Source organism: Falco biarmicus, chromosome 9, assembly GCF_023638135.1.
Source record: "Falco biarmicus isolate bFalBia1 chromosome 9, bFalBia1.pri, whole genome shotgun sequence".
Classification (NCBI taxonomy): Eukaryota; Metazoa; Chordata; class Aves; order Falconiformes; family Falconidae; genus Falco; species Falco biarmicus.
Window position 1 is genome coordinate 7,490,479 of NC_079296.1, and position 121,896 is coordinate 7,612,374.

General features: G+C 48.9%; 2 protein-coding genes and 1 long non-coding RNA gene across 8 annotated transcripts; all 3 read left to right on the forward strand.

Moving 5' to 3' along the window:
- The first annotated feature begins 33,650 nt into the window (after positions 1 to 33,650).
- TMEM250 (transmembrane protein 250) lies at positions 33,651 to 38,117 on the forward strand. Of its 2 annotated transcripts, XM_056351424.1 has the most exons (3): positions 33,651 to 33,836; positions 35,210 to 35,389; positions 37,538 to 38,117. In XM_056351424.1, exon 3 carries the CDS (start codon positions 37,671 to 37,673, stop codon positions 38,088 to 38,090), a length of 420 nt encoding a protein of 139 aa, XP_056207399.1. In that variant the 5' UTR covers positions 33,651 to 33,836; positions 35,210 to 35,389; positions 37,538 to 37,670; the 3' UTR covers positions 38,091 to 38,117. The 2 variants fall into 2 exon arrangements, with proteins under 2 accessions (XP_056207399.1, XP_056207401.1); XM_056351426.1 differs by lacking the exon at positions 35,210 to 35,389.
- A 298-nt stretch (positions 38,118 to 38,415) lies between these two features.
- On the forward strand, positions 38,416 to 58,557 carry LOC130154845 (uncharacterized). Of its 2 annotated transcripts, XR_008823871.1 has the most exons (5): positions 38,416 to 47,743; positions 54,800 to 54,889; positions 55,311 to 55,438; positions 55,536 to 55,810; positions 57,367 to 58,557. It is a non-coding gene; the product is annotated as an uncharacterized LOC130154845 (long non-coding RNA). The 2 variants fall into 2 exon arrangements; XR_008823870.1 differs by lacking the exon at positions 57,367 to 58,557 and having other exon boundaries at positions 55,311 to 56,489.
- Positions 58,558 to 59,617: 1,060 nt separating this feature from the next.
- NACC2 (NACC family member 2) lies at positions 59,618 to 121,266 on the forward strand. Of its 4 annotated transcripts, none has more exons than XM_056351427.1 (6): positions 59,618 to 59,727; positions 100,412 to 101,338; positions 110,165 to 110,332; positions 113,269 to 113,374; positions 113,663 to 113,760; positions 116,230 to 121,266. In XM_056351427.1, exons 2-6 carry the CDS (start codon positions 100,474 to 100,476, stop codon positions 116,727 to 116,729), a joined length of 1,737 nt encoding a protein of 578 aa, XP_056207402.1. In that variant the 5' UTR covers positions 59,618 to 59,727; positions 100,412 to 100,473; the 3' UTR covers positions 116,730 to 121,266. The 4 variants fall into 4 exon arrangements, with proteins under 4 accessions (XP_056207402.1, XP_056207405.1, XP_056207404.1 ...); XM_056351430.1 differs by lacking the exon at positions 59,618 to 59,727 and adding an exon at positions 93,539 to 93,586; XM_056351429.1 differs by lacking the exon at positions 59,618 to 59,727 and adding an exon at positions 98,803 to 98,998.
- Positions 121,267 to 121,896: the final 630 nt, after the last annotated feature.

Below are 121,896 nucleotides of genomic sequence, written 5' to 3' on the forward strand. Positions count from 1 at the left end.
AGTAACAACAGTGCTGTCCCAAAGAACGAACCTGAAGTTGGCGAGCAGCCCAGGTTTGCAAGTTAGGCATGAGGCAGGTAGATCTAAATTAAACTCACTGCCCTCAATCAGAGCCTTACCGCTGCCTCATTTCTGTGTGCTCCGCAAAGTCCAATTGCCCTGGAGGAAGGACAATTCCAGTGTCGGAGCCCATTGCCAGGGGGATGCATGCTGCAGTCTGTGTAACTGGTTTCAGAGCTTCCATTACCCAGAGGAGCACTGTGGCTGCAGGGAGAGGGGCTCCGTGCATGCACGCGTGGTTATGGGAATGCAGCATCCACCCGGCTCTATCAGGTTTTTGGCTCATCAGGTCCTACGTTTGTTTCAGAAGCTTAAACTCACTGCAGAGTTTATGCCAGCTTCTGCAGGGATGAGATGAGGCTGGGGTAAGCAGGAAGAGAAGGTGTGAAGCCCAAAGTAAGTCTTCAAGGTGAATGATTTAGCTTAGTTTGCAACTGATTTTGCCAGACTTGGCAGCTGTGGTTGTAACCTAGAGACTGAAATCCAGAGGTGGTTCTGGGTGCTGGTGCTGGAGCTGAAGCCCAGGTTAGTTGGGATTGAAAAGCTATTGGAAAAAAATCAAATTCAGACCTCTTTTATGTTTAAGAGGTGGCTGGGTCATGCTCACTGTAGGGGTACAGCTGCAGGGTTACACAGCCCTTCAGAAAACTCATACGCACAAGATGGGGCTGAATCAAGTTGTTCAACAGGTTGACTTCACGCTGCTTCTCTTGTCAACTCTAAAAGTACTTGGTGATAAATAATAGATAAGTACTGGAGGATAATGTTGCTTTGCTGTCGTGAATTGCACGGTGCTTTTATTGTCTCCTGACACAGACTGTGGTGGGACTATTGTGCCAAATCCCAGAGCTTTTACCTGACAGAAGGAAAGCACAAAAGATGACGGAAAAGGCAAACGGAGGTTATAGTTTTTGTTAATTAACTTCCTTCTTGGCCTTTACTTTCACTACCACCAGCAATCCAATTCCCTGCTTTGTCTGTAAAACCCTCCAGCCACAGGTGACTGATCCTGGGGGGAGTTTATGTTACATTTCAGATAAACATAAGGCTGCAGGTAAGCCATAGGTAATGAGTTTGGAAGCACTCCCTGGAGCAGCTGGGCAAGGGGAGCTCCACCAGCCAGCCTGGCAGGGCAGGATCACCCAGCAAGGCAGGCAGCACGCAAAATGGGGCTGGCTGAAGAGTTGGGGCATGGAGAGCAGAGGGGACAGGCAGCGCAGGAGGAAGATGGAGGCCAGGAGAGCTCGGGGACCCGGTGGAGCAGATGAACGCAGTGTGGAAATGGAGGGTTCAGGCCTGGGGGCTTTCTCTCCCTCTGGTACAAGTGTGGCACGATCCCGGCAGGAATCACTGTGCTGAAGGCCTGTCCCTCGTGGCTGCAGAGGTGACGGTGGCTGGCAGGGTGTGACAACAGGGAGCAGGCAGGCTGCCTGCTGCTCTGCCCCCGCAATTCCCTCAAAAATCCCTCAGGAAGCACCCGGGCAGCCACCCCGCCATTCCTCCTGAGGGCCAGCGCCGTGCCCTGAGGGTGGAATAAAATGGAGCCCGAACATTGTGTGGCGGGGATCTCGCCGCCCGCCTGAGGGGGGAATAAAACGGTGAGAGAACAACGCGTGGCGGGGGTCTCGCCGCCCGCCTGAGGGGCTGCCAGCCCAGCGCCTCAGGGACGCGCGTTACCGGCTTTCCCGGCGCCGCGGGCGCGGTGGCGCAGGCTCTGCTGCCCCCTGTCGGCCCGGCCCCGCCGTGCGCCCAGCCCGGGCCAGGCCCCATCGATCCGCCCGTATATTACCCCGGCGCGCTGGCTGGCGGGGCCAAACCGCGGGGTTTTAGAACAGGTTCACCAAATTGTCAATTAAGTGCAAATCAATCCTGAGCCATTTATCACTGTGTTAATCCGTCCACGCAGGCCGAGGCGAAAAAATCGATCGGTTCCTGTCACCGGGGACCAATCGAGGAGAGCTGGAAGACCAACATCTGCTGTATCAGGGCAACAGCTGAAATTTGTAATCTCGGAGAAAAATTGCCGCTTGCCAAGAGGCCCATTAGGAAGTTGGGGAAGTTGAGCGTGCACGGGGGGAAGGGGCCGTGGCAGAAGGCCTGTGTGGGGAGCCGTGGCGCCAGAGGGTCTTGGCAGGCCCACCAGGAGCCTGCAGCCTGAGGAGCCACTGATTTATCCAAGAGAGATAAATAAAGATTATTGTTAACTCAAGATCAATGAGTTAATACGTGTGGCTTGGAGGCTTCCAGGGCATAGCGCGGCTCAGTGAAGGGCTCTGCAGGACTCCCCGCTGGGGAAGGGGGCAACAGACCTCTGGCCCACAGCTGCACACCAGCGGGCGTTTGCCTCCCCGGAATAAATCCCTTTCAATCATATTTTCTATTCTCAAACATATTTGTAATGACTGAGGTGGCCTTGACATGAAGCATGTAAGTAACGTCTATCACACCGGAGTAATCATGGTCATTAATGCAGCAACATGCGTTCTATGGGCTGTGCTCAAATGGACACGATGGGGTGAATGCTCCTCCAGCACGGCTTTGGCCACCGTCATTCCCACTGTGGAGCTGCAGCCTGCAGGGGAGCTCTCCGGCTTCCTTGGGACCACCACACATGGCAGGGGGATGCCCAGGGATGGGTTGGGGCAGGTGGGTCACTGCAGTGCTGGGTGCGTGCTGAGCAGCGTCACTTGGGTCAGGGCCAGGGTCTGGGCTGCTTCTGGTGGACAAGGGAACTTCTGGGCTCTTTTCATCGTAGAATGATTGAATGATTTCTGTGCAGTTAGACCAGCTCCCAAGTTTTGCCTGAAAAATCTGTGCCGTCACTTTCCACTGGTGACATGGCCAGGGAGACCTGGCCGTGCCTGCGCAGCCAGCATGCCTCTCCCGTGCCACCTCGCTGCACTGCACAAACCACTGCATTTAACACAAACATCTCAAGGGCTCTCCAGAGCCAGCTGCTTTTAACACAGAGTGGTGTTAGGAGCATCATCATGGTTACTTTTTAAAACGCCCACAAAACAAACAGGGTATTTTTTATTCATATTTTTTTTGTGAGGGGAAATAAAACATCTCCATTGTTCTTACCTGGAGCTACCAGGATTGCTAGAGAGGGTGTCAAAATGCCTTCCCTGGAGGCTTGCCAAAGGTTAACGTGGGCAGAGCCTCTTCTGGAAGGGTTCACCAAGAGAAGTGACTGTATTGGGGAGCTCATTTCTTGAGCTTCCTTTAGGGTCTTACTGAATGCAAAGCTTGAAATCATAAGCACAAGCCAAGAGCTGGGGAATTAAAATGGGGAAGTGATTATTAGCTTAAAGAAGTGAACACACAATTATTTCCCCCGAAAAGGATGACTGCGGGCTGTGACTCTAGAGATGCGGGGCCCTGGGCTGGCTGTCACAGGACTTGGGGGCTGCGATTTCTCATTTCTCAGCGGAGGCTGAAACAGCTTCTCTAGCTGCTTTGGGGAGCTGGCATTGCTTCTCACAAGGAGCACAGAGCAGCAGCGTAACTGTGCTCTCATGTCAGCTGGGCTTCCCTTGGTGCAATGCCGAGAATAAGAGAGAGAAACTCCGCTCGTAAAGAAAAATTGAACCAGACAAGAAAAAGTGTAGTCAAAACCCTTGTGGTTTTTATTCCTTTAGTCCGAGTGAAAAATATTCTCTTTTTTTTTTTTTTTTGGTCTATAGCTGCGTGAAGGTCAAGAAGTTTGATTCGAGACCCAGATAAACAATTACAAAACCAAATTTTGTTCTAAAATTTTATATCGGCAATTTTCACAGCTGTAATCACACTGCGTTTCAATATGAACCTAATTGAAAACTGCCGTTATGTTTCTTAGTTTGTTCCTTGCCAGAATCATAATTGGTTAGGTACAGTTTTCTTGCAGAAAGGAAATCTATGTTCAATCAGGATTTGTATTTTTTGGCGATCATTGTAACATTATAACATATATATATAACATATAACATTATAACAATCTGGTTATAGATTAAAAAACCAGCTGCTGAATATATTATTGAACTGTTTAGAAACTGCTGTATTTCAACTAAAGAAAAAAGGTACTTGCTAGCTTCTCCTGCCATTCTCATGCTCTTTATCCATAATACTGTTTAGTTATTGGACTTAATGGGAGGAATGGAGAGTTATGTGTGGATCTGCTTACATCCAGCAACTTTCACTGGAATGAAAAAAAAATACTGAAAAGAAATCAAGCCCTGTTAGGTGTGTGTGTACGTTACATTTTTCTTGTAAAATCTGGTAAAATATCACTCAGAATCAGGTTGGTTGGTCTTGGTTCCCAGATTAAGGAATTAAAGATCGACTAAACTCTTCTCAAGTATTTAAGAAATGAACCATCTGTATAAGAATCTAGGACAGATTACACTTAACCTTATTCTGAAGCAAGAGATTAAGATGAGAACAGCTACTGTAATTAAGATTCTGCAGATGCTGTTCACTAAATATTTAGCAAAGGAGATTCTAGACCCTTGTACTGCAAGAGAGTGAAAAATAACACAGCATCTTTTCTAAAAGAGCCTTGATATTTTGTGAAAACAGTCTCACTCCAATAATTCTTGACTGAACCTGTTACATTTTCTCATGCAGTGCTGTGCTAGTGATTCAGCACAGGGCTCACATCCCGTGGATGTTTGCCACTGAAGTCTCAGAAACAAGGGCAGGTGCCTGTCAGAAGGTTGTTCTCTTGCCCAATTTCTGCAAACGCTTCTGGAAAAGGGCTTTAGTCCCTTTGTGGGAAGTCAAAGGAAAAGGGTAGGCTGTGCCAGCCCACCTGTACAGCTTATTTTGGGATTCCTAGCTACAACAGATCCTTCTCTTACCTTTTTCTAGGCAAAATTTGCAATTTATAATAAGGGATATTACTCAGGAGCAAGGAACTCTTGAAATTAAGATAGGAAGAGGGTTGGTTCTTTGTTTTTTTTTAGTTTTCAGTTTGTAAAGGTTAATGCAATACAAGAGTTGTCATGAAACCTTTTTTGAAAGTCAAGTAAATAAGTGACAGTATGAAATTCTGTATGTCGTGTGTAGAATCTGTCTATCTTGTATTTTGCTGGACAAAAGGACTCCTTGCCAATGTCTGCAAGAAGTCCAGGCTCCTCCTAACTGCAGTGAGCTACATGAAGCATGTCAGACCCCATGGGAGTACATGGGTATTGCTGATTTAGGGATTTTTCATGGCTGCACATGAAAGTCATTTTCTCTGTGACCTTTTCTGTCTGGTAGCTAAGGAAAGATTTTTTGGCTACTATGACTCTTGGGCATAAGGTGAAATACCAGAGCATCAGTCTAACTGGCCTTGAGAAAACCACAAGCAGTAATCTGCTTCGCATTGGGAAGCCCAGTCCTGGAAGTGAGCAGAGTATTTCCCAGCGCTCGTCTGTAAATCGTCTCATAATGCATCAGTTTAATGGTTAATGAAGTGGTTATTATACAGCAATTTTCCAAGTTGTACTAGTAAGAGAGAACTAAATCCTTAGAAGTCTTCCAGCACCTTGGGCTCCTAAATAAGGCAGAAAGTAGAAATAAAACCAGGAGTGTTTTTTTTAAACTTGTTTACCAGCTTTGGTACAGAGATCTAACTATAAGCAGCAAGAATTTTCTTTCACTTCCCAAGTGGGAGGTTTTCATTAAAAAAAGAGAAAAGACACTGAAGTGTTCCCTGAAGGAACTAAAGTTATTTATCATCATCTGAGTGGAATTCAGAGGCATTCATTGTGCACTAGTGAAATCAACCTGGGAGAATGACCACGGGCTCACGCTCAGGTGAAATTGTCTGGGATGCTCACATTTATCAAGTGAAGTTATCTAGTTAAGCATCACTTTTCCTGCTAGCAGGAGAGCCTTTCCTCATTAATAGACTTGGTCTACATGAATATTGTCAGGGAGCAAATATTTTCCTAATCCTTTCCCAGTTCAACAGCAACCATTGCCCTTCAGGTCAAACGGGCTTCATGGAAGAGACGGTGCATTCCCTCAGCTGCTTTTAGAAGGGTCTGCTGTGACATGCTGTGTTTGTGCTGAGCTTTTCATGCATTGCTGGTTCCAGAAATGCTAGTCACTGGCAAAAACACAGTGCCTTCTTGACTGGGGTGGGGTAGCTGCTATACCAGCACCAGGAAATAATTCTCCCTGTTGCTTTATGCCAAACACGGAGCTTGTGCAGTCCTGCCTGTGCTTCGTGGACATTGCCCAGCCAGGCCACCATACGAGGCAGACCCGTGTTCTTATGCTTTGTTATTTCAAAAGCCTCACCTGGAAGGAGGGGGGAACATCTTCAGAATATTATCTGTGCTTAATAGAAAGCAACACATTTGAAACTGCTCCAGAAATGAGTTGTGCATTATTTAAAAAGGGAAGAGTATTACTACCTTCCTTGGATCTCACTCTTCTTGCCTATCAGATTATTTTATTTTTTTTCCCTGGGATGGCAGGGAGTTGCTTAAAATGAAAAATTGATCACAGTGAACAGCTGAAAACTGGTTTGCATAAGTCACAGTTATTATTCAGATATTACAATGCAAGGCAGTGAGACCCATGAATACTTGCATGGAAGCATTTAAATGTAAAAGCTTAGTACTTCCAACCCCAAACAATCCCTGCAGCCTGCCAACAAACGAGAATCTTACTGGAATACACATAAATCATCTTGTTTCTGACAAATCCTGAAGAAGCAGGGGGAGGGGAAACAGAATCCCTTGCTAATTCCCCCAAGCTGCTGTTTATTGAAATTAGGCAGCAAGGATAAACTATAGCTGGATCAATAATTATCTGTCTAATATAATCAAGTGCCTCCTATGAGAGTCTGCCGTTAAGCACAACTTCCTGCCAAACCCTTGGACAATGTTTCATGCCATGAACTATCAGGTGATTCAAATGACGGGAATGCAAACTAGGACGTGTCCTGCTGGGTCACTGCATTTCTGGAGAGAGGAGCTCCCTTACGCCATGGACCTCTTGCTTTGTGCTGCTGCTCCTGCAGCTATTACTTACTGCTTGCTTGGTGACAACATGGTGCTAGGTACCATACAAACGTATGGGAAGAGATAGGCAAAGTCTGATGAACTCACAGGCTACGAATTACCTTGGTCCTGCAACAGGCTTGCAGCTGAAGCCAGGCAGGAGTGGACAATCCCTTCACGTAACACACAAAAGGCTCATTTTTTAGCATGTTTTTCATGTTCCAAGCCTTTCGTTCAGTCTGTTCCTGCTCAAATTCTGTGATTCTCCTGCCACCAACTTGCAGGCTTGCTCAGAGGGGTAGATTTGAGGGCCTGCATCTGTACCCGTGAATGACGGGGTGCTCTGACGGAGCGCAAATCTTCTGTAGAGATAAGGATAGAAACAGAGAGCGCGGCTGTGAATCCCAAAGTGCGCTTAACCAGCACTCCTATTGAAGCAAATGAACTGTGGAATAGAAAGAAGCAAGAAACATTTCCTTGAGTGACAAAATGAGGGGCAGAATCCATTTTGCCATATTCTGCCCACAAAGCCCTGTCGCTTGAAGCCACTATATTTGCTATTCAGATAATGGAGTTGCTAAGGCTGCAGAAAAGCCTGTGATTAGATAGCTGTACAGACAGCACTAATTGAAACTCTCTGTGATGAGGATGAAAGCGGAAAGGTATTTTGCTGTTTTTCTCCTTCTCTAAAATGCTTTTAACATTCATCAAGAAGTTCCTTGCATTTTTCTGATTTTTAGGCTTCCTACTTGAAGTTTCACATCTGAGAGTTATTTTGACAGACAACCCAGTTAAACTGTGAATTAGGCATTTACAAGCAACTTTCTTCTGTTTCCACAGTTCAGCTGCAGAATATTAAAGGCTTGTAGGTGTTACTGATAGTCGTATATTGCAGCAATAATGTGTCCTACTGCTATGAACGTCACTGCAGAATTCATCAATTCCATGAAAAATAGTTCCACGTGCACGAGTGTGTAAGTTCACTGCAGCGCTTGTGCCTGGACTGAGCCGACGCTGCTGACGGCAATAGACATAGATCACTTCGTGACACTGCTGACTGCTTCCCCACATACATATGAAAATGTCTCTCTGAAATGGAATTCACAATTTTGGACCCTCCCCAACACCCCCACAGGTACATATGTTCTTGGAGCAAGGTAATGTACGTTCTTCTAATAGGCACAGCCTTATCTTTAATATCTTTGTTTAAGATAATCCTGCCTGCTTGCTTGTTCTCAGCTTGGATCAGTGTGGTGCAGGGATGGGCGTCAAATCTCCAGAAGTTCTGGGTTAATATAGAGATTCTTATTTCTTTTGGAAATTTGTGTTTCTTATAAATGAAAAATAATGAAGTAATGAACATGAAATCAAAATAAATACACCAGCAAGTATACACTTGCTCAGTACTCTGGTTGGTGTCATCTGCAGATGTAGCTGCTTGCTAGATCCAGTCAGAACAAAGACTATGTATTTTATAAATAATATCATAAACGACAAACAATCTCTCCTGTTGAAGAAGGCCACTTCTAATGCAGATGTCCTTTCTCTAGAGAGTTTGCATTAGGCATTTAGACTTTACTAAAAGCAATAAGCTAATATATCTCTATAACATGTCCTATTTGGTATTTGCTTTTCAGTTGGCCATACAAATCTGAGCAGACACAACAACATTCAGATGCAAAGTCATTTCCTAGCTAGCTAGCAGAAGTCCTAATTAATTCTGTACAAAGTGGTTTATGAGACCAGCTTACTAAACCTCTTCCTACCAAGCAGAACCATGCTGCCTGCTGGGCAGAGGAGCTCTCTTCACAGCCCGCAACTGTGCAAATGCCTCCAGGTGAATCCTATCCACCACCTCCCAGCCAGCCTTCTGCTGGAGCTGGGAAAAGCCTGTTGAGACCAGCAGGCAAAAGAAAGGGTAGCCTTTTCTTTCCTTTCTGAATAGATAATGAATAAACCAAATATTGTCTGTCTCAGTGGAGCTGCAAGGGCTGGTTCTGCTGGAAGGTACAATCTTAGAATGGTTTGGGTTGGAAGGGACCTTAAAGATCACCCAGTTCCACCTCCCTGCCACGGGCAGGGTCACCTGCCACTAGACCAGGTTGCTCCAAGCCCCCTCCAACCTGGCCTGAAACACTTCCAGGGATGGGGCATCCCCAGCTGCTCTGGGCAGCCTGTGCCAGTGTCTCACCACCCTCGCAGTGAAGAATTTCTTCCTTATATCTAATCTAGATCTACCTTCTTCAGCTTAAAGCCATTGCTCCTTGTCTATCACTACATGCCCTTGTAAAATGCCCCTCTCCAGCTTTCAGGTACTGGAAGGCTGCTCTAATGTCTCCCCCCAAGACTTTTCCAACTCTCTCAGCCTGTCTTCATAGGAGAATTTCAGATTTTCAGAAGGATTTCAGGAATGATATTTATTTTAAAGGAGCACAAATGGGTACCCTAGATATTGTTGGCAGGTATAAGTTATGTCAGTTTACAGAAATACCCTATAGAAGCCCTGACCTATGGGGATCTGAGTAGATTGAGCTCGTTTGCTCTAAAGGAAGAATTACTCCTAAATAAAACCTTGTCTTCAGAAAAAGGCTCCTTAAACTCTCTCAAGAATAGGAGACTAATACTGAGCAGATAAAATCAGCTACCAGCTTGTGAAATCTGGCCTCTCAGAAACTGCCTACCAAATGAGTGCGAGAAGCACTTTAAATTCTGATGCTCTGGGGCTACTTTCTGATCTAATTTTACACTTAGGTGAATAAGTTGAGCTGCTTTGAATTTAGCCAAGTGTAATTTAGATAATGAATTTTGCTCCCTCCCCTTCTGTAAAGGTGTTGGGCAAAATGTAAGACTGCTGCTGAGACACTAACCTGTGAGGGGCAGGACAGCTCCAGCTGTGGTCAGAATTAATTCATTTGGGGTGCGTGGATGCCACCTGTGCTTTTGCAAGCTTTTCTTTATCATTTAGCTTTAGCTAGTAGAAGCTCTAGCAATAAAGAGCTAATGAACTTTTGATAGGTATCTACAATTAAAAAGAAATGTAAATCCTTTTGATTCTAGAGGGAGAAAAAGAAATTGGGATCTCTCCGATGTAACAGCAGTTTGGCTGTATAGGTACATGGAAGGAGCCTCAAAACTGTTTGTAGTACTTAGACCTGGTGATTTCTGATTCTGCTGTTCTGAGAGCTCTTATGCTCAAAGGGTTTTACCTAGCCAGAGGTCAGTTCTGGCTGACTTCTGAGAATATAAGTCAGCAGTAGTAATATGTAAACTGAGAAATATTTGACCTCTGGACTGTATTTACTGATAGGCAGAGGGCATCTTTGGCTGTACCTCAAAGTAAGAACGTGCAAATAATAAGAGATGTTAAATTTAAGCCTGATAGTCTTTCACTACTGGACGTCTGTACTGGCTTATACTGAAAACCCTCTGCAAACAGAAGTCCCGTTAACAATGAAATAACTGAGCTCGGTAGGGACACGTGTAAAGTCAAACATGCAGATGTATACTTAGAGGGCTGAAGCCCTCCACAAACACCCCACTCAGTGAATGCAGTGCTTGAAGCCATGAATAAAAGATCTCCATTTGCCTCAGTGGTCTCTTCAGGCTAGGTTCATTTCTACTTATGGATTATTACTCACCAAATGTGTAGTCTATGGAAATCTAACTAATGTGTTGTTGTTTTCTGGTAGCTGCATTCTGCCAAGTTATGGATTGCCTGGACTCAAGGTATGCATGTTATTGTAATAGGCTCCTGAGCTGCTAGCACACCATTGATTCAGTGTTTCTCTGGAGCAAAAGCCTACTGCCAAGGAATTTCCAGGCACTAGGAGGCTGTAACTATTTCTCTATAAATTTTATTCTCAGCACTTTGAACTCAGAGAGAACTCTTCTAGTTGCTGCCAGAACATTTCTCATTATTAGCAGCAGGAGCAGGAAACTGATTAAAAAATGAGAGCAAGAGAAACTCCTCTTCTGAAGGGAAGCTTCTAAACGTGTTTTACTGACTGACCCTATGTTCTCTGCCTCACCCAGCCCCTATGCCAGGGAGGCAGGACACCTCCATGACTAGAGTCCAGAAGCAGTAAATAAAAGCCTCAGTTTTGACCCCAGCTCTAATTTCAGCTGCCTCTATGACCCCAGAGTCAGTCCCGCTCAAGCTCTTGAGATCCGAGGTTACTCGTTATTCTTCCAAGCCTCAGTTTCCTGATTTTCTAACCAGAATCTTGATTCTGTGATTCCCTGTCCACAAATGACCGCGGTGCTGTAGCTCAGGAGCTCTGCACCATGACTGTTTCACAGTCATTAAGCACGTTGAGTTGAAGTGGGCTAAAAAAAGGCAGTTTGCTCTGTGTTTTGCCCTATGCTTCTGTAATTGTGGAAAGGAGCCAGAGGTCTACAGTGGCACTGCTCAGCAGGTGCCCCCCAGCACCCCCCCGGCTGATGGGATTCTCTTCCTGCGTGGCTGTTGCTACCGGTGCTCCCCAAAAGTGTTACTCCCATTTCACAGGATAACATGCAGAGGTTTCCTCGCTGAGCAAGGACTGAGTAAAGAGACAGAACAATCCTTGTGCACTATCTTCATCGTTAGTGAAATACAGAGGTAATCAGGAAACATTTAGGAAATGACCATGTGCGTGTTACAATTGCAGGCATCGGTTGATCGCAAGGCTCTGCAGGGTCACAGCTGGAGATTCTCTAACTTCTCACATACACACTCATGTCCAACTGTGTGCTTGACTTTTCTTATTTCGGTTGGCAGAGTACTTCTTGCAGGAGATGTAACATCTCTCATGGAATAAGTGACAATGGGTGGGGTGAGGGCTTTATAGTCGTAAGTAAGGATCAGCTCGTATTTGCCGGCATGGTTAATCCCTCGCCTATTTCATCACTGATTCTCCCAGCTGAGCAACAAAGCCTGCAAGGAACCAACTTAAAAAAAAAAAAAAAAGCAACCTGCATGAAACTAAAGGAAATCAAAAGCAAATTATTTTCCAGATTATAGCCCTCCAGAGCTGCTGAGATATTGCCCATTTTTCACAGCAGACAAAAACATTTTCCTGGGGATCAATTTAGCTTCCAGAAGTCGGCTCCTTTCAACCCATAATCCATCATATTTCCCCATTTGCAATCTCTCTGTGTCTGAGTGTTTTAAGTTTCCTATGAATTATTTTATAAAGAGTATAAAGAGGCCTTTTTTCCTGCTGAAATGAGGGAGTTGCCTTTCTGCCCTATCAGGTCAGATACCATTAGACTGTTGTACAAGGGGGCCCTGCCATCCATACCTCCATATTGGCAACTACCTTAGTAGGCTCATCTGTCAAAGAGATCTAGTAATCAATCACTGCAGTGATCAATATGCAGCTTATGCATTCATCATTCCTTTGAGGAGACTATTAGGATGAAGTTGTCAGTGGAACAGGAACAAAGGGAGAAATATACCGAGATGGCTGAGGGGTGTGAATGTGTGTTGGGGTAAGAAAGAGGAGCTTAAAAAGAGGAAATACAGCTCTACTGAATTAGGGAAAGAATTCTGCACCTTGAGGGAAGGAGAAGTGTGTGACAGATTTATCTGGATGCCCAGGAACATGGTGCAGAAGGTGACCCATCTTTCAAGAGGCAGAGTGGTGTAAAAATTTCCAGATCTCTTGATTGGTGTGTCACTATGATTTGTGGGCTGCTCTGCCAAGGTAAAATGGGTACCACGAGGAGCTGGGCACAAGCAAGCCAAGGAGGAAGATGCAGGAAAGCTTGCGAATGAATCCATGAGAAACACATTGAGGCAGGGAGAGGACTATTTATTTATTGCTCTGAACTTGTGCCTTTATTCCATTTAATCTGAGCCCAGGAATTATTGCAAACATTGATGATCACTTCTGCCTTGAAAAACACACCAGGGTCTCTCCAGGTCTCAGCACAGACACTTGGAGGCATTTCTGATGAGCCTAAGCTCCCTGCCTGGGGCACTCTGTCCACAGGCCCCCGAAAGCACGTATTAAATCTGCCTCTGAGACAGGACTACATTTCCATCTTTGCCTTGCCAGGTGATGCTATGTACCTACCCTGAGCTCCATGTCCACAGTGGCAGGACATATTTGCACACTGGAGGGAGACAGGTGTATGAATTGGTGGTGCCAGGGTCTGTACCTTCTGGCTGTGCTTCACTGGGAGGTGGGTGCCCAGCTCTGGCTGGTTCTGTGCCTTGGAGAGTGGGAAATACAGGACGTATCCCTGTGCTCCTGAGCATGGCCCCCTCAATCAGGTGAAATGCTGGCCTCTCTGGGCAGGTACCCCAGCACGAGCGTATTTGTCTTCTTCCACTGCTTCATCCACATCCTTCCCTGATGCAGTGAACATCCAGTCACTCTTCTGACCTTGCTATTGAGTTAAGCTGTAGCAGTTTGAGATGTTGCCTTCCTCTCCGTGTCTGCCATTGAGGCAGCGGGGCACCTCAAGAGGTGCAGGGAGAAAGGTGTTTCTTAACTGGTGCCTAGAAGGACAGGTGCTGTGTCTGTCAGCAGGCAGCTGCAGTTACTGTGACTGCTCTGGTGTTGCTCAGACCTTCGTGGATGGTGATAAGAGCATTGGATCAGGCAGACTCAGCTCCTGCAGTCAGAGGAGGAGGGCTGGCACCCAGCTCTCACCCCAGGTCCAGTGGTGTCAGGGGAAAGGGTTAATTCAGTTGGACCTTGGGAAGTTGCAGGCTCGCTTATGATTATTCCCTTATCTGATGGCAGAGACATTATTTAGTCACTGCAATAACTTACATTAATTGGATGTAATGCATAACAAATTTATGAGACTAGGGCTAGGCTCAGCTTTTGCACAAAACTCATCAATGTGATGTGCTGACCAAGCACAACAGGCTCAGATCTGCCAGTCAAAGGAGAAGTGCTGCTGGCCCACGTTGCCTGGGGACAGAAGGGAGACATGGTTGGCCTTGGGCCGGTGTGCAAACGTCTCTCCATAGCAAGGCCATGCAGATATGTAAGGCCATCCCAGGGAAAACACAGGCAAGGAAATCCAGCCTTTGCATACATTTGGATGTGGCTAAAAACCCTTCAGCTGAGGTTGCTGTGGGTCTCTGATCACCATTATCAGTTACGGGTATGTCTCTTCTGCAAGCAGGAGCAGTAGGTGAGAGCCCGTAATAAAACAAATGCAACAAATAAGTGAGAGTGTATTCCCACTGCCTGCCAGCCACCAGCCTAACGCCCATGGAAGGCCCTTGCTGGTCCCTGAGGCTCTGCTGTCCTGGGTAGGTGACCAGCATCTGCCCCATCAGACGGCAGAGTGGGGCAGAGTGGCCCATCTGGTGTCCTCACAAGGGAGTAAGCACAGCCAGAAAAAACACAAGGCGATGTGCTGTAACACCAATGTCCTAGTTTCTCGATCTCTAAACGTTCAACACAATCCTTTCGTGTCAACTCCATACAGGTCATTTTTGAATGCAAGTGTGTATCAGGACTGCCACGAGGAAACAGCATGCCACACTGAAACTGGTTTGAGGGGATCTGATTTCCTTCCTAGCTCTCCAGATCTCTTTCTCCTGCTTTTGTGCTGAGCTGCAGGCACAGCTCGCACCATTTGGAGAGAGGGATGCAGTTGTGTTTGCCATAGGCTGTCTCCTGGCTGGTGGCAAGTTCAACTGCAAGAGGAAGAAACCTGGAGGTTTGTTCAGCTGCATGTCTGAGCTAAGCCAGGGGTCTGTCAGCCAGCTAACTGCAGGCAAGTGGTGACTGGGAGGCTCTGATCGGGGGTCAGAGAGGACCTGGAAACAAAGAGGAAAGGGAAAAGCCGGTGATGTGATCCCTGGTGCTAATTAGTTTGACCCCAGTGATTGTGTCTTAAAGTAACACTGATGACCTCTGACCGCGAGGTTCTTCAACTGTGATCCAATAAAAGTTGCAGGAATGAATTTTGCTTTGCATGTGGCCCCAGGGTATTTGTCTCTTAACTAATTTGTAAGAAACCTGGGAAAACATAGAATCCTTCCATTAACCTTCATATCCTTACTTTACAAGACATAGTTTCCTTCTCAGACCTAATGACCATTCATAAAAACATCAGTCACCTCTAACCTCACAGCTCAGCAGCAAGACACGTGCACAGGCATGGGCTGCTCTGCTGTGTGAGGGCCACGTGGCTGTGACAGATGCTCCAGCATGCCCACCCAGATAAAAGCTCTGCAGTCGGTTCTCTCTGGAGGTTCTGTAGCTGTCAGCATCGCCGTACTTGCACACAGCGTTTACCTTCCTGTAGTTTTCCTCAGGCACCTTAAGGAGCCAAGTGATTATTTTGCATTAAACTTCATGCTTGACCCTCTCCGACCTTGGTGCGCTGATTTCACGGGCTTTTTCTGTACCTTGCATTGCTCCTCTGAAGCAGACCCTGAATTTAGCAGCAACAGTCCAGATCTTAAAAACTGGTGCAGACAAAACTCTCATGCGTGAAACAGATTAGGGTGCCAGCCAGAAAACAGCAAGCAAAACCTCCAGGTCAAGTGGTGCAGGTTATCCATCTTTTAGGGCCACTTTTGCACTGAGATAAAGAAATGTCATCCTGGCATTTCTCTAGGCAGGATCCCTGGAAAGCAACGGAGAAACTGTCTTGGCTTTCTCCGAAGTGTGGAGCAGAACTGCCGTTCACAAAGACAGTAACGGCCCCTGCAGAGGCACTGTCCTGAGTGCAAAGCACCACAGAGAACAAGGAAAGGATCTGGCATCTCTTCTGCCCTGTGATGGTCCAACCAGCGTCCAAGAGTCTGAAGTCTTTCTCTCTTGACAGTCTCTTCTAGGGTGCAATGTATCTTAGTCATTTGTACTAATAATTTATTACAGAATTAAGTGTATTGCATAGGAAGTATGCCAGTAATGCTTTGCCAGGATATGTACAACACTTTGTTAATTAAAAGTATTAGGCAATATAGACTCCATTGTTATGAGTTAATCAGTTTAATTATGAAGAGGATTAAGTATCAGAGTTAAAATAATAACTTTTGTCATACACCAAGGTGAATGCTTTGCATGTGATACATATTTTTTTCCTCTAAATAGTAAATCATTTCCCATGTTCATGTTTTCCTTTGCTGCTGCACTGTGGGGTCACCAAGCTGCTGCCAAGGCGGAGCACGGGGGGAGCAAAAGGGAACGTGCTCCTGTTTCCCCCTGTCTTTAGCCCACCCAAACCCTCCTTGGAGTTGCTTTTCAAAGGATGAGATCCACTCGTCCTCTTTTCTTAGTGCAGGCTGAAAGCTCCAAGTTTTCTGGGTGTGTTGCCTGTTCCAGTGAGGTGGCTGTAAGTCTGGGCCCAGGGGGGAAGAGGGTCATGGACAAAACCCCTCACCTGCACCGTAGTGCTGCTCTTTCCCTGGCCCCTTCTCTTTTGTCCACCCTTCTCCTAACCCAGTAATCATGGCCATAGACCTTTTTTTCTATTTGGGATAGTGGGATCTTTTTCACTCTAAGAGGAAAAGATCAATTTGCTCTCTTCATTTAAAAAATGATTTATTCTCCTTTTATTTTCTTCTCATAAATCAACCCTGGCCCAGGCTCCAGGAGGACAGGCTCTAGAAAGAATAAAATGCTGAAGCTTGGGGTTGTAAATAAAAACTGAATCTCAAACAGATTCCAGGCATCCTCTGGAGCCAAAGATTCATCTCAAAGAAAAATAACAGGATGGCACGGGTGCAGGGCAGTGACAACCTCCCGAGCTGTGATGTCGCATCACTTGCACAAGCAGGCTGCAGCAGCTCTGCACTGATCCTGCTACCAGTCACTCTGGAGTGACCCCGCTGTCCCCAGCCAGCAGGTATGAGAGAGACAGAAAATGACTCTTGGTGTGAGAGAGCAGCACTGCGGATCCCACTGCACCCCAGACTGCAGCTGCTCTGCAGACACCGCTCTGCCGAGCCAGGGCAAGCCTGGCTTCACCTAGGGAGGTCCATTTGCTTGGGCAGCTCTGCATGCAGAATTCACAGGCACCAGCTGCGCAACAGAAGTCCCAGGACTTGCTGATTTGGTAAGAGCTGCATGTGCCTGAGATGCAGGGAAGTGTGGGAATGGGGAGCAATCCCTCGGCTGGTACGAAACCAGAGGCTGCCACAGCTGGGATGGACAAGTGCCACATGCGGTGCAGAGCTGTCACTCCTCCTGCTCTCTCTTCAGACCTGCTGGTATTCAGGCAGAGTGCCTGGAGCCCATGTGACAATCTCACAGGGCTGCTGGAGGTATTGAAATCTATTTTTCCTTATTTATTTGGGGGATTACTCTTTTCTCTCGGGTAGGAGTGGAGTGCAGGGGGGTTGGAGGAGGTTTAATCCCCGAGACAAGAGGAAACCTTCAAAAAGGTTAATTGCTGGGCTTTGCATTTTGTGTAGTGTGGCTGCTCACGTTACAGCAGCGATGCCATCTGCTGAGCATGGCCGGCTGCCCTGCATAATTCACCAGCTTCGCATGTCGTGTTCGGATGAGCGCTCGTGGGCTATTCATGAGGAAGTTACCTTTAGGCAGAGCTCAGGTAACCGGTTACCTGACACCCCAGACTGACTTCTGCTCTCTTGTCCTTTTGCCCTTATTGTTCCTGGCCCCAGGTTGTGGGAGTTAATAGCCAGGGAGGAGGCGGTGGAGAGGGGCTGGCTGGGTGGTCTGCCCCCAGCCGCCTCCTGCAAAGGCACAGGGCACTGTGGGGTCCCCAGCCGGTGCCGCTCCCCACCCCGCCTTCCTCCAGCATTGCAGGCTACAGCCCTTGAGTCCCTCGTTTGGACTGGAATAGCAGCTTTGATGCTATTCCCTATCCAACCCATCTCCTTGCCCTGTGTGTGTGAGCATGGACACGTGCCATGCAAGGACATTTCATTTTTCTTTCCCCGTTAAAAGCTCAGCCCATTTGGAAATTCCCTCTTGCTTCTTTAATGGCCACAAGCTCACGCAGGACTCCACCGGCTGCCAGAGGCGTGCTTTAGGGCTCCAGGCTGCCCAATACACCACTTTACTGATGACATTCAGGTAATAAATGTGCTTTGGCAGCACAATGTGATTGGGATTTTCTCCTCCCTCTCCATGCCCAGGCCTTACGTGGGGTAAGTCATTTCCACGAGGGTTTTTAACTTGATATTGAGTCAGTCTCCTCTCCCAGTGCACCCTTCTCATCTCTGCTGTGTAACCTGAGTTCTCGCCCCTAGTTTAATAGCTACCTCTCCATGAATATTTAACCAAGGATCTTAGCAGATGAGCTCCAGCTAACATGTGGCAAACAGATTTCCAGTACAATAGGGCCTACTAAAATGATGATGCATAAAAGAAACCCTGGAAGGAAAGGGAAGGTTCACGTTCTGGAAAGGGAAACACAGTTTGTCCACAGCGAGCTCCAACTGGCTGCTCCAATTAGCTGAGCAAGAGAGAAGGCAGCACTGGGGGCTCTGGCGGAGCGTGCAAGGAGTGCAGCGGTGAGAGACAGAGAAACAGCTCCAGCAAATAAACTGGGGATCTTTTGGCTGGCCTAAAGCCTTATCTACATGAGCTCGGAGTGGTTTAACTGATACCCCTGTAATATGGCCCTGAGGTCCCCCAGGTGCAGGAGCCATTCAAACGAGGCAGCAGCAAATGCGTTGGGGAAGAGTTTGGAAGAAGGGCCATCCTTCTGCAGTTTGTTGCTGCCCCTTCAGCAACCCACTTCTAGAGACCTCCTGGGTTGAAAGCAGTAGATGGACATATAAAGCACAAATTCAGTCTTCTTCTAGCTCCTTCATAGTGACAACTGACACAACATCCTCCAGCAGCGAGTTCCACAGTTCATTAATGCTCTAGGGGAAAAAAAAATCAGCCTACTGTCTGATAAATTTACTGTGTGCCACTTAATTCTTCTACAGAGAGAAACCCAGAATAATTATTTTTTACTCCTTTTCTTGGATAGTCTTGATTACAGACATCTACTGTATACAGTTTCTCAATACACTCTACCCAGGTAGGTCTGAGGTTCTGAGGTTCATTAATCATGAAATTAAGGATTAATTTCAGATCTAATGACAGATTAATTTGGCAATTTCCCTTCACCAATGAGGTGAAAACCAGCAGTGCTGTCAATAGCAAAAGGTCTTTCTGCTGTATTGAACAGCCTGAATATTAACAATAATCTCTGCTGCTCTCTTCAGCCAAAAAAGAGATGCTCTGACCCCCACTCCCCAAGGACTCATTAATGATAAAGGACCCAGATTACCAAATGAAATGGAATTACTTTGACCCAAGTAAGGGCAACAGGTTAATTTTTGCATAAACCATGGCCATGCTTGTGCCTGAATTGCTCTCCAGTCCCATGCCCGGGTGTGGGGCTCAGAGGACACTGAGAGGTGAAGGTCTCCAGAAGTCTGTGTGCTGCTGAAATATTGGTTATTTCACTAGGTTTCCCTCGTGAGAAGGATGAGCAAGATTTACAAGGCAGGGCTGATCTGAACTCAGCCATTTGCACAGAATAATTTCCTTTTCAAGCCCTAAATTCAGACTTTATGGCTTCCCCTGCTCCTTTTGGTCTGCCGGGTGTTCTCCCTCTGTTCCCACTTGCCATTCACATAGCTCGAAGCTGGAGGCTGGCCTGCCAGGACCATGGAGAGGTGGGAGTAGCCTGCACTCACAGCCTGGCAAATGTCAATTGGGACACTCGTTCCAGTTTGTAATCCCTGTATGTCATTGTATTTCAAGAGAAAATACACCATGAAGGGCAGGCAGTGAGAGCAGGGCTGTGCTGGATCCATCTGCAGGGCTTGAAGCTTTTAACAGAGATGGACTTTGGGTCTGAGAATCAAGACACGGCTTCTTGGGAGAGGAATCCAACCACTGATGAGATGAAGGCTTGGCCACCTCTCTGCAGGTCCAGACAGGAAATCTGGCATAAAGCCTGTGTGAACTTCCACACTTCTGGGACCAACAAGACTCTCCCTCCTAATACACACTTAGGATTTAAAACAAATCTGTTATGAAATGGAGTCAAGAAATCCCTCAGGAAAACACATGAGGCTTTGATAAAGGAGCCTCAGCAGTTAGGGCTCTCGCTTCAAAATAAGAAGCAGGGTCTGCCCAGCCCAGCCTGCTCCTACCCACCTCCTCTCCCAGGTCCTCCTTGCTCCTTCCCAGCTGCTTGGATTCCCCAGGGCGAGGGGTCCTCCAGGGCAAACCAGGGTCCTCTGCGCTGCAGAGCCTGGGGTGCTGCTGGAGGTGGCCCCAAGGCAAGCGGGGTGCAGGCTGCTCCATGAGCAGCTTCTCCCTTTGTGCTAAGCTCCGCAATTTATTGGTGTTAGTCAGGTTAATGTACTATTACTTTGCATATTAATAATATCTTATTACATTTGTTCTTAAGAGTGGTATCATGTTGAGGCAATGAGGATTAATGGCACCTCGGTAATATTTACATATTTACATTATTAAAAAGCAATATATCTTTTAGACAGCCCTGTGCATGGTCTAGAATTGCAGATGCTCTTCCTAAGCCCACCGCAGCCTTCATCCCATGAGACCTGTCCAGCTCACAGCCATCCACCCCGGGTGTTCAGCAGGTTTAGCCAGAGATGGGCACCTGCTGGGAGAGCCTGTGGCTCCCGACACCCACCTCCTGCTAAGCCCACTCATCTGCTTGGCCATGCCCCTCGTGTCTCCCTCCTGCTCCATCGTCCCAGGGAAGACCTCAGCTCTCCCAAATGTCTGAGCAAAGGGTGCCCAAACCACCCATACCCTCAGCAGTGGGGAGAGGGTTGGGGGACACAGCAGGATGGTGGTTCCCTCCCTGGCATAGCTAAGGACGATGGACAAGGGGGCAAAGGTTTCTCCCTCACCAGCAGCCCACGTTGCTCCCCCAGGGAAAGGCTCTGCAACTCAGCTAGAGGCTCCCAGTCACCTCTACAGTCCTAAACTTAATTAAAGCTGCCAGCTTCTAATTAAACCACTTAATTAAGTGCCACATTGTCAGTAGGTAAAGATGGAATAGACTTAATTATTTAACACAATGACATAGAAGAAAAAACCCACTTTAAAAGCGTGACACCGCCTAGGTGGGCAGAAGCCCACATAGCCTTGCCGTGTGCCACCCCACAGTGCCAGCAGCCCAGCCAGCGTGCCCAGCTGCAGCCTGGTGTGAGCAAAGCCTTTTGGAGTTATTTTGAGTTTCTCCAGTAAAGGAGACATCTAAAATTTTCAACAACTGCACCATACCAGTCCTGCCTGGGACACTCCGAGCGGGGTCAGCATCCATCTTCTCACCAGCTCTCTGCTCTCCCAAGTTGCTCCCAGATGTGGATCATAAACCCCGGGATGTGGGGGTGGCACCCTGACCCACTGAATGGATGAGCAGAACCCAGGGGCCTCCCCAAGGCCAGGTCTTTGCCTTCACAAACTTACAGAGGCTGCTCGGTGGACACTCTCCCTGACCCAGGGCCTCCCAGAGCAGCACTCTGCTTCACCCACCAGCTACTTTGTCTTATTTCAATCTTCCTTTTAAAACTTCTCTGGCTAAATGCTCCTGTCTGAAGGGGTGATGTAACCTAAGTAACTCCCAGGCTGGCATTCTGCGGGTAAGATTAATGGCAATGTCCTGTCAATAAATCCATGAAGACCCCAGACCGGGTGATGAACGTGCAGAAGGTAAAGGCAATGGTTAATATCTTCAAAATAGGCCCCAGAGCCTTTGAGTGCAGGGAAAGAGGAAAGCACCAGTGACCCTTGTTAATCTTTTTATTGGCTCCAGCATCTATTGGCACCTTTCGTTGGCCAGAAATTTGCAAGTCTTTGGGGAGCAATGATTTCACAGTCGGGGTCTCTTTGAGAGAGAAAAAAAATTCCCTTTGCTCCTAAAATGGGACCATTCTTCCAAATGAAAATTGACATTTTGGTTTGAACTTTGTGACCTCCAGTAATCACACTAATGGTCTTAGCTGGCTGGCTGGGATGGAGCTGGCTGTGGCCAGGACTGATGGGACCTGTATGGATCGCTGGAAATGGGCTGGGAGATGAGGACGGGAGAGGCTGCTAACAGTGGGCTCTAACTAGCCGAGGCACTGCAGGTTATTTCTGAGCTGCTCTAGAGACTTTCAGCTGCATCAGGTTTGACCATGGGTATTGGCAAAGACATTGGGAAGGCAGTGACTGAGTGCTCTCAGCCAGCCATCCACGCACCCATGCGTCCATCCATCCATGCTGAGCTGTTCCAGCTAACGAGCACCCATAGAGCTGTCTGATTAGCCACAACGGTGTCAGGAGCAGGGCTAGCTGGGGGCAGCTCCTGATCCGCACTCACTGGAGAGCAGACCATGGCTCCCAGCCTTTCGTGGCTGCTGCTGGTGCTCCTCAAAGACCAGCAACCCTGGGTGAGGCTGGAGAGGGGCTCCCTGCCAGCCCCCTCAGTGCCAGGGTCCCAGCCCGGCTGTGCATGGTGGTGGCTGGGAGCAGTATGAGGATGCCGGTTCCCACTGCCATGGTATTACAGGGGCAGCCTCTGCCAGGGTGAAGCTGGAGGCAGGTTCCCCTTCCACCCTTCTACAGACACACGGTGAGCAAAGGTACCCCCTTCTCCTCCTCGCTGACTTCTTTAAGCAAATGCACTTTTCATGAACTCTTAACGGAAGGACAAATTGTTTAGTCAAAAGAGTTGCTCCCTGCAGTAATCTGTAAAAATGAAGGGGGAAGAAACACAATACACCAGAGTCAAGACCATAAACCTGACTGACCAAGCCCTGAGCAGCCCCAGCCGGGTCACGTTAACTTCCAGGCTGAACAAGTTGAATTTATATCTTTCAGCACTTAGCAATTCCCTCCCTGCAAGGGCCTGCAGGCATTTTTTCTAGGTTATTTTCAGACTTCCAGTGTATTTTCACTGGGAACATGGGAGGGTTTTGTCTTCTCCCTGCTATGTTTTTCTTTCATTGCTGATTTTAGAAAACTCGTGTAAACATCTCTCTCATACACACACAGAGAAAACTCCAGTGCAAGCCTCAGCAGCGGGCACCAAGGTCCTGCCCACCGAGCCTGCCAGCCTTTCCACCGCTTGGCCCCGAATCAAAAGACTTCAGGGCGAGGAGGGGGCACAGGGGCTGAGACAATTCCATAGGAAAAGCCTCATCCCTCTGAAGCTGCTCCATTTTATAGCTTGTCCTTGGGTTTTAAAATTAGAAAACTTTAAAATGTATTACGCATCAGTTGTGATCCATCATGGGCTGCACCGGGAGTTGGTCACCCTCCAGGGCCAGGCAGCGAGGTGAGCAGAACCGCTCTCACCTCTTCCGAATGCCGCTGCCATCACGGGAAATCCCGGCAGGTGCTGGTGTTTATTGGTGCCTCTGCAGCAGCACTGCTGTGTTTGGAGGAGGTGATGGGAGAGGTGATACAGAACAGCCATTTCACCCAGCTAAAGGGGTTTTACACAGGCTGTCCTCCCGTGTGTGGGGGAGCGTGTTGGCTGGGCACAAGCAGATCTGGAGGTGGCGAAGGCAGCATCGGGTAAACTCCCCCACATGCCTTATTTTCATGGGTGCCGATTGAGGACCTGTGAGACCTCCCTGAGTGAGGTGTCGCAGGTCTGGGCAGGAAAAGTGATGCTGTTACTACTATAAAGAGGGGAAATGGTTTGGGAGTCAGACAGGAGGGAAGCTCTCACCAGCCACCCAGTACCAGCAAAGGTGACCTGGGGGCTGGAGCACTGTGCCTTGGAGCGGCCAAGAGAAGAGACTCTCCTTCCTCCTGTTCACACAAAACTCCCCTCCATCTGAAGTGTCTGCCCATCAATCTGCTTAATACAAAGGACCGATTTTTAAGTAGTATTGAATAAATTTAAATGAAGTTGCCGCCGTCTGGAGGCGTTATGCAGTCAGTGTGCCTTGAGCTGGCTGCTCCCACTCTCCTGATGGATGGATTCAGCCCTGCGGCAGGCAGCTCGGGAGGACCTGACACACACCGCCAGGGCAGCTCTGCTCCTCCAGCACAGCCCAGACTCCTGACAAAGTTGAGTTCTGGCATCAGATAAAAATTCTTGGACCGTTCAGATGGAAATCCCTGCGGATGGCACACTGTTGTTATCCACCTACATCATGGTAGCCAGGTCAGCAATTGGCTGTAGCTAAGAATGCAAGAGGGTCCTTTTATTTTATTTTTGTAATTCCTCATTTAGTAGGTTAATATTCCATGTTATTTTAGGCTGCTTTCTCCATGCATCTGCCATCCAAGCCCGTACAGATGTTTTAGGATTCTTTAATCCTGACAAAGGACTTAGCGTTAAGGAAAAATGGGTTACATAAAGATCCTTATCTCCTTAAGAAATAAAGCATGTTTTGGGCATATTGTGTACGAAACAAGACTAAAATAGAGGCAGAACATTCTGGGGCCACTTACCAGATGTCCAGGTTGGAGGATGGGGGTCTGGTCTGCCTGCAGTTTTCCTGCCTGTCTCTTGGATCAGCACTGCCAGGATGCCCCGTGGCAGAGCAGCAGCCTGGGGCACGCACTGCTGGGGGGAAGAGTGGGGCAGGGTTTTGTAGGAGGCAAAAGTACCAGCTCTGACATGGCACAGGGGAACTATTGAGCTCTTAGAACTTCTCACTAACAGCATCCTCCTGGATTAGACGGCAAGAGTTTTGCTTGGGAGAGGACTTTTCCCAGGACAGTAACAGCTCAGGCTGATGCTCATTCCTCTATGCCGAGGGCAGGAAAGATCACCCCAAGCTATGCTCCCCTCCCAGCCCTGAGCTGCCGGAGCTTCCAGGTTGACATACAGTATTTCATCCTGTAAAATTGACAAAGTTCTCACATTTTCATGACTCCAGTGATTGATCCAACCCATGTAAATTACAAAAAGGAGTTGCAATCCTCTGGGGTCTGAGGCAGAATATCAAAAGAGCATGGGCTTGTGCTGCTTTAATTAAAACTTAGTTTAATTAAAAACCTTGAGAGCTTTATTAGACTCAGTAATTGATTTAATTTTCTTGTGGAATTCTATTACAAAACACTTCCAGCACGCTGGCTTTGGGATCCTGGCTCCAGGATCGTACTCCTTCACGAACAGCATCTTTGCCCTCTCCAAGGGGCAAAACACAAGCTCCTTCTGGGCCAGCCAGATGTCCAACCCTCACAGGGCATTCCCACTCAGCACGGGTCTGACGCCTGTTCCTGGCTGAAACAGGCAGCAGCCTCAAAGCTCTCATCCTTGTAAAATTAAGTTGCTCCCTGCCTCTCAGCTAACAGGGCAGCCAAACTGATCTCCTCCTTCAAAAAGGAGTAGGGGTAATAGCTGCTTGCGAGACTCATGCAATCAAACATGCTCTGATCTCTCTGAGGTGACCCAAGAAACCCTCTGGATTCTCTCTAGGGCTTTGCATACTTTGGCACTCTTGGATAACCATGTTTTTCGCAAACAGCCTATTTGCAGGGTGAAGGTAGGAAGACCTAATCCGCATCACGGAAGATTTTGTAGCAATTCCCAAAGGCAAAGGGTACCTGATGCCTCATTGTGCTGCCGAGCTGGGCTGGCACACGAACTCTTGGCCTTGCTAAATTCCCTTTTCACTCCCAGCTCTGCTCTCCACTTACTGCCTTAAACTAAGGTGGGTGGCTCAGTGCTGGGAATCAGCTGCCACATTTTGCCCAGCCCAAGCTGTATTTCTGTGGCAGAAAAGACTGGGCAGGGGAAAGAGCTCAGTGAATTGCCCCAACACCACCTCCCCATCCATCTGGCGGTGGGTGCTCCCCAGAGAGGTGCCTGGTGTTAAAGTCTTTCTGGCCAGGACACAGGGAATCAAACTGTAAAATAAGAATAATAATAAAAAAAAACCCTACCACACAATGATTGTCTGATCTATATTTATTTCATAACATCCAGAATTAATAGGATACAGGAGTTAAAGCAACCATGGCAACTGAATGCAGAAAGGGCTGTCCTTGTAAATAAATGAATTCATAAATAACTCACAAGTGCTGATATAAAAAGTCATGGGAATCTAATGCAATGCTAATGCAATTCAAGCCTTCCCTTTTTTACATGCAGTATTATAATATTAGGTGCGCCTTGCTTTGCTCTGTGCTACAAGTGTCATTCTTAAGATAATAGAACTTGCTAATTGTACGAGGAGCCAGGCTGTGATTGATGAGGGCTTTGGGTTTTTGTCTCCTCCGTGTTCTTGCTAGCAAAATGTTGCACCATTAAGTTACAGGCTGATCTGCTGGCAACAAATTCAGGAAAGTTAGGGAGAAAGGAGCATGATTCACCCTGCTGCGCTGCCCGAGCAGGGTGCTGCAGGGACACCCACCAGCAAAATGTGTCCATTCAGTGGATTTTAGGGCTGTATTTTTGGAAGCAATGTTCTCAGCTCTTATTCCTGTGCTCCCTGTAGTGATAAAATTATATTCCTTACTGATGGAGATGCAATTTTGTCATGGACATCCACATTTCCCCAGTTCCCAGTAATTATAAGGAGAGAGGCAGTGCTCTGATCTACAGCAAAATCAGCGTTATCCCATTGCAGTAGTTTTCCTCCAGTTAGAAAAGACATGCTATTAAATATTGATGTATTTGAAGATAGTTTTGTCTTATCAATCCTTTGTTCATTCTTTCTTGATCATTTTTATTGATATGGATATTGCTGCTGTTATGATGCTGAAAAGTAATTTTCTGCTTTGGGCTGCGCATAAGCAGAAGTGTAAGCATTAGAAATGTCCAAGGGACTCCTGAAATCTATTAAGCATCAGAAGTTTCTCTCAAACTGCCAGCAAAGCGTTTTTCTAAACTGAGGCCAAACTCTTCCTCAGACACCTTGGGCAGCCAGTTCCGATTCCCCTGTGAACATGGGGGCACAATTCAGTTCAGCAAAAAGGGGCAAGGGGTGCAAAAGGGACAAGTTTGCCCCACACAAATGCCAGTTTGGTTTATCCCCCAGGAACCAGAGGCAGAGATGGCTCAGGGGCCTGCAGGGCCACAGACGATGCAGGGGGGTCCCACAGTGGGTTCTTCCTGCACGCACCCTGTTCCCATCTCACATCTTCTTCCCATCTCACATCTTCGGTACAGCAGGAGGGACGGGACAGCCATCACCCGGGGGCTGAGGAGGGGGGGAGCCTGGTTAACCCCTCTTCTCTGCAGAGAGGCTTTGCAAAGCCTTGGAGAAGAGGCTTCGCGCTGCGTAACGCGCTAAATTCAAAGCTCGGAATTTTTTGGAGTTGTTTTTTCCCCTGCTCCCTGCTTCTCCCTTTCTGCTGCTGGCGCTGCGGGGCCGCAGCAGCATCCCCGGGGCAGGAGCACCGCCATGTGGGATGCGGCCGCAGGCACAGCCCTGCTCAGCCCCGCCACGGGGACCCCACGGGGGACACGTTGTGGGGACCCCTCCGGGCCTTCCCGTGCCCGGGGGGAGACGTCGCAGGGACTCGGGTCTGATCCTTGCAATGTGCTTCCGAAATGGGAGGTGGTGCACCCCAGGTTTCGGTGTGAGACTTACTCACCTGCTCTCCCCAGGTGGTTTAAAAAAAAAAACAACGAACTCTTAATTTCTCTTAAAACATTACGGATATATTTTGTGCACCCTAGTGAGAAGCGCTGGAGTATTTCTGGCCCAGTGAACCCTCTAGTGCTGAAAATGATGCCATCACAGCTAATCCTGGCAAGTGGGGGGCTTGGGCACTGACTGATGCTCTATAATGATGCTTAAGAAATATAGGCAAACCCTGCTTTCCATTGATCTCAGAAAAATGAATGCTGTCTCTAAGTTTGACATTTAGCCAATGCCCAGAGTAGACGGCTTCATTGATTCACACCGGAGAGATGGGGGCGGCAGGCAGGGGGAGCTCAGGGAAATACACCTTTGCCGGGAGAAAGGTTTGTCTCCACTCTCTCCTGTCACTCTCCATCTTCCCCAAGCGCCAGCCCTTTCCGTGCATGCAGGTGTTGAATAACTGAGGCTTAAGCATCAGAAAACGGATAGAAGGAGACCTGTCTGGGGTAAAAGTTCAAGTCTGCCTGAGTATCTTGGTGGTGTTTGTATTTTTTCCTCATTGTCTTTTTTTCTCCAGGAAATTGTTGAGGAACGATGGAATGAGATCAGGTTTGTTTCCTCACTGAGGAGCTTGGTCTCAGTCCCCACATTTTGCCCGGTGCAGGGCTCCCTGGGTGGGTATCAGCCTTTAGCTGCTGGTGCTGCTGCTATTTGTCTGCAGAGCTGTACAAACCCCCTGCCCCAAAGCCTTTCTGCTCTAAGTGCCGGCGTGGTGCTGAGCACCCTCCCGGGGTGTTAAAGTACCTCTGAAAATAGAGACAGGGCACTGGAAATGATAGAGACAAGACATGCCCCAGCTCTGCTGCTGACCTGGGGCAGGCTGCTGTTGCTAAAATCACCCTAGAGCAGATCGATCTCCTCTGCACAGACCCGACGGACCTATGCAATGAGTTTAAGAGGACCCGTCTGCTACTACCACGATACAATTTGAGATACATTCAGTATTAATGAATGGAAAAACAGGGAACCCAGATTCCCAGAGAAAAGGTGTTACTTTGCCCTGAAACATCACCCTCTGAGAGGTACTTGGCAGAGTCAGAGGAGTTGGGAGGCTTCCCGAGCCTCCCCGCCAAACCTCAGCCTCACAAGGCAGATATGGATTAGGCCTGTTTTAACGCCTCGTGCTTACATTAGACCTAGCCTACAAATTAACAGAAGGCAATAATGACACTTCTCCATGAGAGTTTTCTGCATAACAGGCAGTTTCTAACATCAGCCAGATCAGGACTAGCCAACATGATGCAGCAACAAGCTTTGGCAGGAGTCCTGTCCCTGGCAAAGCATCCGATTCTATTTTCATTTGTTTTAGAGACAGTTTCTCCACTCACCATATGTGTGCAGCTGGCTCCTGCTCCAGCCCCTGGAGGTCAGCAGGAATCTTTCCATGACTCCAGCATCTCTAAAATAACTACCTGCCTGTTCCTCCGGCGGTGGAGGAATAGTAGGGATAGTAAAGCTCTGCCTTTCACCATGTTATCGGGGCAGTTAAGTGTCCCCACTATAGGATGACACACATTTTTTATCTATATCAACCTTTCGCGCCTTCACTGGGATCCCACTCATGCTGATGCTGGTCTTCGTCTTTCTGTCTGGTTTCGTGCAGTGGGGTGGGTGCAGTCTGCAGGGGCAGAGGGGAGGCAGGCTGCCCCCAGCCCCACCGAACATCCCCTGGCTTGCCAGCTTTTTAGTCTGGCAAGGGCTGGCGGCACCACTGGGCAGATTATTATGCCAGAAAGCATGCTGATGTGTCACGTATATTGAATACATCAAACATTACTGTCTCACCATGCCTCACACGAATCATTTATTTCTTTAGAAACTGCAGACGGGTCTAGTTTTATATTTCGCAAGTCACCTGTAAAATATATATCTATAAAAGCGTGACAGGAGCTAGGATTCCTGCAGGAACATGGCAGCCTGCCCTCCTTGTGCTCTGCAACCTCACCATCTGTGCTGGGGTTTGCATTTGTACCTGGCTCTGCTGCTTTCCAGCTTTGCAGTGTGTATTTTAGTTGGGGGGGGGGGGGTGGGGGGGTGATGATGCATTGTACATCACTCACTCCCTTGGTTCCCAATGCTACCAAAACCCCAAATAACACCACAAGCCCAGGCCACCGCCTTGCAGCCCTGCCAACTTCCCAGGGAGGTGGGAGAGCCGGCGAGCCGGGGGCTCTGTGGGCTGCTCGGGGGCTACACGCAAGTATTGCAGTGCTGCAGAAGTGGGAATTAGTTCCACTTTCTGCTACACATATATTTATTTGATTAGTCTAATATACTGCATTATTATTTACCACATGCAAATCTCTTCAAACTGATTAAAGCTGACATTTCAGCTAAGAGATGAGATCTGGAAAGAAGTAATAAGGAAAAATTATTTCACAAGCTTTTGCACTTTAGATTTGCAGGGAGGATCGATTACATTTAAAATTTAAGGCCCAGATCTGGTCCTAAATCTCCTTTAAGGAAAAGGAAAGAATTAATTCCCTAATTTGTTATATTTCAGCTTTACAGGCTGGCTCAGCAAAACCCAAGGGAGTTTGCACAAGATGCCGTTGGTTTTGAATGGTGGTTTTGGATATGACTGGAAGGCAGCAGTGAATGCTAGTTTGAAAAATACCATGTTAACACATTTATTATCTTTAGGACCTTGAGAATTATGGCTATCTATATGGCTATAGAATTACTGTGGAACTAGTTGTTTCTGGGTCACCAAAGGAAACTTGTTAGCTATCTATCTGGATATACTTTTCATCACACAGGTTTTTATTTACTGCTTTCTTCTGGTGACCAAATAGTGCTCGGTGCTATACATTTATAAAGCACAATCCCCATTTCAAATAAAAGGTGACAAAAATGGTCAGTTAGACTGTGGAAAGTATATTTTGCAGAGAGAAAAAGAGAGGGAGAGTTTTGCGGTGATGAGTTCATTCCCACAGCAGCTATATGGCCATTGTGATTTTTCGTAAAACAGGCGTTGAAAGGTTAAAGACCAAATAAAGGTCTAGTTTTCAGAGGTCCAGGTATTTTATAGGGTTGAATACCCTACAGCCTCCTTCGCATGAACCTGTAAATGAGAACCTCCCCATAAAACCTTGCTTACGCTTGCAAAAATGAGATGTTTAGCTCTCCACAAGTAATAGTATTGAAAGCTTTTTCCAGACAGGGGTCAGACCCATTTTATTGTAAGTGCGCATCTATTCAAAGTGCAAAAGGACTGAGCTAAAGGACATCTCAATATTACAGGGTTGTTACTGCAGCTCCAGGCTAAACAACTTGACCGAGGCTAAAGTATGAATTGGTGCCAGAAAGCAGGGCTGGAAGTCACAGTCCCTAGCCTGGCCTTCAGAGCAAAAGATGACATTCACAAAATGAGTAAAAAATGTGGTGGGCAAGTCTACGTAGGTTTGACATCTTCATTCGTCTCAGATTGAATTGAGATTGACTCCGTGGGCTAACATTGAAGTCATTCATCCAGACAAGGTCTATCCATGACAGGCATTTAAAGCCTTTACTGGAAAAAATTCCTCCCCAAAATGGGAATAAGAAGAAGTTTCCATTATAAAATGATTGTGACAACTCAGCTGTTACTTTTTTGCCCTCAGCCTAGAAAGCATTTCTTGCATTCTTGTCTCAGCACACTACCTTAGCAGCCCTTCATGTGCAGCACCATAGTAATTTATCATTACCCAGTCTCCAAATTATTCTAGTGTTGATTAAATTAGTAAATGCAATCACAATCTGATGCAAGTTAATTGAGAGAATTTATTTGGCCCTGACAGTTTTATGCATGTTTGATTAAGTATTATAAGGTTTGTTTTTGATTTTGCATAATTTAACTTTAAATCCTGCACTGGGGGGGGCCATCAACTATTAATGACCAAAATAAACTCTTTTAAGATGCATATATTTATGATTTATTTCTAAACGCAATATCTTCCAGATTTTTTTGTTCTGTTGCCAAAGTGACAAATATGTTTAAAGTAATATTTTGAGCCATTCGGTTCACGCTATAAATCTTGTGAAATATATACAATTCATTAAAAGTTCTGAAAGAAGTACAAGTTAGCATTTATATTGCAACAAGTGACATATAAATGTGTATGTTTGTCTTCGAAGCGTGCCATAAAATATATCAGCACTAGCTGGCCGCTGTGACTAGTACTAATGGCCCGCTCTCTGGGCTGATGATAAGTTTCATCACAAATCTTCAACGCTGTCAACACAAAACTGTTCAATCAACAGGAATATGAGTTGTGTCTTTAGTAAAATTAGCACAGGAAAGAAATACAACCCAGAGCGCTGCTGGAGTGTTGTGGGCGGGTTCCCTCCAGGCTGAACTACAAGCCCTGCTTCAGGATCTTACCTCTTTGAATGTCAAAGCTTCAATTCACGCCTGACCTGAAAACAGTTTATTTTTTTATGAAGATACACATGCATTGAAGCAGCAAAGGGGTCAAAGCATTTCAGGCAGAAAACTGAATAGGGCCATCTTGCTCTTTTGTCATCCTGACCCAAGAAATTAAAAGGGTCAGTTTTGGCACAGATGCTGCTGCGCCGCCCCCTTGCACACAGGCATTTAGGTTGTGGGGTTGCTCAGTGGAGCTGCCTGGTTTTTTTATTCTGGAGGATAGGAAAGACCTTTCCCACTCTGAGGGGTTCCTTCAGGATGCCAGGAGCGCCCCTTTGCAGCACTTGCATTCAGCAGCATCCCTGTAATTCTCCAAGGCGAAGCTGCAAAGCCAAAGCACCTTTTATAATTTTGTTGCTTGGGCTGGAAATCCCACCTCTGGGCTGTGGCACCAGTCCCAGGCAATGGCGGAGGGAAATAAGTGGAACACGGCTCTCCTGTTATCTTAGTCACCAAACAGATGTTCCCAGTTTCATGCTATTGGGAAAATGCATCGGCTTTGCACCTCCCTTTCTCCCTCCCACCCAAAGCTGTGTGGGAGACACAAGAAATGGCAATTTGCTAGGAGTACACCGCCGCTTATTACCTTGCCTATAATTTCCCCATGATGTACATCCTGCACCTCAGGCCCTTCACTGTATTTGCAGAATAAAACTGCTCCGTGGGGCATGTGGATGGGGCGGAACTGGAACCGAGCGTGAGCAGCAGCGAGGCAGTTGGGACGCTGGGAGGTATTTGGCTTGGTGCCTCAGCTGCCTGTGCAATGCAGCAGGTCTTAGCGTTGGCAGATGGCTTGAGTTATTGCTATTTAATGTTTTTCCACTGTGGTAGTGCCTAGACGGCAAGTGGGGCAGGGAGCCAGTGAAAAAGTTCTGTATTCTTTCCATTATGGAAAGTAATTTGTGATTAATTCTAAGGGAAAAACAGCAGGGAGGAAGTTTTATGTTCCTTCTCTATATATCGCTTTTGAATTTTCCTCCACCTGTTTGTTTTTTAAGAACTTTGTGGATCTTTTTGACCTCCACAGACATCTGGGGGTCCTCCGTTTGCAATTTTAGCACCTTGCTTTTCTAAAAGTGCTTGAGTGCCTTCAGTGGGGCAAGGCCCTGAGTGAAGCATGGCCCCTCCGGGAGCACAGGCAGGATGGGCTCTCCTGGGACACGGACCCCTACTACGTAACTGCCAGCGCTGCCCCAGCCATCCTGGCTCAAGGGTTCTGGCGGCATCCACCTCGCCACGAAACCACACTCGGGCAGAAAAGGCCTGAGCGGTGAGCGACTTGGAGAAATCTTTGCCATGCTGTTGTTTCAAGCAACGGTGTACGTGCTGCAGGGGATCCTGCTGCAAGGGATCCTGCTGCAGGGGATCCTGCTGCAGGGGGTGCTCCAGCACCCTCAGGACAGGGCCCTGCCCTAGGCCACGGGCAGCTGAAACCCCGCCATGTGATGCCGGGCTGAGTCGGGCCCTCGATCCCCTCAGCGGTCGGGTTAACGTTCGAAACGACCCTCCCAGGCCTGGGCTGCCTCGGCCCGGCGGTGTGCCACCCCTGCCCGCCCCACAGCCGGCGGCGCCCCCCCCGGCACGGCCGCGGGCGCAGGCCGCTCCCCTCGCCCCCACCGCCTCCCCGTTGCCCGGGCAACGCCGCTGCCTCCCGCTTCCGGCCGGCGGGGGCGGCGCGGCGCGATGACGCCATCGCCGCGCGCCTCCCCGCCCGCTCCCCGCCCGCTGCCGCCGTCGCCGCCACCGGCCGGAACCGGAGCGCCGCTGCCCCCCGCACATGCGCATTGCGGCGCTCGTCCGTAGGCCCGGGCCTTCCATCAGCCCGGGCCCGGGGCGCCTGGCCTCGGTGGCCGCCGCCCGACACGGGGCCATGGGCAGGACGGTGAGTGCGGGGCGACGCCCCGGGGCTGAGGCCGGGGGGAGGCGGCGGCGGCGGTTGCCCGGGCCTCGCTCTGCTGCGGCGGCCGCCTCCGCGATGGGTCCCGCGGCGAGGGGCGGCGCGGGCGCCGGGCCTGGTGGGTGCGGCAGCGCTCGGTCACCGGCCGCGGGGGGCCGTGGGCCGCGGGGTCTCCGGGCCTGGCCTGTCGGCGCGGCCTGCGGGTGCGGGCCGGCCCCGGGGCCCCCGCGCCCCCCGCCCTGGCCACGCCGGCGGAGCTCTGCCCCCCTGAGGTGCGTGGCAGCCGTGCCCCGGTGGCCGTGCCCGCCTGTCACGGCCGCCCGGCTGGCAGGGCTCCACGTTGGCTGGGCTGGGACCTCGCAGGCCGTGGGGAAGGCCTGGCGGAGCTCCCTGCCCTCAGGTCCCTTCCCAAGTGGATTCGGTTTAATTGAGGGTCTGGTAGGATGTAGGAGGAGTTCGAATTTCCCCTCCTTCCGCTACTCCCGCTTTGATTTATCAGCGTTAACCTTTATTTGTCATTGTCCCTAACCTTCTTTGGCTCCTTCTGGAACACTTTGGGCTCACTGGTCCTGACTGATGGTGCTGTCATCTGCAAACGTTGGGGTCTTTCTGTCATCTTTTCTCCTCCAAGAATTATGAGCACCCTGAGCACCAGCAGACCTTGCCTGCAGTGTGTGAGATGAAGAGAAGTAGCACTCCATTTTGGTAGCTTTCTCATCATACGCTCTAATTTTAAAGGAGAGGGAGTGAAAACTCATCTAAGTGAATAGTTACTCAGAGTTTTAACTTCTTGCTGAGGCCACCGTTAATGTGATGCATGGGGTAAACGGCAGCGTGGCTGACATCAAGTTGCCAGGGCCTTAGAGCTGAAATCCTTTGAGCTGTAGGATGATACCCAGAAGAGACCAACTCGGCTTTCCAGCCTCACAGCAATGTTCTTTAAAATAGAAAGGCCCGAAAAAATGGTCTTGAGGAATGGGCGTCCAAATCTGTTTCTAGGCATTGTGTGCCAACACACAGGCTGGGGGCCTGCCCTTCTGTATTCTGTTTGGAAAACGCTGGCTGTGTGTGCTCTCTGCATTGTGTTTCACGTGCCCTGGATGAACGGTGATGGCCGTGATGATTCTGTGATTTTTCTCTGTTTCCTGTCTTTGTGTATAGCATTGTGAATACAAGCTAGCTGATTGTTTCCAGCATGTATCAGTGAGCTGTAATATGTGTATTCAGGAGTGCATGATTCTTGTCAGAGTCTTTGTGGGATTAAAAATTCATGCTTGGGGAGGTGGGGCTTGGAGTTCTCAACTTTTTAACACACAAGACGAGCAAATTGAAACTTACTCTCTCATTTTATCTTTTAGATCAACTCACATGTAGAGTGTTGTGAGTCTATGAAGCACCTTAGCAGTTTCTTTCACTCTTCCTAGAAGGCCAGGTATCACAGAAAAACTTCACTTTTTTGTTACAAGAATTAAGTGGCATCCAGAAACGGCAGCGGATTACCGACCTTCTGCTGAGTGGATGGCAGCACCATTAAAAATGTAATATTTCAGGAAGTTTATTTTATTCTCACAATGTTCCTCCGCTCTCATGGCTGTTTCAGTGTTGATATTTGAGTTTATCTCTACCAAAGGTTATTTGTTTATGTGGTGGGCACAGTAAATGGGAACAAGCTGCTGCTGCTCATGAAGAGTAACTCTCTGCAGCTGAGCCGCTGGAGTGGTTCTCTTGGATTTATCTGTAGAAGGTTTTGTCAAAATGAAAACCCCTGTTCTAAAACAGGGCTCAGGTATGAAGCTGGTGTGTTGTTTGCCACGCAAACTGCAGCTCGTGGAAGCGGAGTTTGTGCTCTGTCACTCAGGCATGGTCTTGCTGAGCACTCTAATAATTGCCCACTGATTTCCTCTGGCTGCTGAGGGACTCAGATTAAGTAGCTACGTAAGAGTTTGCTGGAAAATGATGAGCTGTCTTTTGTGTCCTGGTGAAAGTGGTTGTAAGGAGAGGCTGCATCATCAGAAATTGAATGCTCTGAATCCAGAGTATGTGGGTTTAAACCTGTCTTGTGAATTTAGTTCTCAGAAAGTATCTCTGGAAACACTTAGCAGTATACATGCAGCATGTGGGAAGCATGTTTGGTTGCATGCTCCAGACACAAAACTATGTTGTTTTTCAGAAGGGTTGGTTTGGTATTTGACCAATTTGTGTGTCTTGCAAAATACATTCTTGTAACACACTTCTGAGCTGCTTAGTATTTCCTTACAGACAGGAAATTATGGCAAAGAGGCACCTAAAATTATGAGGGTGTCTTTGGTAATCGAGAACAGACTTCAATTTCCAAAATTCCTTAATCATAAGTCAACCTGTTCTCCTTTTTATTAGTCCCTGGTTCATGTAGAGCCAGCAGGTTGCCTGTAAATTTCTGTAATGGCAAAAAGGAATTAGAACCTGGGGCCAAGCAGAAGAGATCAGAACTGCAATTTCCATTTACATGTAATCTGAGGCAGGAAGCAGTGAACAGACTTACCCAGTGATGCACATTATATCAGAGGGGTTTGATATCAAAGCACAATTTCCTGCAGCCTTATAATTTACTCTGTGATTAGTTTTGTTAGTAACAAATTAAAAAAATCCTGAAGTAACTTTTAAATTACTTTAGTTTTTATTTTAAGAGTAATAGGATTTCTGGTTCAACAGAGGAAAGATCTGGCCAGATCAGACCCAGGCATTCAGAGCGCCTGGGTGTGTGAGGAGGCTGGGGAAGTCCCTGTTGTTTTCTAGCATTATCTGATGAATGTATTGTCATTTCATAATTCCCGGAATTTGGCACATCATAAGCCTGGGGTGAAGCACAGAGCAGCTAACAGGCTACTGCTCATCACTCACATAACAACAATGGGTGTGTGGAAGGATGTTAGGATTATAAATCCTAAACACTCCAGAGATCAAGATATTTCACTTATCTCTGCAGGTCCCAAAGGGAGAAATAAGCTAGTAGATGTCTTTGAAAGGCTGCCCTTGCCATTGGGTGCAATGACAGTGAGACTGCAAGGCTCGTCTGAGCAAGGGGAGGTACATCCTGTAGAGTGTGAAAAACATGATTGCCTCATTGTTCTTGCAAGACCTTCCATTATTTTCAGTTTGTTTATTTGGTGAAGTTTTGCCAAGTTTTGCAATGAGCAGAAATCTAGAATCACTGCTGTGTCTGGGCTGTGGAATTCACTTGCAAAAGTACTTAGAGAACTTTCTTTTTTTTTTTTTTCCTTTTAAAAGAAATATAATCCAATGCAAACCACACATGTTACTGCTGCTGCTCAGATGGGTGGACTGTTGCAGGATTGCTTTTCAATTAAGAAGGATCTGTGAAGTAGCTAGGATAATTCCAGAATAAAGTTCTTGTCTTTCCTGCATTAACGCTGTAAAGCTTATAACAGGTTGTGGCTAGCACTGACATTGCATGCTACCAGGGAGCCATTTGGAATCTGGTTTGGTGACGATGGAAACAGAATTGTATTTCTGTATGTCTGCCTCGTAAACAATGACCAAAGCAGCAAAGCAAAGTTGTTTTAAGCAAAGAAGTTGAGTTTTGCAAAGCAGTTGTAAGTAACCACCCAGCCAGAGAGTATCTGCTGTGCTGCCTCTCCTCCTGCTGAGGCTACTTAAATGTGTTTCCCTTCTCTGCCTTCCTGCAGGTCTCTTCCTTCCTGGAAACTCAGCAAAGAGTTAGCATTCCCAGGCTGTTGGATCTCTTCCATGTTAATGGATAATATTTGATATGTGCCCTGTAAATCCTGCCCTGGGACTCCGTGACCGGTGGGGTGCCTGATGCCTGTAATCCCCATTCCCCGCCGGGTCCGTTCGTTCCACGGTCCCCACACGACCTGCCTGCATTCGGCCTGTGGCCCGGTAAGGACCACTCACTTGGTGCGTACCAAGTACAACAATTTCGACATCTATCTCAAATCCCGATGGATGTATGGATTCATTCGTTTCCTGCTGTACTTCAGCTGCAGCCTATTTACCTCCATCCTCTGGGTGGCACTCTCTATCTTGTTTTGCCTTCAGTACCTTGGCATCCGGATCTTTCTGCGTTTCCAGTACAAACTCTCCATCATCCTCCTCTTACTGGGGCGAAGGCGTGTAGACTTCAGCCTCATGAATGAACTGCTCATCTATGGGATTCATGTGACCATGCTGCTAGTGGGGGGGCTGGGATGGTGTTTCATGGTATTTGTGGATATGTAAATAAAACAAGCGCATGTGGGCTGAGAAGGTGACTTTTCTTCTACCCAAAATGTGTCAATATCCTCTTTTCTTTTTTTATATAAATTAATTTATTTCAGTGCTACTTTTTATTGATAAATTAACGTACTTGTCTCTGGAATTTGTATTTTTTGGAGGGTTGAGGTGCCATATGGATTATCAAAGTGCAACACTTGATTGCGTGGTTTTTTTCTTTGCACAGCGCAAGTTAATAGAAGTTTCTTCTAATCCATAGAAGCTTATCTTGCTGCTGTTCCTGTATTCCTGTGGGCATGAAAAGGGCAGTGATTTATCTGGAGGACAGAAGCCAGATAACTTTGCACCCCATGCTCTTAATCCATCTTCACCTTTTTCCTAAAAATGTTCCTTAATGTCTCAGGTGTGTAACATGTATCCTACTTGACCAATGTTATCCTTTCTCTATGTAGTTTGCATTTTGCATATTCCCTACTAAGATTATGGGGCCAAATTCAGCAGAGTGCAGGGGTTTGGGAGGGTTTTTTCCTCTTTTGTTTTTAGATTTGTGCAGGACATACATTTGACCCACTATACTGTTCTGTTCACTTTAACATAATTACATAGGTTTGAATGGCTTTGTCCTTTGCAGGCAGTTAGTGCTGAGTAATTGAGTTTTACTGTAAAAGAACGAATCCACAGGAGTGACTGGGAGCAGAGTTTGGGATGTGCTCTTGATATTCCCAGTCATGGCAAATATGCTATCATTTCGCAATGACTGAGGGAGAACCCGTTGCAATGGTCCTTAGAGTTCAGATTGTGGCGTTTGGTTCTACTTTTTCCTGAACTGATTAGTTCCAGTTTTCTCACAGAGGTATCTCTGTCAGATGGAGGATGGCAAGATGAGACTGTCTTACCTAGGAGAGACTGAAAGCAGAGTACAATTTGAAATGGTGATAATTGTTCTCTGCAATTACAGGAAACATTCTTCTGCCTCCCCAGCGGTACGAGTGGGGTCACTGGAGAGCTTTACTAACAGCTCAAGAAGGGAGTTAAGCCTTAAAGCTCAGTTTTACAGGTCTTGATCTAAGGTGTCAAGATTGTTCACATGCAGTCAGTCAAGTAACTTTATTTATGGAGCCCAGAAGCTGGCCTAAAGCTTATTTTTATTCTGGTTTTGTTTGTTTGTTTTTTGTTATAATGGAATATTGCTCCTTTTCTGGTGTTCTTTAAAGAACTGTTGGTAAAAACACTGTTAAAAATGACAGAAACCCTTTCCCTCCCACCCTCCACTCCCTGAAATCATTGGAGTCAATCATAGTGGAATAAGCAAGACTGGAAATACGTGACTGTTCTTTTGTGATCTCTTTGGTCTGTGATATGAATGTGGTTGAGGAAAAAGCGAGTTTGCACACAGGGAAGGATGCTTCATATTTCAGTTTGTGAGTATGTCTCTTTAGTCTCTTGCTGACATACTTTGATTTGTAGGCTTATGGATGCAAAATAGACACACTTCTGTCTAAAGCCCAAAGCTAAAGCAAACCGAGAAATTATCTCATTATCAGGTGTTACAGATAATGCAGACTGAATGTGTGGAGCTGAATAAATAATGGACCATGCTGGTGTGAACTTTAGATTAGCCCCCTGAGAGTCAAAGGCTGTTTCTGCAGGGAAGATGTAGTATCAGCATATGTCACAAACTGGTGCCTGGAAGTTTCCTCCTAACTGTTGAGCCCCCCAGAGCTTTTTTTTGGGGGGGGTCGCTCTCTGGACTGCAGGTCCTCTGTATTCTGCAGGTCCAAGCTACAGCTTGCTCTGTGGGTGGAGAGAATTCCCAGTAATTCCCAGCCCAGTGCTTTCCTACCCGGTACAGCTGTCAGCCTGGGGCATTGCAGCTCTGGTGTGCAGACTGTGGGACTCTTGGGGTGGCTATGCTCAAGAATTTCTGCAGGAAACACGTTACAGATGGCCAGCAATCAGCCCTGGTGTGAGCTGAGCAACCAGCTCGGAGTGGCTCTCCCTCTCCCTTCGCAGGAGGCGCAGCAGGCAGGCGTGTTGGGTGGTAGGACCTTGTTTCACCTTGGAGTGGCTGTATTTCAGCACTCCTTGTAACAATGAGTAAAAGGGTGGTTTGTGGTACGAGTGGGCACTGCTGTGCTCCCCGCCCGTGCCTGCCTCGGCTGCTGGGTGCCCTTTGTGACCCATACACTTGTCTGCTTGACCAGACTTGTGGTAGTTTGGTTCAGGCTATGAAGGAAGTAAAGGTCTAGGCTGTGACCGGGTCATGAACTTCTCTAGTTGCAACCTGTTCTTTGAAAACCCACGCAGGAACAGGGTGACACGGTGAGCTTTGATGTATATGAGCTTGGAAACCGGAACACTGATCATGCGATTAACACATGAATAGCAGGTGGTCCTTCCAAGACTAATTTGGTCAAGGAACAAAGGAGGTTGTGGGTACAAGGAGTCTCATACTTACCTTTTCCATTGCACGTAATTTGACTGCGAGCCAACTGCTTTATTCCATAAATATGACAGCCTGAGTGAGCTTTTTTGAGCCCTCCCTGCTTAAGCAGCTGGGTGCAATGGTGGTGATCTCGCTTTGAGTTGGGACACCTCTCAAGGTTACTCCTTGAGGCTGAGAGACCCCTTAGCAACTGCACATCTGTGGTAAGTGACTGATACTGCGCATAACCTTGTATCACAGGGCATTAAATTTTTGTATTGGTAACTTTGAATCATTATTATATCCTCTGTGCAGTAAGTAATAGATTGAACCTTGCCACCGGACTTTGTTAAGCCTCACTTTTACAACATCTTACTTCAATAAAACCACTTTTGCGGCTACCTTTGGTGGTGGTTCTTTAAGCAGTCCAAGTCTGCTATGTGACACTCCTGCAGGGACAATTGAGCAAACAAGGGCTTCTGTGTTGTGGTTCATTGCTTTACTGCACAGACTTCCCATCAGCCCTCTGCAGCCAGGGTCAATAGTGCGTACCAAGGAAAAAGTACGTGTCCTTATTGAATCACGAAAAAAGTAACGTTTGCCAAATGCCCAAATATTCCTCGAGAGAGACCTTGGGGCCGAGTTGCTTAGAAGACAGTGGGAAGTGATTCTCCAGTCGTCTTTCACAAAGGTAGCCAAGTACCTACTGTCAGAGTGCCCTGAAGCTCCAGTCTGCAATGGCACACGAAGGTAGACAACCCCAAGGTTAAATAGTCGAGAAGGAGACCTCAAAGGGGCTATGAAGTTCAAAATACTCTGATTCTTGGTCACTGCCAGCACTTGGCCACCTTGCGGTGCTCGGGTGGTGTGATCCTACCAGCGCAGTGGGGGAAGTGAGCCCCCTTTAAAGTCATGCTGGCAAGGAAGAGGAATTAATTTTCAAATGATTTGTTTTATGATGTAATAATTTGAACATTTTAGATTTACATGAGTGGAGCAGCATTTGGCACCTTTACGGCACTTCTCAAAGCATTTTCCAACTGGAGCTAATTAAACCTCACGACATTCTCGGGAGATTGCAGAATAAGTAAGATCTTGGTAATGGTTCAGAATTTAAATTCAGTGGTTTTAAATCTGATATTTTTTTCAAAGCTTTTAGGATTACTTTGCCAAAATATTTTTTTCTCAAGGAGCTGAGATTCTAAAACTTTCTTACAAGCTCAAGGGGAGCCAAGTTACAACTGAGGGAGGGAGGAAGAGGCAGGCTAAACATCGTATTAAGTATATGCAAAGAATAAACTGGGTTGGTTTTTCCCCCCCATTTAGTTTAATTGAAAATCCTGGCATTTTTAATAAGGGGGGTGGGGTGGGGGGTAACAGGGGACGGTGAACTTCCTGCTTCAAGAGTCAAACAAATGGCTTATAATGATATTTGCCAGAAATATTTCATGCTGAGCAGGTACTTGTGAACTTCCCATTGGGGAAGTTTTTCTTCTGGAGTTTTTAATCTTCCCAAATTCATCAGTGCTGGGAGAGATGGATCAGGCTCCAAAATGCATTAAGTCTTCCCTTCTTACTGTCTAGATGGCTATAACTAGAATTTTTTAAATTTTCTATTTCATTCCTTCACACCGATTCCATCCCAAACAGCAAGAGCAGCTGGTTTGTTCCCTGTAATTTTAAAATTTTTTTCTTTCCATGTTTGGGCTTTAAATGCTACTGTTATGCTTACTGGGTTAAAAATGGCCTCAAGGGTAATTAAGAAAATACTAGAAATACTGATTTGGGGGAGTGTATCTGTGGGTCTGGACCCATGCTAACCCCTTTTTAGAACTTCCCCCATGAGTCCTGCTCACTCCAGAACTTTCCAGGTGTTTGAGCAATGGGGGCTCTGGCTGTGCTGCAGATGTAAGACCAGGGATGACAGTGATGGTATGTGCGGTGGCAAAGCTGCCTTGGCCTGTTGTTTAGCCTGTGAATGTGCGAACGAGACTGAAGCGCTGGAGTTTCACCTTGTTAACTCTTCAGAACATGACACCAGCTGGTGTTTTGGGTGCCTGTGAAATTCTGTATGAAACATGCCTCCTACATTAAACTTATTTTTTTAACATGTTGATGGATAGATTGATTGCTTGAGAAGAAAAAGGAAGATTTTTGTGTTATGATGCTGTTGGTGGTGTGATGTGGGGATGTCCTAAATCCTCCTCTGCTGTTTGCACGGGTGCAAATAGTCAGAGCAAGGGCATGGTCGAGGAGAATCAGGCTCTGTGTGGTTGTGCCTCAGAAGCAGCATCGAGAGTTGGGTGGAACACTTCTTTTTACATCCTTGAAGGGTCATTCACCAACAACTTATGAGAGGAGCCAGGAGCACAGCACAGCTGCTAGCTCCAGGGCTTTAACTCTGGTAAGCGGACTGTATTGCCCACCATGGGCATCTGAGTGACTGGAAGGAACTGTCACTTCGCATTGAGGTGCACCTTGATGAATTAGTAGAAGGTGCTGTCTTTCCTTATGTGGAGCTGAGCTTGCAGTGCAGAGCTGTATCGCTTCAGGACACAGTTATGATGCTTCCTAGGAGAATAAACAGGAATATTCCTACTGTGATGGACTTTGTAATTACTGTTATTCTTACGTGGGAAGTACTACAGTGATGTGCAGCAGCATAAAACCCTAAAATAGATGCTGGATGGGACTTGTTCTCCAGTGAGTGGCAAGGTCAGAGCCAGTGGAGGCACAGGCTTCAGAGAACCAGCACAGAGAGGACCCCTGAGACCTAGCTGGAGGTGACCTGGAGAAATATTTGTGTGGATAGAGCAGCCACTGTCCCCATGCATGTAGGAGATGCTCCTTTCTGCAATCTCAACATAACAGCTGAAGACTCACAGTGGAGGGCTTGAAAGAAAGTGGAAGGAGGTTTCTGCAAGAGAATTATTTGGGCAAGGGTGGATATATTTTTCACTTTCAGTATTACATAGGAAACCATAAGCAACGCTCAAAAATATGGCTGGCACAGATGGCAAAGTTGGTTGAGTGTCAATAGGACAAGAGGAAATGGCCTCAAGTTGTGCCAGGGGAGGTTTAGATTGGGTATTAGAAAAATTTCTTCCCTGAAAGGGTTGTCAAGCACTGGAATGGGCTGCCCAGGGACAAGGTGGATTCACCATTCCTGGAAGTGTTTAAAAAAAGCGCAGCTGCGGTGCTTGGCGACATAGTTTAGTGGTGGGCTGGGCAGTCCCGGGTTAAACAGTGGGACTTGATGAACTTAAAGGTCCTTTCCAGCCTAAATGGTTCTATGATTCTGTGAGTGCTGTGGAGTATTGGACTCAATGACAACTAAAGGCTCAGGAATGGCCTATATAAATGTGCATTTGCTATTATTGTTCTTTCTAAATATGTCTCTTGAGCCTTTGCTATCTCCTAGGGAAGAACCGTTTTTCCCAGTTCCTGGAGTGAGCTTTTACCCCAGGACCTCACCATGCCAGTGCCACTGACCCAGGCTGGGATGCTGGATGACCTGGTGCCCCAGCCAGGGGAGCAGCCTCGGGGTTCCTCGAAGGCAGGCTCTGTGCCCTGCCAGACACTCAGCTCACTCCCAGAGCCAGCTCCAAGGGCTGAGCTTTTTGCTTCCATCTGTACAGCTTTAGGATTGGGATTTCCATTTTCCATAACAAGCCAGCTGGGGGTGGCTTGTGGCCCAGTCTGCAGGTGTCAGTGGCAGAAAGGCACTGGAACCAGACTGGAGAAGGAGGAGAGACAAGTCCCTTACCTTAAAGGGCCCTACCTGGCTGAAAGCTCGCTGCAATTCTTCCCAGGGTTCTCATAAATCATTGGGTTTGTTCCTTTCCTTCCTGGGAAGATAGGAAACAGCGTTTACTACCAGTTGTGGAAAACAACACAGCACATTTGCTTTCAGGAACAGCTTTGGCTATTCTGGAGCCTCTAGCATGCACAGATAGCATACTGTTCCAGTGAAGACATTGCTGGAAAATATGAAGCCTTGTTATCTTTCTCCATTTTTATTTAGCCAAACAAGGTTTCCATAGCTCCTGGACAGCTCTGCTGCTGGGGAAAAAAAAAACCAAACACCCAACCAACTCGCATTTCTTCACCTGCCAACTCCCGGCACTAATTTTGTCTTCCTGCTTCAAAGCAGTCATCGTGCCCAGAAAATGTCAGTTCAAAGCGAAGTTTTGTCCAGTAATGAGCCAGTGAAAATTGTTTAGCGTAAGATCTTCTTGTACAGCTCTCAGAACTGTGCTTAGGTGAGAGCAGAGCTGGGCTGTCAGGGTCTGCTCTGAGCTCTCCAGTTGGGTGGCTTGAAATCAAGACTGCATGTGTGTTGCGCTTCAAGGCTAGGCTCCATGCTGGTTTACCATAGGAGTAGCTTTAAGTTAATGTAGATGAAAGGAGCATCCCTGCATCTCCCGCATCTTTCTCAAGCGATAAATTCATCTACTAGGGGAGGGGGAAAAGACGGTGTAGCTTGCCAAGGGCTGTACGAACACGATGCTTTGCTGAGCTGATGCATGTCGGGTTTTGGAGAGCCTCTTGCCCCACTGACCTCCACCCCACACTCCACTGTCTGCAGAGACTGTGCTCCAAAAATGTGTGATGTTCCCGCAACTGGGTAAGTGTGCAAAAGGGAGCTGCTCCTCTGCCGCTAGCTCTGCTCCTGCCAGCGCTCAGCCTTGTGACAGGGGCTGGAAGGGCTGCATCCTGACCTTGGATGCAGAAGGCTGTAGTAAATCACAGTCTCTAATGCATCCGAGAGCCAACTTTCCCCTGCATGGAAAATACTGTATGTAACACCAAGAGACAAATACCAAAGTCCTTAGCTGGTTCTTTAAAAAAAAAATAAAAATCTCCCATTGGCCCGGGTGAGAGTTTTGCCTGAGTAAGGACATCAAGATTATGCATGCTAATTAAATGAACGACCCATCCCTTCAGAGTCTGCTCTCTGCTGGGAATTCCCCTCTGAGTAACTTGCTCCCAGTGAGGAAAGGAGTTGCATGAAAAATTTCCCAGATGGTGAATCTGTTAGAGAAAATCACAATCTGTTTGTGGCTTTTTCAAACAAAAAAGAGCACAGGAGACACCACGGAATAAATTTGTTGTTGCAAACCATTTGCTCAGTAATGGGGAGAATTTAGATGGGCAAAGAGCTTTCTTTCAGAGGAGTCTTACCTCCCTGCTGCTAAAAATGAGCAATGATTTCAAAAATAAATTACAGCAATGTATATTTTAAAAGCCTGATGCGGTTGCTTTAATGATGCCTGTTCATTTATTCTGACATCAAGGGTGTCTGAAGCTGCCGGGGGACAGTGGCCTCATCCATGCAAAGCTCCCAAGGAACAATTGCAGCTGTGTGTACGCCCGGCTTTGTGTACCCGCCCTGCACAAAGGAGCTGTTTCACACAGAGCCGCCGTGTCCCGGCGAGTCTCCTGCCAGCATCCCGGGGCATGGGGACCCACGCAGCCCCAGGACCCCGGTCCACCCTACTGGGTGAGTGCAGGGCTGACCCTAACACTGTCTGTGAGTTGGGGCCAAAGCCAACCCCAGTCGGGGAGGGGGCTTGGGGGTGCAATGGAGCAGCCTTTGGCTGGCGAAAGGCATCTGGGCTGGGGCAGGCGTTGGTAGAGCCCGGCAGCGATCCCAGGCAGGTCCCTGGGATGGACGGGGCCGCCTCGTTGCAGGCTCAGCAGAAGGGAACACACGTGCCTGCCAGCCCCTTGGCAATCGCTGTGCGGAGTGGGAGTGCGGTGAGGTGCCAGGCTGTGCCCGGGGGGCTGTGGGCTGCTGTTCCTTCCTGCCAGCCTCGCTGGAAGGGGACGTTGCCTGGGGAGGGGACCAGTGGGTGGATGGCATTGGGGACCACTTGGATCCCTGCTTCACCTGTCAGAGCCCGAGACACCACTTCACTGCATGCAGCCTGGCTTTGCTGCATTACTGATGTTGCCTGGACACATTGCACTTAGAATCTGAATTTCATAAAAAGCCCTAAGCCAAGAAAAATTCTTCCAAGTTTCTTTTTAATTTAAACTTCAAATACACACTGCTTAATAGTTTCTTGGAAACACAGTTGCTTTGCAGTTACGTGCAATGTAGGCACTGTTACTTCCTTCTTTTCCATGTGACGCTGACTGCAAACGGTCTGGTGGCAAACATGAAACCTGCCGTTGTGCAATGCAGCGGGGCTGGGGCCGAGGCAGGCGAGTGAGGAGCAGCACGCGCAGCTAAAACGGGCTGAACTCGAAACATAAAGTTTTCTTAGCCAAACTGATGGTGAATTCTTGCGTACATTGATGTGATCAGCCCGTATCTTTTTAATAACTTCATCCTTATTGCTAAGAATTACATAAACGTGTGCTTCGGTTTTGCAGGGTTTGGTTTAGGAGAGATTTATGTGCCTTCAGGATTTGTACAACTTGCTGAGCTTCAAGGACTGAGGGTCCATCACGAGGCACAACGGGGACTTGCACGCAGTTCTCCTGTCCTCCAGCCTTTCCTAATGAACCAAGCTGGTAGTGCTGATTTGCCAACAGATTTCCTATTTACTGTTCACCAGAGCATCAGTTGTGACAAATAAACAGAAGAAGGCAGCATTTCACTGAAAGCATTTTATGTACTGATTAAGACACTATACGAAGAGAGCTCCTCTGGGTACACGGCGAGGCTTGATTGCAAAGTAGCTATTGCAGTGCTTAGAGGGGCTGCTCTTAGGGCTTTGCAGCGCTAGCCAGGTCAAAAAAACCACATAAATACACATATTTCTGCAATCTGGCTGTTGAAAGCCAGGGGAGTGCATTCCTCTTTACGATAGCAGGGGGGTGGTTTCCACAGAGATTGTTTGTTTAAATTATGCCTATATTCACACACTGCGAATGCCTTCAGAACGGGATGAATGCGGTGCCTGGTTTGGAGAAACACAGGATAATTTTTATGATCAGTAACGACATGATAGCAATGAGCTACAATACAGGCAAGCAAATTTCACGCTTCGAGGACTGTAACTGCTTGCCAGGGAGGGCAGGAGGGGACTGATGCTGCTTTTTCCATTCTTAGGGAATGGTGGGCATGCATGAAAGGGCTATAGGATTTTTTGTCTCTTCCTTTAAAGCATCAAGCACCAACAAAGAACAGAAGCAAGAACCAAGACCTGAAACCTGGTTATAGCTCGGGAGAAACGTCTAGTTCTGCTGGAGTCAATGGCAAATTCTCAGTGCTTTCAACGAGGTCAGGATTTCACCTTGTGTTCTTCTCAAACAAAACTGCCTGTTCTTGGGGAAATAAATAAAACATTTGAAAGCGATGCTCATAAGGTCAAGTTGCAATGTGCATACGTACAGAAGATGTACATTGCTTTGTGTCAGCGTGTAGCACAAGAAATATGAGGCCAAATCCTGAAGTCCCTCATTTCAGGTCACTGCTGTGGGTTTTTTCTGAGGCTGACTTTGCTGCCGCTGCTGTAGCTCTGGCGTTGCTGCCTTGCTTCCCGGCTTGCACAGAAACACCCTGCTGCCTTTGGGAGCAGCGCGTGGACGGGGCCATCAGGAGGAAGATGGTTTTGCTTTTCCTATGTGAATGGCAAGCACAAGGGGTTGCATTGAGCCGGGAGTGCAAGCTGCACCTCTTTGAGGGGGGGTGTCCAGAATCCCCCAGCATAAGTGTGCGGGGCCAAGCCCTGTGGCTCAGCCCTTTTGAAGAAGCCACCCCACTGCTGCCGGTGGGCGAATGCACTCATCACCCTCAGCTTGTGCTTCACGGCAGTGGACACGGTGCAGTGAAACCACCGAGGACAGAGGTGGGCCGTGGCCAGGTTTGTTTGCAGCCTGCCTGTGACCTTGAACATCATTTACATCCTTCCAGCGCATGATTTGGGGGAGAAAGCAAGGGGCGGGGGCGGGGGCACAGCATCGAAACGTTTGTTCAGCAATTGTTGCAAAAAAAAAAAAAAAGAAAACTTGCTTCAATCTGCAAAGATGCCAACTGAATTTTGTTTTGTTTTGGTATTTTGGAGGCAAGCCAAAAGCAGGATGTTGTGAAGTCTTCAGCAGCTACTGCCTGCTTGTTCCATACCAAGCATAACTTTGTATATATTTTTATCGTCAAACTCGGTCCCACGCATCTTGATGCGCAAACAAGAGCCCTGGCTGCAGGGCTGCTCTTCCAGGGTGCTGGAGGGATCAGAGCCCTTTTCCTTGGCTGGTATCTTAAGCGAGAGTTTCAGGAGCTGGCCTGCAAAGGTAGCTTTTTTTTTTCCCTGCCAGCTGCTAAGAGGAATAGCAAGGGGTTGTTTTCATTGGAGAGGGAAAGGAAAACAAGTTCTGCACCCGTTGGCGTCCCTGCTCCCCGGTCTCAGTCCAGGGGACATTTCAGCATGGTCCTGCCTGCAATTCTGCAAAGGTCGCAGTGGATTTAGGGTATTACTTTTTACACTTCACGTGGGGAAGAGGCACGTTTCTGCTTTGTCAGCAGAAGGGCCCTTCTCTCCCTCGCACAATAGAAAGCCGCCGGGTATAAATAGCCTTTCAAGCCTGTCACCTCGGTGACTTTAATGGCGATGCCCTGATTTAAGCCCTGCTTCCAGAAGATGCTTCAGGTGTGTGCTCTCCCCACGGGACCGAGCACGCATTGAAATTAAACGCCTGTTTAAGAGTCCGTAAGCAGCGACACGCTAAGCCCATGGTTTAGTGCTTTCCAGGGCTGAGACCGGTGCGGGGAGGGGAGAACCAAGGCTGTTGTTGCTGTTGAAGCACTACAACTGTTGCCTTCACAAAGGATCAGTGCTCAGAACAGGGAGACATCTTAAGAGTGTCTGACAAATATATGTACATTCGGGGACCGCGAGCCTTGAATTCATAATACGGTGAAAGGTATTGAACATGACAGAGCTCCGCAGAGGATAAAGCCGGTGCTATACCTGCCTGCCTCAGCAGGACGGGCTCGAACAAGCTCCTGGCATCTCCGGGGGGGGATGGCAGCTGCTAGCGGGGGGCAGGATGGGTGCTCAGCACCCAGTGGGCACAGGGGGGATGGGTGCTCTCTCCTGTCCCCCTTGGTCATCTCCTGCCTCTTCATGGAGAGCTTCACAGCTCACTTTCGTCAGTGTTTTCCAGCGCTGACCGCATCGCAGCCCCAGTATCACCTGGGGTCAGTAACCGTTATTAATTTAATAATAATAATTAAATGCTTTATCTCCAAACATTTAACGTGCGGGCTGGGCTGGGTGCAGAAGCCCAACCCAAGGAGACCTGTGTCATGAAAAGCTGGCCAGAAGCACCGTGATGGGGTGGCCCAGTCCCACCTCTTCCCTCACCCCTTTGCCCTGCCTGCATCCCATTGCCCCTTTGTTCCTAAGAAAAGCATCCGAGGTGACTATGGATGCCTTTTTAAATGCTCATCGTCACATTATCCATCAGATACATATTTACAATCATTCATTAAATTAGGATGTACGTTTCATTCTTCTTTCTCAGAATATTAATGCCTACTCCTGGCTGAAATGCCATATGAATATTCATTAAAAAATCAATCAATTCCTGTGCCAGGAATGATGTCATTTGAGCAATAACTGAAGCAGTAATCGAGCATGCTATGAAAAAACGATGAATGCCATCAGATCTAATGTTTATTGAACTCCGTGTGGGTAAATCACAGTAGGTTTTTTTCCATGCTGTTGTGTGCATTAACTGGTGCTCCGGTTCCTCCTGCCTGGTGCCAGTGAGCCCAGCCCAGCCCGGCCAGGAGCGGGAAGCACCTCAGAGCAGATACGAGACATCCCATGGCAATGGATGAGTCTGGGGGCCGGGCGGGCCGTCACATTGCTGCAGAGCTCCTAATGAAGAGCGGATTAGAGATTTGTCTTATCACAATGGGAAACAAAAGCTCTCAAAACTGTTGTGGGAAAACTGGAAAATTAATAGGCTGAAGTCTTCTTTCCAATAGATCTTGGGCTGGTGAAGCTCTTTCTCATCACTTAGAGCATTGTCCTGAGGGAGTTGAAGGGATGGCTTTTCTTGGGTTGTCCTCTGTTTCTAACAGTGGAGCTACCTGGGCAAATACAGAATAAAGATTAACGATGCACTTTTGGAGGGATCATTCTATTTCCTCGAATCAAGACTTTCTCACCGATAGCAAAGGAGCCACGCCAGTGCACAGGCTCTGAGTGTGGCTCCCGTGATAAGATCACGCTCTGGTGGTGTGGGAAACATTAAGAGTTTTGGCTTGACTTAAGCAGCAAGAGTCGCTCTGGAAATCTTTTGTGTGCGATGCACCAACCTTCTAAGAGAGGTCACTGTCAGGAGCTGCTTTTTGCCATAGATGCCATTTTAAAATCCTCCATCAGGTCTGCAGAAAAAATTCCATGGAGCATTTGTCCTGGGAGGAAGTTGGTTTAATTGTAACTAAATGTATTTTCAAAGATTGTTAGATGAGATTTTCACCCAAAGAAATCTACATTTTTCCTTTGTATTTCACTGAGGTAGGAGAAGGAGGCATCGAAGTGCAACAAATTTTTCTTCTTTTATTTTTTCCTCCTCCTGATTTCTGCCAAAAGAGATACTAAAATAGCCTGAGTTTAAAAAATGAGCAAAACCTTGCTTGGCACTGACAGCCCACCATCAGTTCTGTTCTGCCGGGAGCAGCATGCGCTCCTGGCTGCATCCACAGTGCTTCAGGGGCTGCTGCGTGTGCTCAGCTTATTCCTCGCAGGAGTTCAGCCCTGGGAGTGACCAGAGCACTAAGAGGCTCCTCCAGAGCACCAAGGAGAATTAAAATGTATTTTCTGATGGGACTCGGGGGTGCTGGAGTCATTCTTGCTAGGTGATGAGATGCCACATTTCCAAAGAGCAGAAAATCTAGACACAATTGTCTCCTCAAAATCTCTCTGTGTTATGCTGGATGCTCCTGATTTGGCAGTGCAGAGGTCAGGTACAGCACGGCTGCCCGGGAGGAACGCCTGGGAGGAATGCCAGTGTGGCCACCGTGCCACCAGCAGCTCTGGAGTGCAGTGGTGGGCTCGGCGAGCTGCCATCGGATGAGCCCAGCAGGCAAATAGCTGGCTCCTCTTGTTTTCCTGAGTATTTGGGGGGGGGTGTGCCACGTTTGATTGTAATTTACACCCAGCCAGCCCCTGCAGAGCATCCTCTACCTATATTGTTATGTGTGAAAGGCACCTCGTGGTGCAGGGCATCTTTCCCATTCGTCATTTCCCTGCCCTGTGTGTCTTGCAGCTGAAAGGCAGATGTTTGATCCTATAATTTGCTGGGCACTTCCCAGTTCCCACGCTCTCCTCTCCTGGGAGAGGCTGGGCTGAGCGGGCAGAGGAGGTGGCAAAGGAGCTGACAGTTGGGCGCTCTTCTCTCAGGACATTCTCACAGCATGTTGGAGCTAAATTTTTAGGAAATTTCACAGTCATAAGACATTCAGATTCTTACTCTGAGTTATCACTTGATCGTTCAGAAGATCACCTTGATCACTCAGAATAAAAATCCAGACTATCCCATGTCCAGCAGCACTGTTTCAGGAGAGAACCCAGAGCTGCGGGGAGGCAGGGCTGCTCCAGCCCCTCTTCCCACTCTATCCTCACTGGCCCTCACTGCAGAAGACTGGTTTAGCTGTCCATATGCTAACATTAATAGGCAAAATTTTCAGTGGGTGTCAGTGTGGCTGTTAGCCTATTTCCAGTGGTGAAGGAGCCGCTTCCCAGTGGTACCTGCCGGTGACACCAGTCCCAGGGCTCCCGGCATAGCAGGAGCGGGGCTTGCTGCCCTGAGAGCCAGAGATGCCCACCTCCACCTCCAGCACCAATGCATGGATCCTGGCTCTGACCGCAGAAACTTGCTGCATCAGCCCCGTCACAGATGCTTCAACCCAAGATGTTCTGCTACGGAAAGGAAGGGGAAACCCAGAGCGATTATGCCAGTCTCATTTACGCACCTAGCTTAGAAAAATTAAATGCCTGACTTGGTCTCGAGCAGTTTCACACTCTTATTGAGGGCGTCATCATCTCCTGCAGAGCAGAAATGCAGCCACCTCGTCCCCTTTCCACCTGGCGAGAGTTATTTGCCCCTCCAAGGGTGACCGAGCTCCTTGATGTAAGGCATCTTGCTTGTGTTTCTGTGCATCTAAATCCCAACATGGTGTGGGCTGTAAGAGCATCTCTAGGGAGAGGCTGAACACATTTATCTGCTTAGCTGTCAACTGAGTGGTCAACTTTAAATTAATTCAAATGATTATCCAAGAAGGGCTTTGAAAAAGCGATGGTTGTATCAAAGAAATGAGCCATACTATGTGAGAAGCCTGAGATAGTCTACAGGGAGTTTTGGTTTGAGATACGTCCCAGTCAGTCCTGTGCTGGCAGAGTGTGTACTCACACAGCCAAGTGAAAGGTGATGCATCTGGGGAGCAGAAACCATGGGCACACCAGAAAGGGAAAGCAGTCAGCCAGAGAAGGGCTTGTACAGTCCCGTGAACTGTGCCAGTTCAAGTTCAATACAATTTCTGAGCAGTAAAGGCAATTAAATATCAAGATTATTTACAAAAAGAGGTTCTATCCTCCAACACGTTGAGTCTTGCAGATGAATGTAGATATTTTTCTGAAAAAATTATTTTAATGCTGCTCCTGAGAAAACATTCTGCAGCCTGTGTCTGGGGAGGTGGGGAACCTTCCTGCAGCAGAACTGGCAACTTCAGCTACGCCAGGGCATTTAGTACCTGCCCATGGATTAACCCAGCCAGAGCAAAAATGCCTCCTGGGACTGGGTTTTCCCTTCTGCTTGCACACTCACCACACCTTTCCATGATAAATAGCTATTCAAACAGGCCAACACTGTGTTATTTTTGTTGCTGTCCCACTCTCACCTCGTGGGACCCAGCTGGAAACAAGCGGTGCCATCCCTTCTGGAGCAATTCTCATGGCAGGATCTGAAGGACTTCTCTGTTTACAAACGAGTAAAGCCATTTTACATGCAACCTTGTCCCAGTTTAGTTAGGACAACACGACCACCTCGGAGACACTCTCATTTCTGTTTGTTTTAACATATTCCTAATCATTTTAACGTAAACCGAATAAGCCTGGTTGTAGTTGAAGTAGCACCGTTTGCACCGTGACAACTGTGTGGCATAGGGTGATGCCCGAGCCTTGCGTAAAGAATGTAAAGATCTCAGAACTTTATTTATTTATACAAAATAACAACGCTAACATCCGATTCCATCACATGGGCTCGCTCAGAGCAATGTCATATCCCATGAGTGGCTTCGTCGTGTTGCTGGGGATGCTGATGTGGGAAAGCCCTGCCCAGAGGAGTGAGGTGGCAGAGGCTGTAGCGGTGTTTCCCATTTTCTGGTTGGCATGACGTGAGCTGGAGCCGACAGAGGGTTGGGATAACTGGGGCTGTCACCCCACGCTCAAAGCTGGAAAGGAGAATAGCTGGCAGAGAAAAAATAACTGGGCTGAACAGGCACCAAGGACAACAAGTGAAAGGCTTCCTTGGCCAAAAAATTGTCTTCCTGGGTCCTGCAGCTTTGGCTGAGCAAAGATTTCAGGGACTGGTCCCAATATGCAGTGTTGGCACCCCGTCCCTCCTCCAGTATGATGGGTGACTGGAGGGCGCAGCGAACACGCCACTTGTCATCCCATCACGTCCCATCACGCCTGGCAATTGCAATTACTAATGTTACAAGTGGGCTGCGATGGCAGTTATCTGCCAGGGTCATGGTCTGGTTCAGAGAGCTCAGACACCGTCAAAATGCCAATTCTGAGCCCTGGGCCTCCCAGGAGATCTCTGCGGGGCTGACATGAAAACATTGCTGGGCTGGAATGAGACCCTCCGTGACCCAGGAGAGATTTACTGCAGCAGGGTTAAAGCTTTCCCAGTGAAATACATGCCGGCAAGGCTCCCTAATGGGAGCAGAGTGTAATTCTGGAGTGGGAAGTGAAATGAAGACACCACAAAGCGGTCAAGGAGCAGAGGGAGCAAGAGACTAACGAGGCAGAGCCAGCAGATAAATTCCCGGGATGGTCACAGGTTGTCATTTAACCTCTTTATCTCCATTTTCCAAAGGGAAAGGCAGGTGGAATATCTGCCTTCAGACCCGTTTTGAGCTTCATGGCTGAGAGGTGTGTTTCTAGGCAGTTCCTGCTCTGTATGGCCAGAACCCATGTATCCTCCCACACCACTGGGCTCTGCTACGCTGATTGCAGCAAATCCCCCAAGGAACCAACCCTTTCCTCACTTACGGTGTTTTAATTGTCTACAAGGACATTAAAGATTTTCTCTATTCTTGCAGGCTGGAGCACAACAAGCAAAACTCATCATGTGGTGAAGTCCACTTGGTGGGTACGATGAGGAGAGGAAAAGGCAAATCCCTTTGCCATAAGTATGTAAATGAGGGTTTGTGATACCTTTATTTTTTTTTTTTTTGGTCATTTGCTGCTATTCATGATGGTATGTTAATCCCAATAAACTTTATATGGCTGTAATATAGCTGCTGTGTCATCTCCTCTCTCCTATGAATACCAATTACACTGAAGTGTTAGCTAAATGTACCATCAAAGTAAAGGTTTCTGGTAGCGAGTAATTTTACCAGCTTGCCTTGTAGTTCACAGCACAGCACAAATAGTAGTTGCATGTGTTAGGCTGGGTAGATAATACTGCTTCTACCTACAAAGGAAACTTTTGTCCCAGTTACAAAAATTCATCTTAATATGACAGCTGATCTGCTTTGCAAAGTCCTCTGAAGGATTGCTGCCGAAAAATGAGTCTTTCAAGGCAGACTTTAATTTTTGCATTTTTTCCAGCATCCTTTTCCAGCCCGGAGCTGGGACGTGGTGATTCCCGCAGCCGCAGAGTGCTGGGGAGCAGGCCAGCCTGGCTGGTGGCAACCTCGGCCCTAGCACCGGCCACCCCGGCAGCGGCGCCTCTGGAGGTAGGAAGATGAGGAAGACCTTGCAGGTCTTGTTCATGACTTAGTTTGCTGGAAAGTCGCGTCTGCACAAAATAAATTTGTCCTCTGGTTTCTGCAGAGCTTGGTGCAGCAGTGCTTTGCCGTGGGCTCCCTGACAGCTGGGACGCTGGTACCCAGCCAGGCCGGCTCCCTTGCACAGGCATTCAGAAATACGACTGGAAAGCAAGATGCAAAGCATATTTGAACCATCTTCAGCGTCCTCAAAACCCAGAATTTGCAGAAGGAACAAAACCTCTAATGCTTTGCAGGCAACAGCTAACGTATAACTGAAAAGCTGCAGCCAGGAAGGGTTAAACGGACGTGGGATACTGCGGGATTGTTTCTTCTGCCTGGGTAAACTACTGTTCTGCTGGAAAAAAAAAAAAGAAAAAGTTAGCTTTTCTCCTGCAAGAATGTAAATGTTGGGTATTTTATCAAGTGATTTCTTCAGCCCTCAAGCCATTCTTCAATTTGAAATGCTAGTTTAAAAAAAATGCAGGGAAGAGAGAGAAAGAAAGAAAATATTTTCATCAGCCTAAGAACACTTTGCAGACATTATGGAAAATGTTGCCTATTTTGTTTCCTCTAGTCAGTGAACCAATCTTTTGCATTAAAATCAGCATAGTAGTAAATAAACATGTTTTCTCTAGCCCTGGAGCCATTCTGAGACATCAAATGGTACTTAAGAAATGTTTCTTTCTCCATCACAGAACATTTTTACAATGTCCATGGCTGAAGGGAGGGAAGAGGCTCTCCCGGCTGAAGCATTAGCTGCCTTTCTGCTCTCCGTGAGTGGGGGGAGGCCCTGGGCAGAGCTCGGATTTTCTGTCCCACTGAAGCACTTGGGAAGAACAGGAGTTTCCCAACTGTGCAGCATCTCCCAGCTGCCTGTGGGTGCAGCTGGGTTTCCCCTGGAGCTCGGAGAGGTGCCGGTGGCTTCCCAAATCCACGCCACCGACTCCCATCCCTGCACCGAGCCCGAGCTCTGCTGGAAAACCTGGGCAGCCAGTGGAGCGTCACTGGGGTCATGTCCCCGCATCCTCTGTGAGATGGGGATGCTCCAGTGTGGGCTGTGGTCCCTCAAGGAGGGACAAGGGGAGAGCGCTGGCCATCCCCATGGGGATGCTCGCCCTGAGGAGCAGCGCTGCAGCCCTATGAGCTGGATGCAATGGTCCAGCCGGGGACACACGGGGCACCCCCAATGAGAGGGGGAACTCCTGCAGGAAATATTCCACGTTTTTGTGCCGGAAGGGAGCTCAGCGGCTCCACTCTGCCCAGAAAGTGGCCAGATGGGCCCCCAGTGCCCCACTCCTGGGCGGGTGTCCACGTGGGTGCTGAGGCGTTTGTAGCATCGCGTTGAGATGCTTCAATGATAAACGAGGGAGGGGAGCTGGGAACAGCGCGTGTTGCGGGCAGTGTGATCCCGTTCCCTCAGAATTTTGGGACATATTTCTTATGCATCATTTCTAAAAAAAAAAAAAAAACCCCAGCCGATTTTATCTTGTGCAGCAAAGAAAATGTGTTTGTCCTGACCTGACACTGTTTTTTAAAGTGTCAAGTGCTAATGAAATTCCTCAGCCTTGAGCAGATCTAGGCATCCAATGTTGATTTTTAAAATATGGGGATATTTTGCTGCAGATTTTAAGGCAGCCTCGAAATGATAAATGTTTGGGAGTGTGAGAGAAACTTCCAGATTCAAAGAAGTTCTGACACAATCTTGCATGCAAAACAGACAGAAAGAGGCTCATGCTTTAAAGAGGTTTTTTGTTATTCCTTTGAAATTTATTTAGAAGACGTAGGGCTAACACTGCGCATTTTAATCATGCAAATAGGTTTGCTGATTTTAATATTTTGGGCTTAAAGAAGCAACAAAGCGAAATGACTTTTTTTTTTTTTTTTTTTTTTTGAAGCTGGAAGATGAAATTTGGAATGGAAATTTGCCTGCAAGTCTCGAGCAGTTCCACCTCAGATAACTCCGCTTTTGTCTGTGACACTGAAAAAAGGCTTTTGCCTGCAGGAGGAAGGTAGGGAAGGCGGGAGTGGAGCTGGAGCAGCCCGGGAAGCTCGGGCTCTGCACTTTTGCTGGATTTGCTGGGTTCATCTTCCTCTGCCACTAAAATCCGGGCTGCGAGACCCCCGCAAACCAACCCCCCGCAGGCCAGGTTTTGCTGGGGGTGGGAGCTCTGTGCCCCTGTGGGCTTCCCCTTGAGCTCGCCATGGGCCGTGGGTGTGCAGCATCGCTGCTGGCCTGTCTCCTTGTCCACTTGGAGCGGTTACACCTCCCGAACAGCACCCGTCACCCTGGCCCCTCGCCCACCCCCTCCCTGAGCACGGCAGCTCCTGCACGTGGTGGCTGCAAGGAGCATCCCTTGGGATGCAGAATCCCTTGGGATGCAGCCAGTGGGATGCAGGGATGCCCTGGCCCCACAGAGCCGAACCCTCACCCACGTGCAGGGCTCAACACGTGCACCGATGTTTCTAAAATCAGGGTGGAAATGAGCAAAGGGTGGCAGGGCTGGCGTCCGCGATGGCACAGGCGGTGGGAGACGGCAACGGGACGGGTGCGGGTGGCCAGAGCTCATTAATTAGGGGAATAAATGAGATAACGGGCTGAGAAACCACTGGGTTGGCTTCAACTGCAGGAGCGGGAGGTGGCTCAGCGGGGTGGCCTGGGACACGGCTGGGGACACAGCCAGGGACACACCAGCATCTCCCAGCAGATCCCACAGGATTCCCTTTGCACAGGGCAGCAGCCCCAGGAGGGACCCTCCGCCAGGTCCCACGGGAGGGGAGGGGGGGGCAGGAGGAGGGAGCAGCACCCGCGGGGGGGTGCAGCCCAGGGGGGCCAGCAGCCCCCACAGCCCCCTGGGGGTCGTCCTATAGGAATGGGGTGTCCTATGGGAAATGAAATAAAACAAAATGAAAAAAAGTGAAATAAAGAATAAAATAAGCAGGCGGTTGGCAGCTGGCCTAGGTGGTCATTGTAGGGCCCTTCCAAGTGGGCTGTGCTACTTAAAAATAATGAAATAAAAATTTGAATGAAGGAAATGTAAGAAAGAAATAAGAAATGAATAAAAAAAAAGAAATGATGCAATGAAAAAATTAAACCGATAAAATATAATAAAGGTAAAAAAAAAAAGATAAAATGAAAAATGATACAATGAAATAAAAATAAAAGATTAGAAAGTAAAAAATAAATAAAAATAGGAATGAAAAGATGAAATAATCAAATGAGACAAAACATAAACCAATAAAACAACAACGAAATAAAATCAAGTTAAATAAAATAGAATAGAATAAAATAAAATAAAATAGAATTAAAAAATCAAATAACATGAAATAGAATAGGACAGAGTGAAATAAATACAATAGGATAGAATAAAATAAAATGAACTAAAATAGAACAGGATAGAATAGAATAGAATAAAATAATAGAATAGAATAAAATAAAATGAACTAGACTGGAATAGGATAGAATAGAATAGAATAAAATAATAGAATAGAATAAAATAAAATTAAATAGAACATAATAGAATAGAACAGAGTAGAATAAAATAGTAGAATATAATAAAATGAACTAGACTAGAATAAGATAGAATAGAATAGAATAATAGAATAGAATAGAATAAAATAAAATAAAATTAACTAGGCTAGAATAGGATAGAATAGAATAGAATAAAATAATAGAATAGAGTGAAATAATATAATAGAATGAAATAAAATGAACCAGAATAGAATAGGATAGAATAGAATGGAATAAAATTAAATGAACTAGACTAGAATAGATTAAAATCATAAAACAAAATAGAATAGAATAAACCAGAATAGAATAGAATAAACCAGAATAGAATAAAATAAATTAAAATAAATTTAAACAGAATAAAACAGATTAAAATAGATTAAAATAAGGTGGAATGAAGGAGCGAAGCGCGCCCTGCCGTGCCGTGCCCGGCCCCGCCGCCGGCCCGGGGGTGCCCGCTCGGGTCCCGCCCCCCGCGGTCCCTCCCCCCGCCGGGCCGGGGGCGGCGGGCGGTGGCGGGAGGTGGGGCCGGTGTCCGCCCCGCGCCGCTCCCCCCGCCCCCCCCGGCGCTCCCCCCCCCGCGGCGGGGCGGCCCGGCCGGCGGGGCCGGCACTGCGCGGCGGCGGCGGCTGCCGGCGCTGCTGGGCGAGGTCAGGGAGAGTCCATGTGAGAGCGGCCGGAACCACTTCCTGCTGCCGCCGGGACCGCGCCGCCCGCCTAGGCCTGGGCAGGCTCCGGCGGCGCCCCGCAGGTGAGCGCCGCGGCCGGGCCGGGGCGGCGGGGGGCCCCCGGGCACCGCCACCCCCGTCGCGCTTTAATCCCCCCCCCGAACCCGGGGGGAGCGCTGCAACACACCCACGCGCCTGCCCCCCCTTATTCCCCCCCCCGTCCCCCCCCCCCGTTATTATTCTTTTTTTTTGGGGGGGGGGGGGGGGCACATAGCGCGTCTACCCGCGGGCACCCCCCGCATCCCCCTTGCAGTCACCCCCCTGCGGGCACCCCCCTGCATCCCCCCTGCGCTCACCCCCAGGGGGGCTCGGGCACTCCCGGGGGGGGCTCAGCCCGGCCCAGCCCAGGGGGGTGCAGGATTTTGGGGGGTGGGGGACCCCACCTGGGGAGCTGGTTTGGGGTGAACTGGGTTAGTTCCTGCGGTGTTTTCAAGTCTTGCACGAAGGTGGAAAATGGGATTTTAGGGATACCCTGGAAGGGGCTGAGGGGCCGGCGGGGGGGGGGGGGGGGGGGGTAATGGCAAAAGGCAGGAGCAGGCTTGGACTTTCCCAGGGAGGAAAACGCTGGGAAAAGGGAGATATTAAAAAAAGCAAAGCACCCAGAACCCAGCCGAACGCCTAAATCCGGCGCTTGGGAGTGATGCTGGCCGCGGTGCCCGGTGCCCCCCCTGGCAGCTGGGGGCTCCCGGTGGCATGGCTGGGGGGGGCTCCCTGTGGGACGGGTGCTGTGCCTCCCAGCCGGTGAGGGGCAGGGTCCTCACCTGCTTTGATAGGAAAAATTGGGAATTTATGGAGCGAGCGCTGGCGCCTTGCCCTGCCTGCTGCAGGCTGCGGGCTGCTCTCCTTAAAGTGCGGCTGCTGCGCTCAAGGACTTCTCCAAACATCTTCCCGGCTGTCGGAAAATAACCCGACGGCGTCCATCGCCTGCTCCGCCAGCTCGCTCGTACCCACCGAGGCAAAGCACAGGATCCCTTCCAGTCAAGTCTCCATTACCCGCTGGCTCGTTAATTTGAATATTCCCTATTTTTTCCCCCCCTCCTTTCAGGAGGCATTTGCGAGCTTGCAGGCGGCTTGATGGGCTCGGTGCCTGCCAAGTGCTTGCCTCGCGCCCTGCGTAATTGAGGGGCTGGCGGGCGGGTTTAGCATCTCCCGCTGAAATATTAAACAGGAGGAGAAGTTGGAATCGGTAAACAAACGGGAATGATTGCTGCCTTCGTGGTGGCTTCTCGGCGGTGGCTGCTGGGGTGGCCCTGGCAGCGGCAGTGCAAACCCGGTGGGGTCCCCAGTGCCCGCCGGGGGTGGATGGGAGAGCCAGTCCCGCCTAAAAGTGCGATGTTCAAGCACAATTACCTGCCTTACAACATGCTATTAAATAAACCCCTTCAACTAAAAATCATAAAGCCTTTCCTCATTAGCTGAATTGATGTTGTTTACCCAGCCTAGGACAATAAGCCTGTGACCTCCAGGTGTGGGTAATGGAGGTAATAATGGTTTGATCTGAAGTAAGTGGCAAATATAAAATAATTAGGGTTTTCTCCTCCTCCTCCTGAGGATAAATGGCCTTCCGTGGCTGCAACTGTTGTGGTTTTGGGGCTTTTCCTCCTGTAGAGGCCTTATAAATACAGCTTCATGGGGGACGAGTTGTAGTATTTGGATGCCGAAGGGTGGGGATGGATTTCTAGAACTTAAAATTTGTCAAAGAAAACTTCCAGGGATTGCTGGGCAAGACGAGGACTTGGCTGAAAGTCAGGCGTTGGTGAGCGCGTACGCCGGAGCCCTGCGCATCCTTGGAAGGAGCCTGTGGGGGCGAGACATGCGGTTCCTGCGCTGCCCTGGCAGCGTGCTGCCCTGGAACACCTCAGGGTCCCGTGCTCAGACCCCCTTACCCAGGGGCTCGGCTGTTGGGCTGGACCACCCTTCCTCTGCTGGCCGGGAACAGGCCCCTGGGGAGATTTTCCCTTCCTGCCCCTCGTGCCTGTGCTCAGGATGCTCAGGGTGCTCGGTGCTGGCACTGAGGGGGTTGGCTGTTGAGGGCTCCCCAGGCTTTTCCCAGAGCCCTCCTCTGTTCCTAGGAGATGATGGACACCTTTAGGTAAGACACGTGTGTGTCGATGCTGGATGGTTTTGGAAGTGATGTTCTCGCGGCCCTTTTGCAATAGCAAAGGCTTTTTGCTCCCCGGCTGTAACTCTGTGCCTCCCTGAGGGAGCCCCCTTGGGTTTGGGGCAGGGGGGGCAGATTTTGGTCCCTCACAGATTTCAATCCCTTGCAGCAGGTGCTAGTGACAGGTCAGCATCCCCATGGGCATCCCTGCGGGGCAGTTGTGCTGCGGGTCCGGGGGCCATAGAGCATGGTTATCACTGGTGAGCCCGGAAAAGAGAAATCCTTTCTCCTTGAACTTGAAGGAGCCTGCCTGTAAAGTCTGGGTAAGTCCTTTCTGGATTAGGTTTTGGTTCAAATCCCACGTGGAGGTGTCAGGTGTGAGGCTGTGTTGCTGGTTGGCACTTGGGGAAGACGCGCCAAGAAATCTGCCAGAGCCTGTTGGACTCTGGGGTGGCTTCAGGGAAACCTCCGGACTGGCGTGCACTTAGCCGACAGCGGGGGCGAAACCATCTCACCTTGGGATGGAAATATTTATTTTAGATTGTCTTATAAAGTCCGATTTCCCTGCCAGGCCTTCTGGGGGGCTGGTGCTGGGCCTGTGGAGCTCCGCAGGGATGCGCAGTACCTTGATTGACACACCTGTACTTAAACTGGTCAGTGAAGGGTGGCGGAGATGGGCGATCAAGAGCCAAACAGCCTGCGGAAGGGTGATGTGACTGCTCTTGCTCTGTACGATGCCTGTGTTTAAAAATACCCAGGCCTGACAAAATGGGGTTAGGAGGAGGCTCCCGCCATGGGTTGGAATTTTCTCCCCGGCTTTCTGAGTCAGCCAGCTTTTTAGGTGGGGAAACGGGGTGGGCTGGGCTGAAAGGAACCGGTCCTAGAGGGCTCCAGGGATGCTGAAGAGCAGGGGGGCTGCCCCCCCACTACCCAAACCTTGCCATGCAAACCTACTACACTTCTATTTTTTTTAATTTCTCTCTCCCCCCCCTCCCCCCCCCTCCCCATTTCTTTGAGTTTAGTTGAATGCAATGAAAGAGATAAAATACAGGCATTCAGCTGGAGGAAATTAAACTGAATTGTCAGCTCCCTGCCATACCTAATGGCCAGAGGGAGCATTGTGTCTTGCTGCAATTAGCCCTCCAATTGAGCCTGAGCCCGTGGTTGCCATCCAGAGAGCAGCCTCCCAGTCCAGCCCATCCCGTCTTCATCCATCCCATCCCATCCCTTCTTCATCCAGGGAAGTGGGAGCAAGACCCGACAGCCTTCAGCACCCGGCTGGATCGGGCACACCTAAAGGAGGTGGTGTGTGGCGTTTTGTTTTTTTTTAAACCAAGCCTGCAGAGCAATTGGGAGATAGGTGAAGCATGCTTAAAGGAGGGTGAGGCTGTTGGTTTTCTCTACCTGACTTTATTTGTGAAGTGACAGGAATTTTGACAGGCTTTGTGTCTTTTTTAGCAAATCAAGTGTCATGCCAGGTTTGCCTGTGGATGAGATCATTTGCAAAATATGTTTCCCAGCTTGCTTCAGGCATAATTCATTGTGTCAACTGCAATTGCTCATTTGCTAGGAACTGTGATTCATTAGCGGTTTGTTTTTTTGTTTTTTTGTTTTTTTTTTAAGTTCAACTTGTTTTTAAGCAAATGTTTGGAGGCAGAACAGGAATTTTGAAAAAACCCCTAAATCCTACAGTCTTTGTATCCACAAATACTGCTGCTAAAGGAAAACTTGCTAAAATGCCGTGATTCCAGGGAGGGAGAGGCAATCCCCAGGCGAGCTCCACTGTGCAGGATTGCACTCATTTTTGTCATGTGCTTACTCCTAAATGGGGACGGAGGTAATAAAAATCAAACTGCTGGGACTGAGCCTGCCACGTAGAGTCCTGGGTGATGGAAGAAGTGTGTGGAGCTTCCTCCTTTTCCTTGGCCAGTGGGGTTTCAACCCACTGAAGGTACCACACTCTTCCTCATCTCCGGATTCAGCTGGAGTGGAGGCTGCCCTGTGGGTGGACTGATGGATGGGGGGGAGGTTGCTGGTATCCACAGCCTGTGCACAGCACCAGCTCCTCCTCTGAGCTCCTTGCTGGAGGAGGCGTTGGGGCCAGTGGTGACAAGAGCAATTATTTGGTATGGTGACCGAGACCCCCGAAAGCTCACGGCTCAATGGGATAAAATGAAGATAAATAGCCCTTGGCACAGGATTTGTGCTCTGCGTGTTCCTGGGTTGTTCACAGACGTCGCAGTTTGGCTTCAGTCTTGTTAGAGGTCCTCACGTCAGACTTCAAAAAAAAATATTTGCATGTCAAGTACATTTTTGTGTTGCATTTCCTATGAAGACAAATATTTCAGCACATTTTTTCCCCCTAGGTGGGTGGATGGGGGGTGTGCAGAAATCACTGCTCCTGCTTCAGCAGCCACGAACTCCCCTCCAATAACAAACCAGTGTGTGGGGGCTGAATAAATTGATATACTTTTCACAAAAAGATTTTTTTTTAAAAAAAGTTCTAAGCAGTTATGAATTGTGCATTTAAACATAAATAACTATAAATAACTTGACAGGGTTCGTTCGTGTGTCGTCGTGTCCCCCCCCCCCCATGTAACAGTTCTCTATAAAGTACTCTTAAAATGTTTGGGGTTTTTTCTGATTATTTGTGTATTCTCTCTGGTTTTCTCCCAATTTAAGGTGTTTTTGGGGGGGATTATAAGCCCCCAAAAATAGGAAAGGGGGGAAGAGAGCGTACTAATGTGGGGAGTCTGCTGACTGCTGGCTCACCGGCGCTGTGCCCAAGCACTGCCAGTTTGCTGCGGAGGCTAGTGCCAGGAGCGAAGGGCAGCCGAGCGTAAGGGGAGGGAGGTGACTCCATCAGAGTGACCATATATAGTCACTGGGATGAGATTAAATACTTCACCTCCCGGTGTCATCCTCACAGCAATAAAGCCAGTATCAGGATCTATTAATCATTTGCAAAAAAACAGGAGAAGAAAAATCCTCCTTTTCTTTGCAGCATCTCATTTGTGGCAATCAGGGCTCTTCTGGATCTATCGATTCGGGGAGAGGAGCCAGATGTTTTTCATCCCCGGGTGTCTGGAGACTGAATTTCGGCAGCACAGTGAAGAATAGCGTGTGCGAAGGATCGCAAGTTAAATACGACGGAGCTTGTGCTTACTCAGGCTCGTGGGCTCGGTGGCAGAGCAGTTGTGTGGAAAGGGTCCTGTGTTCGAGTGCCAGCGCTGGCTCGGCTCCATGCGCGCGTTCCTATCATGATATCCACTGGGGAAGCATATGGCAGCCTCGGTTATATATATATGTATTTTGTGTGGGGGGACGTGTTTAACATGCCAGTTCTCTCTGTCATAGGACAAACATTTACGCTCCGATTATATGAGGCATTAGGAAGAGGAGGGTTAGGTTTGGAAATAACATACTTCCTCGCAGAGATGCTGTAGAAGACGCTGTTTAGTGATGACACGGCAAAGGAGTGATAATGTTTTGGTGCTCGGTGCTTTGCAGGGCGCTAAGCTCTGGAGGGATTATGCTGGGTAGAGGTGTAACGGGTGGGTGTGGGAAGGGTTGGTGTTTCAAGGCAGAAGGCGACGGCCGTGTGCCCGAAACACATGGGGAGTGAGGTCTGATCTATTTGAAGGTGGTTAAAATGCCTTGATTTCCAAGGGATGGGGATGGCCAGTGTCGGGTGGGAGACGTCCAGTGGGCTGGGCTGGGCCACCCTGGTGGGCCACAGACCCCTCCTGCAGTGTGGCTCTTGGGTGCGGAGCTCACAGCTCAGATCCTGCTGGCAGGAGATGCCCCCAGGCAGGGGCAGCCCCTCTGGATAGGTGCCCCTTCGCTGGAAACCTGCAAAGTGCTGCGCTGGCTGTGGCCAGTCCTTTGTAGGACTCAACCTGGGTATGAGAATCTGCTTTTTGGTTACGTTCTGTTACAAATATGGCTGGAGTCACGCTCTTGTTGCGAACTCTAGGGTTTTGCAGTTTGCCAGGTGCTGGTGTGGAGGGTTTGTATCACTCCGACTAGATCATCAGAACTCGTTAGCAGGGAGATGGACTGCGAAGTGAAACGCTGCGGGTTTTGCATGGCTCCTGTAGCTGCAGCCCAGCCTCGCAGGCAGGTCAAGGCATCTGTATCGCTCAGTCGCTCGTTTCTACAAAGAAAAGTTGTTTGAAATTTCATCTGTCTGCTCTGCAATTACCTTCTTTTGTGCCTCCCTTCGTTTATACGTGCTAACATCATCAATACATGCCCATGCTTAATGAAACATTACTGCTTAGGTTTAATTGTCTTCTAATTAAGGAAAATAAAATTTTGCACGGTGGTTGTAACTGCATCTTTCACGTCTGAATTCTGCTGTGGCCGTGGTACCTGAGCCTGCAGAGCGGTGACAGCAGCGTCGGTGCCGTTCAATAAAGGGTCATGGTCAGCAGCAGCAGCAGAAGCCTCCTCTGAATCTTCTGCTCTGGTCTATCACCCTGATTAAATTAGATTAATTGCAAGGTTTAAAGCACGCTTTTTTTTTTTTCTCTTTTGGCTAAATCTGTGCATGCATTCGGTAATGTTGCCTGGGTTATTGCTTCAGCACAGCACAGCTGAAAGGCACGTATCTGGGGTTGTGCTGAATATCTGGGGGAGGCAAAGACAGGGCATGCAACTGTAGTGCTGAATTTTTGACTCTTGTCTGAGCACAATTCCTACTCTTAATGCATCATTAACACGGTTTTCTGCATTTCATTCAGTTCCCATTATAGCACTCAGTTCCGTCTGTTAATTTTGGTATGTTGATATTTTTGTTGTCAGCAGTTTTTTTCTTTTTTTTTGAAGCATATAAAACCATTAGTGTGAAAGAAGATTAAAAAGATACATTACAATTAAAATGTTAATGAAATCAGCATCATACAACTTTTGAAACCATTTAGGCATTAATCTTTCTTGGTCTTATGTCCATTAACTCTGGCGATTCTTATTCTACACTGACCCCTGCTGAGAGAGTCGTGCTATAATTGGATTTTAAAAACTGGGGGGGAAGGAGAGAGAGAGAAAAGCCTTTTAAAAAAGTAGAAGTTGGGAAGGTTGTGTTAGCTTTCTGCGTGGGCATCCATGGAATTGAAGCCGACAGAGAACAGCCTCATCGCTCCATTCCTCCATCCCTCCCCTGCCGGAATCCCCACCGGGGCAGGGCTTGCCCATCAGCCGGAGCAGCAGCCGGTGGCTGGAGCAGACCCCTGGGCACCCCTGGGCACCCCCAGGCTGGGCTCCTGGGTGGCTGGCTGTCACCCTGACCTTGAGCACCAGGCTTCCCTTTGGTTTGTCCAAGTGTAATGTGAGAAGGGCCGTAGCGGGATGGTGGGAAGCCTTTTTAAGGCTCTCAGAGGAAGGGAATGGGAGAACTTGCTGTTACAGCTTCAGCTTTCCCCCATTCCTCCAAAACAGTAATTCTACAGCTTAACTGTTTTGGGGTTTGTTTTGGTTATTTTAAATAGGGTTGGTTGTTTTTTTTTCCCAGTTTACACAATATTTGGATGGGGGCCAGGCCCCACTCCCCACCCCAGGCGAAAGAGGAGGATTGACTAATTCCCAGGCTGTGAATTGAACAGTGGGACTTCTTGACTCATCAGACAGCTCCCAGGATCCATGCCACGGCTCCGTCCGGGCCAGGGGCTGCACTCGGCCACTCCAGCCTTGCCAAGGCTCCAGCCCATCCAGGACACTCTGAGCTGCTCCATCCAAGGCTTCTGGACACCTTCTCCAGAGCTTTGCCCTGTGCTGGCCAAGAGCTGCACATCTCCCTCACCTCCCGCGAGAGGCTGGAGAACTTGGGAAGGGCAGGTCCTTTGGAGAAGCAGGCAGCTGTCCTCACCATCGGGATGAGGCACTGGCGTGTTAACAGGGGGTGTGAGCTGCTAAGGAGGCTGTGATGCACCTCGTGAGTGGATGAGCTGTAAGTTAAGGATGAGCTGTAAGTTAAGGATGAGCGCATCCCAATGAGGGAGGAGTGAAGTACCAGCCCAGCTTGCATTTATGCTGCGAGTGTGATTTTTTAATTTATTTATTTATTTTTTAAAAGAAGCTAAATAGGAATTTGGAAGTTGCAGAGCTGTTGCCTTCCAGCTGCTCCACTCTCCTCTGAGCTCGCAGTGCCGTTGCGTGGTGCTTTACTGCGCAGGCAGTCAAGTGAGGGAGGGGATGTTGGGGTGCTGGCCAGGAGGCCGGCTTGAGCTGAAACATCTGCAGGGCTTGGGAGAGAATGATGGAGCTTCTTGGGGCTGGGCACATGCCTTGTGAAGTGAGCCATGAAGCACAGAGCGTGCTGCTGGCACCTCACCACAGGGACTGGGATACTGGATGGCCGGGGTGATGGAGGCGCTTGCTTGGAGCTCTGAAGTAGCTATTGACACGCAGCAGAGGCTGGGGTTTCATTGTTTTATTTTCTTTTTATGTAGGTAAAAAAATAATGTATACTGTTGGTGTTATTTGTCGAAGTGTTGAGGCACTGCGTGGTTTTGTAACCTGAGAATTTGGGATGAGGATCCAAACACCATCTTATTTGACAGGAATGGGGGAGACCTCGCCGGAGCATGACCCATCTGTGTCCCAGCTGTGCTGGGCAGATGAACTGGGGGTGCACTGGCACAGGTGCACCCCAGGGTGCTGCTTTGTACCTGTGGGTGAAACCAACAGCGTTTGTGCCAGTCAGGTTAAACAATCTCAGGGGCTGGGAGGGGACGGGAAGCCTCACCAGAGCGACACAGAGCCCAGCAGAATATCCCGGTGTGCTCAGGCTCTCTCTGCCCTCCTCTCCTACAGTCCCATGGGGATTCTGCATGGGGAGGGAATTCCTGAGGGCAGGGGATCTGGAAGGCTCCTGAGGGTTACCTGGTCCAGAAGCCCTCCGAGATACAGCCAGGTGATGACCACCAGAGAGGCAACCACCCGGGACGGGAGCTGCGGCATGTGTTGCACGCTCCTGTTCCTGCGTGGGCACGGAGGCTTCCCGTGCTCTGCCATCGCTCGGCGTGCTGCAGGCGCGCAGGCAGGGAACAAAGGAATTACTGTGTGAAGCTCCTGGCTTCTTGTATTGATGTGCGCTGGTGGTTGGAGGCCAAGGAAGAGGGAACAAACCAAAGCAACCCCAGACGTTCCCCGTGCGTGTTCCTGGCTCAGCACACAGGTGGGATTTCTAGCAAGGTGTATTTCTGCGTTGCAAAGCGAGTGAGAAGGACACCAGGATCAATATTTGAGCAGTCCAATAAAATCTGTGGGAATTTCATTTCAAGTCATTTCAAGCAATCTAATAACTGGTCTTTCAGATGACTCTTGGGTGGTTTGTTTTTGGGTTGTTTGTTTTTTTTTCATCGGTGTTTTTTATTGTGCGTCTCTAAAAATGTAGATTGAGCCCAAGGTGCGTGCAGTGCAGGTGTGGAGCCTGAGGGTGCTTTACCACAGAGCGGGGCAATGAGGGCTGGAGACCCTGTGTTGCCAGCTGGGGTGGCTTGGCTCTGCGTGGTTTTCAGGTCCACTAATGGTGACAACACTTCTGCTTTCAGATTGCAGTGCTGATTTCAGCATAAAGCAGCTTTTATATCCTTGCATGGCATTGTTAAGATTTCTCGTCCTGTATCCTTGAAGATTCATGAACCAGTTTGGGGAAGAGACCGTAATGTGCTGTCCCATTCTGCCTCCCAGTGGGCACCAGCCTGGAGAGGAGCACAGGAGCCGGTGCATCTCAAGCCGTTGCCTTGTCAGAGCCCATCACAGTTGTAAGGTCAGTTGCTGTCCTGCTGTCAGTGATACCCTGGTAGTGTCCATCCCTCTCCATGGGCTTACATGGCTGCCTGGTGGTCCCCGCTTGAGACCCTTCAAAGGCTTGGACAAGCGCCTGTGCATTTCCCTGCGAGTTGGTGGGCACTTCTGCAGAGAGCTGGAGGTACCCGAGCTGCTTGGTATCTTCATGAATATTTTTACAATCAAATTTAGCAAGTTTCCTCATTTACCTTCCCCTTAAGATCCCAAACTGGCTGTTGTCTTGTTTGAGAGTGGCCTTAGGGGAGGTGTATCCTGCAGTACTTGCTGACTGCTCTGGATTCGGCACAGGAAACGACACAGGAGGGAGAACTTAACTTTTTGCTCTTTGGAAGGGAGCTGTGGCTGCTGCGGGTGGGATAGGAGGGCAGTGCAGCTTGGAGCGGGTGGAAGAACTGAGTGATGAAATCACAGCATGTCCTTGGAGGCAGCCGTCGTGTGCGCAGCAGGGCTTGGAGCTGAGCTGTCCTGGCAGCGGTCGCGCTGCACGGAGAGGTTGTTTTCTGCAGGTAGACCAGATCTCTTGGTTTTTTACTGAGGCTTACTGACACTGCTAGTTATATTTTTTAACTCAAGTCCAATGGATGCTTTGAGAAAGATCCAGTCTGTGCTCGCCTGAGTGCTGCCAGCCCCTGCAGAAGGTCTTGACGGCAGGGAGCTGCTGCCTCCTGGCAGCTCCTGCCTGAGAGATGAGCAAAGATCTGCAGGCTTGTGAGTACCACCTGCCTGACACCGTGGTGAGCTCTGGACAAACCTCACCCATGGTCTGCATCCAGAGCAGAACCTGCACTGTGTCTGGTCCAGGCCATGCGCCCCACCACAGCTCGGCAGAGCATCGGGCGTTACTTTTTTTCTGTATGGCCACCAGCAAAATACAGAGGACCAGTACAGCGGTTCGTGTCCCCGGGTGATGTCCATGGTGCATCGTGTCACTTTTTAAGTGATTTTTAAACAACAAAAATGTTCCAGGTAGCCTTTACTGCTTTATAAGGTTTCATATAGTGAAAGTCATGATGTGTTTATACCACCTGGAGGAACAAATGCAGCTCTCACACCTCCACAGTGGTATTTCCCCCCCGCTGATTCTTAAAGCAGTTTATTATATGGTTCAATTGCAATATTGCAATATAAAGCAACACAAGTTAATGCCGAGTGCCAGCCCCACAGGAGCCATGCTCTCGCAGCCTCCCTTGGCTGTGCAGCACGGATACGCGCTGTAGAAATCGTTGGAGTGTCTCACAGGCTCGCCACCCTCCAGCCTGCTCCTGACCTCTTCCTCTGTGCCTCAGGGGTGTGTAAAACACAACATCTAGCATTAACGATAGATGTATTTGGTTCAGGCAGTTCATGAGGCAGTTCCTACACCCTTGTCATCTCCCAGGTGCACGTGCTGACAGCTGCGGTGGTTGCTGGACGTTGGAGAAGCTTTCCCTCTTGGCATCCAGGTGATGAGGCATGTAGGGGTGTGTGTGTGTGGCATATGAGCTGTGTTTGGTGGTACCATGCACCGGTGTGGATGGACATGTCAGCTGGGGGAAGGGAAGGAGAGATTTGCTTGCAAGTTTTTGAAAAAACAAAACGACAAAAACCACCCCAAGTTCCCAGTGCTGCTCGTGTTGCTGGGTGTCCCTGCAGAGTCAGGGCATTAGGGGCTTCACCCCGGGCCCCACCGTGCTGTAGCATCATGAAGAAGGACCAGTTGTGATCTGGAACTCAGAGAGTGGGCAAATTCATTGCCCACACTACTGTTCATGGAGACTCTTCTGCAGGTTTGCTGGAGACGCAGCTGGATGCGGCCAGAGGTGCTGGTGGCTCCGTGGGCAGAGTGGCCACCTCTGTGTGGGCTTTCTGTGTGACTGCATCCCCTGCGAGCCAGTAGCTGGGCTTCCCTGCTGCAGTCACAGCTCGCATCTCTGCAAACCAAGTCAGCTGATTTTAAATCTGCTTATTAGAGAGTTGTAATGAGTGCTCTGCCCAGCACCAGATCGGTGGCTCCAGCAGCTGCTGTGCGCCCTGAGCCCGTACTGCCGTTCAGTGTGTGCCGTGGCCGCAGGCATGGTCTGCACTGGAGCACAGCAGCCTGGGGCAGCCACTGATTTCCCCTTCTGCCAGCGTTGCATCCATCGCTGGGTTTCATTTCGGTCACCGTTGCACGAGTCTGGGAGCTGCAGAGGAACCTGATGACCTGTCTCCAGCACAGAGATGAGGACACCGCTGCTAGTGGGTTCAGCATCGGTGTTTCTGGTGATGGGAGGGCAAGGAGTTTGCAAACCCATTCGAGGAAGCCCATGGTGAGGTATAGCAAGGAACTGCTTGAAGCTCGTTAAAAGGTATGAGAAGAGTGGCCAGCAGGTCAAGGGAGGTGCTTCTCCCCCTCTGCTCCGTCATTAGACCCCAACCGCAGGACTGCGTCCAGCTCTGGTACCCCCCCAAGATAAGAAGGACATGGACTTGTTGGAGCGAGTCCAGAGGAGGCCACGAAGATGATCAGAGGGCTGGAGCACCTCTCCTGTGAGGACAGGCTGAGAGAGCTGGGGTTGTTCAGCCTGGAGAAGAGAAAGCTCCAGGAGACCTTAGAGCACCTTCCAGTACCTAAAGGGGCCAACAGGAAAGCTGGGGAGGGGCCTTTTTACAAGGGCATGTAGTCATAGGACAAGGGGCAATGGCTTTAAGCTGGAAGAGGTCAGATTTAGATTAGATGTTAGGAAGAAATTCTCCACCATGAGGGTGCTGAGGTGCTGGCACGGGCTGCCCAGAGCAGCTGGGGATGCTCCATCCCTGGAAGTGCTCCAGGCCAGGCTGGACGGGGCTGGGAGCAACCTGGTCTAGTGGCAGGTGACCCTGCCCATGGCAGGGGGGTGGAACTGGGTGATCTTTAAGGTCCCTTCCAACCCAAACCATTCTGTGGTTCCATGGTTCTGTGGTAGGATGGGGTTGGAGCACTGGGGGGGGATCAGCCTGAGCTGCTCCCAGGCAGGGTGTGCTGGCACCTGGCAATACACTGCAAAAGTGTCTGGCCCCACACTGTGCCCCACAGCCTGGTGGGGATGGAGGGGGTTGTGTCCGCAGTGCTGGAGCATCTGTGGGTACAGCCTGGTGTGTGGCGACTCGAGGTGCTGAAGGCCCTGCAAAAACCTCGGAGCATGTACATGGGTTGATGGCACTGTGACAGCCAGTGCCACCAAAAGCGTCTGCAGAAATGCTCCCCAAACACTTTCTAGCTGGTCTGTGGCCTGAGAACTTACTCTGGTTGTTCTTCTCCTGCCTGTTGCTGAACGCGGCTGGACAAACTGCAGGTTACCAAAACGTGTAGGGGAGAGGAGTGACCACAGGCTCTGTTACGCTTTCTGCACCAAGTGCAGCTGTTGCACACACAGCTGCCTTGCCGAGCGCACTCTGACGGGCAGGAGGCTGTTTTCTCCGTGCCTTGGCTGCCCAGATCTGGTATTTGAATTTTAGACTTAGTTTTGTAGGTGGGGAAAAACACCACCCACCCTCAAGGCTGAATGATGCCCTGTTGTATATGTCAGAGACGTGGGTAGCACGAGCTGGACTATATGTGCTCTCTTCTGTGGTCCTGAGGATGCTATGGGCAGGGGCTGGGGACACTGGCTCTCTGGGGTACATACCATACTCTCGGGAGCGCAGCCTACGCCGTGGATCCTGCCTCATGCTTTCCTCCGAGACTGTTACATCATTGCTATGATGAGAAATAGATTGGGCTGAAAGCGTTCTCTGCCTTTGCTTCATCGAAGCGTACGACTCCTGCATTTTATTGCCTTGCGCAGCGGTTGTCCCAGGAACCTCTCTCTATTCCTTTCACAGTTTTATTTTAGTTTGGGGAAGGTTAGCTCAGGTTTAAACCACTTGGTTGTGGTTAAGTCTTAGTGACTTATTAAGCATTTAATATCCCAGTGCATTAGCTTCCCACCCACATCCCCTGTTTGAGATGGGCTGAGGGAAATAGCCGGTGCCCACATCTAATAGGTTGCTGCTCGGCAGGCTTGTATAAATGGCTTCCTCCTGGACCTCTTCTTTTTATGTTTAGTTCCTGACCTAATTAGGCATGAATGATGGCGTTAGCAGAGATCTTGTGACTGCATCACACAACACCTAATCCCTCGGAGAGATTTTGGGAAGATCGCTGGCTGCCGGAGGGGACACCTTTTTGTGCCGTGGGGACGTGGCAGTGGTGGCACAGTCATCGCTTCTGGTGCTCTGTGCGTGGCTCTGCAGCCCACCGAGCAGGAGTGACCCAGATAAACCAGTGTCCCCAGTACCTGGTGGCAGTTGGGGTATGCCCCGGTGCTGCCACCTCCACTCGGTGTTCCGTCGTGGCGTGGCACAGCTTAGTGACGGCGCGGCCGGGAGATTCTGCCTTAATTACTGCGGTACGTCTAATTGTGTTCCATCTTAATTTCTAGGTCCTTGCTTAACTTGTGCAGTACATCAGAAGCTCTTGTGAAATGTAATGTGCTGGAGCATCAGCACAGGAAAAAGCTCTGCCTTCTGTGAAGCCAGACTGTTGCAGTGTAATTTGTTTTGTAAGATTTTGAAAGGCAGTGTTGCAATCTGTAACAGTAGAATAGTGGGAAGATGGTCAGGTGGTTCTTGGGACTTCAACAGACAGATTTCATGTCTGTGTGTTTTTGCAACACCTTTCTATAAAGGGAAACATAATTTAAAATATGATTACTTAGTGTTGTAACAGTCTTCTCAAACGTTTTTGCATTATGCAGAGATCATTATCAGAGGCTGATATTAACTTGCAAAGAATATTATGCAAATCATTCTCCTGTTCTTCTAAAAAGAAATTTCCTTCATAATGCAAAGCGTGACAAAAAAAATTGTGCAGAGGCTTTTGGCAAAATTACATTCAGAAGATGTAACAGTTTTTCTGCTTACTAGCACAATCCATTTGTGCCTTTCTACTGGATTTTCTCAACTCAAGCTGATAAAGGATGAATTTTAAAATGAGGGCTGGGGCTGGGGGGGAGAGTATTGTACCTCATGGGCTCAGGAATAGACAGGCTTTTCGCATTTAGATCGTTGTTTTAAATCTGTACTGATAGTCAGTACAGGCTCTGACAGCGTTCAGCTATTCATTGCTCTCTGGAATTATTTGGTGGTGTGTCTCGTCTTTCCAGCGGGCAGGGGTGCGGAGCATCGCCTTCACCATGAGCAGTGCTTGTAGCTGCCCGACTTATTTTGCAGTGACAGGTTCCCCAGATGTTCAATATTCCACATTTATGGCACTGTTAAGGTTCTGTATCACTGGGACCAGTAAGACCATCCTGAATAAAAGGCACTGCCTGGGTGATGGGAGGTGGGACCACAGATGCCCGCAGTGGGACGGGTGGTCCTGCCGTTTTTCTTCGCATTTCTCTGAGCATCATCAGCCTGTTCTTGGAGGAGATCCTGGCCTGGCTGAAGTCATTGTGGATTGTGCCACTGACTCTATCCCTCCTCCATATTCTTTTTTTTTTTTTTTTTTTTTTTTGTGTGACAAACTGGTTGTATCAGTTCAGAGCTGCCCTTTTCTAATACAGAAACCAGACCCTACTCAAGTAGAGAGTATTATTTTATAGGTATGTAAAGGGATGTTCTGCTCTTATTATAGATTGATTGACAAAAATAGACCCTAGTAAATATTGTAACGGGTTTAAATGACTGAAATATTTACAGGCTACGGATCACAGTCAGAATTGGAAAGGCTCATTCACTGTAGGACCCTATTTTTCAGGCACTTAAGATCATTTTGAAAAATGGTAGCCTTTGCCCTGAATTTTTTTAGGCATTTCTCAATACAAATGTGATTGATAAAACTCAGTAAAATTCAGAAATATATATTGAATTGTAGCACCATAAAATGGCACAGGGAGTTTTCATAGCATGGGAAATTTTCAGATTTTTTTTTTGTGTGTGTCTGGTTAGATAACTCAATATTTTAAAATCAAACCAAATTAGATAAATAAGCTGGGAGTTGTAGTTAGCATTCGTCAAGCAACTTAGGCTGGATGTTCAGGCATTGACTGACTCCACCTCTAGCTGCAGGGTTTCCCTGTTATGAACGGGTGAATACTAATCCTTGTTTATTCTCTGCTGCAGAGAAATGGATTCATCAGTAGTTTTCGATCTTGAAAAGAGGCCCTTGGTGAGAGCGGGGTCGGAGCGCCCAGGGCGGGGGGATGCAGCAGTGCCACGCACATGATGCTGCTCAGCTGGGTACCACTGTTTGTACTGGCTCCCAGTGCGAGATACTGTACTTCGGTGGCACGGAGGAGAACTTTTAATACCCTGAAAGTGGCCCCAGGGTGTGGTTGCGATGTGATAATTACAGCAGTGAGCGATTACAAGAGTCAGCTCTGCCCTGTGCTTTCCATGGCCTGCCCCGGGCATCTCCTGGTACCCTGCTTGCCCCCCACGGCGAGCTGGAGCGTGGAGGTGCATGCTGGAACCCACTTAATGAATTCCTGGGAAGGGGTGACTTATTTTACTTTTTTTCCAAGATTACATGGAAGGATAAATCAAAGTAGCGTGGTGTTTTACTCTAAACACAGTGGCAGAAAGGAATCTTTTTATCTTCTGGCATTCTTTGTCTCCTGAGTGTTTTGTGGTGCGGACTTGCTGGCGGAGCGGTGTTGAGCACTTTTCTGCAAATTTCTTCCTGGTATCCTCTTGAAAACAGTGATGCTGCCAAATGGAAATAAAATATTTAGCTCTAAACTTCTTTTTTTTTTTTTTCCTCTTTTTTTTTTTTTTTTTTTTTTTTTCCTGTCCTGTGTGGGCTCTGTCCTCAGAGGTGGGCTGTGCTGCTGGGCTTGCTGGTGTCGAATCTGCCTGTGTGCGTGCCCAGTGCTGGCTTCAACTGGGACAGCAGAGTTATTGCTCATGCTGGACAACTGATTTCTCTTTTCCCATGTTCCTCTTGTATTTCCAGTTGGAAATATATCCGGGAGTATTCCATGTCAAGGGAGTAGGGTGAATTTTTTTTCCCTTGGACTGCTGTAATGGTTAGGAAATTAAAAAACCCCACCAGGACTGCATATAAGTGGCTGTTTTTTCCTTTATCTTTTGAAAAAGACTGTAAATGCAAAGATCAGGGTTGCTGTATGGTGGTGGACTCAGGTGTGAGCCCAGCATGGAGCTGGGTTGTGTCCAGAGCAGCACCTGGACCTCCTGGAGAGGCTGGGTGCCTGTTCACATCAGTCACCTATTTCCCATTGGGAACCTGCCCAGTGATGGGTCAAAACACTCAGAAAAGCTTGTCCAGGTTGAAGGAAGACCTTAGAGTCTTTTAAAATACAGTGAAATTTTCTAGACTCAAATTCTTCTTTCTGTAGGTAAGCCCAGCCTCTGAGATGGGCTGCAGCGTGAATTTCTTTGGGGTTTATAGTATTTCTTAAAGAGCATTTGCAGCACTAATCATCAAGCTCCTTCCCTTTGTTTTCTCCCTTTTCCCAATTAACCTCATGTTACACTGTGCAGATCAACAGTGGCTTTTATCCGCCACTGCTCTTTGCCGAGTTGTTCATCCCTGCCTGCCTCGCTCCAGCCACGCCGTCACCATCACGCATTGATAGAACCAAAGCGGGGGCCAATGTGATCTGCTGCTGTCTCTGCTGGAGGGACACTCTTCCCAACAAACAGCATGAGAATGGCAACTGGTTATGTAAATTACGGGCAAGGAATTAAAAAAAAATAAATTTAGTGCATGGTAGAGGTTATGCCAACGTGAATTAGGTGCTTGCCCATCTGCAGGTGCGATGCTGGCTCGTGGATGTGGAAGCAGATAGTACAACCTTGAAGAATCTTGTAGGACGGAAAAGTTTTAATTAAAAATCTGGCTCGGTTGAGGGTATTTGGGTTTAGTATGAATGTCTTCATTTCTTTTGAAAAAGAATTAAATGAAACCCTTAGTATTTTTTTTTATTTCTGCATATTTATTCTTGAAGTTGAAGCATTAGAAAATAATTGAGTAAAACAAAATCCACAAGGCTTCAAATTACCTCTAGCTTAATGTTTTATTTAAAAGGTTTGCTAACTGACATTCTTTATAATGAATTAGGTCACGCGGCTCTAAAGAGTGTTGTCGGTTTTCTTTTTTACATTTAAATTTGAGGCTGCTTCCCTCAAAACTTGGGCTCCGCTGCCATGAACCGCTGTACGATTGTGACTCCCCGGCTCGGGGAATCTCGCTCTAATTATTCTCAATCACACTAGTGCAAATGAATATATCCATGTTTGGAGGATCGAAGCGGTGTTGTCATGGCAATCTCCGTAAGGTCATGAGAAACTCATGGATACTGTTCGCCTCCTCTCCCAGGAGACCCCTCTTACCTTTGCAAAACTATGGATTTGGGAGGTTTGGGTAATAACTTTAAAGCATGATTTTGTAATGATTTGGCTAAAAGGGTTCTCTGTTTCCTACTGGGTAGCCGAAGGCGCCGCGGTTCAGGTGAAGGTGATTATGGGCTGTGGCTCATGCCTCATGTGCTGACTAGTCATCTTCCTCCGGGAGCTGCAGCTGCAGATCCCGGTACGTGGACCAGGCTGGCTTCAGGAGGCTGGATCCTTACAGACCATGGCAGTGGAAGGGACCCATTTGGTGGGTTCTGGTTAATGGTGCTGAGGCTTGGGTTTTGTTGGGATAGGGCTTGCTTAGATGCAATTAAAAAACACCCCAACCCAAAAAAAACCAACAAAAAAATCCCCACCAAACCCCCAAACCAAAAAAACCCCAAACCCAGCTCTGCTTGGAGGTGATGCGAGCTGGGGCTGTAGCAATAGGAAGCCCTCAACGCTGGCCCTGTCCCCCAGTGTGGCTGGGGTTGTCACACCAAGCCCGTCCCTTCCCTCCGTGCCTGTAGCAGCAGTGCGGAGCGCTGCGGTCACTGCAAAGGAGTGTGGGCGATGAACCGCAGGTGCTGCTGTGCTGGTTGGGAGGGCACTCATGGACCAAGTAGGTGAACAGTAAACGCTGGAAGAAGTGGAAAAAGCAGCGAGGGGCTGTTTGCTCAGCCTGGCTTGGGGAGAGCTCCCCGAAAAGAAATCGTGGCAGAGTCACAGGGCGGTTTTATTTGGGTTCTGCAAGGTAAAAAAAAACGGATAACAAACTGCGTCTACGTGGGTGCACAGCAAGAGGCTTTACGGCTGCAAGTGTGAGTCTTTGCTTTTGTGAACTTCTGTTTGGGAAAGGAGCTAAATCTTAAATCAGAATTAAGGCTAAATTAAAAAAAAAAAAAAAAAGTCAAAGTGACCCCCACAGTTAGTTCATTCTGCTTAATGAAATGTGTGGAAACCTTTTGCATGTTTGGATTGCAGCAGCAACACCGATGACTTTACAAATATCTTGTGTAGTAAGACAAATGAGTTCACGAAAATTGTCATTTAGCAAATCTTGGTTTAGGCGATCCCTGTAGTTGTGGGGTTATGCTTTTGTCTTTCTGAGTTCTTTTTGTTTTGTGTTGGTTTTTTTTTAAACAAACAACACACAAAAGAAAACGAAAAATAGGTCTTAGTGATAGAGAGCCATTAAAACATTTTGATTTGCAACTGAACGCATGTTAAATCTGCAGTTCTTTTGCTAGCCTGGAGGAGTTACACATACACACGTACCTACACACACCCGTCATCGTTTGAGCCTTTAGACAGGTTTAGCACACCATGCAGGTTACTTGGTTTGAAAGATCTAATTTGATTTCATGATTGGTAGCAGTATTCTCAATAAGGTGTGAGATCTGTGTTTAAAATTCAAAGAAAATCTGAAGTTTTAGTGGCTATGGCAGAGACGTGGCTACGCCTGTCAGGGTGACATGTAAGCCTGTTACATTATATTCGTTATCTACACTTAATTGTTTCTGGTTGCCACGTCTTTCAAGATTTTGAGCCTAGCCCGCCTTGTCCTTTCACACCCAACGTGCCCTCACGCGTCAGAGGAGGAGAACAGGTTTGCACGCGTTGTTGCCCCGTGCAGGTGCAGGGAGCGGTTCCCCCTCACCGTGCAGAGCCCCAGCTCTGGGCAGCAGCCGTGCCCTCCACCACGGGCTGCCCTGGCACGCCAGGGACACCCCGACCATCACCTCTGCCATCACGGGGTCTCTTTTGACCTGACTTTCTCTAGAACTTTACAAGCACGTTATGCTAAAGGATTTTAAATTAGTATTTTGGGTAATTGCTGTAAATCAGAGAAGGGCTTCCCAGTTTTGAGTGCAGGTATGAGTTGGGTTTCAAAAAAACCGCCAAGACGCTAAGCAAGTGGAACTTAGGATTAAAAGCCTATTTACATGTAAAGAATTATTTTAAATTATCTTTCTCTCTGCTTTCTGCGGAGGGATGGAGGAGAGGCTGGGCTGACAATGAAGCTGGTTTTCTCAGCTGGCCTCCTGGCATTGGGCTTTCTCATGTCCTGCTGCCTCAATGTGCACAAAGGGCTTAAGCCCATCAGCTTGGCACCTCTAGTGTATCTGTTAGTGCTTCGAGGTCTTCAGGACTTGCTGAGAAGCCCTCTAAACAACTTTTTCTGACCTCTTCTGGCTTGTACACCCAACGCCTGGAGAAGTGGCCAGCAAGCTGCTGTCCCGTGCGAGGGGCTGGGTGGGTTAGCAAAGGCTCGGTGCAGCCTTTAATGCTGGAAAAGCACTTAACGGCAACGTCTGCAATATTTAACATTGCTTCAGGAACCTCCAGTTATCCCTGGTGTTGGCTCTTGTCAATCGTTTGGATGACTGTAGCGTGTTCCTTCCAGCTTTGGTGACAAGAGCGTGTGAGTAAGCAGAATAGCCAAATTTCTGAACGATGGCTCGTGGCGATTTCCTAATTTCCTGAGCAAGTGCAGGCTTCTTGGGGTTTCGTTCCTGTGCCAGAAAGACTATTTGCTCATACAAAGTTCTTCGTTGTAATAGGAAAAAAATCAATTTGATTACTTTCATGTCAGCATGCATGTCTAATGGCTTAGAAGTTATTGCAGCCATAAAATATACAGTATCATTTCTCTCTCACTCTGAAATTTGACAGGATTAATATAGTCAGCATGAAATCTTAGTCATAAAGTCGACCATAAGTGATGGTAAAATTAGCTGCTGAAATCGTCTGCTTATGGAAAGCATCTTCTGTTTTTCCTTCTGGGAAAAAATATCAAGGGGCTGGCATGCGGATGGGAACGGGGAGCTTTCTGCATTTCAGGCTTTAATACAAATGTGTCCATTTCATCTCACGTTCCTCTCGAGAGAGGTGGCGGGCGCTGCTGGGCTCCGTGGTGGCCCAGGCAGCCTGTGGAGCAGTGTTACAGCCCGTCCATGGCGGGGGGGGGGCGGGGGGGCTGGGTTCCACGGCCAGCGCAGCAGTGATGGGGGGATCACGGCTCTCCCGCATCCTGTCCCCCCGTAAGTCATTCCCTGGGTGAGCCGGGGTGAGGTAGAGCCTGAAAAGCACCTTCCTCTTCGGGGTCAGGCTTTGGGTTGGAAAGTGGGGTGGTGTGGGGGGTGCCCCCCTGGTGGTGTGTGTCCTCCAGCGGCAGGCAGTGTTTGCCCAGGGAGGGGTGGGCGATGCACCGATTCATCTCAGGCACTGCAAGCCTTCTCGTGGCTGAAAAGCAGCTTCTTTGCCTGGGTCAGTGCTGCGGTGAGGCTGGAGGGAGGTGAGGTCCAGGGGAGCGGAGCTTTGATCGTGCTCTTCATCCGTGGGCTTCCGTGGATGCTCTTGCTGGTGCAGCCTGGGTGGTCGCCGCTGTCCACCTCGCCCAGTTCCCTTGGGAAGCAGGGTGGGAGAGACGCCCCGTAGGAAGCTGCCTGGCTCTGAGCTGAGATGGAGAAACCTCTGCCTGAAGCAGAGTTTCCTCCTGGCGAGTGACCATGCCGGGTGCCAGCGGAGGAGCCCAGCAGGCGGCTGGAGCAGCCGCCCCATCCTGCTCATCCACCTCCAAAACTGCCTTGGGAAGCGGAGGTAAAGCATGGGGGGCTGGGCAGGGGATGTCTGCTGACATGTTAATCCTTCGCCAGCCCAGCCTTTGAATGACTTGTTACTGGTTTTGTTTAATGACATCTCATTGTGTAAGGTGCCCATAGCTGTTTTTTTCTGCTTATGAAGCTGCTTCCAGAAAAAAGTAAGGAGATGGGTGCCGGTGTCTTTAATATCAACTTTAAAATTAGACCAAGGGCAGACAGCATCTTGCATCCAGGGGTCACTTACCCACCCCCATAACGTCCAAGACCAGGGTTCTGTTGCTAGCCCTTCTTGGCCCGCTTGGCTTTGCAAGGGGAAATTTCTCCTGCCTCCTGAGCAAAGACATGTGGGGTTTAACTTCTCGGGGGGTGGGGTGGGGGTGGGCTTGGGGGTCCTTCCTATTGTATCCGGATGCGCCCGCCTTTGGCTGGAAACTGTCGTCCTGCTGGTTTTGCATGTTCTGCCTCCCTTGGCAGCCCCGTTGTGAAAAGTTAATATCTGGTCATTGGTTTTGGCTGCATCTCCAAGGCAACTTCATTCACACGCCAGCTCCCGTTCATACCGATCAGGACATGCCTAGATGACTAACTCTGGTCTCCTGTTACGCCATCCCAGAAGGGTTGTTAACTCCTTCAGCCCAGGTAGGTGGTGATACAGCAGGGAATGGGCCGACAGAGCAGGTGGATGCTGTAAGCACCCAGCAAATGCCGACTTGCTCTGTGCCCCCTCCATCCTTTCTGCTTTGGTTTGCTCCCCAGTGTCCCATCCAGCCTGGAGAGCAAAGAGCTCGTCACTATTTGAGATCCTTTTCTGTGCAGAAAGGTCTCAGAGTAAGTTTGTTTCTCCTGAAATTATTATGCTTTATTATCCTTTGGTTTGGGCAGAACACTGCCTTTGGGATCTAAATTCACTGAAAAATTTCATTTGAAAAAAAGAACTTGGCTGTACACTAGCAATACACTCTGAAATGTAGCTAAAATTGAATTTTGCATTTCATGCAAACCGAAGCGGGGGGGGTCCTCCAAGGGACAGGTGATGGCAGCAAGACCACCCAGTTCCCAGCATGTGTTTGGGGTCTGTGAACCCCGCGAGACAGAGTTATAACAGGTTAAAATGTGGAGATGCCCAGCGCTGCTGCAGCGCCTGGGCCCTCGCCGATGTGCCTATTTCTGTACGGGTTTGTCAGATACAGATTTACAGCCCCCAGAGACTCCTTTTGATTCTCACCAAAAGATGTAGGAAGGAGGAAGATAAGCCAAACTTGGGGGGTTGGGGCGGGGGGGGGCGGCGGGTTTGCCATTTGTTTCTCTCACAGCAGTGCTGAGAGGTGCCGGGGACAGGTCCCACAGCACCCAGTGGTTCCCCCTTGGGGAGAGTGGCCGGTTCCCAGGACAACATCCGAGCGGAACACAGCAGGTCTAGCTCACACCAGCACCAAGCAAAGTGCTTGAGCTTGGTGGGCATCACTAGGATGCGATGCAGTGCCGCGCTCTTCCCTTGATGTGTTTGAATACTGACGTGGGTCATGTATCCAACCGGGATGTCGTGATGCTGCTTTTCTTGGACTTCTGGAGGGGATTTGGCAGGTAGGAGAAGCAGGTTGGGTTTTACTGGGCCACATTCCTGGCCTCCTTGCAGCCTAAGTGGGGTATCGCAGCAGAAATCAAGCATCAAGATAGCCCTGAGGATCGCTGCAGCATACAAACTTGAAACCCTGTTAATTTTTTAATGCCCGGTGCATTTTAGGAGATCCTTTACGCTGAAACATCAGGCAGAGAATTAAACACGCTGGGAATATGAACCTGCCGTGGCTCGTGACCGTGCCTGAGCGGGCGGTGGTGCTACACTGCGGGGGAGCTCACTAGAGACATCAGAGCGATGACCCCAAGGACCTGGGGTGCAACACCCGGTCGGGGAGCAATACCCCGTGCACCACGTACAAAACCCACTGTCTCGCCAGCCTCCCTCTCCAGCTGCTGCTTTCCCTTCCTAGGGAAGGAAAAGTGCTGTAGGACTGTTTGCAATGTAGCTGCTATAACTCTTAAATTTTAATAATAGATTACCATTAGTATCAGCCTTATATAATGCACACCTCATTATTGCTTACTCAGAATAATTTTGCAGCCTCCTTATAGAACCTTGGAACTTTATTTGCTGAGTATAAAATATGCAGAAATGCATGAATAGTTTTAAGACTTGGTACCCTAAACTAATACACTGTGCTTTTTTTTTTTCCTGCACCATGATTGAAGTCAAATTAACATATTTACCTTCAGTGCTCCCAGGAGTAGCATTAAAAAATTCAAGAGGTGATTCAGAATAGTCTCCGATTTACTGTGTTTAAAGCTGGATTTCATTTCTCAATAAAACCATGCAAACACTTGACTCCCTTTCAGCTTTGCAGCCTCTTCCCTCCCTGTGCAGGTCGTTGGACTTATCAACAGATGGTAGCAGTATTATTAATGCTGCATTCCCAAAAGGAAGCTTTTTATTTTATTTTATTGGTTTTTCAGGATGGGGGAGAAAGCAGGGATAGAGAATAAGGGAGAGAATGAGTTATAACAAATAGCACAGAAGCAGAGCTGCTGTTTTAATCTGAAATAGGGAAAAGTATCGAGTGTGATTTTTGTCTTCTGCCTGCCAGCGCTGGTTCACTGTGTAACGTTGGTTACGTTATCATGCTCTGCCTCAGTTTATCTGTGAGAACTGTTTCCTAGGGCAAATCATGAAGCTTAATTTTTGCTGTATGTTGACATCTTCCCAGGAAGAAAAGCTGTGTAAATGCAGGGGTAGGGAGTGGAAATGGTTGCTTTATTGCCCAGTGGTTTCTTTATTCTTACCAATGATTACCCAGGAGCTCTCCTGCCTGTGCCTTGATTTATTCCTACAGCTATAGGGTGTAGCTCCAAGAGACCCCACGACAGTTGGGTTCAGGGGTGGAAATTCCTGCACCAAAGCCCCAGGCTGCTCCACCATCGCCTCTGCCGTGGGCTCCTATGGGGAAGCACCGTCTCTTAAGCGTATCGGTGCTGCAGGGAAACCTTCGATGCTACTGTTCCTGACCAGGTAATAAATATTCTGGGGAGAGGGTCTGTGTAAGGAGCCATTTGCTCAGCTGGGGCGAGTCGGTACCCTCTGAGTGGGACAACTCTTCTTGAAAATTCAGTTTACTGTGGGCTGGAGAGACTGCAGCGGCTTCTTTTCCATGCCTGCTCCTAGATTAGGAAGTTATTTCAGCAGATGTTGTTTCCTAAGAAAATGGGTTAATGCTCGGTGGTTAGAATGGTGTGGCAAAAAAAGCTTACTTGTGTGAGGTTTTGGCTAATTGCCTTGCAAGTGTTACAGAGCGTTGCAGCAAATTTCCTGGATTTCGCAATCGTGATGGTTCTGGTTTAACTGGCCAGAAAGATTTTTCAAAAATACACGGAGAAATGGAAAAAATAGAGGCAAATCACTTGCTGTGTTGCTGCAAAAAGCTGAAGGACCTGGCGGCTGGTGTGAAAAGTCTCCAGGTGTCTGAGCAAGTAATTGAGATCCGGGGCTGAACAGATCTCTCTTATCGTCTTTTAATTGATGAAAGGCTGGTGTTGCTCAGGGGCAGGCCAGAACGAGCCCTTCTTAGAAATAAGCAGGAATTCCCTGGCAGAGAGCTCCCTGGGAGAACAGGATTGTCTGTCATTCCCAGTTCATAGGAATTGGGAAAAGGGCTGTTGCGCAGGAAGGGGAGGGCTGCCGGCATGCAAACCAATCTCTGCTCCCAGGGCAGGGACCTTGGGGGGTCCCAGCTGGCATGTGGAAGCTCTTTCTCAGCATGGAAAGCCCTTACAGGCCATATTCCCTTGTTTTGTCCTGGGAAGGTCGGTGTCTGGGTGCTGAGGGGCTGCCTGGGGCAGCTGCCACCCAGCTGTGCTTCGGGGATGCTGCTGCAGGGGTACCCTTTGGTGCCCCCCATGTTCTCACGTGCACGTGGTACTTGGCCCCAGGGGGGGCTTTTTTCCATGCCTGCTCCTACATCGGTCCCCAGTGAAGGACCAAGGCTTGTTCTCCGGGTTCCCCAATTTGGGGGCAAGCGAGGTGGCTGTCAGCGCCCCGTGCTGCCACTGCTGCCTCCCGCTCTGCATCCCCACCGGCTCCCCGGGAGCAGGGCACTGCACGGCAGGCGGCGAGGGATGCAGGGGAGGTGTATTCACGCGCTTCTGAAATGCATCTGCCAAAGGTACTGGTGCAGGTGAAAGCAGAACCTGGCCTGAGAAACGGGGCTGGTTTGTGTTCAGTAATATCTGTGCAATGAGTCCTGCTGCTCTGTACGGCGACGGCAGCACCGTGTACCTCACTGCCACACTGCCACCTCGGTGGGGACAGCTGCCTGTCCCCCATCTCCCCGCCGGCATCCCAGCTGCAGGACTGCTCCCCGCTGCTGCCTCAGCTTTCTGGTCCCACCCAGGGCCGGCGGAGGTGGAAGATGCTTGGAGCTGCGGGGACAAGGAGGAGTTTGTCTGCACACAGTGAGGCCAGGAATTCCGTAAGAAAGGCAGGTGCGCAGGGAAATGCAAATCAAGTATTGCTATTTCTAAGAGCATCGCTGTGAAAAGACTTACCGTTTTGAGGAGTGTGATGGCAATGAACTGCAGCCGGCGGGGCTGGGAGGGAAACCTCCGGCTTTCAGGGAAGGGTGGCTGCAGTGTCATCCTTCGACATGTCCTGCCATCCCGTGCCATGGAGAAAACCATTTCCCAGGCCAGTGTTCCTGGGGCCACGTGCCAGTGCAGCCGTGGGCCGGGGGCTCGCGACATCAGCCAGCACCACATCCCCATGAGCAGCAACGTAAAACAGGAATAAATGAACTTGGCTTCACAAACTTAGTGCTTAAATATTTTTCCCAGGCAGGAAAAAAACCCCAAACATTTGTTTTCCATGCAAAACAAATATATCTTGGGAAAGTTCCCGAAGTTGCGTGTTTAACTGTTTGGATCTGTGCATTTGTAGGAGAGAAGTGATTATACCCTGGTACAATTATTTTTCTTTTTAAAAGGAAGCTGAAATGTTTGCGAGGAAGACATTTTAAGTGACTGCTGGGGATGCATGAGAGCGAAGGGGGAGCCGGGTTTGATGATGATTGCTTTGCTTCGCTTTATTGCTGTTGGGAAGGACGCACCTTCCCTTCATCCCCTCCCTGCAAGGACTAACCACAAATGCAGCCTTTTACTGTTGTGTTTTGGGGCTGTTTCTGCTTGTCTTCTGAATTTTATTGAAACCTGTGTCTGGTTGCTAGTGTCTTTTCAATCCTACCGAAATATGAGAGCTGTTACTGGAGTTTATTTAGCACGATGGAGTCTTTTGCATAGTTAAAATTGCGGATGCTGTATAAACCAGCAGCTCTCTCTGTCCTTCCCAACAGCAGAAGATGCTGCAGTGGGATGCTCCTTCAGGCGATGCGGGGAAGGGGTGAAAGGGAAGGGACAGCCCCCTCCAGCTGGGGAGTGCGTGGAGGGGAAGGGCCGTCGGAGCCGATTGCCCCTTCCCCATTCCCTGTGGCAGCAGGTGAGGGGTGCCCGTGGGAAACGGGGGGCTGACACCCAATGGGGGGCTTCTGTCTCCAGCCACGGGTACCACTCACCCAGGATGGAGATTTCCAGGGTGGTGGGTGAGCTCCCTGCAGAAGGACCCATCAGTTCTTTCCTGCACTGCCCCTCCCTTGTGCTCACCTCACGAGACCCCACTGTAACTATATAAATACAGAGATACGGAACTCAGATTTATTTTTGCATGAAATCACTGTTTTATATAAAATCCCCGAGGAGATGGTGTGGAGGCCCATCACCATGGCTGGCGTGATGCACAGTTTGTGTTGGCATCATCCTGTCCCTGTCCTGGGGGGGCAGGACCCCCAGCCCCGCTGTGGTACTGGGATGCAGTTAGGGATGGGGACTGGAGAGGATGGAGAAGGGAGTCTGCGGTGACTGTCCTGCCTGGAACAGGTCAGGATTTGGCATGAGGACAAGTGACATGAGTTTGGTGGTCTTCTGATTTGATGGTTTGTCAAAGCCAGATTATCAGGGTTTCTCGGAGCTGGGAGAAGGTGGGATTGGGGTGCACCAAGCAGGAATTTGCCCAGGACAGCAGGGTGCTGGAGGAGGCTTTTCAGCACGTTGGCCCTTCATGAGCACTGTGAACACACCGTTTGAAAGAAGCTAGAAATTAAAAACATGCCACAGTCTACTCTGCAGAGGAAAAAGGAAAAAAACCCAATAACCTACATCCTGCAGCCTCTCTCCATGAGTGCTTTCTGCACGCTTTGCTGTCATTAATAGTCACTATTCCAGAGCTAGAGATGTTTAATTTATTTGTGTTCTCCTAACACCTTTCTGTTTCATAACAGTAATCACCTCTCCTGGTTTGGCCGGGAGGCAGTGGTGTCTGCTGCGCTCCCTGTAATCCAGGAGTGAATCAAAGCAACTTTTTACAAAACAAGATTCTCTTGCTGTTGCAAAAGAGCTTTGGGGAAATCTGGTTTTTGTGGTTAAGGATCTTACTCTGATGCACAAGGAAAATTATGTGTAGCTTTTATTTGGCCCAAAGGATTCTTACAACATTATCCGTATTTCCTTTAATTTGTGGGATTTCTAGTAAATGGGCTTAAAAATAGGTCCGGGCAAGATGCCAGGGTACATACGAACAGCAGAAAAGCTTTGCAGGCTGTGAGCAGCTCGCTTTCACTTCTCCCTCAGCACGGGCTGGGGGACGGAGCAAACACTCACCTTTTGGGGTTAAATTTAAGGATGTCTTGGAATTCTTTGGAAGTTGATATTGCAAAAAAGATTTTTCAGCTCTTTAATAGAACCAATGCGATATTGTTGTTGAGCTGGACACAGATCTGGAAAGGGGCAGGATGAGCTGTAGCACCAGGGGAGGACAAGAGCATGGGGGGACCCTCACATAAATCCCTGGACCCACTTACTGATGGGATTTGAGGACACTGGAAACCTGGTGTACAAGTAGGAGCAGAACATGGTGATGATAAACAGTTGTTTTTGGTTTTTTTTTCCTTTCAGCTTTGCATTCTCAGAAGTCTCTTTAAGCTTTTTGTAAAATGGGAAAAATCTAATAAGGGAGAGGCGATGGCTTGGAGCCGCACTCCCAGCCGGGGTGACTGGCGGGTGCCCGGCTCCCTTTGGTGATACTTAGCTGGCTCTTTCTTCAAAATCAGTCTCGGTTCAAGTGACTTAAAAATGTATTTTTCCCTGGGGACAGCCACCCACAAAAGCCTTTCATTAAGATGTAGTGGGTTTATGCAGCTGGAATCCCAGCGGTAAAGGGAAGGTAAGTGGGAAAGGATGCTGGCCGCGCCGTGTGGCAGCGAGCCTGCCTCGCTCCGCGTTCCTCTGCTGGGCACGGGCGCCTTACGGCTTCCCCAGATGTGCAATTTGTGTCCTACTTTTGCAAAATTTAGATAATTTTAATTAAATCTTTGGACAGAAATCCATTAAACTTTATTTTATTTTGAGTACCGTGAAAGTTGTGCCCCTCTGTTGCTAGTAGCTTGTTGGGACATGAAGAGGAGGAGCGGGGAGATGGATGAAGAGGAGGAAGGTTCAGCAGCAGCAGTGTGTTGGATCGGTGCAATGGGCAAGGAGTGATGTCTTGGCATGGGGAAGGGCAGGCATGTGGCAGCAGGGCCAGGGTTGAGTTGGGGTTGTAGCAGGTCCTGTGGGTCATGGGCTGAGGAACCCACCCTGTGGGGAGCAGCGTGTGGGTGCGAGCTCACACTGTGCCCCTGCCAGTGCTCTTGAACTAAAAATGGGCATTTTCACGTGGTGGTGATTGAGTTTCATGAAATCAAGAGGACCCCGGTGCCTGATGCAGAAGCAAGCTTGTTAAAGGGGAGTTATTTATGCCATTGGCCGTAATGTACTAATAACACTTTTCACCCGAGGATACCAAGTAGCTTTACAGATATTGGGTTCTGGGATGCCTCTGTGAAGTGGGGGAAGTGTGGTTAATTCACTTGTACAGGGGAGGACACCAGGTCTCATCTCTGCTGCCAACCCGCTCCAGTGCAGCCTGGCTCCTCATCCTGTGCCGCACCAGAACCGCGCTTTTCCTGGAATGGGAGTTGTTGTGGAGCCATTCCTCCGGGGTCACGGGGGCTGCAATCCCACGAGCTGTTAATGACACCACCCAGTTCCCCAGTACATTCTCTGGAGGAGGCAGGTAGATTTGCTGTGGCTCTTTATTGTAAGGGATAATGTCAGGGATGTGTCTGGAGGGCACCCGGCTCTGGAAAGCCCAGCCGAAAGGATGGAAACATCAGATAGCATTGCTGGCAGTTGGGTGGCACCTCGAGCCTTTTCCATGGGATTGATGTCAGTGGGTGCCGCGGGGCAGCTACCAGTTCAGAGGGCTCTTCCATGTTTCAGGAAAAAGCAGAGCAGAAAAAAATGCCCCATGCCACCTGGGCACAGTTTGGGTACTTTGTGAGCAGAAATCACCTGTTTCCCTCTGGAACAGGGAGCTGCTGAGTGCGGGCACCCCAGGACACCTCTTTTCTCATGAAACCTGGGGATTTGGCAGCTCCCAGCCCCGGGACCGCTTCCCCTGCTGCGCCAGCTCGCGATGCCGAAGCACCGCGCTCCAGCCAGCCCAGCACCGTGGCAGGAGTTCACATTCAAGCTGATGCTTCAAATTTACCTCCTTCGCTGGAGATCAGCTTTCCCAGCTGCCCCCGAGGAACAGGCTCCTGTTGTTTCTTCAAAGACCAAGGTTAAATGAGCAGCTGCAGCACAGCATGGTGGGAAATGCAGGTTTTTTAGGAGTTTGGGAGATGAGCCGGTGCCAGCGCTGGCCCCAGGGGCTACGGCTGGGGTCCGTCGCTGGGGCTCGCATGTGTGAACCCCCCACTTAAAACAGCATCCTCCCTGCTACACACACCTATAAGCCCCTTTGATTTTTCTTTTTAAAAATAATTGGGTTTGTGCGTGTGTGTTTTGTTTTTTGTTGTGGTTTTTTTTTAAAAAAAAATCTTAACGGAGAGACAGCAAATTTAATATTTTCAGTGTCTTGGATGTGTTGTGATTTACATTTGATTTTAGGCATAATTAGAAATGCAAGTAGAGCGCTTTGTGTTTTACCTCTGCTTCAACTATTTATGGCATGATATGCAAATGAAGCAAGCTATGAATATTAAAGATTAGAGTATGTTACAAAGTATCACTGTCTTTAATGAGTTCGGTAATGGGCACAGGCTTTGCACACACTTTAATATGGAGGTATTTTATGTTGTGTGCCGTCTCCGCGGCTCTGCAGCTATCGATGCCGTGTTCGGTTACATCCCAGGAGAATGGGGCCGTGATTTAAAACCCATCGAGCCCCGGATCGGCTGCAATAGGTAGGTGCGATTTCCAAGCGTGCCCATGACAAAGGCGGCTGCGGCTGGCGAAGGGTGTTGATGGATTATTTCACAGAGAGTGTTTCAGTTCTCGTCTAGGTCAATCCGTTTCATCTGCTGCAGCGTTGTAGATGGATCTGAGAATATGAAAGCGCTCGTCGACCTTTCAAGGTGCTTTGCAGCACTGGGAGGGAATCTTAAACACGCTCCTGCCAAAATGGAGCTGCTGCCTGGAACATCACATACAGCCCCCAGAAATTAATTTTGCCCTTCCTCTCCAATTAGCCTTATTGACAGAAAATTATTTTGGGGTTTATTGACACATCCGAAGGGGAATGTCTTAGCTGCTGGGTAGCAGAGGGTTGGGAAGTGGGGCTCCTGGGATTAACCCCTTCTTGCCATAGGGCAGCCTGGTTAGCACGGGTTTATCTCTAAACCAGTGAATAGTTTTGTCCCCAAAGTAGCATTGTGGTTGTAAAAGAGGAAAATAACGGTGTTTTGGGGCGCTGCAGCACACGCAGAGGTTTCATCCACGGGTAATCCGAGGAACAAGGTTCTGCCCAAGCACGGGGGCCCCTGGGGGGCGATGCTGGGGGGCTGCGGGAGGTGGGGGGAAAGCCAGGCAGATATGGAAAGCCACGGGTTTTGTGCCGAATGGGGCTTGGGGAGGGTGGGCGGTGGGGAGGGAGAATGGAGCCTGCCCCAGGGAGCGTGCTTTTCAGATTTGAGGTATTTAAATTACAAATTTTGATGAGGAAGATTGTCAGCAGTATTCAAAACAGTGCTTAAATTCTTTTGAAACACTGTCGAGCTGTGCTGTGGCAGTTGAAAAGTTTGGCACACAAGAACTTGGCCCAGAAGTTGCTGCTTGGGGTTTTTTTTCCTTTAAAACTCAATTCATCTGTATTCAAGTATCCCACATGCTTAAGAAAAAAAAGCCCCACCAGGCTCATACTGGTTTGAGACAGACCCTTGCATGCGAGGGAGGCAGCAGAAGTGATTGATCTCTAATTTCAGGGGGTTGCCTTGTTGGTTAATGAGCATTAATAACTATTTGTACTTGTGTATTTAAAAAATATAATAATTTTATAGTGCTTGTGCCTACCTCATAGAAAGAACCAGCAAACTAAACAGGGATTTAGAGTATGCTTGTGATCCACTGGATTATTAATCCATAGGCATTAGCTATACTTTTTTTTGGGGGGGTGGGGGTGGGGGGTGTCAGTTGGTGTTCATTGGCATGGGATCAGCTCGGTGTTTGCAGCACGTGTCTGAAGCATGTCCTGAACGCTGGGGAGACTTTCTTACTTTCAACCTCTGCCCGTCCTCTGCTGCATGAGGCTTGCACCTCCGTAAAACCCCCAAATCCGAGCCACATATGTGCTTTAGCTGGGGCTGTGCATCAGCGGGGCAATCCTGGGGACGTGGCTGGTCAGCTGTGGCACAGCAGCACAGAACCTGTAAGGTGTTGGTGTTGGCTCCGAAGATGTACTTGAGCATATATCTTTTATATATATATATTTAAAAATATATATAATAGATTAACCTATTATTCTATATTCTGCTATCATATATATATAAATACTCAGGGCTGCAGCGTTGTCTGTGGGCGTTTTATGGCATGTTACAGAAATAGTCCCATCCTGAAGCTTTGGGCAGGATTTGTCGGACCAGTGAAGGGTTTTGTTGCAGGAGCAGAGAAGGCAGAAATGAAAAGTCAGGGTCGGGTCTCCTGAACTTCCTGCCTTGATGCTGGGAGTCGGGGATGAGTCTGCAGGGGTTTCCCCACCACCACCCCACCCCGGGAAGAGGGGAGAGATAGGCTTGTTTGCTGAAGTGTAGGCAATTAATGCCATGTTGGAAAAATGCAGGTTATTTGCTTTGCCCTGTCAGCCTGGGGAGAGTGGGCAGCCGGCTGAGGTGACCACCTCATGTCACAGATTCTCGGTTTCTCAGGTTTTTTGGTCAAAGATCAGAAAGCTCAGTTTTGCAAAACATCCTGTGCAATCTAGTATTTGCTTCTAGAACTACAGAGTTAAATTTCTGCAGTCTGTAACTTTCCCTTTCTGCAAGCTTATATTTCCATTAAGGATCAAGCTCAGATGCAATTGTAGCTTCACTTTATAGAGTATTAAAAGTTTAATGTATAAATGTCTTCCTTCGCCAGAACTTTTTGGCAGTAGCGTTTTCCAGTCTTGAAATTTCTACAAAAACATGAAGATCCGGGTTGCTGCAAGGGCTCAGCTGCCCTTGAAGGGTTAATTATATTATGCCTACTTTTTTTTTTTTTTCTTAAAGCAGGGAGAATAAGCTGTAGCCAAAAGTAAAAGTCATTAATTTTAAGACAGAGATGTAAGCAAAGTTTCCTTCCCCTCTGCAGGTTGGTCAGGGTAGGCTATGCAGTAATTGAAAAGTAAAGGCAATTGAATTACAGGCTCCTGTCCAAACGGAGCGTGATTTCTTCTTTTTTTTTTTTTTTTTTTTTTTTTAACAACCTCCATTGCATCAGAACTAGGCAGTATTCCTGATGTTCTCATGTGTGTTAATGCTGACTCACAGACTAACTTCAACAAGAAAAAAAACACACAGGCAGCTCCACCATACTAGGTAATGAGCTCTAGCAAGAAGCAGCGTCTGATGTTTTGTAAGCTTTTTTAATTGACCTTTTAAGATATTTACTTTATTTTAAGGCTTTCTGTTCCGTAGTGGCACGCTGGTAGAACTGAGTCATGCATGTTATATATTGCTAGCTCTGCTGTTGTGTACTAGGAGCGAGGAGAATACAATTCAGCATGGCACTTGTCTTTTTGATGTGTTACGGATGTGAATTAACATTTGCGATGGGATGCAGGCAATGCATGCATTGCAGAAGGCATGGTGATGGGGTGCTGTGTGCTTTCTGATGGATGTAACTTAAGTTGGGGTCTGGAGTTTTTTTAGTAGGTTGCAAAAAATGAAATTCTGCAGAATAATTGTAATTTTTTTTATCCATGTCTCTCCCTTCCCCTTTTCCTTGCAGCAAGCTGAAAAAAAAAAAAGAATCTAAAATGTTGCAATTTCTATTTTTGCTTCTCTTTGCTTTGAGAGCTCTTAAAATCAGTGATAGATAAGGCGGGGGGGGGGGGACGACACGGACCTAATTAAATAATAATGGCAATAACACACTTCGCCTTGGCTGAATGACGGCACTTTTTGGAGGCAGCAGCCTGCCGGGTGGGTGACCTCGAGCGGCGGTGGTGCGCCCAGTCTGCTGGTGACTCACCTTGCAGCAGGACAGAGCTGCCACCAGTGCCGGGGTCCCCCCCAGCATTGCTGCCGGCACCCCATCCCCGGGCTCCCCTGCCTGCACGTGCCGGCTGGGCTGCATCATCAGCATTAATTTAATTCACTTTTCCATCTTTCCCCTCCAACCCCGCTCCCTGCACGAGCCTCCAGGTCTTTACTTTCCGTGCAAATTTTTTGGATTATAAAGCAAACGGAGCTGCGTGCTGCATGTCTGCTGCGTGTGCCTTGCTTGTGTTACTTAGTAATATTTGCAAATTCAGTTTCTGCTGTCTTAATAAGGCAGAAATAATCTTCTTTCACCCATTGCCACTGACTGCCACGCTAAAAATAGGGTACGCTAGCACCGCTCGCTGCTTGCCACTTGCAGCATTTCAAAAATAAATACTTCGGAGCCGCAGAAATAAATGCTGCAGGAGAGAAGAGGAGTCTCGCTGTGACTTGTCATTTGATTACCGAACTTAACCTTGTTTTCTTTGCCCTGCCGAAGACCGGCATTAAACCGTGGGGCGATCGCAGCATTCCACACACTGCCCCAGCCCCTCTCCCTTCCCCGGCACGGGCGAGGGGATGCTCCTTTTTGGGGTGGGGGGGGGTGCAAAGACTTGTCTGGTTTTGCTCCTCGGTTCCCTGAACACCTTGACCTGTGGTGCATGGAGGGGGTATGCACAGCCTAGACCTGAAGCGCCTTTTATTTGACTTTATTTTGACTTTATTTTACTCTTTTATTTTATTTAAGGCGTCACAGCAGCTCTGTGCTCGGGGAATGGTACTTTGCCGGCGAGTTTTGCAGTTAGCTGTTGCTTTTTTTCCTTTGGGCTTATGTAAAAATTGCATTTGCTTGTCATTCAAAGGTGGGGGCACCCTGACAAAAAGCTGTAGCAAGAGCTAGGCGGGTGGCAGCCCTGTTCCCCGGGGTGGCCAGGGGGTTTTGGGGAGCCCCTAGCCGGCTAGGTGACACCCCCCTGCCAGCCTCAAATCCAGGGGTGGGATTTTCCCCCTCTCTCCTCATTTACAGAAGAAAGGGAAGTTTCCTTTGACCCTTTGGGGCCTTCAAGGGCAGGACTTTTCAGCTCTTTTCTTTTGAGGGGCTTTGGCTGGGTGGGGGTGACAGCCCTCGGCTACTTTTGTCTCCCACCCCCGGAGGGTCCTGCAGCCTTTGTCCCAGCCCCAGCTGCTGCCCCGCGCACCTTCCAGCCGGAAACCTGCGGCTTTGGGGGCTTGGCTTTGTGTGTTATTTTTGGGGGGAGTGAGGGGGTGAAGCCTCCAAGTCTCATTATACGTTGGCTAAGAAAAAAACCCAACAGTTTAAATACATTATCTAATTATTTTTGATTACTCCCAGGGGAGCTCTGATGCCAGCATCTTTTTCGAGGTCGATGCTTTTTCCCTTTGTTGTTGTTGCCTCGCCCCGACCTTTGAGGCCTCAGAGCAGGAAAATAGTTTGGGAAAGAGCAAACCTGCTTTTTCTTCCCCAAAGCACGTGAAGGCAGAAACTGAGAATTCTCAAACTCCCGTGGAAGTCGTGTCAAATAACAGCTGCTTTTTTTGTGAACATCTTGGGACAAAGGCTATGACTTTACAAAAATCACGTAGGCATGTACAAATGGTCCTGCTACATCCAGGAGCTGGGGAAAGAGGATGCCATTAGAAAAGAAAATGATGTTTTGCTGGAATGGTCACGTATCTTAAATAATCAGGGTGGGGGTGGTGGCTGGTATTAATCTGGTCTTGTTCAAGTTTTCTCCTTTGGCAGGAGGTGTCCATCTGATGATCTGTCACCTGTAGGACATGGCAGCCCGAAGGGGACTGGGGTTTTTTTGGGTGGCAATGGTGCTGAGGGCTCCTCCTGCACCCTGGGATGCAGCTCAGCTTGGGGGACGAGATTGCAAAATACAGTTTACATCTGTAATTGCTAAGGTCATTTTTCGTGCAGCGAGGCTCTTCCCGCGTCAGATGCGCTGAAGCCATTCTAAACCATTCAAAAGTCGCTTGGTGTTGTATTTTTTTAAAAAAATAATAAAATCGTATTTCATAGAGGAGATTTTTAAGTTAGACATTATCAAGTGTTGTTGCATTTGCTGTTTAGTCACGGTAATGTTTTGGTGCTGTTGTTTTTAGGGGCTGTGCGGGTCTGATGGTGAGTGGGTTCTCCTTGCTATCAAGACTGCCTGCTTTTATTTCTGGGATTTTTGAGGGGATTTGGCTTGTTGATGAGTTCGGGTTATGACCTATATTCTGGTCATAAAAAGGCAGAGGCAGGAGGAAGTAGCAAAAATCCAGCAGTCCTGGGCTATGGTTTACTGAAGTGCTTTGGACTTTGCCGCTTGGTGGTACAGCTCTGTTCCTGTTCCTTGATGCTCTTTCTAGACCAAACGTGGTTTGGGTTTGGGTTTGGGGTTTTTTTTTCCCCCACCATTTCCCTGTGAGCACATTTCAGGACCTTTTTTCTCCAGGAGAACTGGAGGTTTAGACCATCAGCAAGTGCCACCGGCAAGCTCGGCCATGTTGTGACCAGCAGCTACAAAATCTGCTGGAATTGGCGGAGAGGCCACAGGAGCTGGGGTGATGTGATGTTGGGGGTGGGGTCCCTTTGGGGCGGTCAGGCCAGGCTGCAGTCCCGTGGCAGGCGTACCTCGGGCAGGATGAGTTGTGGGGAGCATTTCTGGTGTCTCATGGAGGTTTTACATGAAATCTGCGGATAATTTGCTAGGCTGGGGCACTCTGCTGCTTCTCTCTGGCTTAAGCATACCCTGAACCGGCACAATTTTGGTGGTTTTAGAGAGAGACATGGGTTCCTCCTGGCACGCCTGGCTTGTTTATAGAGCAAATTCTAAGCAACATTAATAATTGATATCTGTTTTAAGTTGGTTTGTTCTGCACTCCCAAGCTGTCCTTGGCTGGTCCCACGCATCCTGCCCTGCCGGCTTTCTCCAAGGCAGAGCGTTGGGAGCGGGTCCAAGGAGACCCCCTCCAGTGCCCCCCTGGTCTCTCCTCTAGGTCTAAGAGAGCTGGAAGAAAAGAGGAGGAGATCCCCCTCCACCCATGGTCTGCCATCACCGTGGATGAGGCTTCCTTCAGGTGCCTGAGCGGTGAAGTTTTATTTCTGTAAAATAAGATTTTTTTCAGTAATTTTCACAGACCCAGAGTGGATCTGCATTTGCCAGGGCTGACTCCTTTCCTTCCCCAGCAGAGATTAGCGGTGTCATGGGTGGAAGAGTTCTTGGGCTTGGCTGTCTTGGTGTCACCGCTGACCTCCTCGCAGGATGTCACCTTGGTCTCCTCTCGGTGCCTTAACCTCCTCCTCGACACCAGGCAGAGATCCCATTGACCTGACGCGGGGTTTGGATGAACCCGTTGAGCGCTTCCAACGCGTGGAGCTCCCAGCGGTCCTTGGCTGGGAGCATCCAGGCACCAGGGTGCTGCGGGTCCTGTGGGGTGCAGAGCAGAGGTGTTAGTGCTGGGTGCTGGACAAGCAGGGGAAGACAGCCAGCTCCGGGCGCTCGGGGTGACAGCAGTTTGCTGCTGTGGAGTTGAACTTACTGCACCAAACATCTCTTTGGGCGGTGGAAGCGGAGGAGCATGATGGAGCATCACCAGCCCCATCTGTCTGCACTCCCTACTGTTATCCTCCTCTAAGGATGGCTTCACCTCTAATCTCCTAAATTTTAACTGTGTGTGACCATCCAAGCAGAGCTATTGAAACAAATCCGAGACCAAGAGGAGAAATAAAAAATGCTCTGGGCAAGAGAGAAGTAAGCAAAGTGAGGCCCCACCCTCTTTCCCAGAAAAAAGCACCAAACATGCTCAATAAATGCGAAGGTAATTTAAAATCTGAATCCAGGAGACAATGTGACTAGGATTTCATTACTTAAGCAAATGGATTTGCTTTTAGTGGATTCAGCCACAGACTGAAAGAAGCTTTCCCCAAGGGGTAAACATTTTTCCTGCTTTTGAAAGGCTTTCTTGTAGGGGTGGGGTGAGGGGGCTGGGGGGGGGCAGCAGTCAGGACTGTGGCTGCCCAAGGAGCACCTTTATTTGGGGCAGATTTGGGCATTCCCGAAGCTGTCCTTTTGGGCGGGTGGTTTTTGGGGAGCCCCTGGGGTGGGATGCGGGGTGATGCGGATTCTGGGGGGATGCTGGGGGGCTACTGGAGGATGCTGGGGTATGCTGGCCGCCCCCGCCCTGCGCCTTCCTCCCGGCCGCAGGAGTTAACCAGCAGCAGTGCCAGCTCTGCAGACTGTTTGGAATAGTTTAAATGCTTTGACACTCTGGATGTACTAGATGGCAGGGGAGGCAGTTTACAGCGTAATTCATATGCAAAACTGCACTATAAATTTAAAACCTGTCTCAGTTGCCGTGGCACCACTAAGCATTTCATCAGCATACAGTACAGTATTTCTGCCATCTTTGTTTGCATTGCAGTGACTCATCAAAAGTCTGTCTTGTACCAACACTGAGAGCATTCCTCTGGCACTGATATTTCTCTGTTTTTAAAGCTTCGGTTTGAAACTGGCATTTACTTCAGGTCCCTAATCAAAGGGCTCTATTCATTGCAGAGAGCAGCCTGAATGTTAATCTGCATCCGGCCTATTCATTTAGATGCTGTGCGCTGCCGGGGAGATTTGACTTGGTAAAAGCTTGAGCTACAGCAGATACAAACCCAGGGTTTGATACTATATTTTTTTTTTTTCCCTCCTCGCTGCGTATAGCGGGGCGCTACGGGGGACGCAGAGCCCCTCCGGCGAGCGGCTGGGGACAGGGGCTGCTGAAGGTACGTTCGCTCCCTGCCAAGCGAGGGGACCGGGAACTTCCTTGCTCGGAAGAATTTTTTTTGACCATGCAGATACAATTAAATTGGCTCCGAGTGTGTTCCCTTTTCTTCCTGTTACCCCGTGGCCTTGCAGATAGGACTTTTTTTTTTTTTTTTTTTTTTTTTTCCCCAGCAATGGGAACAGAGCCGCTCTTTGTGGGTTATTATTTTCTTTTCAGTGATTTTTTTTTTTAAATCTTTCGCAGATAAACTTTTTTTTTAATTTATTTAATATTGTTCTTACCAGCTTTCACGACTAGTTAACCATAGTTTTTCTTCAGTGGTATTGAAGGCAAACGGGATTTGGAAATCTCCTGGAGTCTTGCGTGGAGCTTGGGGAGGGGGGCCGGGGGGGTTTGGGCTCCCGGTGAATCCGCAGTGATTTGCTTCGCTGGAGTTTCGGTGCACGGGCTGCACTGACGCTCCCTGCTCCGCCGGCACAGGGGGTCTGCACGCCAGGTCCCTCTGAACACAAGGCATCACCGGCTGGGTGAAGGGCAGAATTATCCCCATGGCCCAAAGGTACCGCGGGGATGCGCAGCTGGAGCCGTCGCCTTGAGCCCTTTCCCTGGGAGGTTGCCCGGAGGGTCCTGGGTACCGCTGGGATGGTACCCCCCAACCGGGGGTGGTGGGCTGGGGGGGGGGCAGTGGGCTGGGCTGAGGCTCCCCCTGCCCCGCTTTGGGTCTAGGGGAGAAATGAAGAAGCCAACTTGGTAGGCGGCTGCTGCGGCACGTTGGTTTGTTTTATTGGGGCTCAAATATCTGGCTTAATTTGGAGATAAGCCTCGTTTTGTTGGAGGATAAATCTGTTGAGAAGGGGTTTAACTGTTGAAATGCTCCCTCTTTCTGGTGCAAATGGGAAGATTGCTTTTCAAAGTGCTTTTTTCCTGGGAGCTGTCACTTGAGCAGAATCCTGTATTTATTTCAGGCAGAACGGCACATTGTTTTATAAATATCTTTTCTGTAGTTTCAACATAGCTGCTGGTTGTTGTGTTTCTTATATAATGCCACCCGAGATCTGTCTGACTATCTTACGTTTGCTTTACTGTTCACTCCTCTCCCATTACCGTTCAGGTTTTCCTGCATAAAGTAAAACCCTCGGGGGAATAAATCAGCGGTGCTTATTTAAACAGACCGCAACTTGAAGAAAATACTCGCGTTTTTGGAATATCCTTTGCCATCCGCCAGTCGCGTTTCCTACGTCGTTTGAAAACATCGATAAGTAATTTTTATAAGTGATCGCTTTTCCGCACGGCTCTGCGAGCTTAGCGTTGAGCCTTTGATGTCGGGTGAGGTGGGTTCCTCTGCTTCTGCCTGCTTTGGTGAACTGTCTAAAAACGCTGTGCCTTTCTCCCTGCCTTCTCCGTTTTTCAGATGTGCCCTACTTTGGATATTCCTGCATTGAATGTCTGAGGAGCTCCAGCCGATCCTGAGCCATGTCGCAGATGTTGCACATAGAGATTCCCAACTTCGGGAACACCGTTCTGGGCTGCCTGAACGAGCAGCGGCTGCTGGGGCTGTACTGCGATGTCTCCATCGTGGTGAAGGGCCAAGCCTTCAAGGCACACCGGGCGGTCCTGGCCGCCAGCAGCCTCTACTTCCGAGACTTGTTCAGTGGGAACAGCAAAAACGCCTTTGAGCTGCCGGGTACCGTCCCCCCCGCTTGCTTCCAGCAGATCCTCTCCTTCTGCTACACCGGGAAGCTGACCATGGCGGCGAGCGAGCAGCTGGTGGTGATGTACACGGCGGGCTTCCTGCAGATCCAGCACATCGTGGAGAAAGGGACGGACTTGATGTTCAAGGTCAGCTCTCCCCACTGTGACTCTCAGACCACCATGATCGAAGACCCCAGCTCGGAGCCGCAGAGCCCCTGCAACCAGCTGCAGTCGGCCTCGGCGCCCTATGTCATGTCCCCCTCCATGCCCATCCCGCTCCTCACGCGTGTCAAACACGAGAACCTGGAGCTGCAGGCGGCTGCCCTCTCCGGCCTGCCCGGCAAGCGGCCCCTTGAGCCCGGCACCCGCGAGGGGGCTGGCGGCGGCGGCCCCAACACGGGACCCCTGAAGCTCTCCCGCGTCTCCTACTATGGGATGCCCAACCTGGCCACTCTCATCCCCAACGTCCAGCAGGTCCAGTACTCACAGGGGGAGCGGACGAGCCCCAGCGCCAGCAGCATTCCCACCACTGACAGCCCCACCTCCTACCACAATGAGGAGGACGAGGAGGACGACGAGGCATATGACACCATGGTGGAGGAGCAGTATGGGCAGATGTACATCAAATCCTCCGGAGGCTACTCTGGTAATGGATGGTCTCTCATCTTGGGTTTTCTGCTCTCCTTGGTCCTTCTCCAGCCGACACGGGTAGTTTGGGGCTTGTGCGTCTAGTTTTTGTCTTCGGGGGCTTCGTTTAGTTTATTTATGTAGCATGGTGCGGAAAGTGATGCACGTGGTGAGCTTGTGCTGGTGTCCAGGTGTGGCAGGGGCAGGTCCTCCGTGTTGGGCTGTGTCCCCAGTCTTCAGGCGAGAGGCTGTGTCAGCCGCCAGGGCTGGCTTAGCCCTTCGCTTTTTGGCTGAGGCTGCCGTGAGGAGCCTGGTGGTTATGGGAGCCGTGGGGTGGTGACACCCATCCCGTGGTGGTGGCTGAGCTCCCCTGCCATGGGTTGTCCAGGAGGGACAGTCCCCTGTGGGGAGGGAAGCGTCAGCCCTTGCCGGCCCAGCGGCGCTTAGGTGGTCGGTCTGTGAGTTAGTCTTCAGCGAGGTGCAAGGCACATTCCTTCTGTCCTGGCTTTTTAGAATAAAAATTTTGTAAGTGTCATGAACATCTGACATTTGGAGGAAGGGAGAAAGACATCACATAAATCATTATTTATGATGTAAATCACAAATATGGTCCCCCTAGGGGGAGGTGCCCGGCTGGGTTGCGGGTGTGCCTGCATCCCGCGCAGATGAAGCTCGCAGCATCGCGTGCAGAGGCTCGGCTTTGGCACAGCGGCTGCCCCGTCAGAGCTGCAGGTGTCTGTGGTGGCAGCTTTGATCCACGGGCGCTCCCCAGGGAGGGACATCTTCCCGCCTGCTCTGGCTGCACGGAGCATCCTCCTGCCTGGAGCCACTTTCCCTGCTATGGTTCCGCGCTGAAATTGCTGGACTAATTTTGCAAATATTTAACTCTCAATTGTTGAAGAGCTGGCATGCTTTCCTCAAAGCCGTTTGATTTTATTCTTAAATGAGGGAGACGATTTGACAAATACAACCATTTCTGTTACTTAAAGCCAGGCTTTCCCTAATACTGAGAACGAGCTCATCCCCACACACCATCCCATCCCATCCCATCCCATCCCATCCCATCCCATTGAGCCTGGTGTCCCCTTGGTGTGTCCCTCTGCCAGGTCAAAAGCAGACAAGCAATATTTTCCAAGCGTTTTTACCAAGCTGTTTGCAAAAGGGGGAAAGCATACTAACCAGTGTTACTATTTTAATATTAGAAATATTTGCTGAGAAAAGCGCATGAGCCAGTTGTTGAAAATGAGCCTGAAGAGCCTCTCTCCTCTGTCTGCCGCGCTTCAGGTCCCAGTGGTCCATACTGGGTGGGCAAGGAGGAGTGGGATCAGGGGATGGGGACAAGGTCAGGGTGTGCTCCACGGCTGCCCACCCAGCAGGAGCTGGGAGGGGTTGGACGGATCAGAAATCAGGCTGCTTTCCCGCACACCGCTTTTGGGTTTATATTGCTTTGCGCTTCCCCGCTGTAGAGCATGCTGTGAGTAATGTGGGTTTGCCGTCGGCGCCAGGGCTCGCGGCGTTATTCCTCAGAGCAGTGGGATTATACCCTTGGACATGGTGTTTTCCTTCCCTGCCACGGGACCAGTTCAGGCAGTAACAAAACAAAATTAATTCAAGAGGCAAGGGCAGGGCCAGCCCCGGGACGGTGCAGGCAGCAGCTATTAGGCTGTACCTAATTCTTGTGGTGCAGGAGTCATCCCGGTGGGAAAAGTGAAAATACAAGCAGCTTTCTGGGATGTCACTGGAGATGCTGCAGCCGTCCAGCCCTCGCACCGGAGCCGGGCATCCCACAGTGAAGTTTTCCTGCTTGGTTTCTGTAGGGGGAAGACTTGAACCGCGTCGTGATGCTGAGGCAGGGGCCAGGCAGGGAGGAGGCAGGTCAGGAGCACCAGCCCCGCTGTAAGGCTGTAATATACCACATTTCTGCTAAAATACCTTGTCCGCACCAGCACATTTCAAGGGAGTTTCCTGTTTTAAATAAGCCAGCTATAGTATCAGGCTTCCTGCAAAAGAAGGCACACAAAAAAGAGATTAAAAAAAATAAAACCTAAGCTATTCCATTATGGTTTGGACTTGTACAGCTAACTGTGTTTTAATTACTCGGGATAAACTGTACCCTCAAAAGGTGCAGAATAATAAAACCATAAGATGGAAGAGAGAAGCCAGCTAATCCTGCTCCTGGCATGTAGATCCCGACAGCCTTACAAAGGCCTGGGGGAGGGGGGAGCCCTTTAAAATAGTGATTGCCAACGTTTCCAAGAGCCCCGTTTATAAAAACAAAAACAAAGCCAAAGAAGAGCGCAGCAGTGAAGCCCTGAATTTCAGAGGGTTGGTTTTTTTTTTCCTTCCTCCTTCCTTTTTTCTCTGTTCTTTCATTTCCCAGATGAAGTGTTGACTGAGCTAATGCTGGCGAGCATGTGGTAGGGCACTGGTGGCTGATGCTCTTTGCTTCCCTTGAGCATCACCCACCACTCCCAAGGCCGGGGCAGGGGAAAGGTGCTCAGCAGGACCCTGCCAGGCCTGGGGGTGGGGGTCACAAAGCCTCTTCTTGCCCCAAGACTTTTTAAAATTTATTTTTGTTCACCCCTTTTTAATAGTCAGTACTGTGGTGAATCTCCAAAGTCGGGATCAGGGATGCATCTGCAAAGCCGGGATCAGAGAGGCAAGGAGCACATCACCACCTTGGCCAAGGGTTTGCTGGTGGAAGAGGGGTGCAGAGGGGGTCTGGTTGCACGATGTGCCTCCTGCAGTGGTGGCACTGGGGTGATGGACCACCACAAATGTCAGACCTGCAAAAGGAGCAGCAGATAAATGAAATTATAAACCCAGTCTCAAATGTGGGCTGATGGGAGGGTGAGGTTTAGGTGTCGGTAGACAGGGCACCGGCTTGCAGAGGGATGTAGGAAAAGGTGCCTCAGCTCCCACCAGCCGCTGGCCATGCTTGGTGGCTGCGGTGTCACCGCCGCCATCCCTGTCTCCGCCTGCTGCTGCGGCAGGCTGCGAGCATGGAAAATGGCTCCTTATTTTATAACTGGGTCTGGTTGTGGAGAACATGTGGGCCTTGAGGACATGAGTGAGACTTAATGAGGTTTCTAGCATCTGATCTGAAGAACGCACAACTCCAGAAAATATTAAACAAAAGCAAAGTATTTTTATCCTTGTTAATTACAGCGTCGTGGGCCTGATCTGAAGTGGGTTTCAGCAGGACTTGCAGATGCTCGGCGTTTTTCTGCACTGAACCGCGTTCTTGTCAGTCAGCTTGCTGCTTAGCAGATGCAGTTAATTTAATTTTGACAGGCGCAAGCGAAGTTGCACGAGGGTCCGTCCTCCTCCCCTGCTCCTGCTGCACTAGTTTGCAGGGGAGAGGAAAAATCTTTATGCAGCAAATGGCTGGAATGTAAAGGCTGGACTTTAAAGTTACGAAATCCTGAACTGACAAGAGCACACTTCATTAAAAATTCATCTAAAATAGCCATTATAGAATAGTTGTGGTAATTAGCTGAGAGAATAGTTTTCTCTCCTGGCCTCTGATTCCTGACAGTAAGGAAAGAGGGCAAGAAACAACCCAGAATCCATAATGAGCAACTCCGTGCAGCATCCCGAACTGAGCCTGGGAATGACACGCTGCAACGATGTAAATCACAGCTTGCGACACCTGATAATTGCAGCTGTAATAAAGTAGCTGTTCTAACCGCGGGAATAGCGATGTGATCCTGCGAGGACGAGTGCCGTGCGGTGCCAGTCCGACAGTGCTGCACACGGAGGGATGCTGGCCAGCAAAGAGCTGGCGTTTTTGTAGGAAATAATATGGTCGAGCAAGGATGCCCTGTTTATTCCCCAGAGCACTTTTCCTTGGGCTTTTTGCTGAGGGTTTCAAACAGCCCTACTGCTGGAAGAACCAGTGTGCCGACGGGAGACGGCCGGCGCCAGCATCACCCATCCTGCGTGGGGACCAGTGGTGCTGAGCAGCGGGAGGAAGGCAGAACCCACGCCAGGGGTGCTCAGCCTCTGGCCTTTTTTGGCATTAAATTTCCAGTCCCGGTTTTCTCACCATAAAACACAGATGTTTAATTTTAGGCTGGCAGATGTTTCACTCCTGGCTGAGATCTGAAGCAAAGGCAAGATAGGGGTATTTATAAACCAGTAATATTTTTACTATACTAATTCCAGATTACCTCCCTGTATAAATAGGTCACAAATCAAATCTCTGCATCCCAGTACGTTGTTATAAATGTACTATTTGTAAAACATAAACTATCCTGATTGGGACTATGTCATATATCTGTCCCGTGGTGTGTGTGTGTGTCCCCTGTGGTACAGGTTTACACACACAGGCGGATGCTGGTGATGCCAGGGCTGGGGCAGGGATGCTATTTTTGGGGTAATCCCACTGCCAGTGGAAAATAGGCTAATGGGATAAAAATGTTTGTAAAATATTGCTGTTTGAAAAGAGACTTCTTTTCAATGTAGAGAACGAAGGGGAGAATTATCCATGCGTTTGCATACGTGGTGGCTGGTGGTGGAGCAGGTGGAACTGGTTTTGCAACCCTTAGGGTGGACCAGGGCTCGTGACTTGCAGTTTCATGCTGGAGCTCTGTAAATGTTAACTTTTGGGTGAGGGACCATCCCTCTGATCTTTCTGTATCTCATTCCTAAAATGGAAAAAAGTTGTTTCTTACCCACGGGAGTATGTTGAAGTTTATATGTGGTAAATGGTGAAGCAGAGAACCCAGACTGGTGAGAACTGGGGGTTCACGAGTAATTTTGAAGCCCTGGTGTTTGAATTGTTGGGAACTAAGGAAATAAGTGAAGACTGGTGCCAGGTGTGCGGCCAGAAAATCCCAGCGCTGCCAGCCCCTCAGCACCTGCCGGAGCACCTTGTTGCCCATCACCGATGAGGGTCAGTGGGAGCTGTGCAGGGCTCAGCACCTCTGGTCCCAGGCACCTCGGGTGGGATGTGCAGATGTGCAGCTGTCTTGGCATCACCAAAACCATGGTGGGCTCAGCACATGTAACGGACCCCTGGGCCGGATGGTACCTCTGAGCCGGATGGTATGTTTTAGGGACAACGAAGACATGTGCCCCTAGTGTCACGCAAAACCCGGAGCCATGGATTAATTCCCACAACTCCAGTTTTCCTCAGAGTGGGGACCGGTGAGTTGGTTTGAGGCTGCTGCTTCAGCCAGAAAACCTGGGATATTTCCCGTTATGGACCACTTGTTGCCAGCTGCAGCATCCATGTAAGTTTGGGATGAAAACACATATCTGAATAAATAAAACATACCAGTGTTTGGCTGGCAGCTCCCGTTGCTTCCTCTGTAATGATTTCCTGCCCCTCTCCGCTAGCTGGTAGGCTCCTTTCTTGGTCGAGAACAAAACTGTATTAAACAATACTTCACATTGTTTGCCCTTTCATTCAAAGGGAAGGAGCCGCTGCTCTCTGAAGATACAAATTAATTAGAAGCGAATACTATCCTGTTCTTCAGAGCATAAAGGCCAAACAGACGGGCTTTCTTTGAAAACATGGGACCAAAGTGTCTCTTGTATCCTGCTTCTTTACATAACCGATGGCTATCTGTTGAATTGAGGTGGCACTGAAAGGCCGAAATCTTTGGTCGTTTTTGTTTAGTATCGTTGAATTTGTGCTAGTGCTTTAACAGCAACAAAGTCCAAAAAATGATTCATGCCTGTGTTTAATAAGAGTTTTACAGACAGCGAGCCAGAGGGACAGATGTAACCAAAATAGAATAGTGGGATTGAGTTACCCTTGGTCTTTTTAGCCTGAATTTTAGCTTGTTTTATGAAGTATTTGATTTCACAGGAAGAAATGTAAACTTCTTGATGGCTCTGTGTGTAGGAAGCGAAATGTCTTCCAAAGCAAAGAGTTTCTGCAAGGCAGGATTGTCACCAACCAGCGCAGCAGCATTGTCTTCCTGAAAAGCTGCTTTTCTTTCAGGGAAGAGGTTTGACACCAAATCCTTCAACAATTTTTCCAGGAGGGCAGCATGAACACGATGCTTGTGCCGATCTTTCTCTTGCCTGCCTCATTACTGCTACCTTAGGGTTTCTTTGCCCAAATATTGTTCCTTACTGAATGTTTGCCTATGGAAAGTGGTGGAGCAGGTAGGTTTGTCCTTGTCCGCTGTAGCTGTTTGCTACTTGGAGGTGTTTAATTTCTCCGGTGACAGCAGCCCTGATGGAGAAGCAGGCAGGAGGGCACGGCTGATGGCCGTTCAAGTCTGAGTTCTCTCCTGTTCCCTTTACAGCAATATCAGGTCACAAGCTGTGAGGACCTTCTCCTGCCTCTCCTGCTCTGAACTCTGTCTCATTTCGGGTATTGATTGCAACTGCTTTCACTGGAGACCCACAGCCTTTATATCGCTTAAAAAATAAGAAACTGAGAATCTGCCCAGCTTCCCTTCAGCAGCTTGACATCTGCTGGTTTTTAGGTGGTGATGAATATCGTGGGCGCTTTTGACCTGAGTCATTAGTTAAGGGTAAAAATGAAATATTAAAAATGCAGTTTTGCACAGCCTGGGTGGAGCGTCGTGCTCGGGAAGGGCTGGGATGGTTTCCCTGCTCCCGCCGGGCAGCTGAAGCGGTGACTCCGTGGAGAGCCCAGTGCTGCTGAATGCTCACCCTGACGAGCTGCCTGCAATTAGTAGGAGCCCCGTGCACGGGCACGGCCTCATCCTCACCTGCCCTGTTGTCTGACGGCTCAGGGATGTGCATTTAGCACAAAAAACTGTTGTCAAATTCTGTTTTACCCCTAATAGCATCATTCACCTACCTTCTGTTGCTGCTACTGAGGACCTTGGATGCCCCAGGCTCGTGTGTGGTGTATATATAATTTTACCTTTTAGTTCAGCTTGGGTGTAACCTGCAGAGGACTCTGGGGGGGGAGCCGGCTGTGGTGTCCCACCTCCTGTTTCCTCTCCCCTTGAGATCTGCATTTATTTTGCCATGGCCCTCGTGCTGCAGCCTGCCTTGGTGACCGTGCCTTGCCAGAGCCGAAAATCCTGGGAAGGACAGCAGAGTGGGGCCCCCTGGGTCTTGGTGCCCCCAAACCCGGTGCCCCTCTGCTTTTGATTTCTGTAAGCTGGAAAATACTAGTATTAAATTGGATATACTCTGTTTATTGCTCTTTGAAAGCATCAGAAATACAGCAGGTCTTCGAGATGCTTCCTCTGCCTGAGCAGAAGATTACTCCTGTCTCCAAGGAGAGGGTGCCAGGATGCTTGGGAGCGCTATTCAACAGGGAAATACTGCAGCTGGTGAAAAATTGGTATGTCAGGGGGACTGCACATCAGCCCTACAGAGCCCTGCCACTTTGCGTGAAGAATCGGCCAAGAGAAGTTGGTTTAAAACCATTGCGTGAACGGTTCTGCTGCTGTTTGGTCCTTAAGCGCTGAAGGAAAGGCTCCTCTGCTGCGGTGCGGCTCCACGAGCAAGGGGCATCCTCCTGGCATGCCGACTTTTTAGGGAAGGAGGGAGCAATGAGGGTGGGGATGCTCCCAGCCCCGTGCCTGCGATAGGATGCCACGGCACAGCACGGCGTCGTGGGGCATGTCCTAGTTAGAACACTGCTCCCATTGTACGGGAGCCATCGCCCTTTGGTTACTGCAGCAACAAGTCTGCAAAACTTGTTATTTTATCTAGAGAGAGGAAAAGTGCCCCCCAGAACACCGAAATAATTGCAGGAAAAGACATCTCTTGAGTAGGAGACATTTTGAGTTCAGAAACGCTAATTGCTGGGGGTTTTTCTTCTCTCCGTATTCACAGATATTGAAGCGCGGAGCTGGCTTTGATTTTATGTGTGGCACTTGCCACATTATCAGAAAGCTTGGGGGGAAAAAAGATGGAGCGTTGTAGCGCTGGGCTACAATTCAGAACTGTAACTGCTCCCACTACGTCCCCGTGCAGCTGGAGTTGATGTACACCCATGTCAGTCCTCTTTTGCTGTCAAAAATCATCATTTTAAGCAAGCCTCTGGACTTGCAACTGTAAATGTGCTTTAGGAAGTGCTGGGTGCTGGCAGGACAGCTGAGTTCTTCCAGCTTTTCAGTGTTACCGGTTGCTGATGGGCAGTGGTGGACTCCGGGGGTGGCACGCTGGGGCGAGTCCCAGCTGCACCCTGGCAAAACATGGTGATTTGGGTTTGAAGCCGCAGCTTACTAATATTTTTTTGACTGGTTGGTTGGGCTTTCTCTCGTTGTAGAGAGGACATGTTAGCCTGCAAGAGGCAGAGTAAGGACAAGGCGCTTGGGAGAGTGAGTTGAGCTTGCAGCAGGTGGCTGGTGGGTGCCATCCCTGGGGAAGGCTATGATGACCTTTCTCGGTGCAGTGGGTCTCTGCAGAGTCTGGTTTTTCACTTCAGCAGGGAAGAAAAAAATCAGGGGGAGCAGTTACAGTGCTGATGCAGGTATTTGTCAGTCTAGTGCCTGTTTTGGAAACCCCCGGTGAAGTAACCTGCCGTTCTTCTGGGAGCATTTGGGGAAGCCAGCTCCGTATGCTGCACTTGCACAACAATGCCAGCTGTGCAGAGTTGCCCATTTTCATAAATGATTAACTTAGGAAAAGTTAAAGCATAATTAGATTCTAAGAATCCCTCTCACAGAACCTGAATGTGCATATGAGACCGCTGTGGTAGATGATGGGGGAGACCAGGGGATCTTTCCGTGCTTTCAGGTGGCATCTGCCCTGCATTCCCGTAGCCCTAGCGAAGGGTTGTGCTTCTGGAGGGAGGAATATTTCCAGCATCTATGTGAAAAAGTCAAAATCTGACCTTCTGTTAATGTTGTGCCTGCATAATAACCTGTTTTAATGGTTTTCCCTTTTAATTTTGAAGTTGCTCAAGAGAAGCCAGAGCAGATCCCACTGGAGAACCGTTCCTGTGTCCTCATACGACGGGATCTAGTTGCTCTCCCAGCCAGTCTTATCAGTCAAATCGGATACCGTTGCCACCCAAAACTCTACTCGGAGGGAGATCCTGGAGAGAAACTTGAGCTTGTTGCAGGTAACGAGGGGGTAACTTTGCTTTGCTTGAGAGCGCCTGGGGATCGCTGATATTTCCCTTCCTGAAACATGTTCTTCATCTTGCTTGCACCATTGCTGGAGTCATGCATCTGGTGTGCCCTTGCCATGCCTTTCTGGATTATTCATTCACCAATCATCTTTTTAAAAGTTCTAAGTTTCCTTTAATTTGCTGATAGAAAAATGTGTCATTAACAGGATTTATTCAATTGAATTAATTTAGCATTTTAATTGAATTCTCCAGCTTGTGTTCTTCCTGACTGGTGTGGGCTGCATCGCAATTGTGTTTTGATTTAGATGCACAGATCTAAAAAAAAAAAGCCAATGGGGAAAAAACCCCACCCTATCGCATTATAAGATTTATAAAGCAATGGAGATAAAATTTGTGTCAGTGAAGAAGCTTTGAAAAGCCTGCAGAAGATTTTTAAAACCTGGGTGCGTTACTAAATGGTCAAACACTGCAGTGGGAAGGAAGAGAAGGAATTGGGTTTGGTCCTTTCTTCTATCTCCATTTCCATTTTGAGGGGGGGGAATTTATAATAATGGGAGAATTCACTCCTTCTCTATCAAGGATTTATGGCCAACTTGAGGGGGAAGATGGTGCTGTTTAGCTCTTAATGATACTGGTGGTGCCAGAGCTGGATAAAGAGTGCAGTCTGGTAGCCGTGAAACAGTGGCCGTGCCAGCCTGCAGCCTGGTACCCTGAGAGCTGCACGGGAGGCGCATGTTTGACCGGAGAGTCCAGGTTAAATTCTAGTTTCAATAATTATATTCTGCTTTTTTAAGTTTCCCCCAGCTTCACTTTGCTGCAGTGGTCTCTCAGCTCACAGCCATGCTGTTGTGTTTTCCCTGGGATGCAGCACTGTTGGGATGGAGCGATCTTTGCACGACAGCCCGTAGCGGCAGCCTGGGCAGGGAGGTTTAATTAATATCTATCAAGCCCTTGGTACAAAAAGGATGTGTGGCAGTGCCATCAGCGCAAATCAGTTGTCCTTTCTGGTCCTTTATCTCTTGGTAGGTAGCATAATTTTATTTTTGTCTGTAGAAGGAATCAGGATTTCAGGGGATGCCCAGAACGGTTTCCATCTGACGGAGGATGGGGCTTTGATGGAAGTCAGAAGTAAAATGCACACGCCGCAACACAGTGTACAACCACAAGTATTTATTTTGTATCTGGAATATTCATTTTGTACCCATTTCCATTTTATGTGAGACTTCTTAAAACCATCGAGTGGTGCAGGTTATTTTCACAGTGAGAGCTGCAAATTGGCTTGAGGCAGCTCTGCTTGATTTACATTTTTCAATCTGGGGAAAAAAGTAGATTAATATCACTAACCGGTCGTGGCTGCCTGGGTGATTTTTTATTTATTAAAGTGAAGTTACCCTCGGTAGCATCTGGCATTCCCCGTGATGGCTTACCTCTTAAAATACCGCTGCTGAAGGAAGCTAATTCCTGGCTCAAACCTGGTGAGACCCAGGAGCGGGGATGACCCCGGAGCACGCGGGAGGATCCCGCGGCAGCAGTTTTTCCCAGCTCTCCATTCAGGGTGTTTTCCTTTCCCCTCTGATGGTTTTTCATGCCATGATTCGATTCCGCAAACTTCAGCAGCTGCCTACAAGAAGGTCCTCAGCCAGCCTTGCAGCCCTGGTGGTGTGTCTGATGGATGGATGCCGTGCGTGGAAGAGAATGTGGAAAAGCCCTGGCATAAGCGGGATGGCTCGGGGATCCAGGTGGCTCGGGGATCCGGGTGGCTCAGGGATCCAGAGCAATGCTGGCTATTTTCCAGGCAGGAGGGGTGGCCTGGGCTGCCCGCGATGCCAGGGGGGCGCAGGCAGCCATCCCTGGGCAGAGGGTTGGGCTGGGGTTGCTGCTGGGTGCCTGCCCTGGCGCAGACCCTCCGGCGTGGGCTGCCCTGAAGCTCTGCCTTCATCTGGAAGATCAGGGACAATCACCTGTAGGCTTCCCTGGGAATCCAGGAGGTAATTTTATTTCTCCGGTAGATGTTTTTATATCTTGAGAACAGAGTATGTTCTGGATCTAGATACGACCCATTATTTAATCTTAATTAAAAGGAAATCCCATAACCCTCTCATATAACAGTACACTTGAAAAATAGGATGAGGTCTCCCTGCAAGCCAGTGCTGAGGCAGGAGCGGTTTGGTCTGTGGGAGCTACGTGCAATGTAGAAGGGTTTTTGATAAGTAACCTGCTGTAAAGCACTGCCAAACCCCTGGACGTCTAAAGCTGCTTTGGCAGGGGCTCCGTTTTTTTTTTTTCCCAGAGAACATCCTTGAAGGCAGCGTGTTTCAAAGTCAGCAGCTCCTGAGCATTAGAAGGAAAATTCCCTGCTCGCCGGAAGTATCCAGAGGTGATGGGCTGAGGTTTTTGGAAACTGTTAGATCTGTAGTGTAACCAAGTACCTTTTCTGTGCTAGACGGGGTTTTTTCTTTCCTTTCTAGCTGTATGTTCTACGATCTTTCACTTGAGAAAAGAAAAGGCCAATTGGATTGGGGTTTTTCTTCCTTCAGAAAGAATAAATAATCTGATCTGCACATATAAAACCACAGTATAAAGCCTTGCGCTGTGTGTATTTGCAAGAGAAAGAGAGTCCTTTCACTGAATTTCCATCAACTTCCTTTCTGTACAGATAAAATTAGGAATTATTATTACCCGGGACTTGCCAAGACCCCAAGGGAGTGCAGTAACAGTCCTTGCTAGGCTTTTCCAAAAATCCTGCCGTCCTCGTCGGGTTTTTGCAGCGGCATATGAGGAACGCAGAGCTCCTGTAGCACCCCAGCGCCCCAGCCTCAGGACCGAGCAGGAGCGGCCCCAGAGGAGCAGTTTGGTGGTGGCTCGGAGGTGATACTGGCAGCGAGGCAAGGGTTTAATTCGGAATTCTCCCTCTCCAACCCTTCCAGGCTCAGGTGTTTACATCACCCGGGGGCAGCTGATGAATTGCCACCTCTGTGCCGGTGTCAAACACAAGGTCCTTCTGAGACGTCTTCTGGCCACCTTCTTTGATCGGTATGTCCCCTTGCTCTGTGTGCCCCCGAGGGGATTGGGGTTGTTTTCTGGTGGTTTAACCATGTGAATAGATAAAGTGTCACGGGTGCTTCATCCTCTGTATGTGCTGTAATGATTTCTGTGCTTTTTCTTAATGATGCTTGAACCTGAGCAGGAGGTTTTCCAATTCCATACCTTAAAATCGCGTGATGGGGTGATCCCTCCGTAAGAACCTAAAGGGAAGAGGACAAGGCAGCAGCTGTGCCCTGGAGTCCCTGGTGTAAGGATCTTCCTTTGCCTTTCTTGCAGGAACACACTTGCCAACAGCTGCGGAACTGGAATCCGGTCCTCCACGAGCGATCCCAGCAGGAAGCCCCTGGACAGCAGGGTTCTTAATGCAGTCAAATGTAAGGAGAGAGATTTACTGCTGCTCTGTTGGAACAGCATGCCGAGAGCAAAGCCGAAACCTAAGCAGGGAAGGCCATCTCTGTTGCATAATAATGGGAGCTATATATGGTGAAATTAGGTTATAGGAAAATCTATTTATTTTTTTATTTTGCACCGTTTTGTGGGGCTCAAGTTAATTTTCGGTGGGTTTTGACAGTATCTTTAATATAAAACATTATTGCTACTTGACTGGTTTGCTATATTTTAAAGCCCTGATTTTGCAGTTAATTATTTTACTGGTAGGTTCTCTAAGAAGGAAATTGAAATTATGTTTTTGGCAATGCCCAGAGCTTGAAACCACTGAAACGGGTCATGTCTGTGTGTTGGCTCTTATGCCCCCAGGCCCTGGCTGGCATTCGGATCATCCGAGTGCAGGGCTCTGCCCAGCCCCCGGGTTTACTGGGGCAGAGCATCCTCCACGCATCTTGCAGGGGTGCTCCCCGCACTGTGCTGGGAGGTGCCTTGTGGTGCCCTGGATTTTTGGGTCTTCAGCAATAAGGGGGTCCCCAGGAATCAGGGGAACCGCTGCCTGCCTCAGCATGGGCTTATCTGCTCTCCGTCTCACTGGTGGCTCACTGGTTAGTTTTACAGTCTTACTTCCTTGGAATATATTTTGTAAACTTATCTTTTTAAAAAAATACATCACATGAGAGTCCTGCTGCAAATAATTGCCTTTTAAAAAGGTTGCATGAAGCAACAGGAGCTTTTGGCTTCAACATCTGAACTGCGAAGTTCTGTGTCGTGCCAGGTGGCTCGGCTAGTCGGTCTGTCTTTCTGTAGAGCTGCTGAGCTCTGTCTCAGAGCTGGGGGTACGAAAGGTTCAGCTGTTTAACACCCCTTCTGCTGTGCTGCAGGTAAGATCCCCGGTGTCTGCATGGTTACACGGTGCCCTAACTTTAGCCAGGGCTGGGATGCGCAGGGCTGCCTGCTTCACTGTGCGTCTTTGTACCCGGTGCCTGGTGTTAATGCAAGAAAAGGAGGGGGTTGTTACTTCCATCAAGGTAGTTTAATTATTGACAGCAGGCAGCAGAAACAAACAGTTAAATAGTTGGCTCTTGCAGTCACCCCTGAATACGAAGAGCTGTTGTGAGACAAAAGGTGGAGAGTGAGGACCTGGGTGGTGGAGGAAACCCTGACGGGTTAGTGCAGCGAAGCCCATTTACCATTGGCTTGATGTACAGTGGAAAAGCAATATGTGCTCTCTCACCCCCACTGGATTCGGGATAGTAAATCTTTATGTAAATATTACCGTGCTGGAAATGAAACTCTAAGCATTTTTATTTTATTTTGAAGATTGGGAAGATAAACCTTTCCTCTCCCTAATTGTTGCTGCGCTGCTGAACTCTGGGGGCCTTCCAGCCACCCTCTGAGATCTGTAGCACGTGGAGAGAAAGGCTAAGATGCCAGATGTCCAATACAGAAAGACAAAACCACTGAAGTGTGCTGGTGGTGCTTACCCATAGCCTGTGCTCTCCTGAAACAGCCTCCCTGTTAGCAGCTTTGCCCTGGAGAGCCCTGGCTCTGGACCTTCCAGCCGTGGTCCTTGCTAAGGTTTGCAGATACCTTCAGAGGTCAGAAAGGCATCGCTGTTTCGGGACAGTGCCTACGATGTGGTGCCGTGTGTCAGGGCGTAAGATGACTTCTCACTGCCTGACCTTCCCCCTGCCCACAAGCTTTAGTTGATCATTATTCACCGTGGCAGTTCCTCGAACGTTGCTCTGTACCATCAGGTGCTTGGCCCCCACGGAGGAGCAGGGCTGCAGCCGAGGTGTTGCTGGGCTCCGGCAGGGTACGTGCCAGCTGCTGGGCTGGTGGAGGGATGCTGGAGCGGTCCATGCAGCGCCGGGTGGCTCTGCAGTGGCCGGCAGGAGGTGGGGGACAGGCAGAGGGACAGTCCTTTGGGTGGTCTCCTCTGCTCGGTCAGGAGCCGCTCTGACATTTTCCAGCCCCGCAGCTGTGCCTGCACCACCGTGGTTTTAAGAGCCCTTGATGGATCTACTGTTGAGGAGTTTGTGTTGACCTTTTCTGTGTCCATCTCTGCTTTTGGCCATCCCAGCATGTTGCGGCCGGGGGTGCCATGCTCCGGCTGGAGGCTGCATCCTGCAGGCAGGAGCCTGGTCCTCTGGGACTCACCAGGTCCCCGGGGAGCAAGTGGTCCTTCTCCAGCCCCCTTCCCCACACCACTCCGGATTTTTATGCCTTCTGCTTTTATCCCTTCTTGATTGTCTCTATTTCAAGCCGAGGAGTCCTTGCCTGTAAGTCTCTCCTTGCGAGAGCGCTGGTCCGTGGGTGAGCGTGCGCTCCGTGGCACTTGCCCACCGTAAGCCTCGTGGCAGGTCTCTAGGATGGGGCAGCGGCTCTGATCACCTTGTGCTGCTTTCGTATTGCTTTCTCTGAATCCTCAGCTCTGTGTATCCCTGTCTTTGCAGTGTATTGTCAGAATTTTGCCCCGAGCTTTAAGGAAAGCGAGATGAATGTTATAGCAGCCGATATGTGCACCAACGCCCGCCGGGTCCGCAAACGCTGGCTGCCGAAGATTAAGTCCATGCTGCCAGAAGGGATGGAGATGTACCGCACAGTCATGGGCTCCACCACAAACAGTGTCCCCCTGGATCCTGAATTCCAGCCCAACACTGCTCAGGTCTTTGAGCAGCGAATCTATGCAGAAAGGAGGAGCGATTCAGGAACTATAGTAGCCTTGAGAACTAACACGGTGAACGTAGAGCTAAGCAATGGATCCAACCAGTCCTTTGAACAGAGCGAGGATGCCGAAGGGGCTGGCTCTGTGATACAGGAGGCAGCTGCCACAGATGCTATGGCATCGGATACCCAAAGCACTCCGCAACCTTTTGAACAAGGTTCGGGTTCCTCCAGCCGGCCTGAAACTCCCGTGAGAAGACAAGATGGTACTTACGGAGGGACTTTATAAAGAGAGCAAACATTTCATGACCTATAAGGGATCTGTAATACTAAAGCTGCTTGCATGCATTACTAATACAAAACAAAAAATGTGATCAAGCCACTTACCTACTGAACTGCTACTGTTGCCTGAAAAAAATGTGATTTTTATTCTGCTTGTATTTAAAATTTATGAAGGAAATAATCGCATTCGTTATACTGTAAACGACTAGGTCTGTGGTGACCTACTTAAAAAAAAATATTGGGCTCCTTTTTTGATATTCCTGAGGTTAGTCTATAAGATTGTAGCTTTTTCTTTCTTTTTTCCTTTTTTTTTATTTTATTTTATTTTAAGAAGGGGAGGAGAAAAGCTAGCCACCCCCCCAACCACCACCACCCCCCCGTCATCACCACCCCATCCATTACTCAGCTCAGAACTAAAGCCATCGTTAACCTTGTCCTCTAAAGAAAGTTTTACCGTCACTTAACAGGAAAGCAAGGTGTGTTAGGGTACAAGTGCTGTGACTGGTGATGTTTGTCTCTAGCAGGAGGGCTCTAGCCAAGTGGGACAGGGTGGGGGAAATCGTTAAAGGCTTCTGGTGTCGGAGGGAGCCCCTCGCCGTGGGTGCTGGCGGGCAGGGTGCTGCAGGGCAGGGTGCTGCGGTGCCCAGCCACGGCCGGAGGCTGGCGGGGACTTGGTGCCGTTGTCTCGGGGAGTTTTATCCAGTTCCTGGGAGCAGGGATGGTTCCGCGGGAGTTCAGGCTTGCACGTGTTGGAAGGACTGCGTGGGATGCAGGTGGAGACCCTGGCCGGTGTTGTGGTTGTTGTCGGGTTTTTTCCCAATACGGCTGGGTTTGGGGTTTGGTTTCTCTCTCTCTCCCTCCCAGCTCCTCCTTTTCATTTGTTTCTCCTTGCTTGCACCTTCATGTCACCCGCTTGTTGGGTGAACGGGCTCGTGCACCCCACTGCACCCCACGGCAGCAGGGTGTGCGGGCAGGCGGGCCAAGTCCTGGGGCCACCTCCCCCCCTCAGCCGCCGGCGAAGGGCTTTGCAGAGGAATCTGAGCATGGAAAGCACATTGTTCCTGCTCCAAAGGGCATGGAACTGGGAGCTCTTGGCGGTGGCTCCCAGCAGCATCCGCACTGGAGCGTGGGGCAACCACCAGCGCGTGGGGCTCACCTGCTGCACCCTCCCCTCCTCCCCCGGCCAACCAGCCTCTCACTTTTTATTAATTTGGAGTCTATTGGATGCAAAAAAACTAAGGAAAAAAAAAATATTAGTTTTGTGCCCTTCTGTGAAGAGGTTTTGGGGAGGAGGAAGCATTTCTCCCCTTGCTCATCCTCCAGACAGGCCCTTTTGGGGAAAAGCCCAATGTTGAGTTATTTGTCTGTTGTTGTTGTTGAAAGCTGATGTCCCCAGGCTGTGTTGGCTTTCAGGGATCCCCCGCCGTAACCGTGATCCTTCCCGCTGACCAGGCCCTCACAGGGTGCTGGGCTGCAGCTTCGCCCTGGCTGCAGGGGGATCCTGGGCACCCACCGGGATGCTGAGGCCGGGGTGTCCCCAAGGGATGGGGACAGTGCGTGAAAGCCGCGTATGGCTTTTTTTTTTCCTTTTCTTTTTTAATTATTGATTTTACTGTGACTGAAGGGCCTGCTTTAATATTTGCAGCTTGTTCTTTAACACGTTTGGGACTATGAACAAGTGCAAGGTGCACAGAGTCACTTTTGAAGGCTACTGTGGCTGTGCTCTTCTTTCCTGCTTTGGTTCCTGAATCCAGACAGTGCTTTTTGCTCAGGGTTTTCTTCCTTCTTTGTATTTCCACTGGGAAAGGGAGAGCGGGGAGAGGATAACCCAACTTTTGGCTGTTTTGTTTTCTTTGATACTTGAAGCAGTTTTTCGCATTGGAGTAACAAAGCTGCCTGGCACTTCACCTGTTCCACTGCTCCTTGCCCTGAGAAAAAAAAATAAAATTGATGATGGGGTGGTTTCTGCCTCACATCTTGCACAGCTTGTCTTGGGCGGACTACGGTGCCCCGGAGCGGGTGCACTGCTGGCAGCGGTGGCATGGGGCTGGCGTGGGTGGTGGCATGATGAGCTGGTGCGGAGGTGTGCGATGCTTTGGAGTAGTGGGGACGAGCGCAGCCGGCGGCTCTATTTGCACTTTACCCAGATCAGCAAACAAAACTCATGCTCTTGGTGAAGCCTGGAGCTGGTGCCGCTTCTTCCCAGCCCGGCAGCACCGCGGGAGAATGCTCCTTCTGTGCGGTGATGCCCGGCAGTGCTTGCTGTGCTGGGGGGCATATGGCCAGAGGAGAAGTGTGAGCAGGGGATGTACCAGGGACCACAGGGCTGAGCTTGGGGTGGGCTTCTTCCCCAGCCACCCCCAAGGAGAAGGAGCAGTCCGGTTCCTTGGCCCTGGGGCTGTCCCCATCCCCCTGGGAGCAGCTGCTGGGGGACCAGCTCTTGGGCAGCTTGGCTGGATTGGTGGGGCTCAGGGGGTCAGTTTTGGCTGAGGACCCCCCCAGCCCCCTGTTGCCTCCCCAAAACTTTGGGGTTGCCCAAACTTTGAGGCAAGCTGGGAGCGGATCTGGGTGTCGGAGATCAAAAGTTGTCCCTTCTGTGTGTGTCTGTGCGCATATTATATATATATATATGTATGTGTGTATATATATATAATAAAAGATATCACAAAGGATTCCTCCTCCTTTTTGGCGCTTGCTGGGGTTTGGTGAGCGTGCCGAGCCCTCCCGCCGGGATTTGATGTTGGCTGTAGGGATGAATTTGGACCAAACCCGCACCCAGACAGACGGCCCTGCCAGGCCGGGGGGGGGCAGCAGCAGCAGTACTTGAATGGCTTAGGACAGAGAGTCTGGAGAGAGTCAAGTTGCACAGTGAAAATATATATTTTTATACCTAGCACAACTTCCTGTATATTTTGGGGGTTTTTTCTTTCTTTTTTTTTTCTTTCCTTTTTTTTTTTTTTATTTGGGTTTGTTTGTTTAATTAATTATTATTACTAGGAAGGCAAACTTCTAAAATGTGAAGGGCGTTGGGTTTTTCCTTATCTGGTAGATGAGGGCAAGCATTTTGCACTAATGTTTCCTGTGTGTGGAGGATTAATGATATGTTTGAAAATGTTATATGGTGATGATTGTATTCTTCCGGGGGAAAAAAAAAAAAAAACCAACAAAAAAGGTAACCCCTTTCAAATACTGAATGTAAGGTGAGAACAGAGCAGTCCATCGATTGTATGCGGCTTTCCTGAGTGCCTTAGAATTTTTTGATCATTTTTTCCAAGGAAAACAGATTAAGAAGATCAGATCATAACCGACTCCTTCCTCCTCTTTGTTTACGACACTATTTTAAATTATAGAATTTGGGGCTGCTTTATAATGTGAATAGGAAACTGCATTCATCTAGGTCTGACAGTGTAAAATCAAAGCATCAGTATTTATGGTATGTCTGCACCTTTATTCTTATGCTTGACTATTAGCAATATTACATGTATATTATATATCTAAAATTATACCAAGCACCTTTAAAGAAAATGGAGTGTAAGCATACAAGTTACCTGCAGCTGCCATATAGTGTAGAAGCCAGCCCCTCTCCTCCTCGTTAGCGCCAATTAGCACCGCTGTCCCCAGAGCTGCTGCTTTGCAGAAGGGCTGCATGACCTTCTGCCGCTCCCCAGTGCCGCGGGTCCAGCTTTGGCCAGGGGTCGCGGTGAGCCCCCCCCCAAAGCCAAGCCCCGGTGACGGTGACGTTCCCGTGCTGGTTCGGTGGCGGTGATGCCGGCGCGGGCGGGAGCTGCCCGCGGAGGGGGTTTGGGAGGAGGGATGGTGCCGGCGGTGCCAGAAGATGGGGAGCGGGGTCCTTTTTGCCACCTTGATCGTTTAATTCTTCTAACTGTGGTTTCACCCTAGAGAGCCCACCCGGGGGGACTGGGGGGTGCAGGGTCGGTGGTGGGGAGCCTGGCCGCGGGTGGCACACACTGGGGCTCCCCTCCTCTGGCTGGGCGAGGGGTTCAACCCGCCCCGGCCCCCCAAAACTGGAATTGCCCAGGGCTGAACCGGCGTTTGAGGGAGCAGAGCATCCCAACCGAGCCCTTCGCCACCAGGGTTTTGCTCAGATCGCTTGTTTTTCTGGAAATAGCTCGCCACCAGTAGGGAAGGGCCACTGGGCAACGGGGCCAAACCCCGGCCCCCTGCCTGACAGTAGATCCCCACCGCCACATTCCCAGTCCCCAGCCATCTCGGGCTTCAACTGCTGTTCATGTTGCTCCTGCTCCCTGAATTGGTCGTGCTGTGAGCAAGCGAGCCCCGAGCACAGGGAGGGGGGGGTGGGAGGCGAGCGGGGGTCCCCCCAGCCCCGCTGGCCCACGGGGGGGCTGACGTCTAACGCACTCACATTGGAAACCCCTCAACTCCTCCTATGAGTTTCTTCCACTGTTAAGCATTTTGCACACAAAATTGTGATTTTTACGTCAAGGTAAAAGCCAAAACTTGCAATACTATTTTTAGCAGACAGAAAAAAAAGAAAAAAAAAAAAAGAAAAAAAAAAAAAGAAATTATAAATAAATAAAAAACAACTGAGTATAAATGTATAAATATTTTTGACTTGAAAATTTGGATGGCACTTGATTCAAATAGAACATTAATCCTTTGGACAGAATGTTTGGGAAAAAAAAGGACTTAAAGTACAAGGTTGTTTTTAAAGCGTCTTCATAGGGTATTAAGTAGTACTGTAATTCATGACTGTTAAAAATACTTTCTGTGCTGTAAGGAAATCTCACAGTACCACTGAATTATGTTCCTCAACTGTCTCAGCCACGAACGATGCTAGCTTCTTTTTTTTTTTCTTTTTTTTTTTTTTTTTTTTACCGTGCATTATTCACTAGTATTTATGTGCTCTTACTCTGTATAGTTAAGACTGTTATTTTGTAGCCATGGCTGACACAATATATCAGTAGCTAAGAAAAAAGAGAAAAGATTAAGACCCCCGAGTTGGAACTGTGCTCATAGCTGTTTTCATATGAAGAAAAAAATACATATTAAAAAAAAAAAAAAAAAAAAAAACCCAATGTGATCATTAATTGTAAAACGCTTTGTAAAATTCACATTTACAAAATAATAAAGTAAATTACAATTAAAAGCTTTCACTTGCTCAGTTTTCTTTCTTTCTGGGTTGTGGCTGTTGT

Coding starts and splice junctions, on each gene's coding strand:
- TMEM250 (XM_056351424.1), top strand. CDS start 37,671: ATGCCTGTAATCCCCATTCCCCGCCGGGTCCGTTCGTTCCACGGTCCC.
- NACC2 (XM_056351427.1), top strand. CDS start 100,474: ATGTCGCAGATGTTGCACATAGAGATTCCCAACTTCGGGAACACCGTT. Junction 101,339..110,164: donor ATCCTCCGGAGGCTACTCTG/GTAATGGATGGT, acceptor TTAATTTTGAAG/TTGCTCAAGAGAAGCCAGAG. Junction 113,761..116,229: donor GGTTCTTAATGCAGTCAAAT/GTAAGGAGAGAG, acceptor CTGTCTTTGCAG/TGTATTGTCAGAATTTTGCC.